The sequence below is a fragment of the Prionailurus viverrinus genome, chromosome D1 (assembly GCF_022837055.1).
Source record: "Prionailurus viverrinus isolate Anna chromosome D1, UM_Priviv_1.0, whole genome shotgun sequence".
NCBI lineage: Eukaryota > Metazoa > Chordata > Mammalia > Carnivora > Felidae > Prionailurus > Prionailurus viverrinus.
The window spans coordinates 62,035,506-62,179,684 of record NC_062570.1 but is presented as its reverse complement, the minus strand read 5'-3'; the positions used below and the strand labels follow the sequence as shown (position 1 = coordinate 62,179,684).

Genomic DNA, 144,179 nt, shown 5'->3' with positions numbered 1-144,179 from the left:
ACTGAAGCAAGAGAACAGAGGGCTTCAAGGAGAACTTACCAAGAAGATTAAAAAGCATTTACTAGAAGAGTAGTGTGATGAAGAGGTTGGACAGATTAGAAGCAATGATATACTCAATGGCTTCATGAATTAGCCCAAACTGTAATAAGACTCACTATTGGTCATACACGCTTCCATGTTTCCTATCTCATACTTTCTCTCTTCACAAATTGCTCACATCTGTTGCCCCCAACCTCTTACTCCCAGCTGATGATCTTACTCTCATTTCAGAAGAATGTTGGTGGGATTAGACAGGAACGCTCAACGTCCTATCACTAAGTTTGTACTTATCTTCTGTTAAAAGATAAACCGAACAACAATTTTAAGACTTCATTTGAGCAAAAATCAATTTAAATCAGGCAGCATCCAATCTAGCAAATAGAAAGGGGCTCTGAGGAGCTGTACAAAATAAAGACTTGTACAGGCAGAAAGGAGAGGGAACAAGGAAGTTATACTACGCAATAAAGTGGTTTGGTTATTGAAAGTTTACTTTCCTTGAGGGGATGAGTGAAGTCCATCAGGCAGATTGCTTCCCAAGTGCCAGTCAGGGAGTTCCTGATGGACTGGTTTAAGATTCCATTCCTGGAATAGCCAATCTATAACTAAGTCTCTATTTGGTGGTGTGGGGCTTACACAAGTGACTCGATGTTGGGCACAGTGTCTTGTTTTTTAACATTTCTTTCTCCTGTGTAGAGCAATGGCATAGACACCACTCTTCTCCAAATTTCTTGGACTCTCAATTGAGATGATATATTGTCTGGCTTTGATGAATTAATTTCTCACTCATTTCCAACTTATTTTTTAAGCCTCCTAAACCCTTCCTTTCTGTCTCCCATTCTCCTCTCCAGTGTTGCTTTTCAAGACTTCATACCTGTGTTTGTGTTTTCTCATCTGCCAGAAATGACCCTTCTTTTGTTCTTTCCTCATCTTCTCCCTTCTGCCTGAGACTCACTGTGTTAGTTTTCTCTGGCTGCTGGCAGAAATTATCACAAACTTAGCAGCTTAAAAAAATAAAAAAAAATCTTATCTCATAGATTCTGTAGGTCAGAAGTCCAGAAACCCCTAATGTTTAGGATCTCTCAAGGTAATCACAGTGATGGCAAGGCTGAGTTCCTTACTGAAGGCTCTGGAGAAGAAGCTGCTTTGAAGCTCATGTAAGTTGTTGGTTGAATTCCGTTCCTCGTAAATGTAGGACTAAAGTTTCAATTTCCTTGCTGGCTACCAGCCAGGGGATGGCATTTGCTCCTAAAGGCTGTTTACACTACTCTCATGCTATTCATTCAACTCCCTCCAGTAATTGTGGACCAAGTGCCTCTCATGCTTTGAATCTCTCTGACTTTTTCTGCCACATTTTTCTGATTCCAGCCTGAGAAAGTTCTTTGTTTCTAAGGACTCATGTGAATCAGTTTGGTATACTTAAGTCACCCCCCCCCCCCACCAAATCCTTAAGGTCCATAATCTTAATTATATCTTCAAAGTCCTTTTTTGCCATGAAATGTACCTACTCATAGGTACCAAACTTGGACATATTTGTGGGGGGCATTCTGCCTGCCATATTCACTTAAATAATATTTGCTCATAATTTGAAAAACAAGAGACACACCTGAAAATCTTCTCTGGCTGCCCTAGAATATTGTAAATTCCCCTCCTTTATTCTTTCCTAAACTCTGCCTTGTATCTTTTATCATTTAATTCACTGAAATATAGAAGAGGTGTTTCCTTAGGATTCTCCCCAACTAGACTATGAAATGTTATGTTTATTCATCTACACATTTCTGAAGACTAAAATCATGTCTACTATTGAATGAAGGACTCCATTTATAGTTACTTTTGTTAACATACACCTTATACCATAGAACTTTAGGGTAAGAATTGTTACCTTGCTGTAAATGAAAAGACAGTATTTTTTTTCTTTCCATATGGGAAAATTTGAAGAGACTTTTGACAAAGGGCCAGTAGACACAGGATACTGATAAACCCATGAGTATTGATCAGGGCTTGGGTAATTTCCTGACCTTTTTGCATGGCAATCAGTGTGACTGCAAGGTCTAGGAGTGCATTAGGTGAGACACTGAATCCTTTGGTCTGACTTACATATGAGTGGGAGTTTTGAAAAGATACTACATTTTTCAGCCTGGTGAGTTGCAGGCAAACATTAGGTATCTGAGGGGTTCTTGCTAAACCCAATTTCTTTGGCTGTAAAATATATGTGTAGATGTTCCATGTTCCCAGCAGTCCATGAGTACCTGAGCAGGTATAAGCTCAAGGGACTTCCTGAATGCAACCTTATATTGTCAGGCCAGAGAGTTGGCACAAGTAACCGTTTGGGGGTTGGAGTAAGGCATTCAGGGCCCCCACTACTGCTCTTCCTTCCTCTGCACCTTCCATGTGCACAGCTCTCTCAGGTAGGTAAACTGGAGTGTCAGATGCACAAAATCTCAAGCCTTAAGGCACTCTTCCCCTAACTTAGAAATCCTGAGTGCTATAGTATGACAGTCATAAGGAGGAAAGGCTCTCCATAATTTGAGTCAGGTTGTTTGATTTCCTGTACACTTTCACCTTTACCACCTTCCCAGTTCTGTATTTTCTATCTGTAGCTCTGTTCTCTAAAATCCTGCCATGCTTTCTGTTTCAGACATGAGTGTCTCAGCAGGGATACCCCAACAGGCTAAACTTGGACATAGATGCTTTGGTGTAACAATCACCCCTCACTTTTCTCAGAATAGCTGGTATGAGGCGCATATATAAGAAGACACCGACTGCTTTGGATACCACTTGTCAGGACCTTACTTAGTGTTAAGAAACTAAAATCAAGGGTGTCTGCACATTTCATGCAGAGACAAATAAAAATGTTTAGGAAGAGTTTTCAGGTAGAGAAGACAAAGTGGTACTAAGAATATGGAATGCAGGGGGAAATGCATCCTGAGAAGAGAGGATAGAGCAGTCCTGAGTCAGATGGAGGTTTGGCAAAGGCAGATGAGCAGCTGGAGGTGAGGGCGGACAGAAGGCTATAGAACCCAAGTTGCAAAGTCCTTAAAGTTTTCACAACTGTCCACTTTTGGATCTCCACAACCCTGTTAGCTCGGTTTCTTAAAATCTCCAGTTTACAACAAAGAGAAAAAAAACCCAGGAGGGATCAGTGACTTAGTGAGTACATCTCCTGTGCAAGACCTTGCACTAAGCACAGAAGGGGCTCAACAGTGAGCAAGAGTCACGGCTGAGTTCTTGGAACTGAGTCAGGAGGGAAGACAGGATTCACAAAGCTATAATGCAGGACTGGCAGAGAAGTGGGCATGAAAGGAGACACAAACCTATAGCTATGAAGGTGGTAGCAGGAAGACAAGTTACCTCTGCTGGCCATGGCCAACAAATATCCATGGCAGAGGGCATCACTGTTCCTGGGCCCTAGAAGATGGATCTAATGGCTATGTTATCACATTCAGGGCTGCTTCAGGGAGCTGAGGACCTGCAGTTCATGTTTGGATAGCAACAAAGAGATCAATGTGGGTATCCTGAGGTACAAGGAAGGAAATTTTGAGGATTGAAACCAGAACTACTGATTTAGTACTGACCACCTCTTTCTACCCATTTATATTTTATCAGGATGGATGGATGGATGGATAGAAGAACTGACAGGCTATACAGGAGTGAGGAAGCTGGAGAATCATAATAAGGTAATAAAGGTTCAGTAGCATTAGAGAGTGGAAAGAGGAAAAGTTTATGGTTCAATGACTAAGCGAAACGTTCAGGAAGAAGGTGGGATAGTCAAGGAAGTAGCGATAAAGACAGTTTGATTTTAGGTCTTGAGGAAAAAGATGCCCAGAGATTGATGAAAAGAGTTCATAGCTTTGAATGTGAGAAGAAGCATTGTGGTGTTAGGCACAGGTGTAAAGGAAGGCAATGTGACCTGTTTCGCTAGCTGTATAAAAGAGAACACTCAGATAATTCCAGAGATAGTGTTGACAATAAGAGAGAAGGATGAATGATTTGGGGAGCAAGATTGATTAATGCTACAAATAAAGGGCTGGATGATATATAAGAGTCTTAGGATATTAGGTCTAGGTCATGATTTAAACTGTATGTTTATCTTCTTTACAGGACAGTGGTCCTAGAGTCTAAGCAGTAATGCCAATATGGGAGGTAACCCCCACAACAGCTCAGAGTTGCCTCCCTTTACCCTGACAGGGTTCTCAGGGCTGGGGACCTCCCAACACTATGTGTTTCTGCTCCTTGGTACCCTCTACACTGTCTCCATTGTGGGAAATGCCCTTATCCTTTTCATTATCAAGGAGGAACAGAGTTTGCATCAGCCTATGTACTATTTCTTGTCCCTGTTATCAGTTAATGACCTAGGTGTGTCCTTTTCCACACTGCCCACGGTGTTGGCCACATTTTGCTTCCACTTACAGAAGATCAGCTTTGATTCTTGCATGGCTCAAATGTTCTTTATCCACCTCTTCTCCTTCATAGAGTCGGGGATTCTGTTGGTTATGAGCTTTGACCGCTATGTGGCCATCTGTAACCCACTGCGTTATGCCACAGTTCTTACTGGTGCCTGTGTGGTGTGTATGGGCATGGCTGTTATCATCCGCAGTTTCTGTATGGTTTTCCCACTGCCTTTCCTTCTGAAGAGGTTGCCCTTCTGCAAGGCCAATGTACTCTCCCATGCTTACTGCCTGCATCCAGATCTGATCCGCTTGCCCTGTGGTGACATCACCATCAATAATATTTATGGTCAATTCATTGTCATCTGTAACTTTGGTCTGGATTCTGCACTCATTCTTCTCTCTTACGTGCTCATACTGCGCTCTGTACTTGTCATTGCATCCTGGGAGGAAAGACTGAAGACACTGAATACATGTGTGTCTCACTTGTGTGCTGTGCTCATGTTCTATGTGCCCATGGTTGGTGTGTCCATGGTTGCTCGCTATGGGAGGCATGCCCCACAGTATGTACATACACTCATGTCCCTGATCTATCTCTTTGTGCCTCCTATGCTCAACCCCATCATTTATTCCATCAAAACCAAAGAGATTCGTCGGAGGCTTTGCAAAATACTACTGGGAACAAAGTTTTAAGTAGGAGACATGTTGAAATTTCAAGACTGAGAGGATATTTATTGTTAGACCACAAATTCGAGTTTTTAAAAACTACTTTGACAAGGCTTTTTACATTTCTTTTTAGTCATTAACCAATATTAGGATTTCTTCCACCAGATGTTTGATGACTACCTGACAATAGTTAAGACTTAAACCAACAGGTTTTGCCAAGATAAACTGGTCAGAATTTAGTAAAAACAAAAACAAAAAAAAACTTGCTCAATTTTCCTCTTTTTTTAATCCAAAAATATACATCCTTATAATCAGTCCCTCATTTTATCACAATATGTTTTTGTTGAAAGCAAATCATCACAAAGGAAATTGCTTAGTACCATGGAAACACTTTCATAATGGGTAAAGAAAGCCATTTCCCAAGATTTTGCCAAAGGTAGCTCTACTCTTAATTTTTTTGAGGAATCTCCATACTGTTTTCTATAGTGGATCTATTTTACATTCCCAATAGTGTGCATGGGTCCATATTTCCTTATATCCTTGTCAATACTTGTTGTCTTTTGTTTTTTTAGTAATAGCCATCTTGGAAGATAGGAGATGATATCTCATTGTAATTTCAACCTGGATTTCCCTAATGATGAGTGATGTTATGCCATTATGCCATTGTATGTTCTGTTGACTGTTTGTAGGTCTTTTTTGGAGAAATGCTTATTCTACTCTTTATACCATCTTAAAATTAGATTATTAGTTTTTATGCTATGAAATTGTAGGAGTTCCTTATACATTTTGCAGATTAACTCTTTATCAGATATATGGTTTGCAAATATTTTCAAGGGTGCCTTTACAATTGATTGTTTCCTTTGTTATGCAGAAGCTTTTTAGTTTGATTTAGTCCCAGTTGTTTATTTTTGGTTTTGTTGACTGTGCTTTTTTGTGTCATAACCATATGATCCATCAATCTCACTTTTTGGTATTTATCCAAAAGAATTGAAATCAGGATCTCAAAGAGATAACACACCTGTGTTACAGCACTGTTTATAATAGCCAAGATGTGCAAACAACTTAAATGTCCATCAACCAATGAAGGATAAAGAAAATGGGCATATCCATACACTGGAATACTATTCAGCCTTAAGAAAGAAGAAAATTCTTCAATATGTGACAATGTGGATGACCTTGAGGACATTATGCTGAGTGAAATAAGCCAGTCGCAGAAAAACAAATACTGCATGATTCCACTTAAATGAAGTACAGAAAATAGTCAAATTCATAGAATCAATGATTAGAATGGTGGTTGCCAGGGGCTTGGGGGAAGGGGAAATGACAAGTTACTAATTGATGGGCATAAAGTTGTAGTTAAGCAAGATGAATAAGCTGTAGAAATCTTCTGTGCAGAATTTTACAGATAGTCAACAATAATACAATGGCACTTAAAATTTTGTTAAGAGAGGAGATCTCATGTTAAGTGGTTAACTAAAAAAAATTAAGATTATGAAAAAGAATATTAGTTCAAATGAAATATATATATTAACTATAGCTATGCATGTCAGTATTTATTTCATATAATACACCTAGCTTTTAAAAGATGAAATAAATGCAATTACAATATAAATTGTAGTGTGATCTAGGTTTCAATAATAATAAAATTCAGTAAGGTGTATAACATAAATTGTATATGTTCACATATATGTATGTATATATATTTTAATGAACAATATAAATGCATATATTAGCAAATTATAAAGAAAGAATCAAAGTGGAAACACTACATAACAAAACATACAACATGTATGCAATGATATATTCTGCCTAAATTCATAGTCTTATAAAAAGTTGGTGGTGGGCACCTGGGTGGTTCAGCCAATTAAGTGTCCTACTCTTCATTTCAGCTCAGATCATGATATCATAGTTTGTGAGATCGAGTCCAGCATTGTGCTGTGTGCTGACAGTGCAGAGCCTGCTTGGGATACTTTCTCTTCCTCTCTCTCTCCCTTTCTCTACCCCTCCTGCTCAGGTTAGGTCTGTCTCTCATAAATAAAGAAATAAAATTAAAAAGAAAGTTGGTGGTATTTTTTATGACAAAAAGAGAATGTTAAAAAATTAAGCAGTCAATTTAAGACATTATAAAAGAATAAAATACTACTTAAAATCATTAAAAATTGTTTAAATGATGGAACGATATGAATGGGAAAGATTGAAAATAATCCAATAACCAATCTTTTGAGCTCTCAAAGTAGACCAACCTCTAAAAACTTAATCAAATGGAAAATACACTCAGGAATCATGTATAATACTAGATTAGAGATATTTTTAAAATTACAGTAGCATGTTCTATAAGTAATCTAAAGTCTGGAATAAATTGGTATTCTAAAGTCTGGAATAAATTGTATTTACACCCATGTAAATACATGGGTGCGCCTGGGTGGCTCAGTCAGTTGAGTGATGGACTCTTGATTTGGGCTCAAGTCATGATCTCAGTGTTGTGAGATCGAGTCCCTTGTCAGGCTCCATACTGAACATGGAGCCTGCTTGGGATTCTCTCTCTCTCTGCCCTTCCCTAACTCATGAGTGCATGCCCTCTCTCTCAAAATAAATAAATAAACTTAAAAAAATGTAAATGCATGAAGAATTAACTCATACTTAAGGAAGAAATTACAACTTAACAATTATACTCACATCATCTCCAACATATTATAATATGTATTTGTACATATTACAACATATTACAGTTGTATATAGAACAAGATCTTTTTCTTTGCTTCTCTCCCCACATTTCAAGAAACAGATTATTCTTTTAATAGATCTTTTCTTTAATATTTATTTATTTATTTATTTAGAGGGCACAAGTGAGTGAGTGGCAGAGAGAGGCGGGGGAGAGAGAGAGAGAAGCATGTCTCACCCAAAGGGGGCTCCATCTCACCTGATGTGGGACTCAAACTCATGAACTGTGAGATCATGACTAGGGCCGAAGTCATATGCTGAACTGAGTAAGCTACCCAGGCGCCCTCTTTTTATACATCTTTTTAAAAAAATTTTTTAACATTTATTCATTTTTGAAAGGTGGAGAGAGACAGAGCACGAATGGGGGAGGGGCAGAGAGAGAGGGAGACACAGAAACAGAAGCAGGCTCCAGGCTCTGAGCTATCAGCACAGAGCCCGACGCGGGGCTCGAACCCACAGACCGCAAGATCATGACCTGAGCCGAAATCAGCCACTTAACCGACTGAGCCACCCAGGCGCCCCTATACATCTTAAGCCATAAATAAAACTGGAAAGCTATTCAAAAGAGCAAATATAATCTTGATAAACAATACAGAAAAAATTTATATTGGCAAACAATCCTGTAGACAAAACACACTAATGGGAACATATGTGTAAATACTCAAAGTTGTGTATACAATTAATAATATAGACAAAGAATAATCAACATATATTTTAGATTTCAAAGCATAACTCATTTTTCAGAAATTCATCAATATAATTCATCATGCTAATGAGTGAAATTATGAAAAAACTATACAAGCGATAGTACTTTCCAGAAAGTAATAATGAAAACTTTATGCATATTTTATTAATGTGTTATATCATATACTTTCTGGTTAAATATTTAAAATTTTTCTATATATATTTTTTATACTGTATCATACACACACACACACACACACACACACACACACACACACAGATATTTGGCTATCACTTACCATTTTTTTGAGGAATCTTTTTTCAATGTTGTGAGACTTGAGATAGAAATGATTAATTTAACCTGTATCTTTAACTCTATATTAAATCCTGAAAATTCCAGATTTTGATTTTTCCCAACTTTGCCTCTACCTCACCACTGTTGCTACCTTATTTGGGGCCTTCATTATCATCCCTTACTTCAACTTGGCAATATCTTCCAAAATGATCTCATCATTTACTGATCTTTTCTCTCCTTTTACTACACCACAACCAGAATGATCTTCCCAAAGGCTCCATCTGATTATAAAATACTTTCAATGTCTCTTTCAAGAGATTTCAATGTCTCTTACTGTCTATGGATAAAGTCCAAAAGCTGGAACACGTCTCTTAATCATAGTACCACTCTATCTTGTATTTTGCCTTAGCCATATGGAACTACATGTGATTCCTGAACCAACAAGCTGCTTTATATCTATATCCTTGCTCTGAGAGACTTTACTTGGGGTATCTTGTCCATCTTTATCTGCATGGAAAATGTATATCATCCTAATTATTCATCAAAAATATTTATTAGACAGATATCATGGGCTAAACATTTGTTCAGGTTTTAGGTTATCTACTCTGTGCAGCATTTTAAGGAATTCCTTTACCACCTGCCCTCTCTCTGGTCCCCTCACCTCCAATAGCGTTAAAACAGATATTTTATTCTTTTTATGCTTCAAATCTATTTGTGTGGAATTACACTGCAGCAGCTAGAGAGCACTCTGTACTACTCTGTATATAGCTTCCTACTTGAATCATAAGCGTTTTGAAAGAATTAATTGTTTAATATTAGAAAGGGTATGAACTTTGTGCACAGAAGATCATGGCTTTAGAAAAATCCCAACCTGGGACACCTGGTGGCTCAGTGGGTTAAACTTTGGCTGAGGTCATGATCTCGCAGTTTGTGGGTTTAAGCCCCATGTTGGACTCCATGATGACAGTTCAGAGCCTGGAGCCTGCTTCAGATTCTGTGTCTCCCTCTCTCTGCTCCTCCCATGCCCTACCCCTCTCTGTCTTTCCCAAAAATAAGCATTTTTTTTAAAAAAGGAAAGAAAAATCCCAACCTCTCTGAGCCTCAATTTACTCAACTGTAAATTGATACAAAATAACCAGATTATATTTTTTTATAAAGTTTACAGATAATTTGCAAAATGGTTCACACACTGCTTGGCATATAGTAAAATACTCAATAAGGAAAATCCTAACATTTATAGTAACCAAATTATAACCTTAACCTTGCGCAGATTATACAGATTTCAGTAAATACTTATGAATTGGATAAATGAATGAATACAACCATATTATAATTATTTCCAAGTGATGTAATTTGTGGTTCAAGAAAACACAAAGATTTAAAAATACGTGGATAGAACTAAAGGGTATTATGCCAAGCAAAATTAGTCAGTCAGAGAAAGACAAATATCATATGACTTCACTCATACGAGGACTTTAAGATACAAAACAGATGAACATAAGGGAGGGGAAGCAAAAATAATATAAAAACAGGGAAGGTGACAAAACATAAGAGACTCTTAAATATGGAAAACAAACAGAGGGTTACGGAGGGGTTGTGAGAGGGGAGATGGGCTAAATGGGTAAGGGGTATTAAGGAATCTACTCTTGAAATCATTGTTGCATTATATGCTAACTAACTTGGGTGTAAATTTAAAAATAAATTAAAATTTAAAAAGTAAATAAAAAATAAAGAAAAAGAAAAATTACTAAAAATTGAGAAAATTTTCCAAATATAACATAATATAACAAAACCAGAAATTTCCAAAAACAACAAATATTTAATTCAACTCTCAAACTTAAAAAAATAATTCCTCAGGGTGTGCCTGGATAGCTCAATCCATTGAGCAACTGACTCTTGATTTCAGCTCAGGTCATGATCCATGATCCATGGAACCAGGCTGGGATCCAGCCCCAAGTTGGGTTCTACATTGAGCATGGAGTCTGCTTGAGAGTCTCTCTCTCCCTCTGCCCTTCTCTCCCACTCACACTCTCTCCCTCAAAAAAGAAAAGAGAGAGAAGGAGAGAAAAAAATAATTCCTCAGTAATATTTTAATGAGGTGTTTTATGGAAAAAAAGTTCAAGTATGATCAATAGGTTTAGAAATAAACTTGAATGGATGGGGACAAAAGCATGTGTCTAGGTGGAAAGATTAAACAAATACTGAAGGTGTCATTTCTTCCCTATTCAATGTACTTAATTATGAATATATGGGGGAATACAACAACATGATCTTAAAGCTAATTTAGAATTCTTATACAATGGAGATTACTTTCTCTAAAGTTAAAAAAAATGGGAAATGGAACAGGAACGAGGTAGAGCTCCCCAATGTTAAAACAAGAGGGAAAAAAAAGAAAAATAGACTAAAATCTAACAGCACACTTAAAGAAACTAGAAGCAGAATAGCAAAGACACCCTAAACCCAGCAGAAGAAGACAAATAATAAAGGTCAGAGCAGAAATAAACAATATAGAATCTAAAAAAAAAAAAAAAAAAACTATAGAGCAGATTAGTGAAACCAAGAGTTGGTTTTTTGAAAAAGTACACAAAATTGATAAACCTCTAGCCAGGCTTCCGAAAAAAAAGGGAGATGACCCAAATAGATAAAATAATGAATGAAAATGGAATTATTACAACCAAACCCTCAGAAATACAAGCAATTATCAGGGAATACCATGAAACATTATATGCCAACAAACTGGACAACCTGGAAGAAATGGGACAAATTCCTAAGCACCCACACACTTCCAAAACTCAAACAGGAAGAAATAGAAAACTTGAACAGACCCATAACCAGTGAAAACATTGAATCAATTATCAAAACTCTCCCAACAAATAAGAGTCCTGGACCAGATGGCTTCCCTGGGGAATTCTACCAGACATTTAAAGCAGAGATAATACCTATCCTTCTCAAGCTGTTCCAAAAAATAGAAAGGGAAGGAAAACTTCCAGACTCATTCTATGAAGCCAGCATTACTTTGATTCCCAAACAAGACAGAGACCCAGCAAAAAAAGAGAACTACAGGCCAATATCCATGATGAATTATGGATGCAAAAATTCTCAACAAGGTACTAGCAAATCGAATTCAACAGCATATAGAAAGAATTGTTCACCATGATCAAGTGAGATTCATTCCTGGACTGCAGGGCTGGTTCAACATTTGCAAATCAATCAATGTGATACATCACATTAATAAAAGATAAGAACCATCTGATCCTGTCAATTGATGCAGAAAAGGCATTTGACAAAATTCAGCATCCTTTCTTAATAAAAACCCTCGAGAAAGTTGGGAAATAAGGAACATACTTAAACACCATAGAAGCCATTTATGAAAAGCCCACAGCTAATATCATCCTCAATTGGGAAACACTGAAAGCTTTCCCCCTGAGATCAGGAACACAACAGGGATGTGCACTCTCACTACTGTTGTTTAACATAGTGTTGGAAGTTCTAGCATCAGCAATCAGACAACAAAAGGAAATCAAAGGCATCAAAATTGGCAAAGATGAACTCAAGCTTTCACTTTTTGCAGATGACATGATACTATACATGGAAAACCCAACAGACTCCACCAAAAGTCTACTAGAACTGATACATGAATTCAGCAAAGTCACAGTATACAAAATTAATGTACAGAAATCAGTTGCATTCTTATACACTAACAATGAAGCAACAGAAAGACACATAAAGAAACTGATCCCACTCACAATTTCACCAAGAATCATAAAACACCTAGGAATCAACTTAACCAAAGATGTAAAAGATCTGTATGCTGAAAACTATACAAAGCTTATGAAGGAAATAGAGGAAGATACAAAGAAATGGAAAAACATTCCATGCTCATGGGTTGGAAGAATAAATATTGTTAAAATGTCAATACTACCCAAAGCTATCTACACATTCAATGCAATCCCAATCAAAATTGCACCACCATTCTTCTTGAAGGTAGAGCAAGCAATCCTAAGATTTGTATGGAACCACAAAAGACCCCAAATAGCCAAAGTAAATTGAAGAAGAAGACCAAAACAGGAGGTATCACAATCCCAGACTTTAACCTCTACTACAAAGCTGTAATCATCAAGACAGCATGGTATTGGCACAAAAACAGACACATAGACCGATGGAACAGAATAGAGACTCCAGAATTGGACCCACGGACGTATGGTCAACTAATCTTTGACAAAGCAGGAAAGAATATCCAACAGAAAAAGACAGTCTCTTTAACAAGTGGTCCTGGGAGAACTGGACAGCAACATGCAGAAGAATGAAACCAGACCACTTTCTTACACCATTCACAAAAATAAACTCAAAATGGGTAAAGGACCTGAACGTGAGGCAGGAAACCATCAAAACCCTAGAGGAGAAAGCAGGAAAAGACCTCTCTGACCTCAGCTGCAGCAATTTCTTACTTGACACATCCCCAAAGGCAAGGGAATTAAAAGCAAAAATGAACTATTGGGACTTCATGAAGATAAAAAGTTTCTGCACAGCAAAGGAAACAATCAATAAAACTAAAAGGCAACCGACAGAATGGGAAAAGATATTTGCAAATGACATATCAGACAAAGGGCCAGTATCCAAAATCTACAACGAATTCACCAAACTCCACACCCAAAAAACAAATAGTCCAGTGAAGACATGGGCAGAAAACATGAATAGACACTTCTCTAAAGAAGACATCCAGATGGCCAACAGGCACATGAAAAGATGCTCAACGTCACTCCTCAATAGGGAAATACAAATCAAAACCACACTGAGATAACACCTCACGCCAGTCAGAGTGGCTAAATGAACAAATCAGGAGACTATGGATGCTGGAGAGGATGTGGAGAAACGGGAACCCTCTTGCACTCTTGATGGGAATGCACACTGGTGCAGCCACTCTGGAAAACAGTGTGGAGTTTCCTGAAAAAATTAAAAGTAGATCTACCCTGTGACCCAGCAATAGCACTGCTAGGAATTTACCCAAGGGATACAGGAGTGCTGATGCATAAGCGTACTTGTACCCCAATGTTTATAGCAGCACTCTCAACAATAGCCAAATTATGGAAGGAGACTAAATTTCTATCAACTGATGAATGGATAAAGAAATTGTGGTTTATATACACAATGGAATACTACTTAGAAATGAGAAAGAATGAAATATGGCCTTTTGTAGCAATGTGGATGGAACTGGAGAGTGTTATGCTAAGTGAAATAAATTATACAGAAAAAGACAGATACCATATGTTTTCACTCTTATGTGGATCCTGAGAAACTTAACAGAAGATCCTGGGGGAGGGGGAGGAAAAAAAAAGGTTAGAGAGGGAGGGAGCTGTCGTGGCCAGCACGACAAACACCGAGGTCAGGGTCCTGAGGGTAGGGGAATGCAAGAAAAAAAGAGAGAAGAGAAAGTTTGGGAACAGGAGGGTCCCCTGGGCTGATGGCCCAAGTGACGGCTTTATTGTTGCTGTACACAATCTTTTATAACCAGACTCTTATGGGTTAGGTCATTCTAAGAATAAACAGGTTTCACATAATTGCTGCCCACCAAAACATTTAGTTCTGTGTTTCTTGTGCATTTTCTAGATGGGTCACAAGACCTTGTTGATAAGATTGCTAGCAAAACACAAATCCCATGTTTGTTTCTATCTGACTCGGGGTAGAAAAAGGGAGGTAGCATTACTGCCAACACCTGCAGACCACAGTCTTCAGGAATTAACTTTCTCAGCCTTGACAAGGCTTTCGTATGCCCTTGAAAATGGGGTAATGGGAGGGAGAACCACCGGGTTGGCTTGAGTCAACAGGGAACGTTGCTCGACCCGGTCTCAGCCTGGCGCCGGGGCCGGCCTCCCACATGAATGGGAGGGGGAACCACCGGGTTAGCTTGAGTCAACGGGGAACATTGCTCGACCCGGTCTCAGCCTGGCACCGGGGCCCGGCCCCCCACAGGGAGCCAAACCATAAGAGACTCTTAAAAACTGAGAATATACTGAGGGTTGATGGGGGTGGCGGGAGGGGAGGGTGGGTGAGGGACATTGAGGAGGGCACCTGTTGAGATGAGCACTGGGCGTTGTATGGAAACCAATTTGACAATAAATTTCATATTAAAAAAAACAAATAGACATTTAGGGAGCTCCTGGACTCCAAAATTTTATACCTTGGAGTAAGGGAAAATTAGAAATAGACTAGCCTGGGGCACCTGGATAGCTCAGTCAGTTAAGTGTCTGACTCTTGGCTTTGGCTCAGGTCATGATCTCACACTTCATGAGATCCAGCCCACGTTGGGCTATGTGCTGGCAGCGCAGAGCCTGCATGGGATTCTCTCTCTTGCTTTCTCTCTGCCCCTCCCCTGCTTTCTCCCTCTCTCTCTCTCTCAAAATAATAAATAAAATTTAAAAAAAGAAGTAGACATTTAATCTCATTTTCTGGATCTCCATTGGAGCCATGAATGGTTTTATATATGCAAATGCCTATATATTTATTTCTTATTTAAAATATATTTATGCATTTTAATATATAATATTAATATAATGTTTTATTTAAAATATAGTGTATGATATATATATATATATACGCATATATATATATATATATATATATATATATATTTAGTGCTTTACTTCCCCATTGCTGTAACTCTGTAGGTGTAGTCTGCCTACTGAGAAATCCAGTACTGATTTTAGTCATAATAAAATGCATTCATCATGTTTTCTCTGAGGATTCAATAAGCTAATCTATATCAAGCAACTTATCATGGTCCCAGACACTTGGTAAAAGGTCAAAACATACCAGTTATTCTTTTCTCCCTCTCCTAACCCTGGTAATAAGAGACAGCATGGGCAGTGGGGATAGAATTGGAGTCTGGATCAGTACAATTCTGTTCACGTCCTGTCTCTATGCCAATTTCTCTGTTAGCAAGTCTCTTCCTCCTTAGAGCCTCAATTTCTTCATTACAGAAGTTTGGGTGCGATATGAGATGACCAAAAGACTCTCCTTAGTGTCTTGGGAATCTGCCTGTCCTCACAGCCCCCAGGGCCCCCAGAGCCCACTGGTTATCAAATTCTTTCAAATTTTTCTATTCAGTAGTTCTTGTGTCAGAAGCACTTAGCATGTGATATTAAGTTTCATAGTCAAATGGATTTATAAGAATCTGTACTGTAATTTTACAAATGAGGAGTTAGGAACTTGAGCCAATTAAATGTTTTTAAGGATGTTTAAGAAGTTGGTTTTGAATCTAGATCTGGATGTTGGGTGATAAACTGCCCCAGTTCACAGGACTGAGGGGCTTCCCTCCGTGCAGGATTTTCTGTGCTAAAACCAGTATAGTTCCAGGCAAACCAGGATGGTCACTCTATTTTCTGACTATAAGAAGGCTCTATGTCCAATATGGGGCTTGAACTCACAACCCTGAGATTCAGAGTCACAAGCTCTACCCACTGAGGCAGCCGGGCACCCCTCTATTTGCTGACTGTAAATTATTAGGCTTTTAGTGGTTATGCTATTTTGTTTTTTGAAATCTATTTATGTTATAGGATACTTAGTGCAAAAAGCTCTAATTTGGGAATTGGTGAGAGTCAGAGGGTCTGGCGTTGAATCCAACTCTTTGTTGGCTTCCTGAATGGTTCCTTCTGGGCTTCACTTCCTCTTCTATAAAATAAAGAGCAAGACAGTTAGAATTCTTAATTTCTTTGAAGCCTCTAAAGAAGAGAGATTCCAGAGCACAGGGGAGCCAACCACTTAAGATTTTGTGCAGTGCCTGATGCCCCAGCCCCCTTGAGCCCCAGGGCTAACTGGGCCCAGGGGGCTCTTAAGAGACAGCTTTATAGAGATCAAGGCGGGGAGGTTGTGTGCCCAGTATGCACCCTGGTAAATACTTCACCCACCACTCTCCTCCCTTCCAGCACAGCTGCCCTAGGGAGGTAAGTCGGGACTTCAACTCTTCCCACTCAAAGGCCTGTAAGAACCTCATTATGAGCTTTGAAATCCTAAGGCAATCAGGGTACAAATAGTTGAAGAAGACGGAGAGGCTGTCTGTGATCTAAATTTAGAGATTTTGCCTACATTCCTCTTCCCCTAACCCACACTTCCCATCTGCAGCCCTTGATGCCTGAAATCCCAGTGTCCTGGCCTCATTCTTACGGATTTACTCTACACCTCCAAGCACGTATAGACCCAGCCAGGCGGCCTCTGAAGCTTTTTATTTAGTGCAGATGTTACAATGTAATTAACTCACACTCTAGTATTCTCACTGGGTGGTGGATAAAGGCTGAGACAAAGATTTTGGGATCTTGAAAGTGGGCAGACAGTGTGGAAAGAGGACCAGGGGATCCCACCCCCTGAATAACCTTTTTTATTCCTGCTCTGTTGTTGCCATTTATTCAGTGCATAACTTGCACCAGTGTCCTGAATATGAATTTTAAATGTTTTATTCTGTTATTTTTTTTCTATACTATAGATGTAAAAATAAGGTGTGAAGACGTAAACTAAATGCACAGCTGCCATATGGCAAAGCTGAGATAAAAACTTAGTTGTTAGATGTCAGATGAGTTATTTAGTTTATCAAATTCATTTTACACTTGAGAATGTATAGCTTCTTCCTCACATAATGTATTTATCTACTTAATCGATACTTACTGATTAGAAATAGAAATGATCATATTTGAGCCCCAGTCCAGGGCTCTATGCCAGTGACTCAGCTAGGCACTGAGAATAAGATGAGAAGTAAACCAGACAATTATGGGAACTTACAATTTATGGGTGGAGAAAGATACTAATCCAATATCCAAACAGATATATAATAATTCTATGATTCTAAAGTGTGATGAGTCATGAATAAAAATATGTATGGGATTGTGTAACAGTGGCACACAACCATGAACAGAGAAGTAATGAGTGATTTGAATAACTGGAAGGTAACACCTTCCCAGGTAGTGCTGATGATGCTTCAAAGTAAGGATGCATGAATTCTTATTTCTAAAGGTAAAGGAACCCACTAGAAGATTTTCAGTGGGAGTGTAACACCATTTTACTTATAAAGAAATAATTTGGTTCTGTTGTGGAGAATGGATGGGAGAGGGGCATGACACGAAGCTGGGTAATCATTAAGGAAGGTTCTACAGACATCCTGGTTGCAGATGCTGAGGGAGATGGATGGATGACAGTTGGAAGTGCGATGAAGGAGAGAAGCCAGTGTTACAGTCTGGAAAGATGGTAATAGGTTAATTAGATCTTGGTACGGGAAAGGGTGAGAGATGCCTCCTAGGTTTTTCTGGCTTGAGTACATTGGTAGATGGAGATGGGCTTTCATGAGATGATAAATATTGGAGAGGATCAAATACGGTGATTAACAACAAGTTCAACTTTGGATGTTATGTTTGAGATGCAGATAAGCTCTTACAATTGATGGTCCAACAGGGAATTGAATGTTTGTGTCTACAACTAGAAGAGAAATCTGAGCTACATAAATTTGGGATCATTGATGCACAGAGAAGAGACAAAGAAGCACATTATAAATAGAAAATAATTTTGAAAATTTTAAATATGAATGAGAAAAAAGAAGTGAATGTTTATAGAAGATTATTGTTTGTTTATTTCTCATGACAGTAGATCATGAAATTGTTCCTCAACAAAGAAGTTGGTGTAAGGTAGGACATAGCTGAAGCTTATGGGAGTGATCTAAGCCCCTGATTTTCACACTTGGCTGCCTATCACATTTACCTGGGAAATAAAAAAAATATTTTTGAGACCCACTGACAGAGATTCTGATTTAATTGATAAGAGTGTGACCCAGACAAAGGAGCTTTTTAAACCTCCTCACATGAATCTAACATGCAGTACAGTTTGAGAATGCTTCATCGAAACAGAGAAGAAAAAAATGTGAACATGCAGGAGAGGACAATCTAAAGCAGGCAGCTGTGGAGGAATCAGAGATTCTGGACCCTTGACAAATAAGTGAGGGGCTCAAGTAACAAAGAGAGGATGAGGAAGGAGCTGGAGTGATGGCTGAGTGCAGGTAAGAGAGGAGAAACGGTGCAGAGTATAGATGGAGATGTCATCACGTTCACAAGAATGAATGAATCAGTAAGCCAGGAGGGTTAAGGAAGACATCCCGTACCTCACTTCTTGAAGAAGGCGGTAGCTAAGAACTGGTAGGAATAAAGGGTAAAATCACTTTCCACTAATGGAGAAAGATTTGATTCTTTCTGTAAAGAACACACAGAGACAACAAGAATAAGGGATAATATCTGACCCTCAAAAAAGAGTCAAAGGGTATCTGTGGAGACGGATTTGGAGCCCATGACCCATCTGTGGATATGGTAAGACTATAGAAGTTCCGAAATATAACTAACAGCCTCTTACCTGTTCCTTCCTGACCCTTTCATGATCTGTCATGGACTCTAAGTATCATTGCCCCTTCCATCCTGAGGACAGTGACCACTCCTGATCTTCCACTTTCTGACCTCACTTTGCTCTGGTTCTCTTTCCCCAAAAGCCACTCAGGGATCCTCATGGGAAGTTTTGGGACTAATACCTCTAGCACCACCAGCTTCACACTAACAGGCTTCCCAGAGATGGAGGGCCTACAGCACTGGTTAGCGGCCCTCCTCTTGCTGCTTTATGCTGTCTCCATCCTAGGTAACATCCTAATTCTCTTCATCATAAAGGAGGAGCAGACCTTGCACCAGCCTATGTACTACTTCCTTTCTCTGTTGTCTGTCAATGACCTGGGCGTGTCCTTTTCTACATTGCCCACGGTACTGGCTGCCTTGTGCTTTCATGCCCCAGAGACTGCCTTCGACGCCTGCTTGACCCAGATGTTCTTCATCCACCTTTTCTCCTGGACAGAATCTGGGATCCTGCTGGCCATGAGTTTTGATCGCTATGTGGCCATCTGTAACCCCTTGCGTTATTCTTCAGTGCTCACTGATATCCGTGTGGCTCACATGGGCATATCCATCATCATCCGCAGCTTCTGCATGGTCTTTCCATTGCCATTCCTTCTGAAGAGGCTGCCTTTCTGTAAGGCCAATGTGTTAACCCATTCCTACTGTTTGCACCCAGACCTGATCCGCCTGCCCTGTGGAGATACCACCATCAATAGCATGTATGGCTTGTTCATTGTTATCTCCGCCTTTGGTGTAGACTCGGTGCTCATCCTCCTCTCCTATGTGCTCATACTGCGCTCTGTACTGGCCATTGCCTCCCAGGAGGAGAGGCTTAAGACACTCAATACATGTGTGTCACACATCTGTGCTGTGCTCATCTTCTATGTACCCATGGTTAGTGTGTCCATGGTTCATCGATTTGGGAAGCATGCCCCTGAGTATGTGCACAAGTTAATGTCCCTGGTATATCTCTTTGTGCCTCCAATGCTCAACCCAATTATCTATTCCATTAAGACTAAAGAAATTCATAAGAGGCTACACAAAATGTTTTTTAAGCCTACGCTTTGATCAGGGAGAGATCTTCTGGGAACCTAAGTACCCTAGGAGTTTGTTGTTCTTGCTGATTTTGGCCCTGGAGCGTTTCAATCTCCTCCTGTAAATGTACCTCTGCTCGGTATCTGCTATTAGTTGTATGGGACAGCCTGGGTATAACCCATTAACTCAATACATCGGACTGCCTTACGCTGTAATTAACTATGTCACAAGTTGCCACAGATGACTTCTCTCAGATCTAACAAGGAAGAGGGTCTTCAATTACACTCTTTTATTTGTCCCAATGAACTAGTTACATCTATGCTTTCAAGTAAATCTCAAAACAGACAAACACCTATGTAAACCATGCTATAACTGAAGATTGTTACTTGAGATCAAAGGTATCACCTAATACATTTTAAAGGAATAATACTTCGAGTATCTTTAAACTTTAAAAATTAAAGACACACAATAGCTGTGGCCAACTTTTGACTTTTGAAATAAATAAGACTATTTATGAGTCTTATAAAATGGAACCTATATGCTTGACATTCTGACTATGCAATACAAATGTTTACACCTGAACTTTACAAGTTAAAACAAGAAGAAAAAATTTGTGGGAAAAATCATATATTTCTATTCCTTGGACTTGACTTGGGGGATGACTAACTTTCTTCTAGAGAGCTAGTTAGCACTCTAAATGGAAGGTTAACAGATACCAGTGATTGATGGTATGGTGGGGCGAGTCTGCTTCAGAGGCAACAGCAGTTGGGCCCACAATTTGCTGGAATATGGACTTTCATGGCTTTAGTGAGCACCCAAGCCCAGAGACTTCAGCACATGCTAGAGTAGAGCTGTAGAGTAAAGTAGAGAAGCTGAAGAATATCAGGACATTCAGAGAGCATAATCCCTGTAGAGTAACAGCCAGGAGGAGAGAGTAATCATCTGAGAATTCATGCAAAACACATAGAGCAAAACCCACATAAGGCACGTGAACACTTGACAGAAGTAAACACAAGCACGGCAGCTTTCACTGGACAGAGGGCAGGCTATGGCATATGTCAGCTCTGTTGGATGACTGGAGGAGGCAGACACTGAGGCAGAAACTTAACACTTTTTAAAGAAACGTCCTTTTCCATATTTGTTTTCTCAAATCATCATCAAATAACTTTTAAAAAATAAAGCCATAAGGACTGAGTGACATGACATTGCCCTAAACATAGCAACAATATATATCTGAATCTTCTCTGAACACCACCTGAATGCAAAATTCACCATCCATTACAAAAAATGAAACAGAATAAAAATATAGAGATAACATCTTCGACAGTATTGGACGACAGAGAAATGACAAGTACCTTCGAACAAGATAGTTATAGCCAAAGCACAAAGTTAGAAAGTATTTGGTAGGGAGCAGTGGAGTGAAGGGTAATAACCAAACTTATTCCAACAAGAAATGCCCCCCCATCACAAACATTCACCCCCAACAGGAGAGGATGGTAACCTAAACAGAAATCTGGGCAGGTGACCTTGAGATTGACTGGTGAAACTGGGAACAAGCCTTACAAGGTCCAAGTCCTCATGCACCTGAGAGGATCAAGCAATGCTGTGGTGCTCCTAAGCATTTGAGAATCTCAGAAATGTTCAACAAATAAGCTTTTCCAGGAGGTTTTAACCTCAGCCTTAAGGAAACCAGAGATAAATAGATAAAGATCACTGAGTAAGGAAGACTGTACTGATGACAGGTGCAGGCTATAGAGGAAGCAGGTGCAAGATAGCGCCACAGTACAGAATAAAATTCTCAACTGCATGTACCCCTTGGAAGGAAGGTTTGGAGAGCTCTAGGGTTGGAACAGAGGGAGGGAGCTAGACATCTTCTGGAAACAGTCTTAGCTCTGAGACACACAAGTGGCCTCAAAAATAGGTGTTCCTTTGCACTGTTTGCACAATAGACGGCGCCCGAGAGCCACAAAGCTGGAAAAGCTACCGGCCATCCCCTCCCAGTCCAGAGAATCCCCCTCCCAGTCACCTGGAAAACCATCCTTCTCTATGTATGGGTCCAAAAATCGGATATAAACTAACTCTCCACACAGATATGAGCGAAAAAGAAAGGAAGGAGAAAGATTAACCCACGGCCCTTAAAGTCATGCTTACAATTACAATGGGAATCTTTCCTCTTCTTTTAAAACTATTTTTATATCCTAATGCTTTGGTATCTATAACTGAATATCAGAAACCATATGGCTGACTTCAGTATTTCATAGGTTCTCCAACCACAGAATTGAAAAGTCACAGAATAAGGGGCAGAGTGAATGCTAGGTGTAACACAAAGTATTTCTGTCATCATTTTGTTCAGTGATGCCTTATTTATTCCTTTAGCAAACACGCATGGAATGACTAACCTGTGCTGAGCACTGGGGCGGGGGCAGTGATAAGCACTGCTTCCTGATAACAAAGAGCATGTGACACTGGGAATGTTTTCTTGTGTGTGTCTCACCAGTTGAATATAAATGTGCTGGGCTAAGCTCTGAGTAAGTAAGGGATCACTGCACAAAAAAAGTGAGAAATCCCTTTCATTGTTCTAGAACTGTTCACCTGCCAATCCTTAGTTGGACAAGGACCACTGGGGTGTACACACACACACGCACACACACACACACACACACACACACGCACACACACGCACACACACACACACAGTAAATATGACCTATGCATACTGACTGTGAATTAAAGAAAAATATACTGAGGAGGCAGAAAATTAAAAGTTCTTAATTCATTAATACAGAAAAAATCCTTTACATTTATTCATGTATATATGTATATGTTTTACTGCTGCCTAAAAAATATTGATCAAGTTACTAATTAACAGTATGTTAAAAGAAAAGTTTTCTTTTGGACATAAATTGCATGTGTTCAAACTGGTAAGGTTAGTATTTAATCTGATATCTAAATAAATGATACATTTATAAACCCGTTTATAATATTTCGTGTGGTTTGAAGGCTAACACAGTTAAGAAAGTGTATTGAAAATAAACCAGGATTGATTTAAAACGCATGTACAGGGGCGCCTGGGTGGCGCAGTCGGTTAAGCGTCCGACTTCAGCCAGGTCACGATCTCGCGGTCCGTGAGTTCGAGCCCCGCGTTGGGCTCTGGGCTGATGGCTCAGAGCCTGGAGCCTGTTTCGGATTCTGTGTCTCCCTCTCTCTCTGCCCCTCCCCCGTTCATGCTCTGTCTCTCTCTGTCCCAAAAATAAATAAACGTTGAAAAAAAAATAAATAAAACGCATGTACAATTAATTGTCCAATTTATACCTAAGATGTGTCTTTTAACTTTCTTTCTTCCTAATACCTGTAAACTTGTTTTTCTACATTATTTGTAAAAATGTTCTTGCACATATTTGGATGCTAAATGTTGGATGGTAATAGAATGTAATCATTAATCTCCATCCTTGCTGAATAAATGAAATGAGAGCTATTTCCATTCCAGTGTTTGTAACCCAGGCGTATAAAGTTTTGGATATATGTTTCGCAGGAATTTCTTTGAGTTTCAGATTTATTTTACTTGCTTCTATATTTCATGTAAGATTTGTTTATGAAATTTCTGACTCCAGAATTTTGTGTTAAAATCCACCGTAGATTTAGTTTATACAATGTCATGTCAAATGTCCAATACAGAAAAGCCACTGAACACTCTGTCTCTTCTAAGCTGTTTAATATTCACAGAGGATTTTGTCTCAGTCAGGGACAATATGCTTGACCACCAAGACTAGTATTTAAAGTTGACTCGGAGCCACTGTTGCTTACAGACTGTCTTCTGGGGAAAGAATACAGACAGCCATTCAGGAAGCTTCTTACTCCCAGGTTGTAATATGGGATATTTGCCCTAAAAAATAGCCTTGTGGTTCCCAGGCTTCATGCTGCTCTGCACAGTTCTCATAAACGTTAACTACAGTCTCACGTTCTCTGTCACACTGCAGTCATTCCCAACGTGGCCTAGCTATGCAAGGGGGTATTTAAAAGGAATAGTTAGTAAACACATCTTGCGAGACTTTTTCATAACCCTACCATCTCCCTTCAGGCAGTTTTCTCTCGCAGACCCTAATGACTAAATTCCATAATCACAGAGCCCTTAAAACGAATATGGTGCCTCCCATGTTGTAAGTCACAATAAATACTTTTGGAGGGATAAAGGAATCAGCTGTGTTTCTTTTAAGCAAACCAGAAGTAAAGATTGTAAGGAAAATAGTGTGTCACCAGAATTATATCCACTCCACTAAAAAAAAGTGCTTTTTTTAGATTCAGGATTGAATAAAGGATAGTGACTAATATCTGTTCTAGGAAAAATGGAGATTGAGAAAAAATTTTTTTTATCAACACCATTACTGGCCGTAAATGTTGTAAGATCAAGCTTGTCCAATAACCAGCTTTGTCTGTTGCATTTCTATTAATTGAGACCTGTTTATAATCTAAATTTTTCATAAAGCTTGCCACACATCCATGCTTTGGATGAGTGATGCATGACTCCAGAAATGTATCATAAGTTTTGGCTGGGGGCTATACTTTCTTTGTGAAGAATGTTGGGGGCTTATGCAAAGTTCAACGAAATAGCCAAGTTTAGGTGGTGTCAGCTGACTCCTGAGGGACACATGTACAAAACAGACTCAATCAAATAATCATTTAACAGATAAAGTATCTCCTCTATTTATTTTCTTACATATATTTGATAAAGAAGTTTTCCACGGGTAATAGCAGAAAAGAAAAAGGAATAAAAACACTTCATATGAGAAATATGAATACAAACCACATACACCTACACCTAATCTGACAAATCCATTGAACAAGCTGTTGGCCTCTGACTTTGGCTTGAAAGATCCTCTAGAGGTTCCCAAGTATTATTTGAAACTGACCCCCATATTCTGAGGACAGGAAGAACCCGGAGAAAGATGCAGGCCGCCCCAGATCTGTAGGTGGCAGATTTAACAAGGAAACTTACATACTAGATTTGTCCTGGATGACCCAAGGCCAGTACATCTTCACACCTGCTGCCAGAATCTTAAAAGTTTATATAGAAGGGGTCGCCTGGGTGGCTCAGTCAGTTAAGCGTCTGACTTCAGCTTAGGTCATGATTTCGCAGTTCGTGGGTTCAAACCCTGTGTTGAGCTCTGTGCTGACAGCTCAGAGCCTGGAACCTGCTTTGGATTTTGTGGATTCTGTGTCTCCCTCTCTCTCTGCCCCTCCTCCACTTGTGCTCTCTCTGTCTCTGTCTCTCTTTCTCTCAAAACTAAATAAACATTAAGAAAAAAAATTTAAGTTTCTATGGAGGTTTTACCTGGGCTCAGTCATGTATATTTTATAGAAGGTTTCAGCAAGACATGACTATCTCAAGATCATTTCCTTGGGGCTGCGTTAGGGAGAGGGAAGACAAACTCTATGCACATTCCAAGGACAGGGTCAGGGGTGAGGAGCCCCCACTGCTGGGGTCCAGCTCTTGGGTCAACCAGCAGTCACGACTTCTCCATGACCTTCCCAACAGACATTCGTGTTCAGGTGCTGCTTGATAAGAGGTCCTCCTCTTCCCCTGCATGGGGTAATTGCTCAGCAGGGACCCAATTACTTGTTTGAAGTTGGGAAGATAGTAATTCACAAAGTGACTGCTGACTTCATGACCTGTTCGTTGTTTCTATGAAACTTGAGCCCTCTTCAGGGCACACACCCCACTGAGCTGTCTGGAGGGCATTCCTGTGCTCAGTGCACAGCCACCAACACATGGATCCCCTCTTTCCTGAACATGAAACAGAGTGTTGCAGGGTCCTGAGTCCACCCTGCATCAGCACGGTGGGAAAATGTGTGCAGCTGACCAAAGAGGGTCGGATATTCTCCTGACGAGGCAATGCCCTTACTGGGGAGAACCATAACCCAGAAGAAAGATCATCTGTACCCCTGATTCTGGGGAAGAGCGCTACTCATCCTGCTGAATCACAACAGCAGCAGCAAAGCTGTCCCATCCTAGCAGAACTGATCAAGTGTGGAGATGGCTTCCTGGAGGTTGGGTGAACCTCAGTGGGACTGAGAAAGTGGGGCTGATGGTCAGCTATGCCCAGGGGCCTGGTCATAACCCTCTGCTACCCTGCTCTCATTTCTGAGGGTTCTCCCACTTCCTGGGCTCACACAGAAATTAATTGCATGGAAGGCCACACAACATAGAGGTGTGTTTTCTCAATTCTGCGTCACATTCTAGTTGTATTGATTTTACTGTGAGTCTTACTATGAGGCATGGGGGTCAGGAATCCTACCCTACTGTAAGTCTTGTTCTAGTTCCATCTCTTTATTGACCCACCCAATGCAGGCCCTGGAGGATGAACTATGCACCCCTGACAGGCAATGCAAAAGCATGACCTTTATTACTCAGACATTTTCCCCCACAAACCTCAGTATTGTTCCCCTGCAAACTTAGCTGAGCCAAGTTCAGTATGTAGTTTTCTTAGATAACCTAATTTTCTTTTTTCTTTTTCTTTTTTTTTAACTCACACTTGTTTTCTTTTTTCATGTTTATTCATTTTTGAGAAAGATAGAGACAGAGTGTGAATGGGGGAGGAGCAGAAAGAGAGGGAGACACAGAATCGAAGCAGGCTCCAGGCTTCAAGCTGCCAGCACAGAGCCCGAGGTGAGGCTCGAATCCATGGACTGCGATGTCACGACACCTGAGCCGAAGTCAGACGCTTAACCTACTGAGCCATCCAGGTGCCCCGTGACCTAATTTTCTAAGGCAGAACTAAGGGGCATATAATAAAAGAAGTGTAAAATATTCTTTTCTCTTTTCAGTTGGCCAAATCCAGGTATTTTCCCATGTCAATAGGGAAAAAGGTTGAGTTTAAAGAAAAGCTTGTTAAATAAAGAAAGACAAGAGAAAGTTTCCATTTTAGCAAAAAGCAGGGCTTAATCTCCACCGTCTGGGGACGGAAGACACAGTAGTAGCCCTAAGTTCTTCCGAAGTACTTCATAAGAGGAGGAGAAATATAGGAATGTTTCTTCCTTATCCCCTGTAAACAAGCCACATTGGTAACTGAAAATGAAGAAAGAAGGGAGGAAATAAAGTGGAGAGGAGCCAGCGGCACGTATAGGAGGCTCCTATTCCAGTGCTCCTTGTCCTTTCTTCTTTCTACCCTTGACTGTCAATGTTAGGCCTGTAGTGAAAAGGTCGTCTTCTTCTTCTCCCTGGGGTTGGAATCAGAGAACGTTTTCCTCATTTTCATATATAGAAGGGTCCCCAACCCTTGCCTTTGCACCTATGTAATAATTTAATCTGACTCTCAAGGCATAATAAATTACTACTCTTATTATTAACTGATGCAATGCTTCTTGTATGAATCAAAAAGCATTATTGGGGTGCCTGGGTGGCTCAGCTAAGCATCTGACTTTTGTTCTCAGCTCAGGTCTTGATCTCAGGGTCATGAGTTCAAGCCCTCCATGGGGTGTGGAGCCTACTTAAGAAAAAATGTATATATATATATTACTTAAACTGACTGAAGACCATAGTCTGACTCATTATTTCCCATTTGAACTCATGCTGAGTTATGTTACAAGGGCACTGACATTATGATTCTCTTATTTCACTTATGGGCATATATGGAACCCGGAATCCCAAATGCTTATATTGTTTCCATTCAGAAATAGTTCCCTCCCTTTGGCACTTGATACTTCACTTTCATATTCCCCTAGGGAGGGGGGGGTGGATGATGGGTATTGAGAAGGGCACCTGTTGGGATGAGCACTGGGTGTTGTATGGAAACCAATTTGACAATAAATTTCATATTAAAAAAAAGAAAACTCTAGATAACTTTATGCTCAGCTGTGCTGGGGTATCTGGCCCAGTTTCCCTTGTGTATAGGTCGATCTCAATAGGGCATCTCCTTTAACTTAGTCTAGATGTAAGCCCAAACCTCACCTGAGAGTACTCTAATTCTGCCAAGGAATTTCTTATTGTATCCTACCTCCCTGGTATCAAGGAAAGAGAATGCAGGAAAGCCGATCTAATAGAAGGTGCAAAATAATTATTTTCTAGTGTCTAAGTCATAAATTCTCTATTGCCTCTCCCAGGGCTTTTTAGCTAGAAATTCTAGAAAGACATGATTTTTGACATCTGTTACCACATCATTATGTAGAAGAAAATTAAAATCCCAAGAAAGGAAGACAAAGAAAAATCATTTTATTAGTACAATGTTGAAAAGAAAAAAGGTCTATGGTTCAGATATTGAACCTCCCTGTGAGAGGATGGTTTAGTGAGCAGATGAAGGAAGCAGAGAAGAATCTGGAGTTTCTTCTAGATGTCAGCTTCTTTCAGCTTTCTGGGGTCATACATCGTATAGCAAGTTCTGACAATACATCAAATTTCACTTTGTGCTTTGAGTGTTTTGAAGCACTCATGAATGTTCAAGGTGACAGTGATGGTGAAGGGAAGGATAACTGTGGTAATGTTAATAGTGAGGCCAACTCGACAGAGGGTGGTCCTTGTTGGGGTTAGACACACAGAGTGGAGATAGACAAGAACTGAGTCTCATCTGAATCACCTATCATCTATATTATTCTGAAAAACTGACTTAATTCTCTACACCTCATGAGATTGTGATGAAAGTTAAATGCATTAAATCACATCAATTTCTTATAGAACCAGACACTTTTAGTGATGACACTCAATTTATTAGTTATTATAATATTGGTAATAGCTCTGTTATTAAAAATGATTCCTAGCTTACATCACTCTTCCTCAGGAAAATGTTATCTAATCACCAACATTCACCTCTCTATGAATGCCACTGAGGTTTGCTGATTGTACTACCATTTCTTTTGTGTTATCTCCACTTTCTGATCTTTTACTTTTCCCACACCACACACATCTATTTTATTATTTGTGATTGAAGATGATGACGGTGATGATGACAATAACACCACGGATGAAGACTTATGGCTACAGTCAATATCAGATATTAAAGGCAAGCGTGAAAGTCATGTTTTCATGCGCCGAAACATACGGACAATGGCTCGGCGGATCTCCTTTGTCTTGGCGCTGTAAATGAGAGGGTTGAGCACAGGAGGTACAAAGAGGTAAACATTGGACATGAGGACATGTACATAGCGTGGGGCATGCTTCCCAAAGCGGTGCACTGTGGAGACCCCAATCATCGGTAGGTAAAACACAAGTACAGCCAAGATATGTGACACGCATGTGTTGAGAACTTTCAGGCGTTCCTCTCGGGAAGCGATGGCCATGACCGAGTGCAGAATGAGCACATAGGAGAGGAAGATAAGAAACACGTCCATGCCAAAGGTGGATACAAGAACAAAGAGTCCATAGATGCTGTTGATAGTGATATCAGCACAGGCCAGCTTCATCATGTCTGGGTGAAGGCAGTAGGAGTGGGAAAGAACATTGGATCTGCAGATAGGCAGCCTCTTGAAGAGGAAGAGAAGGGGAAAGAGGGTGATGAAGCTCCGAGCAGCCACAGCTATGCCTATTCCGGCAATGACTTCATTGGTGAGCACGGCGGCATAGCGCAAGGGATCACAAATGGCCACATAGCGATCAAAGCTCATGGCCAGCAGAATGCCCGACTCCATCATGGAGAAGGAATGAATGAGAAACATCTGAATCAGGCAGGCATCGAAGGCAATGTTGCGGGCATTGAGGCAGAAGGTTCTGAGCACGGTGGGCAGTGTGGCCATGGACATGGCCACGTCACTGAAGGACAGCATGGACAGGAAGTAGTACATGGGCTCATGGAGGCTGGGCTCCACTCGCACGGCCTGCAGGATCACAGTGTTGCCTCCGAGGGCCACAGCATACATGACACAGATGGGCCCTGCTAGCCAGGCGTGAGAGCTCTCTAGACCAGGGATGCCCGTCAGAAGGAAGGAAGCAGGATGAGTGACATTGAACAGTCCCATGGCAGGGCGAGGCCAGGGCACTTTTCAGGATTGGAACCTGGGGACTTCTGAGAGTTGCCCCTACTAGAGGGCAAGAAGCCAGGGAGTAAGACACACAGGGGGTGAAGTCTACACAGTTGGAAACTGATGCCTTCCTGAAATCACTGGTTAGAAGTAAATGTAGGCAAACTTTCTTTCTTCATTTTATGGTCAGCAGGCCCCAGGAAGGGCTAATTTTCCTCTATTTTATGAAGAAAATTAAGACATTGAGAATGCTTCAAAAATATTACTTAGGTACAAAGAAAATTTTCTATATTTCAATTAGTTTTAAGAGCATCATTGAATGCAAATATGTGAAGTATAATCCATAGGTTGTCATTGTAAAGACAACCAGGAAGTAGAGTTACAATAACTCTTGGAAGTATTAAACATTTCCCTGAAAACGGTTAACCAGAGGTGTCTTCGACTAATCACAGCATTTCTGAGAGCTAGTTTGAATGATGATGTGCTATGTGAGAGAGGGGAAGGCTCCATGGGCTATGGAGAAAATTGACCACCTCTGGACACCAGCCTTTTATTGGCAGAAGTGCTCCAAAAGAACAAAACAAAAAGAACAAGAAAACGTTGTGGAAATGCACAAAGGTGTTCCTTATTTTGGAAACATTATTACTTCTCTCTTAAATATTCTATGGTTATGCTACCATTCAGCTTGTGGAAGGGCATTGCACCAAACACCAGGTTTTCACCCCCTTACGTAGTCATATATACTTTCAAAATATCCTTTGTCTCAGAGACACATTCATATACCTTCACAACAGCCTCACCAGGATCCCATTCCTGCTCTTAGAAAGAGCACCTTGCACTTGCACTGCTGTCTCTCACACACTTTCTTTTTTTAATTTTTTAAATGATCACTTATTTTTGAGAGAGAGAGAGAGAGAGAGAGAGAGAGAGAGAGCGCCCACACGATCTGGGGATGGGAAGAGAGAGAGAGGGAGACACAGAATCTGAAGGAGTCAGCACAGAGGCCAATGCAGGACTTGAACTCATGAACGAGGAGATCATGACCTAAGCCGCAGTCAGACACTTAACCGACTGAGCCACCCAGGACCCCCGCACACACTTACTTTTATTACACAGATATACTCTGCTCTTATTCTTGACATTCACAGTCTTGAACATGCATGTGCCCTGTGGTGCTCATACACTCAGTCCACACTGACATATATGCAGATTTTGTATGCACACAACACACAACGTACATGCAGAGTTCGACCATCAACAGCATGTCACTTACATGTGTGTAGACTCCTGTGCCCACATTATTAACCCCTCACAACATAGACGCACCCTCATGTACTCTATTACTCAGCTATTCTACCATGACATGTGTTCCTGACTCCAATCCCAGAGGCTAACCCACCGCCATTTCTCTGTGAGAGTGATTACATTTTGTAACCTCCAGCATTCTGATGTTCTGGAAATTCTTTTACCTCCAGCCCCTCATGATGGATGAAGACAGAGAGGGCTGGAAGACTTTTCATCTGGCAAAACAGTATCAGGCTAAGGCACCCTCCTATAGGAGAAAACTCCGTAAATATTATGTTTCCCCTTCCTCTCTCAAACCTAACAAAGCATGGTCACAGCACAATCTCAGAATCCTTGCTGATCAGGATGGAAGAAAAAGGACCTGAGAGCCCCAGGTATACAAAGGCCATAGAAATTCTTGGATGACCCTTAATTCAGTATTATTACAAGGGGAACATTACAGAGTTTATGGGAAAATTTATAATTTGGATCGTCTTATGGTTCCCAGGAAGTATGCGGCCATTCTCTGTGTTACTGATTACATCCCTTCTGGTCCTAGAATCAGTCTGTGCACACCTGCCTCTCTCCAGACATGTGATGCTTGGGATCCAGGACTGAACAACCCCATTCATCTCTATTTTCCCCCACCTGACTGCAATTATCATTCTTTATAAAAAACTCATGGAAGGAAAAAAAAAAGAAGAGAAGTGAGCAAAGGTGAAAGGAACAGAAAGAGAAGGGAGAAGAAAAAGAAGAAAACAGGCTTCAGTGAGCAGGATTCTGTGCAGGACAGGGCAAAAGCCATTGTGCATTTGGGATCTGAGTTGTAGCATTTGTGGGAAAAAGGCTGCCGGACACTCCAAGAGCACATCCTTTATCATTCCCAGTAGTGGCTCACCTTGTGGGGGGGGGGGGGGGGTCTGGGTGCATGTGAAGAAAAGAAATCAGTGAGAGAAAACCAATCCTTGCTGAGCACATTACAGGCCAGATACCCTGCCAGGAACTTATATCTATGTCACCAGTGAATCTATGACAGAGGTGGAGGCTCTCCCAAGTGAGCCTGCCTCTTAGAGCATGGAAGCAGGTGATAACGCCTCATCTGAGTAAGGATCTGTAAGACTCTCTAATGTCTAGTTCAGTCTTTGAGACCCATTGAGGTGTTGGAGAAGATGCTGAGAAGGAAAACAGAGCACACATTTCTGAGTGTATGGAGATTTCAAAGACACTATCGAACAAAGAGGAAGGCTAAAGGCAGATTCACGTGGCCAACAAGATGCAGAAGTTCTTGTCTCCAATGCGGGACTCCAGTTCCCTTGTCCTGGCTCTGAACTTTCCTTTCTCTGAAGCCACAGAGGGGCCAGAGTGGTTTAGGGGAACAGGCCCTGGAGGGGGTGAGGAGCCCTGGCATTTCCCCTGGATGGGGCTTGTCCTGGCCATGTGGACAAGTTCTCTCTCTAGATCGAGTCTCCTCCCCTTTATCACTGTTTTCCCACATATTATCCTTTATGGCTCTGAAGTCCTTTTACTTTTTACTTTCTAGTCAAAGATAAAATGCCTGTGAAGGTTTGCAACAGAGCTTCAAGAAGGCAAAGACAGGCTGAGAAGGAGTTGGGGGTGAACTGAGAGGCTCTGCTGATGACCAGCATTCGAAATCAAGGGCAGGAATAGAAAAAGATTAGACATGCTTGGCTATGCCAAACCACTATAAAATTTAGAACTAGCTGATTTGACTACACTTTTAATCTCCCAGGTGACTTTTACAGACTTTGTCTCAGAATTCATATGACAAGTACAAATGTTGAACATCTGCACGCTCAGCAGTAGGTTTGATCCGTGTTGTAATTTGTGATCACCTTGCTTCCTGGATTTCTGAAATTTGCCTGTGCCCTGATCCTATTCTCCACCCTGAACTGCTATGATGTTAATGAATCATAGGAACATGGATCCCAAGTTCACTGAATCAGCAACGTGAGCTCTCTGGAGAAACAGTGCGTGACCCAGAGTTAACAAGTTAGTGGCAAAGCTGGAATAGGACCCCCAAGTCCAGGGACTTTGCATCTGATCTGCTCATTCTAAGTTTTTTCTAATGTTTATTATTTATTCCTGAGAGAGAGAGAGAGAGAGAGAGAGAGAGCGCTCAAGAGGGGGAGGAGAGACAGGGAGACAGAATCCGAATGAGGCCCCAGGCTCTGAGATGTCAGTGCAGAGCCTGATTTGGGGCTTGAACTCGCAAGCCGTGAGATCATGACTTGAGCTGAAGTCAGGCACTTAACTGACTGAGCCACCCAGGGACCCCTGCTCTGCTCACTCTAATAAAAAGCTCCCTTCTGGTAGCTTCCTGCACTCTATTCTTCTTTATCTCCCCACCCCTTACCCAGTTTCACCCTTTCTTAGAAGAAACCTCAGAAGAGTCAGCTAGCTACCCACTACTGGGTTGCAGAACTCACCAGAAGCCAAACAGAGGAACATCACCAGGGGAACAACACACACATTCCTCTGTATCTGCTAGAGTGAATTCATGCCTGCTCTTTTTTATCTAATTCTAAGCCTCTGGAGAGAGCAAGTGAGGCTGGCTTTGTGTCTGAACATGCATCGGAAAGAATTTAGTCTCTGGAGAGCCTTAAGGACCAGTGAGAATAAAGCATGGGCTCCTGTATCTGAAAAAGAACTCAGCAATTATTCAGCCAGTCCAATTCTCTACCCAGGGCAAGACACTGTCTGTGAAGGATGGGCAGGTGTGGTAGAGGGGAGTTCATTGTCTTCTAAGGGATCCCAGGATTTTGTAATGTTGACCAAGCCCAACAAGTAATGTATGAGCAGAACATAACCAATTTTGCTTCTCAGACCCCTTTAGTTGCATTGAATCAGGCTAGTTCTTTCTTCCACCATGCATGAAAACTGAGTTTCCTAAGATTTCTGGTCCCCTGCAGATGATAACACAGCCTCTGGTGAGCCCTGTGTGTATTGACAATGCCCAGGCTCACATAATAGTCGAACTTTCCAGGGTTCGGAGTCACCCCATTTCTCTTCTCCCATCCCTCACTCGCTGACCATGGCTTTTAATTTGTTCTTCTGAAAGGAGAGAGAAGGGAAAGTGGATGGTTCATTATTCATGCGTGTTTCATTTAGCTGCTGTCATGTTTAGTAGGTGTGTGAAATGTTTAGCCTTGACCCTTTCATTGTGTTTCATAGATTATCGTGGAACCTCTTTCCATAGTTTACTTCTTCTTCACTTGGTTTAAATTAATGTCTCTTTACTCTGTATGACTGCTTGTGTCTTCCTCCAAATACTCATCACCCCTGTAGAGCCCTATGCTCTGGTGGACTGGAGCTAAGGCAACGCCCTGACAGCTCTCTCTAGCACACAGCTCATCCAGGAAATGGTCAACCTGCCCCTACTGCAACAAATAGTCTCCTCAGAACATCATTAGTCTGTCATGCAAACTCTAAGGATGTAAAAGAGTAGATGTAGAGGCATGAGTCAGGAACCAGTCGGCCATGTTTTTCTTTCTCCAACTTTTGGGGGAACATATGTCTCCTGAGTAGAATCCTTGAGGTATCTCTGTATTGACCCTAGTTAAAATGGGATGTACTTCCCTATCCCTTTCCCTTGGGTGTGGTGTGGGGCTGAAGACTCATTAATTTGCACCAGATCTCTTCAGCAGTCATTATTCAAATCCTCTAATTCACAACTGTTTTTTAGCACTTTAATTAGGGCAGGATTTTTCATCTCACCCATATTACCATCTTGAGCTGGATGACCGTTTGTTTCAGTGTGATGTCCTCTGCATTGTGGCATATTTAGTGGCATCCCTGATCTTCACACAGCAGCTGCTTCACCCCTGAGGGTATGATACCTCACACTGAGGTAATAAGTTACGTCAGTGTAATAAATTACTGGGGGAATAAATTACCCCAGTGGAGAACCACTGAATTCTGAGAAGGAGTTTGAAATGTGGCTAACTGGTTCCCTGATAATTAATTCAAAATTTCCCCATGCGCTTTCATTTAGGATATAGAACCCACTGTGCTCATGTATTAGCCATTTTGAGATATGGAGAAATCATTTTAAATTTCTGCTCCTTGTAAGTGTACAATCTCAAACTCCTGGCAGATTGGAGTTTCTTTCCTCAAAGGGCTATTTTCTGAGCTGTATTTATGCAATTTGGGAGATGCCTATTTTCTTTATCACAACCCTCCCTCTGCAAGGATTGCAGCTGAGTGTGGCCAATGCCTAGTTGTTCCTCTTTCCCACCATCTCTGCCTAATCCTAGACTTATGACATTCTTGAAAAATACATCTTACTGCAGCTGTTGCAGATTCCGAATCACTAACTACTCTCTTTCATGCTTTGTGCTTCCTCATTGTGTTCACATCATTTCCTCTGCATGGAATTCTATCACCTAAACCCTTCCTGCTGAATCCCACAGCTCCAAGATTCCTTATAAGCTTTAGCTGCTCTGTGATTCTTTTCCTAATATATTGACCTTTTTCATTAGAACCCTATGTTCTTTTCATTTCTTCATTGGAGTGTTTTTCAGATACTGCTGAAATGTGTACAACATTAAATATAATTGGACTACCAGTCATATTCATTGCTTTATCCCCAGTACTTAGCCCAGAGTCTGGGTCTTGGTTGTCCTTTAGAATGAATGAATTGAGTAACATTATTGTCAACTTCATAATCACAGAAACCATGTCTTACAGAGTCTGGCACGGCTCTGTGTGATATAGGAAATTGGCAGCTGCTTTTGGGTTGGTGTGTGCCCATGGAGGAACTCTATTCATGACATAGCTAGAGATGTTTCTGTAAAATGGCAGCTATCACCTATAAGCTATGACCGTATCATTTACATATATTGCCATCCACTGATTTTCAAAGTTTCTTTAAAACTTAGAAGTTGACAAATATTTTATGAGATGAGAAATAATATGAGCAGTACAACCAGCCATTTTCAGAATATTACAGCTATTTAGAAAATGTCACCCAATGAATTTGAACATAATTTTGGCCTCAGTCAATTCTTCCCCAATACTTCCTCCTTTATTTTACCTGGAATGTTGCTGGTACTGTCAATCAGGGATATATTCACAATTTCCTAAGGCTATGGTTACAAAACCCACTTTGGGAACTGTGAAGATGGAAGAGGTCTGGCTTCCCTCACCTACCCCTAATATATCCTGGAGGCCTAATAATATCTGTTGAATAAAAGTGAATGAATAAGTGAATTAATCAAACACCATTGTTATGTGTATAGGCTGTGCCTAGACTTGATTAAAGCTTTCAGACACATCAAAAGATGCTCAATATCACTCATCACCTGGTAAATGCAAATAAAAAGCACAAGGAGGTATCACCTCCCACCAGTCAGAGTGGCTGGAACTACATAGTAAAGAAATAGCAAGTGTTGAAAGGACTTGGAGAAAAAGGAACCTTTGTGCACTGTTTGTGGGAAAGCATATTGGTACAGCCACTGTGGAAAACAGCATGAAGATTCCTCCAATATTTAAAATAGAAATCCCATATGATCCTGTAATTCCACTACTGAGTATTTACCCACCCCAGAAAACCTGAAAACACTAATTCTTAAAGATATATGCAACCATATGTTTATTGCAGCAGTATTTTCAGCAGCCAAGATATGGAAGCAATCCAATATCCATTATAATCGAGTGGATGAAGAAGATGTGGTATACACATACAATGGAATGTTACTGAGCCGCAAAAAAAAAGGAGACCTTGCCATTTGCAACAACATGGATGGACTCAAAGGGTATTATGCTAAGTGAAATAAATCAGACAGAGAAAGACAAATCCCATATGATCCTTATATGTGCAATGAAAAAAAAGAAACAAGAGCAGAAACAGACCCATAAACACAGAGAAAAATCTGAAAGTTGCCAGAGGTGAGGCACTAAAGGAAAGACAAAAATAGGTGAAAGGGAGTGAGAGATACAGGTTTCCACTTATTTGTGTCATGCAAATAAAAGGCACAGCATATATGAAATTTATTGACAAATCACATATTAAAAAAAGATAAAAAAAATAAATGATAGGATAAAATTATAAAAAAAAATAAATAAAATAAAATTTAAAAAAGGCACAGCATAGGGAATATAGTCAATTATGTTGTAATAGCACTGGATGGTGAAATATGGGAGCTCTATTTATGGTGAGCATAGCAGAACATATAGATTTGTTGAATCCCTATGTCGTATACCTGAAGCCAATGCAATATTGTGTGTTAGCTATATTCAAATAAAAAATGAACTCTGTCATATTCATTAAGCCCCAGGGATCTAGGGGTTGCCTGATTGAGTGGTCACGCTGAAATTCTCTCACGAGAATGCATTTGGCCCTGCTGGGGCTGTGGTCTCTGAGGACTTGATTAGGTTTAGAAGATGCACTACCAAGCTCGCATGGCTGTTGGCAGGAGGTTTCTTTGAGTTCCTGGCTGGACAGCCCTGTCCATAGGAATGTTCACCACATAGATTTCTCCAGAATGAATGATTTGAACATCAGTCAGTATAATGCCACACTGCTTTCTTTCTTTTATTTTCTACTGTTTTCAATTTAATCTTTGCCTTACACGTGGTCATTTACTCCTCATTCTATTATGTAGAAGCGTCACTGACCCCTCGCTCCTGCAATGGGAGGATAGTGCCCAGGGGCATGGACACCTGTAGCAGGGGAGCTTTGGGGGTGGTGGAGGAATAAAGGTTGAAGCATGGATAGATTGCTGATTATCAGAGTAATTTCCAGGAATTTAAAGAAAGTATGATCCCTGAAAGCTGAGAGGAAAAGAAAGGAGGAAAGTTCCATGGATTAAGTGGTTATATAGCACTTGGTGATCACACTGCTACTCACCTCCTCTTGAGTTTTCTCTTTTTGCCCCTCAATCTCCTTCCCCTCTTCCCGTTACTCTCCTTCCTCTTGCTTATACTCTTCTTTCTTTCAGACCTTTCCATGCTTCTCCTTGATGTCTCACCTTTTCATCTCCTCCCGACCTGTCTGCTGCTCCCCTTTTCCCTCCATATTGTCTCCTACTTCTCCATCTTGACTTTCTTCCTCAGCAACAGCTGTGACAGAAGCAGTTCCTTCTTCTTGACATGAGCAAACCCTATGCTAAAGCTTCCCCTTACCTCCTTGTAACCACATCAGTTGTTCCCATTGTAAAGGACAACAAAAAATAGTGAAACAAACTGCCAATCTGACAATGCCTGATTCTCCTGAAACTTCCTCTGTTTACTCAATCAATACCTGTGAAGCTTTTATGAAGTACCCGCCACTGTGTGAAGCATTGTGGCAAGCCTGAGCATATCAATCGTACCTTCCTAGTTTGGACTTTGTTTTCTTCATCCCGCTTTCATGCTTTGAAGTTTTCTTATTACTTGTTTGTTGCCTGTCATCTATAGTGAAACACAGGCATGATCAGAATGAACCTTGATTACTTTGTTCACAGTTGTGTCCACCTTATTTGAAATACTGTAGGATTCCTGGTAGATGCTCTGTAAGCATTTGTTGAATGGATGAACTTATGATCCTTGCTCTATTTGATGAAAATATTGTGAATGTGTTTCTTGAATAAACATCTGTGAAATTTTGGTTTCTATTTTGTTCAAGTGTTTCTATTTGTGTAATATAACATCTGTTATTCCCACAGTATGCCTTACTTTCTTGATAATAATCTTTCCACACGGACATCAATAATGGATTCACTTGTATTTCCAAATATACCACAAGTCCTCCCAGAGAAGGATCCCAGTGCTCCTGATCAGCACTGTGTCTCCACACCCTAGCCTGGGTCTCAGAATGCAGTATTCAGTACTGAATTTGTATGTATTAGTCATACTCTAACCCAGGAGACAAAAGCCAGGGTCCAGAGATAGTACAGTCAGAATATAACTACATCAGTTCCTTAGAATGAGAAAAAAATAATGTAAAAAATTGTTGGCCAAGTATTAGAGGACCAAAGAGACCAAAAGGGAATGTGAAGGTGTCAATTCCAGAAGTCACTTCTAACTCTGGGTCTGGGGAACAGAAGGAGGGGATGACAGTATTAAATCTGACGAGATTGGAGGAGGAGCCCCTCAGAGCTGAAACTCAGATTTTGAAGAGTGGGTGCTGTTTAGGTGGTTCTGGAGTGTCAAAAGTTCAGAGAAGAAGCCCGTGTGCCTGAGGCTCACTCTTTTGAGATGGGGGTGAGGTTGGCCGGGGGTCTCTCAGGCTTGTTCTGAGGTCTTTTATAGGTCTTGGTAAGACTGGTTCTGGCAACGTGGAAAGTTGCAAAATAGAACCAGTAATGCCACTGGCATTCCTTCCTACCGCAGCCCCCCTCACCCTCATTTACAGATTTGGGGAACGGGTTGGAGAAGGAGAAATGCCATTTACAGAGGCCCAGCCTCATAATCACAAAGAATAGCTTAAAGGGTGAGATGGAGACAGAGGGACAGTAACATAATAACCAGTACAAAAAAAAAAAACACAATGAGCTGAATCCTGGGAATTGTTTATACAGGTTTCAAGAGCTGAGAAACTGACCAGCGGAAGGGAATACAACCTAGAGATTTGCAACAGTAGGAAGCCATCGCCACCTCTGGGTGGGGGAGTCAAAGGTGGTGTTACCAGAGCTGCAGCAAAGTGATCCTGCCCAGCACAAGCTGGAGCCCGGGCGGAGATGCAGACCCAGGCCAGCAACTCTGCTTCAGGCAGGAGAGTGCAGTGAGAGTGATGTGACTCCTGCCTGCCAGTGCTCCCTACACCTGAGCTGTTGCTTCTCAAGCTCCTGAGAAGTGTCCCAGGTGTCATCTGAAACCAACTGCCTTAATTGGAGGGCAAGGAGAGACCAGGAAAGAGGCAGCCACCCCAGATGGTAGGTAGCAGAACTCCTGAGCAAGGGAGCAAAGATAGGAGGTTTGTCTTGGGTGGTGGCAAGCTATTAGATGTCTGCACCGGGCACCAGAACTCGGTTTATATAGAGGACATAACTGGGCTCCGTTGCATACCCTCCTGCTGGTCTCAGCAAGACATGACTATCTCTAGGTCATGTCCTTGGGGCTGTTTCAGCGAGAAGGAAGGCAGATTATGCACATTCCAAGGACAGCATCAGGGGTGAGGAGCTCCCATTGGTGGGGTCCAGCTCTTGGGTCAACCAGCAGCCACGACTTCTCCATGTCCTTCCCAACAGACATTCGTGTTCAGGTGCTGCTTGATAAGAGGTCCTCCTCTTCCCCTGCATGGGGTAATTGCTCAGCAGGGACCCAATTACTTGTTTGAAGTTGGGAAGATAGTAATTCACAAAGTGACTGCTGACTTCATGACCTGTTCGTTGTTTCTATGAAACTTGAGCCCTCTTCAGGGCACACACCCCACTGAGCTGTCTGGAGGGCATTCCTGTGCTCAGTGCACAGCCACCAACACATGGATCCCCTCTTTCCTGAACATGAAACAGAGTGTTGCAGGGTCCTGAGTCCACCCTGCATCAGCACGGTGGGAAAATGTGTGCAGCTGACCAAAGAGGGTCGGATATTCTCCTGACGAGGCAATGCCCTTGCTGGGGAGAACCGTAACCCAGAAGAAAGATCGTCTGTACCCCTGATTCTGGGGAAGAGCACTACTCATCCTGCTGAATCACAACAGCAGCAGCAAAGCTGTCCCATCCTAGCAGAACTGATCAAGTGTGGAAATGGCTTCCTGGAGGTGGGGTGAACCTCAGTGGGACTGAGAAAGTGGGGCTGATGGTCAGCCATGCCCAGGGGCCTGGTCATAGCCCTCTGCTACCCTGCTCTCATTTCTGAAGGTTCTCCCACTTCCTGGGCTCACACAGAAATTAATTGCATGGAAGGCCACACAACGTGGAGGTGTGTTTTCTCAATTCTGCATCACATTCTAGTTGTATTGAGTTTACTGTGAGTCTTACTATGAGGCATGGGGGTCAGGAATCCTATCCTATCATAAAGTTCGTTCTAATTTATTCTCTCTGTCTCTTCACTGACCTGATATGATTTGAAGGTTTGTGCTTGAGAGTTAATGGCCAAGAAAGGATTCTTGAGACATTTTGGGTGCAAAAAGGTGATTTTTATTAAAGCATGGGGACAGGACCTGTGAGCAGAAAGAGCTGCACTGGGAATGTGAGGAGTGACTGATTGTATACTTCTAAGTTGGTGGAAGGAGGGTGGGTAGAGATAAAGTAAGTTTCTAAAGAATTTTAAAGCAAGACTTTGAGGACCTTGCAGGGCTAGATGCTGTTTAGATATGGTTACCTTTAGGGGCACCTGGGTGTCTCAGTCAGTTGAACATCTGACTTCGGCTCAGGTCATGATCTTGCTGTTCATGAGTTCAAGCTCCGCATCGGGATCCCTGCTGTCAGCACAAAGCCTGCTTTGGATTCTCTGTCCCCCTCTCTCTCTGCCCCTCCCCTCCTTGTGTTCTCCCCCAAAATAAATAAATATTTAAAAAAAGGATAATGTTACCTTCAGTCTTTAATAAAACATAAACATTAAGGCACTCAGGCAGCCATGAGTTCCTTGAGGAAGGTCATGGTCTGCATGTTTCAGCTACGTATCAGTGGGCTGCAAGCTGTAAAGAGGTTTAATTTCAGCTACATTTCTCTTGCCTTTGTTTTCCTCATCTGACCTACCCCACACAGGCCCTGGAGGATGAGATACGAGCCGCTGACAGGCAATGCCAATTTATACCACAGGGTGGGAGACACTAGGGTCCTTGTCTCACTGAGTCCAGGAATGAATCTCCCGGACAGCCACGACTGAGCAAAGCGGTAGTTTATTGAGTGAAAATAACAAAGTTCTCAAGAGTGAGAGGGGTCCTGACTGGGCTGTCACCAGGGATTTTTATCCCTGACTCTTTATTGGGACCTTATCAAGAACTGTTTGTGAGAGTCCATCCATGGTGCCTAACATAGGCAGGTCTGGAATGCGTTGATCCTTTTTTGCCCCCAAACCCTGCCACTGCTACAGTCAGCCTCCCTGAGGGTCCCCTATCTACCCCTGCTTACTGCTAACCCTTTCCCTGATCGGCATGACCTTTGTTACTCAGAGATTAGCCCGCCATACACACACACACACACACACACACACACACACACACACAGTTCAATATTGTCCCCACCCAAACTTAGCTGAACCATGATTAGTGTTTATTTCTAAGGTGAGTTAATTTTTGAGGTGGACTTTAAGGGCCTAAACCAAAATAAATATAAAATGCTCTCTGTTCCTTATTACTTGGCCAAAATCCAGGTATTTCCCCATTTCAATAGGGAAAAATGTTGAGTTAAAAAAAAAAAGCTTGTTATGAAGAAAGAGGCAAAGAGAGTTTCTATGTAAACCAGAAAACTGGGCTTGTTTTTGGCCTTCTCAGGATAAAAGACTCAGGAGTGCCTCTATGTTATGGCACCTGCCTCATACGAGGAAGAGAAACCTAAAAGTACGTTTTCTCTATCCCCTCAGACAGGCCGCTTTTCTAATTGATGATGGAGAAAGAAGGGAGGAAATTAAGTGGAGAGGAGCCAGCAGCACTTTGAGGAGACTCCTATTCCAGTGCTCCCTGTCCTTTCTCCTTTATACCCTGGGCTGTCAATGTCAGGTCTGTGGTCATAGGGACTGTCTTCCCCTCTCTCCCCAGGATGGGAATCAATGACAATTTCCCCAAGTCTTGTTTTTTATTTGTAAATTCTCTCAACACTGCGCTCAGGGCATTACAAATTGTTACTATTATTATTTGATTTGGCAATATAGAGCTTTTTGCAAAAATCAATAAGGTCACCATTTAAACTGACAGAAGACCACAGTCTGACTCAATATTTTCCATTTGAAAACATGCTGAGCATTGGTGGTCAGTCACGCTTGTAAATTAGCTTATTTAGTGGATAAGAGCACTTACGTTAGGAGTCCTGTATTTCACTTATGGGCATATATGGAAACCGGGATCCCAAATACTTAAAATGTTTCCATTCAGAAATGGGTCCCTCCCTCTGGCACCTGATACTTCTCCTTCATATTCCTTCAGGAGAGCTTCACAGAGAGAAAACTCTGGATAACTTTATGCTCAGCTGCGCTGAGGTCTCTAACCCAATATTTCTGGTGAGTAGGTCAGTCTCCACAGGGCACCTCCTTTAATTTAGTCTAGATGTAAACACATACATCATCTGAGAGCAATCAAGTATGGCCAAGGAGTTTCCCTGCTATCAAGGAAAGAGTGTGAAGAAAACCATTTTAACAGAAGGTCGAAAATAATTATTTTATAAGATCTAAACCATAAATTCTCTATTCTGCCTTTCCTAAGCCCTTGTAGCTAGAAATCCTAGAAAGGCATAATTTTTGACATGTCTTAGCTCATAGTGTGGGAAACAATTACAATCTCAGGAAAGAAAATGAAGAGAAATCATGCACTTACTTAGTCCAATGTCCAAAAGTACAAGGATCTATGGTTCAGATATTGAATATTGTTTTCCCTGTGGGAGGACAGATTGGTGACCAGATGAAGGACACAGAGAAGATATGGAGTTTCTTCTAGACTCAGCTTTGAGCAGTTCCCCTGAGTCCCATTTGTTCATATATCTTATGGCAGGTTCTGACCGTTCATCAAATTTCACTTGGTGAATTTGAAACAGTGGAGGTGAAGGGAAGGACAACAGTGGTAATGTTAGCAGTCAGACCAACTCGACAGAGAGACAGTATTGGTAGGGGTTAGAATACTCAGAGTGGAGACAGACAAGGACTGAGTCTCATCTGGGTCACCTATCACCTGTGTTACTCTGAAAAACAAACTTAATTCTTTACACCTCATGAGATTGTTGGGAAGGTAACATGAATTAATGAACATTAGTAATTTCTAACAGATACTGGCATTTTTAAAGTCTTAATGTATTAATTATTACTACATCAATAAGAGATTTTTTGTGTGGGAAATGAATAGTTTAGATGGATCTTCCTTTCAAGTTTTGTCATATCATTCAAGTGTCCCCGATTTTCACCTTTCTGTGAATGCCATCGAGTATATTGTGAATATACTTTCATATGTTTTATGTACAAATTGTGTAGCTCCATGTCCTGATCTTTTACTTTCCCCCACCACACAGTCTGTCTCATTGTTCGTGATATGAAGATGATGATGATGGCAATGGTGATGATGATGATGACAATGACACCACGGATGAAGACTTATGGCTACAGTCAACATCAGATATTAAAGGCAAGCGTGAAAGTCATGTTTTCATGCACCGAAACATACGGACAATGGCTCGGCGGATCTCCTTTGTCTTGGCGCTGTAAATGAGAGGGTTGAGCACAGGAGGTACAAAGAGGTAAACATTGGACATGAGGACATGTACATAGCGTGGGGCATGCTTTCCAAAGCGGTGCACTGTGGAGACCCCAATCATCGGTACGTAAAACACAAGTACAGCCAAGATATGTGACACGCATGTGTTGAGAACTTTCAGGCGTTCCTCTCGGGAAGCGATGGCCATGACCGAGTGCAGAATGAGCACATAGGAGAGGAAGATAAGAAACATGTCCATGCCAAAGGTAGATACAAGAACAAAGAATCCATAGATGCTGTTGATAGTGATATCAGCACAGGCCAGCTTCATCATGTCTGGGTGAAGGCAGTAGGAGTGGGAAAGAACATTGGATCTGCAGATAGGCAGCCTCTTGAAGAGGAAGAGAAGGGGAAGGAGGATGATGAAGCTCCGAGAAGCCACAGCTATGCCTATTCTGGCAATGACTTCATTGGTGAGCACGGCAGCATAGCGCAAGGGATCACAAATGGCCACATAGCGGTCAAAGCTCATGGCCAGCAGAATGCCCGACTCCATCATGGAGAAGGAATGAATGAGAAACATCTGAATCAGGCAGGCATCGAAGGCAATGTTGCGGGCATTGAGGCAGAAGGTTCTGAGCACGGTGGGCAGTGTGGCCATGGACATGGCCACGTCACTGAAGGACAGCATGGACAGGAAGTAGTACATGGGCTCATGGAGGCTGGGCTCCACTCGCACGGCCTGCAGGATCACAGTGTTGCCTCCGAGGGCCACAGCATACATGACACAGAGGGGCCCTGCTAGCCAGGCGTGAGAGCTCTCCAGACCAGGGATGCCGGTCAGGAGGAAGGAAGCAGGATGAGTGACATTGAACAGTCCCATGGTGGGGGGGAGGCCAGGGCACTTTTCAGGATTGGAACTTGGGGACTTCTGAGAGTTGCCCCTACTAGAGGGTAAGAAGCCAGGGAGTAAGTCACACAGGGGGTGAAGTCTACACAGGTGGAAACTGATGCCTTCCTGAAATCATTGGTTAGGGGAAAACACAGGCATTCTTCTTTTCTTCATATTGTAGGATCATCAGGCTATAGGCTTGGCTAATAACCTTCTGTTTTATAAATGAAGGAAAACATTGGTAAAGCTTCACAAATATCAACTAGGTACAAAGTAAACATTTGAGTCATGTTATATTAAGCAATATTATCTACCATTTTAAGGTGTCCCTGAAGTAACTTTGACTAGAAATATGTTAAGTGCAATTCATAGGTAGTTATTATAAAGGGCACTGGCAGTTTGAGTTATCAATAACTCACGCTATTAACCCCTCACCACATAGAAAGCCTCATGTACTGCATTGCTCAGCTTTTGTATAATGACACATGACTGACTGTGTTCTACAGGTTAAGCCACAATGATTTCTTTGTGAGAGTGTTTACATATTGAATTCTCCTGTCATTCTGATATTTTGGAAACCCTGTCATGTTCATTCCCTCATGATGGATGAAGACAGTGACGGCCAAAAGGCTTTTTGTCTGACAAAACTGTTTCAGGTTCAGGCACCCATCTTTGGGAGAAGAACTCCAGAAATATTTTCCCTTCCTCTTTCCTCTGCCAAACCTAACAAAGCAAGGCCACAGCATCTTAGATTCCTGGCTGATTAGGGTGGAGGAGCTTGGAGACCCAGGTATCTGAAGGCCACAGAAATGGTCCAATGAGGACTATGCCACATTATCACTCAGAATATTCCTGGAATTTTGGGAGTAGTATATGGCTCAGATTGCCTTGTGATTCTCAAGAAGTCAGTGGCCACTTCTCTGTGTGACTGCTTGGATCCCTTTGTGTCCTAGAGCCGAGTCTGTGCACACCTATCTTACTCCAGACACGTGACAGTTCAGATCTATGAATGAACCACCCCATTCACCTCTTTTTTCTCCCACCTGACTACAATTACCATTTTTCATACAACCCTCCTTGAAGAAATTTGGGGTAAAAAAAAAGAGGAGTGAGCAAAAGTGAAAGGAACAGAAAGAGAAGGCAGAAGAAAACAGGCTTCAGTGAGCAGGATTCTGTGCAGGACAGGGCGAAAGCCATCGTGCGTGTAGGGATCTGAGTTATAGCATTTGTGGGAAAAAGGCTGCCGGACACCCCAGGAGCACATCCTTTATCATTCCCAGTAGTGGCTCACCTTGGGGGGGGGGGGTCTGGGTGCATGTGAAGAAAAGAAATCAGTGAGAGAAAACCAATCCTTGCTGAGCACATTACGTGCCAGATACCCTGCCAGGAACTTATATCTATGTCACCAGTGAATCTATGACAGAGGTGGAGGCTCCCCCAAGTGAGCCTGCCTCTTAGAGCATGGAAGCAGGTGATAACGCCTCATCTGAGTAAGGATCTGTAAGACTCTCTAATGTCTAGTTCAGTATTTGAGACCCATTGAGGTGTTGGAGAAGATGCTGAGAAGGAAAACAGAGCACACATTTCTGCATGGAGATTTCAGACACTATCGGACAAAGAGAAGGGCTAAAAGCAGATTCACGTGGCCAACAAGATGTAGTTCTTGTCTCCAATGCGGGACTCCAGTTCCCTTGTCCTGGCTCTGAACTTTCCTTTCTCTGAAGCCACAGAGGGGCCAGAGTGGTTTAGGGGAACAGGCCCTGGAGGGGGTGAGGAGCCCTGGCATTTCCCCTGGATGGGGCTTGTCCTGGCCGTGTGGGCTTGGGAAGCTCAAGTTCTCTGTCTAGATCGAGTCTCTTCCCCTTTATCACTGTTTTCCCACATATTATCCTTTATGGCTCTGAAGTCCTTTTACTTTTTACTTTCTAGTCAAAGAGAGAATGCCTGTGAAGGTTTGCTACAGAGCTTCAAGAAGGCAAAGACAGGCTGAGAAGGAGTTGGGGGTGAACTGAGAGGCTCTGCTGATGACCAGCATTTGGAATCAAGGGCAGGAATAGAAAAAGATTAGACATGCTTGGCTATGCCAAACCGCTATAAAATTTAGAACTAGCTGATTTGTCTACACTTTTAATCTCCCAGGTGACTTTTACAGACTTTGTCTCAGAATTCATATGACAAGTACAAACGTTGAACATCTGCACGCTCAGCAGTGGGTTTGATCCGTGTTGTAATTTGTGATCACCTTGCTTCCTGGATTTCTGAAATTTGCCTGTGCCCTGATCCTATTCTCCACCCTGAACTGCTATGATGTTAATGAATCATAGGAACATGGATCCCAAGTTCACTGAATCAGCAACGTGAGCTCTCTGGAGAAACAGTGCGTGACCCAGGGTTAACAAGTTAGTGGCAAAGCTGGAATAGGACCCCCAAGTCCAGGGACTTTGCATCTGATCTGCTCATTCTAAGTTTTTTTTTAATGTTTATTATTTATTCCTGAGGGAGAGAGAGAGAGAGAGAGAGAGAGAGCTCAAGTGGGGGCAGAGAGACAGGGAGACAGAATCCGAATGAGGCCCCAGGCTCTGAGATGTCAGTGCAGAGCCCGATTTGGGGCTTGGACTTGCAAGCCGTGAGATCATGACTTGAGCTGAAGTCAGGCACTTAACTGACTGAGCCACCCAGGGACCCCTGCTCTGCTCACTCTAATAAAAAGCTCCCTTCTGGTAGCTTCCTGCACTCTATTCTTCTTTATCTCCCCACCCCTTACCCAGTTTCACCCTTTCTTAGAAGAAACCTCAAAAGAGTCAGCTAGCTACCCACTACTGGGTTGCAGAACTCACCAGAAGCCAAACAGAGGAACGTCACCAGGGGAACAAGACACACACTCCTCTGTATCTGCTAGAGTGAATTCATGCCTGCTCTTTTTTATCTTATTCTAAGCCTCTGGAGAGAGCAAGTGAGGCTGGCTTTGTGTCTGAACATGCATCGGAAAGAATTTAGTCTCTGGAGAGCCTTAAAGACTAGTGAGAATAAAGCATGGGCTCCTGTATCTGAAAAAGAACTCAGCAATTATTCAGCCAGTCCAATAAGACACTGTCTGTGAAGGATGGGCAGGTATGTTAGAGAGGAGTTCATTGTCTTCTAAGGGATCCCAGGATTTTGTAATGTTGACCAAGCCCAACAAGTAATGTATGAGCAGAACATAACCAATTTTGCTTCTCAGACCCCTTTAGTTGCATTGAATCAGGCTAGTTCTTTCTTCCACCATGCATGAAAACTGAGTTTCCTAAGATTTCTGGTCCCCTGCAGATGATAACACAGCCTCTGGTGAGCCCTGTGTGTATTGACAATGCCCAGGCTCACATAATAGTCGAACTTTCCAGGGTTCGGAGTCACCCCATTTCTCTTCTCCCATCCCTCACTCGCTGACCATGGCTTTTAATTTGTTCTTCTGAAAGGAGAGAGAAGGGAAAGTGGATGGTTCATTATTCATGCGTGTTTCATTTAGCTGCTGTCATGTTTAGTAGGTGTGTGAAATGTTTAGCCTTGACCCTTTCATTGTGTTTCATAGATTATCGTGGAACCTCTTTCCATAGTTTACTTCTTCTTCACTTGGTTTAAATTAATGTCTCTTTACTCTGTATGACTGCTTGTGTCTTCCTCCAAATACTCATCACCCCTGTAGAGCCCTATGCTCTGGTGGACTGGAGCTAAGGCAACGCCCTGACAGCTCTCTCTAGCACACAGCTCATCCAGGAAATGGTCAACCTGCCCCTACTGCAACAAATAGTCTCCTCAGAACATCATTAGTCTGTCATGCAAACTCTAAGGATGTAAAAGAGTAGATGTAGAGGCATGAGTCAGGAACCAGTCGGCCATGTTTTTCTTTCTCCAACTTTTGGGGGAACATATGTCTCCTGAGTAGAATCCTTGAGGTATCTCTGTATTGACCCTAGTTAAAATGGGATGTACTTCCCTATCCCTTTCCCTTGGGTGTGGTGTGGGGCTGAAGACTCATTAATTTGCACCAGATCTCTTCAGCAGTCATTATTCAAATCCTCTAATTCACAACTGTTTTTTAGCACTTTAATTAGGGCAGGATTTTTCATCTCACCCATATTACCATCTTGAGCTGGATGACCGTTTGTTTCAGTGTGATGTCCTCTGCATTGTGGCATATTTAGTGGCATCCCTGATCTTCACACAGCAGCTGCTTCACCCCTGAGGGTATGATACCTCACACTGATGTATGATGCCCCTGAGGGAATAAATTACCCCAGTGGAGAACCACTGAATTCTGAGAAGGAGTTTGAAATGTGGCTAACTGGTTCCCTGATAATTAATTCAAAATTTCCCCATGCGCTTTCATTTAGGATATAGAACCCACTGTGCTCATGTATTAGCCATTTTGAGATATGGAGAAATCATTTTAAATTTCTGCTCCTTGTAAGTGTACAATCTCAAACTCCTGGCAGATTGGAGTTTCTTTCCTCAAAGGGCTATTTTCTGAGCTGTATTTATGCAATTTGGGAGATGCCTATTTTCTTTATCACAACCCTCCCTCTGCAAGGATTGCAGCTGAGTGGGACCAATGCCCTAATTGTTCCTCTTTCCCGCCATCTCTGCCTACTCCTAGACTTATGACATTTTTCAGAAAAAGTTGTTACCGCACCCTGCTGCAGATTGTGAATCACTAACTACTCTCTTTCATGCTTTGTGCTTCTGTCATTGTGGCCACATCATTTCCTCTGCACGGAAATCTACCATCTAAACCCTTCCTGCTGAATCCCACAGCTCCAAGATTCCTTATAAGCTTTAGCTGCTCTGTGATTCTTTTCCTAATGCATTGACCTTTTTCATAAGAACCCTAGGTTCTTTTCATTTCTTCAGTAGATCATCAGATACTGCTGAAATGTTTACAACCTAAACATATTTGCATTCCTAGCTTTAATCATTGCTTTATCCCCAGTACATAGACCAGTGTTTGGGTCTTGGTTGTCCATTAGAATGAATGAATGAGTAACATTATTGTCAGCTTCATAATCACAGAGAGCATGTCTTATAGGGTCTGGCATGGCTCTCTGTGTTATAGCAAGTTGGCAGTGCTTTTGGGTTGGAGTGTGCCCATGGAGGAACTCTATTCATGACATAGCTATAGATGTTTCCATAAATTAGCAGTTGTCACATGTAGTCTCAGTTGATATCATATCCATTTATCATCATTTACTCATTTTCAAATTTTCTTTAAAACTCAGAACTTGAGCAGTATTTTCTGAGATGAAATATAATATAGGCAGTGCAACCAGCTGTTTTCAGAATAGTACACAGGATTTGGAATCTTTCACCCAAAGATTTCAAACCTTGCTCTGGCTAACCACTTAGCCAGAAGTAATTTTTGCCAATTACTTCCTTTTCCTTTATTATACCTGGAATGTTTCTGGTATTGTCAATGAGGGGATTTGTTCACAATTTTGTCAGGCTGTCACCACAAAACTCTCTTTAGGGTCTATGAAGAAGGAAGGAGTCTGGTTGTCATTTCCCTCTACTATATCTTGGGGGATCAATAATATTTGTTCAATAAAATGCGAAACAATAAATCAATTAGCCGAAGACCACTGTTATGTGTTTAGTCTATACCTATACTTGAATACATCTTTCACAGTCTGGAATAGGAATTCTGCATCCATATTAGTGTCAATTATATAAAAGATTACCAAAATACCCTCAGCGTATTAAAATAACAAACAATCCCTATGTCATTAAGTTATGAACTCAATGTGGCAATGAAACACATCACATTTGTTCAACATCACTAAGCATTAGGTTATTGCAAATCAAAACCACAGGAAAATATCACTTTACACCTACCAGATGCCTAGAATTAAAACGTCAAGAAATAGAAAGTATTGGTAATGATGGGGAGAGAAAGGAAGCCTTGTGCACTGTAGGTGGAAATATAAATCAGTACAGCCACTGTGGAAAACAGCATGAAGTTCTTCCAAAAATCTAAAATAGAAATACCATATGATCCAGTAATTCCACTACTGTTTACAAAAAACAAAACAAAACAAACCCAAACACTCATTTTTAAAGCTACATGCATTCCTACATTATCTGCATTATTTAAAATAGCCTGTGGGTCACCTGTGTGGCTCAGTCAGTTGAGTGGACTGTGTTTCAGCTTAGGTCATAATCTCACGGGTAATAAGATTGAGCCCCACATCAGGCTCCATGCTGACAGAACGGAGCCTGCTTGGGATTCTCTCTCTCCCTCTGTCTATTATCCCTCACCAGTGCGCATGTGCATACTCTCTCTCTCTCTCTCACTTTGCATGCTCTGAAATTATCTTATTACTCTTTGCTGTCTGTCATCACCACTAAAAGAGAAACACCAGCATTATGATCCTTAACTAGTTTGTTCACAATTGTGCCTACATTATTAATTAATTAATTAATTAATTAATTTACTTTTTTACATTATTTGAAATATTGTAGTATACCAGTAGGTACACAATAAGCATTTGCTGAATGAATGAACTCATGATCCCTGCTCTATTTGATGAAGATATTGTGAATGTGTTTCTTGTTTAAGCATCTGTGAAATTTTAGTGTCTGTTCTGTTCAGTTGTTTCTGATTATTTGTATAATATGTGGTTCAGTACTCCCACCCTATGCCTTACTTTCTTATAAGGGTCCTTTCACATTGATGGCAAGGGATTCACTTGTATTTCCAAATATAACACAAGTCCTCCCAGAGAAGGATCCCAGTGTTCCAGAGCAGCACAGCGTCTCCACATCCTGGCCTGGGCTCAGAATGCAGTATTCAGTACTGAAATGTATGTATTAGTCATAATCTAACCCAGGAGACAAAACCAGTGTCCACAGACAGTACAGCCATAAAATAACCATATTGAAAGGGCGGGCCTACACCGGGCAACTCCATCTTGTTCTGTGTCCTTCACCTAGACCACGCCTCCTTCCCTTGAGTAACCTCCCGCTCACCCATTCAAACTTCCTGATCAAAACACGCCCAGCGACCTGCGTAACAGGACTCCGACCCTTCCCCAGCCAATCAGTTGAGGCCACAGCCAATACCTCACCAACTGCCCCTAGACCCCTGTAAAACCTTTGTGCTTTTGAAACTTGCTCTCTCCCTAGTATCTCACCGCTGCGTCGGTGCAGGTAGGGGATTGAGCTCGAGCTAGCTCTAACAAAGGCTCTTGCTTTTACACCCGACTCGGCTCCCTAGTGGTCTTTGGGGATCACGAATTCTGGGCATAACACACATCACATAAAAATTTGTTAATCAAACATTAGAGAACCTATACACAAAAAAAGAATGTGAAGGTGTCAGTTCCAGAAGTCTTTTCTAACCCTAGTACTGGGGAATAAAAAGAGAGAATGAGAGTATGAATTCTGACCAGACTGGAGGAGGAGAGCCGCCCCCCCCCCCCCCCCGTCCCCCAAGCTGAAACAGATTTTGAACATTGGGTGCTATTTAGATATGGCTGGGGTCTCAAGAGTTCAGAGATGAGGCCTGTGTGCCTGGGACTTACTCTTCTGAGATGATGCAGTGGGCCAGGGCAGGGGGTCTCTCTGGCTTGTTCTGAGGTAAGACTGGTTCTAAAAGTGTGGAAAACTACAAAATGGAACAAATAATCCCTTGGAATTAACCTGCAGTGCTTAACAGACAGGGTTAACCTACAATTAACACACGGGGTGTGGCTGGGCTGCCGCCAGCAGGGACAGAATGCAAATCTTCCTACCTCAGCTTCCAGCTTCCAGCTTCCAGCTTCCAGCTTCCAGCTTCCAGCTTCCAGCTTCCAGCTTCCAGCTTCCAGCTTCCAGCTTCCAGCTAGCTTCCCCATGTCCTCATTTGTAGATTTGGGAGCTGGCTGGCAAAGTGACGCAGCTCTTGACTGAATGGCAGCCAAGGATTTTTGTCCCTGACTTTTTATTGGGACCTTATCAGAAAGTTTGTGAGGGTCCATTCATGGTACCCAGCCTGGGCGGGTCTGGAATACCTTTCTCCTCCACCCCCGCCCCCCAACCTTGCTGCTTTTTCAGCCTCCCACTTGCAGCTGCAATCTGCCCCTCCAGCCCCCACCTGCCCTAGGCTCCCTTATCTCTCCCTAATAATAACCATTTCCCTTTTCAAAAGGTGAAATGTCATTTGCAGAGGTCCAGACACAGTATTACAAAGAATAATATAAAAGGTGGGCTTGAAACACAAAAACAGTAACATAATAACCAGTACAATATAACAATGAGCCCAACCCTGGGAATTGTTTACACACATTTCAAAAGAGTGAGAAACTGACCAGAAGAAGAATACAACCTAGAGATTTGCAACAGCAGAAGGCCACAGCAATCCCCAGGCTGGGGAGTCAGAGGTGGTGGTTCTGAAGCTGCAGCCAAGGTGACCTTGCCCGGTAGAAGCTGGAGCAGAGATGCAGACCCAGCTGGGCGACTCTGCTTCAAGGCGGGAGAGTGGAGTGAGTGACGTGCCCCCTGTCTGCTGGTGCTCCCTACGCCTGAGCCTATCTCCCTCCGAAGTCTGGGATATTCAGGTTATGACTGGTCCCCTGTGATGGGGGGAAGAGCTGCAGAAGGGTGAGTGGTGGATCTGAGGGTAAACATGCGTATCCTCAGTACCGTATAGAAGCATAATTGATTCATTCACTGCGGTGTGATGGTGATGGTACCACTAGCACCGTAAGATCCGTGATCTCTCATGGACTTTCGTCGTCATAGCCAGCAACACTTTGTCATGCCTGGAAGAGGAAGGTAGTTGAATTTGTAGCATTCTGAGGAGTGGAAATTCTGTACATTAAGATCTTTTCTCTCAAAGCCAGATGGCCAGATTTCTCTGGTAACTACTGCAAGATTGGCACACAATCAAACCAGCCAAACTTCTGAAAACCTTCCCTGTTCAAGTAGAATCCACGACTCTCTCTTTACTGCATTATTTATTTCGACCATGAAAGCAGCGATCCCACTGTGTTAAGGTTGGCTCTGCCTGGTTCTGCAGCCTCCACTGCAGAGAACAGTCTGGGGAAGGAACCGGATGCCCCTAGGATGGGGCACAGAGATGGAGGATGGCTGGAGTGTGTCTTTATTAAACATAAGTGGCTGACCTTGGGACAAAACAAGCCGTGGCTGAAAAATTTGATTCCTGTCTTTAGCCGTACGAAAGACAGCAGTTATCCAAATAGATAAATTTATCTCGTAACACATATGAGTACCGAGTTTATACAAAAGATGACCAGGGTTGGTTTCAGTGAGGACTTGAAATCATTTTGCAGTAAGTTGCATTTTCTTTTTTTTTTTTTATTATGAATTTTATTGTCAAATTGGTTTCCATAGTAAGTTGCATCTTCATTGCAGTTTTAAACCTGGTGTGTGCTTTCAGGAGAATGGTCTATGTCTGGCTCCACTTGTTTTTTAATTTTATTATTTATATTATTTATATTATCACCATCAGGCAAACACCCTTTGCCTCAGTTTCCCCCATTCCCACCTTCCTCTCCTCTATTCATCCAGGGGGCAGGGACAGAGTCAAAGCTAGTAGGTGGGACTGGGGAGGGAGAGCTGTGTTGAGCCATCAGTCCCTTGAAGAGGCCTCATTTTATCACACCCTCCGCTTTGGGCACCTTTGTTCTCCAGTGCAGGATGCCTGGCTTCCAGTTGCTTTCTCGGCCCCAGCTGGGTGGGGGGCAATGGTCAGGTGGGCCAGAGGTGGGCTAGGTTGACTCTTGGCTCTGATTGAACTTCCAGTCCCTCCCAGTGATCAGGAATTGGGTGGGTGTGTCAGGCCTGGTGCTGAGGTGTGGGGCTACCCCGGCGCCCCCTGCTGTATGATTTCTAGGGAGGATGGGTGTGCTGGAGATCTCAAGTTGGAGTGGGCTCCTGCCCAAGTACTTAACAAAAATCCCCAACATTTTATCATGTAAAATTTCAAACACGGACAACTTGAAATAATTTTACAGTGAACATCAGTCTACCTGTCACAGATCATTGATATTTTATTCTGCTTGCTTTATCATATATCTACGGGCGTATCCATCCCGCTATCATCCATCAGCCCATTTGTCTTATTGATGCATCTCACTTCACCCTAAATATTTCAGAGTTCAGATCATTAATTGAAGTTTAATATTTTATGTAGTTCTTTGATTTTGTTCAAGCACATAACGCACAGATCCTACGTTAGATACATTTGTGACAAATGCATTGATCTTCTTGTGAAATCTGTTTATGACATATTTCTAGGGAGTCCCTGAGGCATATTTGTCTGAGCTATTGAATGGATCACTTTTCCAGTATTTATCTTCTTTGCAAGAATAGGCACTGTTGCTCTGTATAACATCAGTTTTGAGATAATACCTGGAGGAGAATAATGCTCAAAAATGTGGTTTTTAATTTTTATGTTGGGTTTTAGTTGAATTGAATGAAATTCATAATTTTTAGGCTCCATACGGTGTTGGAGTAAAGGAATGCTTACACAAGTATGTTTGTCAGTGCTGACATGCATTTGTACAAAAAGATATGCAGTGCATTTAAACTCCATATGTGAATCTGTGAATAGATGTGGTGATAGTCTGAAGTCAGTGGATATTTTGCTGATCTCTCTCTCTCTTTCTCTCTCTTTTTCTTTTTCTTTCTTTTTTTTTTTTGCTGATCTCTTAATGAGAATGTGGATATGTTTGAAGTGTATACTTTTGGATATGTGATCATGGGAATATATTTGCTTGTTTTGTCAAGCATTTATATGAGCCTTCAGCGATTTCTAAGATTTTGTCTATAATCTACATGAGTCTGTACAATCAGTGTAAGAAAACAGGTTGCGTGTGTGTTTGATGTGTCAAGATATGTGACTGGTGATTAGAGCATTGGGCAGTTGAGTGTATTTGTGTTTTTCTGTTTGTGTATGGATCAGAACGAGGCAGTACGAATGTTGTTAAAGAAATGGCTAAATGTGTCTAGGGTTGTGTCTGTGGGAGTCTCAGAATGTCTATGACTATGTATGTTTTGCATACATGTGTTTGCATCCCCTGATCAAGGAAAGGTTAATTAATATAGTAATGGATATGGATGATGACATCAGGGATGATGAGTCCAAGAATGAGATTCTCCTGGGAGCAATTCTCATATGGCCCAGCTCACTACTCATGGATACCACCTTCTCCATTGTTTCCGCTTTCTCCTCCTCCTACCACAAACAAACGAGCTTTGGGATTCCAGGGTAGTCGTAAATTTATGAGTCACAAGAGAGTGAGTTGATGCTGCTTTGCCAGCTGGACTCATAGGCCAGCACATCCAGCTACAGGGAAAAGAATCATCTGCCACCCAGTGAGTGTCCTTCCTTTAGATTGCCTATGTGGGCTCCTTATCTGGAAGTTGTCCCAAGCTTTAACACTCTTACTGCAACCTCAGACAGACTCTGATCCTCATATTTCCCCTGCAGACCTGAGCCAAATTTGTTGGCCTGCAAAGTCAAGGATCACAGCTTCTGATGCCAGGTCCCATCTGAACCAAAACCCTGATACCAAACCATATATCTTTAAGGCTAAGGAGCTCTGGATGCACCAGATCTAGATTTTGTCCATACTTTCATTGGCCTGAAATTTGAATTATTGTCTCATATACCTACCTTTTCGGTGTGCAGCTGGAGAAAAAAATCACAGAACCAAATGAATTGAAGTCATTCAACCATGTAGTATTCAATCTTAGCTGGGATTTTAGTATTGACTATGTCATGGGAATGTAATTGGTAGGGGTACTACTGTGGGTCTCTTATTGCTGATGTATTATTTGTGGCACCGTGTGTGTATGTGCATGTGTGTGCATGTTTGCAAGTCTGTGTTCTGAGGGGGTATAAATATGAGAGAACATTTCACGAATATTGTATAATGTCAGTGAGTAGCTCTGCATCTACCTAAAGTCTGTGGTTGTGATTGTGTTATGTATGACTAAAAGAGTGCATGATAGTTTCTGTCTGTGTGATGCCTGAGATAGTCCTTATGAATATCTGAGTGCCTTAGTGTGTGAAGGAGTGTAAGCATGTATATTTAATGGTACTTTTGTGTGACCATGTGTGTGTTCATGCTCATCCACATCCTGTGCAAAAGTACCACCTTGTTGTGTCTGTCTCTATCTTCCTGGCTTTTCTTTCTAGATTAGTCACATTTAGGAATCTTTACGTGGCACCTTTATGGCCCAAACAATGACCAATGTTCGTTATGTGGTGGCAGAGCATGTTTTCTTTGGGGTACACGTTTTAAGAGTTGCTTTCTAGACTGAGGAAAGTCTGGAGCGTGGATGAAATATGCCCTTCTGGTTTACCTAAATTTGCATACCTGGATTCAAGGACAGTGGGGTATATCTCTCTTGTGACAGACACCTTAGTATGTGCCGGTGCTCTGAAGAGTCTTTCCATTTCTTCAGTATGTGGAAGTAATCTTGAAGTGAAGATGCTAAAGAAAAAATCTGGATAGGCTGGATTTATGAAGACTTCTTAGAGACGTGGCCTTTAAACCTGGGTAAGGGAAAGAGAGAGGTTTGCAGGGGGAGTAGGGAAAAGAAATCCTACCAGTGAAAGGGTTCCTTTGGATTCTCATTTGGAGGAAAGAAAACAAAGGAATAGACAAATTCCTTTTCATGGCCCCCATACTTTCAGGATTTTTGCTAATACCTGGGTGTTGTCCAGTTTCTAGGTACCATGTAATTTCACTATATTTACTAAGAGGACTAGAAAAAAAAAGATGGAAACTCTAGAATTTCAAAAGAAAAAGGAGTTGTTAGAAGGAAATGAGGGAGTAATTAGCTTAAATTCAAAAGTGGAACTTTGTTTTACTTTTAAATTGTTAATATAGATTTTTCCAGGTTTTTAAAACTTTTTTATATTAAGTATAATTTACTGTCAGATTGTTTTCCCATACAACACCCAGTGCTCATCCCAACAGGTGCCCTCCTGATTGCCCATCACCCACTTTCCCCTCTCCCACCCCCCATCAACTCTCAGTTTGTTCTCAGTGTTTAAGTCTCTTATGGTTTGCCTCCTTCCCTCTCTGTAACTTTTTTCCCCCCTTCCCTTCCCCCATGGTTCTCTGTTAAGTTTCTCAGGATCCACATATGAGTGAAATCATATGGTATCTGTCTTTCTCTGCCTGACTTATTTCACTTAGCATAATATCCTACAGTTCCATCCATGTTGCTACAAATGACCAGATTTCATTCTTTCTCAATGCCAAGTAGTATTCCATTGTATATATAAACCACATCTTCTTTATCGATTCGTCAGTGGATGGACGTTTAGGCTCTCTCCATAATTTGGCTATTGTTGAAAGTGCTGCTATAAACATTGGGGTACAAGTACCCCTATGCATCAGCACTCCTGTATCCCTTGGGTAATTCCTAGCAGTGCTATTGCTGGGTCATACGGTAGTTATATTTTTAATTTTTTGAGGAACCTCCACACTGTTTTCCAGAGCGGCTAGACCAGTGTTCATTCCCACAAACAGTGCAAGACGGTTCCTGTTTCTCCACATCTTCTCCAGAATCTATAGTCTCCTAATTTGTTCATTTTAGCCACTCTGACCGGCATGAGATAGTATCTCATTGTGGTTGTGATTTGCATTTCCCCGATGAGGAGTGACATTGAGTGTCTTTTCATGTGTCTTTTGGTCATCCTTAGAAAAGTGTCTATTCATGTCTTCTGCCCATTTCTTCACTGGATTATTTGTTTTTTGGGTGTGGAGTTTGGTGAGTTCTTTATAGATTTTGGATACTAGCCCTTTATCTGATATGTCACTTGCAAATATATTTTCCCATTCCATCGGTTGCCTTTTAGTTTTGTTGATTATTTCATTTGCAGTGCAGAAAATTTCTTATCTTGATGAAGTCCCAATAGTTCATTTGTTTTTAATTCCCTTGCCTTTGCAGATGTGTCGAGTAAGAAATTGCTACAGCTGAGGTCAAAGAGGTTTTTTTCCTGCTTTCTCCTCTAGGGTTTTGATGGTTCCCTGTCTCATATTCAGGTCCTTCATCCGTTTTGAGTTTATTTTTGTGAATGGTGTAAGAAAGTGGTCTAGTTTCATTCTTCTGCATGTTGCTGTCCAGTTCTCCCAGCACCATTTGTTAAAGAGACTGTCTTTTTTCCATTGGATATTCTTTCCTGCTTTGTCAAAGATTAGTTGGCCATACATTTGTGGGTACAGTTCTGGGTTATCTATTCTATTCCATTGGTCTATATGTCTGTTTTTGTGCCAATACCATGCTGTCTTGATGATTACAGCTTTGTAGTAGAGGCTAAACTCTGGCATTGTGATGCCTCCCGCTTTGGCCTTCTTCTTCAATTTACTTTGGTTATTTGGGGTCTTTAGTGGTTCCATAAAAATCTTAGGATTTCTTGTTCTAGCTTCAAGAAGAATGCTGGTGCAATTTTGATTGGGATTGCATTGAATGTGTAGATTGCTTTGGGTGGTATTGACATTTTAACAATATTTATTCTTCCAATCCATGAGCATGGAATGTTTTTCCATTTCTTTGTATCTTCTTAAATTTCCTTGATAAGCTTTGTATAGTTTTCAACATACAGATCTTTTACATCTTTGGTTAGGTTGATTCCTAGGTATTTTATGCTTCTTGGTGCAATTGTGAGTGGGATCAGTCTCTTTACGTGTGTTTCTGTTGCTTCATTATTAGTGTATAAGAATGTAACTGATTTCTGTACATTAATTTTGTATACTGTGACTTTGCTGAATTCATGTATCAGTTCTAGGAGACTTTTGGTGGAGTCTGTCGGGTTTTCCATGTATAGTATCATGTCATCTGCAAAAAGTGAAAGCTTGAGTTCATCTTTGCCAATTTTGATGCCTTTGATTTCCTTTTGTTGTCTGATTGCTGATGCTAGAACTTCCAACACTATGTTAAACAACAGTAGTGAGAGTGGACATCCCTGTTGTGTTCCTGATCTCAGGGGGAAGGCTGTCAGTTTTTCCCCATTGAGGATGATATTAGCTGTGGGCTTTTCATAAATGGCTTCTGTGATGTTTAAGTATGTTCCTTATTTCCCAACTTTCTCGAGGGTTTTTACTAAGAAAGAAGGTTGAATTTTGTCAAATGCTTTTTCTGCATCAATTGACAGGATCATATGGTTCTTGTCTTTTATTAATGTGATGTATCACATTGATTGATTTGCGAATGTTGAATCAGCCCTGCAGTCCAGGAATGAATCCCACTTGATCATGGTGGGTATTTCTTTCTATATGCTGTTGAATTCAATTTGCTACTATCTTGTTGAGAATTTTTGCATCCATATTCATCAGGGATATTGGTCTGTAGTTCTCTTTTTTGCTGGGTCTCTGTCTTGTTTGGGAATCAAAGTAATGCTGGCTTCATAGAATGAGTCTGGAAGTTTTCCTTCCCTTTCTATTTTTTGGAACAGCTTGAGAAGGATAGGTATTATCTCTGCTTTAAATGTCTGGTAGAATTCCCCAGGGAAGCCGTCTGGTCCAGGACTCTTATTTGTTGGGAGAGTTTTGATAACTGATTCAATGTTTTCACTGGTTATGGGTCTGTTCAAGTTTTCTGTTTCTTCCTGTTCGAGTTTTGGAAGTGTGTGGGTGCTTAGGAATTTGTCCCATTTCTTCCAGGTTGTCCAGTTTGTTGGCATATAATGTTTCATGGTATTCCTTGATAATTGCTTGTATTTCTGAGGGATTGGTTGTAATAATTCAATTTTCATTCATGATTTTATCTATTTGGGTACTCTCTTTTCTTTTTGAGAAGCCTGGCTAGAGGTTTATCAATTTTGTGTACTTTTTCAAAAAACCAACTCTTGGTTTCATTGATCTACTCTATAGTTTTTTTTGGATTCTGTATTGTTTATTTCTGCTCTGATTTTATTATTTGTCTTCTTCTGCTGGGTTTGGGGTGTCTTTGCTATTCTGCTTCTATTTCTTTACGTGTGCTGTTAGATTTTGTATTTGGGATTTTTCTTGTTTCTTTTTTTTAAATTTTTTTTTCAACGTTTATTTATTTTTGGGACAGAGAGAGACAGAGCATGAACGGGGGAGGGGCAGAGAGAGAGGGAGACACAGAATTGGAAATAGGCTCCAGGCTCTGAGCCATCAGCCCAGAGCCTGACGCGGGGCTCGAACTCCCGGACCGCGAGATTGTGACCTGGCTGAAGTCGGACGCTTAACCGACTGCGCCACCCAGGCGCCCCAGGGATTTTTCTTGTTTCTTGATATAGGCTTGGATTGCAATGTATTTTCCTCTCAGGACTGCCTTTGCTGCATTGCAAAGCATTTGGATTGTTGTATTTTCATTTTCATTTGTTTCCATATATTTTTAAATTTCTTCTCTAAGTGCCTGGTTGACCCATTCATTCTTTAGTAGGGTGTTCTTTAACCTCCATGCTTTTGGAGGTTTTCCAGACTTTTTCCTGTTGTTGATTTCAAGTTTCATAGCATTGTGATCTAAAAGTGTGCATGGTATAATCTCAACTCTTTTATATTTATTAAGGGCTGTTTTGTGACCCAGTATGTGATCTATCTGGAAAATGTTCCATGTGCACTAGAGAAGAAAGTATATTATGCTGCTTTAGGATGTAGAGTTCTAAATATATATGTCAAGTCCATCTGGTTCAGTGTATCATTCAAGGCCCTTGTTTCTTTATTGATCCTGTGTCTAGATGATCTATGCATTGTTAGTGGGGGTATTAATGTCCCCTGAAATTACCACATTCTTATCAATAAGGTTGCTTATGTTTATGGTTAATTGTTTTATATATTTGCAGGCTTCTGATATCGGTGCATAGACATTTATAACTGTTAGCTCTTCCTGATGGATAGACCCTGTAATTATTATATAATGCCCTTCTTCATCTCTTGTTACAGCCTTTAATTTAAAGTCTAGTTTGTCTGATCTGAGTATGGCTACTCCAGCTTTCTTTTGACTTCCAGTAACTTGATAGATAGTTCTCCACCCCCTCATTTTCAATCTGAAGGTGTCCTCAGGTCTAAAATGAGTCTCTTGTAGGTAGCAAATAGATGGGTCTTGTTTTTTTATCCATTCTGATATCCTGTGTCTTTTGATTGGAGCATTTAGTCCATTTACATTCAATGTTATTATTGAAAGATACGGGTTTAGAGTCATTGTGTTATCTGTAGGTTTCATGTTTTTAGTGCTGTTTCTGGTACTTTGTGGTCCTTGCAACATTTCACTCACAGAATCCCCCTTAGGGGCTGGCTTAGTGGTGATGAATTCCTTCAGTTTTTGTTTGTTTGGGAAAACCTTTATCTCTCCTTTTCTGCATGACAGACTTGCTGGATAAAGGATTCTTAGTTGCATATTTTTCCTGCTCATCACATTGAAGATTTCCTGCCATTCCTTTCTCACCTGCCAAGTTTCAGTAGATAGGTCTTCTACTACCCTTTTGTGTCTACCTTTGTATGTTAAGGCCCATTTATCCCTAGGGGCTTTCAGAATTTTCTCTTTATCCTTATATTTTGCCAGTTTCACTGATATGTCATGCAGAAGATTGATTCAAGTTTTGTCTGAGGAGCGTTCTCTGTGCCTCTTGGATTTCAGTGCCTGTTTCCTTCCCCAGATTGGGAAGTTCTCAGTTATGATTTGTTCAAGTACACCTTCAGCCCCTTTCTCTCTCTTCTTCTTTTGGAATTCCTATGATACAGATATTGTTCTGTTTGATTACATCACTTAGTTCCTTAATTCTCCCCTCGTACTCCTGGATTTTTTTATCTCTTTTTGTCTAAGCTTCCTTTTTTCCATAATTTTATCTTCTAATTCACCTAATCTCCCCTCTGCCTCTCCAATCTTCCTTGTGACCACCTCCATTTTATTTTGCACCTCATTTATAGCATTTTTTAGCTCCTCATGACTATTTCTTAGTCCCTTGATATCTGTAGCAATAGATTCTCTGCTGTCCTCTATGCTTTTTTTCAAGCCCAGCCATTAATTTTATAACAATTATTCTAAATTCTTGTTCAGTTATATTGCTTAAGTCGGTTTTGATCAATTTGTTAGCTGTCGCTACTTCCTGGAATATCTTTTGAGGAGAATTCTTCTGTTTTATCATTGTGGCTAGTTTTCCATCCCTTATGTGTTTTAAAATTTGTTGGGTTCTCTGCACCTGTGAACACTGCTATATTAAAGGGGGGGGTCATACACTGTCCAGAGCCTGGCCCCTCAGGAGGTGTTTTTTTGGAGATTGTTACTTGTTCTCTGTTGTTGTGACTTTGGTTATTTTATTACCCTAGTCATAGTGATATTTTGGACCCTCTACCAGGTGTGCTTTGATTTGTTCCTTGGAGTAGCCCTATCTTTTCTCCAGTTTTCTTATTTTCTTCCTGGTAGATTCAGTCTATTTTCCTCCCAGACTCTTGGGTTCAAAGTCCTTTGGCTTCAGCCTGGATTTTTCCAGTTTTATTGTGATTTATTGACATATAACATGTGTCAGTTTAGGACCTATGAGGTGATGATTTGCTACACATCTATATTGCAAAATAATCACCATAATAAGATTTGTTCATACCTCCATTCCCTTGTGTAATTTCCATTTTGTTTGTGTGTGAGATGATAACATTTAGACACACTCTTTTGACAAGTTTCAGGTATATATTATAGCAGTATGAGTTAGAGTCAACAAGCTGCAATTAGATCCACAGAATTTATTTATCTTAGAGCTGGAAGCTTATACCTATTGACTAACATCACCCCATTTCCCTCACCACCCCATCCCTCAGTGCCTGGCAACCACTATCCTATTCTCTACAGAATGGAGCTTTAATTTTAAGGTATCAAGTACCATGGAAATACAGTTACAGAGATATTTTACATTAAGGCTGAGAAGAAGCCCTTTATGGTATGGTTTCTCAATCTTCACCATTCTGACTATTGTTTACTCTTCCTAGAGTTGTAATGGGTTGAAGAGAAAGACAAAGAAAGAGGAGTCAGTAAAGATGCTACAGAAAAAGATGCCAAGGTAGGAGGAAAACTGAGTTGCCAACAATGTTAACTTTGGTAGAGAGCTCAAATAGATGAAGCAACAAAGAGTTTGCTGGTGAGCAGAGAGAAATTCACTTTATTTGGGAGAGGGAAGTGTGGAAGCCACATACAGTGAATTGAACGGTGATAGAAGGTATGGTTAATAAGGTTGAAACCCTGATTGTCAGGATCTCAGAATGGAACTGGAAAAGCAGACACGAACAAGCCCCCTTTCCGTGGCATCCCGAGAGACAGTGTTCCAGGAAGTTTGACTAAGAATTAATGAGGGTAATAGAATGACAGCTAGAGAGTAAAGGTTATGGCTTCATGATGGGCTGGTCTTGCACATGCTTATTGCCTGAAAGGAAAGAGACAGAAATGGAGAGGCTGAAGATACAGTTCAATACACTATTGGAAGTGGTCTCTGAAAGAGATAGCAAGGCATGGAATCCTGAAAGTGGAGGGCCTGGCCTCAGAGAAGGCGAGACATCTCTTTCTTGGAAAACCAAGGGGGTAAGAATAAATGAAGATGTTGAGCTTAAAATTTAGGTGGTGGTAAAATCTGTCTGTCTGTCTGTCTCTTCTCCAATCAAACACTTGCTTCTTTGGTTTTATCCAGCTGTACACCCGGAAGTTTGGTTATAGAATTTATCAAAGGTTAGGGTTTCCTGTGTGAACGTGAAAGACAAGCATAGAGAAGATGAAGATACCACTCCTAGTGTGAGTAGGTCAGAGAAAAAGTGAGGAGAGGCTCATAGACGAATAGACCAGAATCATATGGAAGACTTATTGAGACTCTGAGAGCAAGTACATGGGCATGAGAAGGTAGGCGAGGTGGAAGCTGGAAGTCTATGGTAATAATGAAAAAAATGGAATTTAAGATTTCAGAGGTGGAACCGTTTCTGGTGATGACACATTCAGGGTGTGCCATGGGATTGTGAGCATGAGGAGAAGTCCGAGTACAGCTTATTGAAGCTCTACGTGTACAACAGTAGAGGCTTCATCTGAACCATTGACCACAGGGCTCCCAAAGACATGGTGGTGTTTCTTTTCCCCCGTTTATCTTAATTTCTGTTAGTCCCACATTTCCAGAATATGGATTCTGGGGTGAGACCAGGGATGGGAAGGCATGATGCACTTTAAGGGGAAGATTAGGGAGCATCATTCCAGTTGTCTCCTACCCTGTTGCTTTGCCACGTCATGGACCCTCACCTGATCATCACACCTTCATGGAGTTCCTACTATGGCTCAGACAGGGTGCTGGGCCCTGATGATACAGAAATTGTTAGAACCCAGTTACTCTCTTCAAAGAGCTCATAGTTTGATGGGAGAAGCAGGAACATAGATAAACTCTTTCAATCCCTAACCTTTTGTGTTGGAGACAGGATGTCTGAAAGAAAGTGAAGAACCCCCCCAATATATCTTCAGGGGCTTATCCCCCATCTGCACTCCCCCACCTGCCTTCCATGTTGGGTGTCAATGGTACCCCCTTCCAGCCAGCCACACTCCAGCTCACAGGCATTCCTGGGATGCAGACAGGCCATGCCTGGGTTGCCCTGGTTTTCTGCATCCTCTACCTGATTTCCATCATAGGCAACCTCAGCATCCTCACTCTGGTGGTTCAGGAGCCTGCTCTGCACCAGCCCATGTACTGCTTCCTCTCTATGCTCTCTCTCAACGATCTGGGAGTGTCCTTGTCTACACTTCCCACTGTGCTTGCTACCTTCTGCTTCAACCACCGCCATGTTGGCTTCGATGCCTGCTTGGTCCAGATGTTCTTCATCCACACTTTCTCTTTCATGGAATCAGGCATACTGCTGGCCATGAGCTTTGATCGTTTTGTGGCTATTTGTGACCCACTGCGCTATGCCACTGTGCTCACCAACAGCCGCATCCTGGTTATGGGCCTGGGCATCCTCACCAGGAGTTTCATCACTCTTTCCCCTTTCCCCTTTTTGGTAAAACGGCTGCCCTTCTGCAAGGGCAAAGTTCTGCATCACTCATACTGCCTCCATCCAGATCTCATGAAAGTGGCGTGTGGAGACACCCATGTTAACAACATCTATGGGCTTTTTGTGGTCATTTTCACCTATGGTGTAGACTCAGTGTTCATCCTGCTTTCTTATGCATTGATCCTCAGAGCCGTGCTGGCCATCGCATCTCAGGAGCAGCGGCTCAAGGCATTCAATACCTGCATGTCACACATCTGTGCAGTGCTGGCTTTTTATGTGCCCATAATTACTGTCTCCATGATCCACCGCTTCTGGAAGAGTGCCCCACCTGTTGTTCATGTCATGATGTCCAATGTCTACCTGTTTGTACCCCCCATGCTCAACCCCATCATCTACAGTGTGAAGACAAAGGAGATACGCAGAGGGATCCTCAAAGTCCTCTATAAATCCCAGAGCTGAGGAAGACTACTGAGGGAAAGGACTTGGACTTGTTTGCCAGCTTGAGGAATGCTGAGACACAGGAGGGGAACCAGGACCTTGATAGTTGTGAATACAGAACGAATAAAAGAACAGCTGACTCAATAAAATGACCTAAATATGTATTGATCATTCACCATGTGAAAAAGCTAGTGCCAGTCACTAAGAATGTTATGATGGTGAACAAGGTGAATTGTTAAGTAAGAGATAGACATATCAAGGAAAAAGCATATAAAAGAGTAACAGATGCCCTGAAAAATGTTTGACATATGGAAACAATGGAAGTTTTACAGAGGAAATAGGCTGAACACAAATAATTCTACTACCACCTAGAGTGGGGGAAATAATAAACATTGGAGACAAAATTCTGTAAAGGCTTGGTGCTTCATGTGAGAAAGAGGACCCGTTTGGTTTGTGGAGGTCAAGTTAAGTGTGTGTGTGTGTGTGTGTGTGTGTGTGTGTGTGTGTGTCAAGTAGTTTGTGAAAGATGAGAGGTAAGGTTAAGGTACTTGGCACAGGGTGGCAGGAAAAAAGAAGATAATGATCTTAGCAAAAATAGCATGAATAACTGCTTGAGAAGAAATATTGAGGCAAAAGAAGGCTAGAACCTTACTGTTCCAAGTGTGGCCCAAAGGAGAACAACCACACTGGTGTACCTAGTAGCTTGTTAGGAGAAACAGACTCTTCTCCTCACACAAGACCTACTGGATTCAAATTGTATTTAATAAGACTAAATACAGTCTGTTCAGTGACTAAAGCTTGAGAAGCACAGCACTACTCTTTCAGACATCTTTCAGGTAATGCCTATCTGATATGTAACAAAAATGGTGAGACCCACAAAGTATAAGAGTCTGGACAAGTGTTTCTCAAAGTGTGATTCCCAGACCAGCATCATCAGCCATGATTGGGAACTTGTTAAGTGTACAAATTCTCAGGACTTTCCTCAGATCTCCTGAACCAGAAACTTTGGGGGGTGAGGTCTAGCAATCTGTGTTGTTGTTGTTTTTTTTAAATTTTTTATTCTTAATGTTTATTTATTATTGAGAGACAGAGAGAGACAAAGCATGAACATGGGAGAGGCAGAGAGAGGAGGAGACACAGAATTTGAAGCAGGCTGCAGGCTCTGAGCTGTCAGCACAGAGCCCGATGCGGGGCTTGAACCCACAAACCATGAGATCATGACCTGAGCCAAAATTGGACGCTCAACAGACTGAGCTGCCCAGGCCCCCCTAACAATCTGTGTTTTTAATAAGCCCTCTGGGTAATTCTGATATATGTCAAAAGTTGAGAGAAGCTTTAACCTAGAATATTGGTCTAGGATATTTAGGAGAATTCCAAACAGCTTTGTTTAGACGAAGGGGAAGTTTCACACTGAGAAGCTTGGGAAACATGATCTTGAGAGACCGCCTAGTCAGATCATGGGTGGTTTTTAAAGCTGGGGAAGGGTGCCTGGATGTCTCAGTCCATTGAGTTTCTGACTCTTAATTTTGGCTTGGGCCATGATCTCACAGTTCGTGGGATCAAGCCTTGCATTGGGCTGTGCACTGACAGCATGGAGTCAGCTTGGGATTCTCTGTCTCCTGCTCTTTCTGCCCCTACCCTGCCCATGCTCTCTCTCTCTCTGTCAAAATAAATAAATAAACATTTACAAAAATAAATAAAGCTTGGGGAGACTGAGTGCAGGACAACTAGGCATATGGTGCAGGTGGTGACGGGAAATGCCGACTTAGAGACTTTTATCTCCACGAAGCGGGAACACTGAAATAGCTTCACAGAAGGATTTGATGAACAATCACCAGCCATTCCACAGTCACTCTGAGGCTCCTGTTCCATCGTGCGATTCCCTTCTTTATCCCCCATGCCATCACAACCTACCTGGAATCCAAAATTCAGGCAAGCTCCAGTTTTAAGGTTGCCCATTAGGCAGTTAGAACCTGGGAGGCAAAAATCAGCTGGTTGTCACAGTGGGATGTGGGACCTTGCAACAGTTCTGTGTCATTGGGATTTCAATGCATATAAGTCCCCTAACCAGCACATCTTCTGAGGTTTCTCTCTCTTTTCTACAAAGTCTATGAACTTTTTTTCTGAAGCAAGTATTTACTTTTTTAGAAGACATCTGCTTAACATGGTTATATTCTTCTACACCAAACACCTACCTGCATTGTGCCTTTCTTTGCTTCAATCTGCTCTGGAAAATCTCACTTCTATTTTACAGGGCAAATTGATTCCTCTCTTTAAGCTTTGTGGGGGAAAATGTTTCATAATTTCCCCAGAGATGACTTTTAACACTTCTAATTTATAAGTCCCTTTTGTTGGGATTTGTACAGGTGTTATGTTTAGTATTATCACTCTGAACAAGTAAATAGGGTTTCTCTTTACTTTTCTTGTCATTAAATGGAGGCAGAAACTGATTCTTAAAAGGACTTCTCAAAAGTCAAAAAAGGGAGATAATGGCAGTCAAACCTAAAATCCTACACCTAGCACAGTGTTTGGTACACTCAATACATGGTAAATAAATGAACAACCAAGTGACTAATTAAATAAATGAATGAATTGGATCTGATCTGATGCCTGTTCCCCATCATGTTGTCCCTAATGACATAGCTAAAGTTACTTTGGTCTATGACTTTTGAAATCCTGGCCCCTTCTCACCAGGGACTAATGGCTATTCTGAGGCATTTTTAGGTCTCTTTCCCCCCCATGATTCTGTGACCTTATTCACAAAATTGTCATCTGTGTTCTCCTGAATTCCATCTCCAGGTTCCGAAGTCATTAACCTAATGCAAACAATTCTACAGTAATGGGAAAGCAGAAATTGCTCTTAAACTGCCTCTATGAGATAGTTCAAAGTTCCATATGGGGAAGGGGAAATTTACTCTATATCCATGTTCTTTTTGCTTTCCCCATGCATCTCACCCTTTGATTAAGAAAGGGGAGAGAGCTCTTCTGCTATTTCTCCCCGAAATACACTTACACCCTACTTGAAACTGAAATAAGGAAGAGGTCAACTGAAATACTTAGTGGGAAGTCTAGGTATCTGGGGGAAAGAATTTATTAGAGGGATCTGAAATTGGGGAGTCCACTAGAATTTATAATAAGGATAATTATCATGTGTGGTGCAATCACATTAAAAAATGTCACTTTCTTCTTTTCATTTGAATGTCTACCCATATATATGGTTACTATCCTCCTTATGAATTAGGTTCTAAGTTGAAGAAATGCTAGTTTCTTGAAATATAAAGTCTGGTAGATGGTAGACCTTTGACTCAAACCTACATCTCTGTGACTTTGTACCCCACGGTCTTTCAGTATCTTAGGACGTCTCTCCTGGAAGAGACCTTCATCTTTTGGAACTTGGTGAGAAGTTGAGTAGTAAGGATAGGAATGAAAATTGAGTAAGGAACAGTCGTCATAAGTGGATGAAGAAAGCTTGGTTATATCCCCTATTGGTGAAACTCTGGGCTCCAAGCTCTCTTCTCTTGATCTCTGAGTCCTAGAGTTTGCCCACTGGGGTCTAAACTTTAGGTTATGCCTCAGATATAGGTTTTAAGCCCACAATATGAGGAGGTAGATGCTGGATTAAGGGTGCAGAGTTCCAGTTTTGAAATTGGACACTTGAGGGCAGAGGGGATGTTGCCATTGAGCTTGTAGAAATTTATCTCCATCCTCTTCAAAATAGCGAAGGAGCTGGGATTTTATTTTCTGTGTGGAGACAGGGCAGTATCTCTAAAGGATGTGTTTTTTCTTTTCCTTTTGTCCCCAAGGCGAGATCCCATCTCCCTCCTTTTCCCATAACCAGTTCAGCATCACCCTCGGGCACAATGCGGACCCCAAGGCCCTGGGCTCTGGGGACTCTCAGGGACATAGAGTCCACCTACTGTCTTGGCCAGTGCCTGCCTGAGGCTCATTCCGGTGCCATTGTGAGCTCTGGCCTACCCTCAATCAATCCAAAAGCTACTTCACAAAGCTCTCTCAGGTGAATCTGAGTCTATTTGCATCTCCTAGGTATGTGCGCAAGTGTTCTGTCTGCAATTCCATTTGTGCCCCTGAGGTTCTCTTGGTCTCTCTCGTGTCTCTGTATCTTTGAGTGAGTCTCTGTTAAGGCACATGTGTGCTGTGTATTCACTACAGTTTGTTTGGCCGGTGAAGGAGAGGTTTACTAGGAAAAAAAGTCCCCAGATCTTATTTTCAGGTAGGTTTCCTACACATAGAGTAATATTTATTCAAATGCCCCCCTGTCCTCCCACACACTTTCAGATAAGGCTGCTGGAGACTGGTTTAGAGAAAGACATGGGATCACCTGGCAGGGGGCGCAATGATCTCTGATCTCTGTTGGGTCCCACACGGATCTGCAGCCATGATATTCTCAGTGTCATGGAATAAGAGAGACCTTGGCAGTCTGGACATAAGTGTGAGGGCGGAAAGGCAGGTGAAAGAGCCTTTAATCCTAATTCAGCAGATGCTGGAATTGTCCCTCTAATATTCCCATCAAGGATTATTCAGTCTTTGCGTGAACGTTTCCACTGACCAGAAGTTTATTATCCGTATTGTGCAGCTTTGACTCTTAGAAAAATCCTCCTTACCTGGGCCCCAGACTGACTGCCTGTGATCTCTGTTTATTGCTCATCACCTCTTACACCCACCCCCACACATCTCTACCTCCTCTCTATCTCCTCTTCTCAAAGCACCACTGACTCCTTCCATGCTCTTTAAATGACTTGATCCCCTTGCCTTTGAGTGTGTCCCAGTTAGTTTACCTCCCATCTGCAGTGTGGAGCCCAGAGCTGAATGTACTTCAGTTATGGTCCCAAGCAGTATGGTCATGCTTTTATTTATTAATTCATGATTTCTTAAGCATGTCTTTGTGTTAGAATTCTGTGAAGTGTTAGGAAGACAAGATTGAACTAAGCACAGGTCTGACTGTAAAAGAGCTCAGGACAGGGAGGACAGAGGCATGAATGTAATTCTAGCAAAATGGGAAAAGTCTGTACAGTTATTTTAAAGTCACAGGTGATAAAATTATTATTTCTGCTTTAAAAATGTTAGGAAAAGCTTCAGATAAAATGGAAGTTTTCAGTCTGACTACTAGTGGGACTTAAGAACATTATCAAAGAAGATAAGGACGATGTAAGCAGTGGGGGTAAAATATAGAATTGTATGTGTGCATGTTAGGACGTATTATCTTCTGAATAAAATACTTCTTTTAGCAAAGACTAAAACCCATGAATTTTTTATAAGCTACATATTGCACCATTGATTCATATTAGACTGATGATCTGTGAGTCACCCAGACAGGGGGATATATGGTGAGGAAATGAAAAATCAGCTACTTTGAACAGCAAAAATAATTTAAAATAATCTGAACAAGGGAAGGTTACAGAATATTATGTTTGGCATATTCCGATACAATGTATCTATTCAATTATTTATCTATCCAGTTACAGTATTTATTAATCATCTGTTATGTGCTTGACCCTGTGCTAGTATTGGGGGTCTAATTACACAAAATGAAAAAAGTCAATACTCCTCTTTATTTTGGTGGAGTTTACAGTCTAAGAGGGGCTACAGGCATTAAACAAATAATTGCACACATAAATCTATGTTTGCAAGTTGAGATGTAGTTTTCAAGAAATTAGCAGATACCATGAAGAACAATACCCAGGTGAAATCTGAAAAAGACTGTTGTGTCTCTGTGTCTGCAGCAATTATATATGATGTGGAGGAAGAACCTTTAAGCCCAAAGTTAAGACTTTGTAAGTCAGTGCATCTAACCAGGATAGTGGCTTTAGGTACAGTGAGCTTGCCATCACTGGGAATGTTCAAGCTGAGTGCGGGTGATAGTTTGATAAAGATGCCATGGAGGGGACTCTCTGAGTGGGTGCAAGGTTGAACTCTGGTTTCAGGTTTTAGAGAGACTGTAAGTTGGCAATGGAATCAGTGGACTTCTGAGAGGCAATGGAATCAGTTGGCAATGGAATCAGTGGACCTTTAGAAGGTCACTTAACTCCTGTTCACTTTCTCTTGGCCCCCAGTCTGTGTAGGAGTCAGGAAACAGTGTGTGTCTGCCATCCTGTCCTTTGCACTGCCCGTGGAAATAAAGAAGACCAAGTTCTCCAGCGTCTCCCCATTCTTCTCACTTACGTGGCTTCAGTTTCAGAAGCTGCTGCTGGACTTCATAGGAAAGACCACAGGACTTACAGTTGGAAGAACCAGATTAACCTCTTACTGGTTTAGTTAACGTGATTGTTACGGGACTAACATGGGGCATCTTGGAATGGGAAAGTGGCCTCTCTGCTTATCATCTCTTCATTCCCACCCTGGTTATCAGTTCTATGATCCAATTTATCATATGAGTCAATTTCCTGGAACTGTGCTCTCCTGGGTACTGCCCTTCCCATTCTCCAGCTTACGTGTTCCCGCTCCACACCATGGATCGTGGCTCGTGCTTCCATGGCTTCACTGTTACTTCCTGCCAAAGATGAGGCTTTATCAGGGGCAGGGGAGACCCACAGGTGAGATGATTAGACACAGCCGTCAAATGCTCTCTCTTTAGGTGCACTTTCATGGGAGTGATATGCAACACTAGCCCCCAACCCGGGTTACGTCTGTGGGCATCACCTTGGAGATACCCACAGAGCATTATGAGCACACCCAAGTTTATTTAGAGGAGCTCCAGGATGTTGAACAATCTAGCAGACAATGAGGCACAAGGAAATGTTTAAGTTACAGGTCAGGAGTGGGGTAGGAAGGCGGTCTTAAATAAAAAAGCTAACTTGGGGAGTCCTTGAAAGTTACAATTTTGTCTAATAAACTGTCACTGTAGGAGTATCAGAAGACGGGTCTGGAGTGGTTCTCAATGTTGGGTTCGTTTTGGAAGCTTTAAAACATATTGATAACTGGATACTGCATCCAAAGATTCTAATTTAATTGGTTTGGGGTGTTATGTGAGCACAGGGATTTTTTAAGTTTCCTAGGTGATTCTAATGTGTAGCCAAGATTGAGAACCACTGATCTACAAGGTAGGGCCAAGGGATGCAAATGGATAAAAACACAAGTCAGTATATCACCTGTCACAAAAGTTGTTACTCTTGAGGGAAGCTTGGGAAATAGAGTGCATGGGATTTCAGCAGGGCTGGTGTATGAAGAGAGGGCTCCAGAGTGAAGAGAGTACGAGGAGGCAGCTCTGGGGCCCTTCTCACTGTCACCTTGTGTCTCTCCATGGTCATAGCTTCTTGCATTCTCTTAGCTGCATATTGTCCTGACTGTCTGTCCATTCCAGTGGAGCATTCCCATTAAACTCATTAGATAATTATGGACCATGTCACATCCAGGAGGTAACCACAGGGTAAAGAATTGGTCAAGAATCTGTGATTCACACATCCGTGTCGCTTGCGTGAAGAAGTGAACTGATCACTGGGGAGAATTCAGCTTGTATACCAGTTGTGACTGCCCCTTCCTACTTCATCTTTTAAAATTTGTTTTACAGGGGCGCCTGGGTGTCTCAGTGGGTTAAGTGTTTGACTTCAGCTCAGGTCATGATCTCACGGTTCAGGAGTTCGAGTCCCACCTCGGGCTCTGTGTTAACAGCTCGGAGCCTGGATTCTGTGTTCAGAATTCTTCTGTTCAGATTCTGTGTCTCCCTCTCTCTCTGCTGCCTCCCTGATTGAACTGTCTCTCTCTCTCTCTCCCTCTCTCAAAAATAAGTAAACATTTAAATAAAATTAAAAAAATTTGTTTTACAAATTTAAGTTATGTTATCTCAGTTGTTATTTTAATTGTGGTGCACCTAGTACCTTATATCATATCACATATTATTTTTACCTTTTTTTGTAAAACTTTTTTTTATTGGGAGTGTGAGAGGGGGAAGGGCAAAGAGGGAGAGAGAGAGAGAGAATGAATAATTTTTTTTGATTGTTTTAAATGTTTATTTTATTGTGGAGAGAGAGACAGAGCGTGAGCAGTGGAGGGGCAGAGAGAGAGAGACAGAGACAGAATCAGAGGCTAGCTCCAGGCTCTGTGCTGACACAGAGCCTGATGCAGGGCTTGAACTCACAAACTGTGAGATCATGACCTGAGCTGAAGTCTGACGCTTAACTGACTGAGCCACCTAGGTGCCCTGGGAATGAATCTTAAGCAGGATCCACACCTAGCATGGAGCCTGACTCAGGACTCTATCGTACGACCAGTCATGAGATTGTGACCTGAGTTGACATCAAGAGTTGGACACTTAACTGACTGAGCCACCCAGGCACCTTATTTTCACCTTCTGATTGGGGTTTAACTAATTCTTCCTGATCTCTTGCAACTAATGGAGTCCTTTATCTCTGTGTCTTTGATCTCTCCATGGATTCCAGATCAGATCTGCTATTTTGAAGCCAATACATCTTCTCACTCTGAACTCTTGTTTTTAAATTTAGAAGTCATTTGTGTATTCGTAGAATTCTCCGTTGGGATGTCCATATCATTTTCCACTTTTATTCGTATTTCTCCCTTTATCAGTTTTGTAAAACCCCTGTCTCATTTTCATTCAAAACGTTTTTTTCCCTGAGCAGAGTGGGGACACATGGAGGTTAGCACTGTCCTCGGTTATCCTTGGTCTCCTTGTTTTCTCAGATCTACACTGGCAGAGATGAAATGCAATTCTTTCTAATGACTCCATCCTAGATCCTGAGGTTTACTCTCTCTCATCTCCATAGGGAAATGGAAACATCACTACCAGGAGACCCTGCACATCTAAGCCATAACTTACGTTCTGTGGATACTGATTCAGGCTTTTGGTATACGACTTAATCTTCCTCTCTGGGTCTTATTGTCTCCCTAAGAGTAAAAGAGTTTATATTTATTCAGCGTTTTATATGCCATACAATATTGTGTCCACCAACAACCACATGAGGCAAATATATTTTTATCCCTAATTTACAAATGGACACACTGAAACTTGGGAAGGTTAAGTTACCTGTTCAAGGTCACACTGAGAGTAAGCTGAGCTTTAACTGGGCTTCCAACTGAGGTGTGATAGAATCCACATATAGAGCTCTAAAACACTGAACATATGATCTTAATTTTCCCATTTATTTCTTATACACAAATAAAAGTATCATTAATATCTCCACTTGACAAGTAAAAAACAAAAACCAAACAAGTAAACAAAAACCCCTTTAGATCAGAATATAAATAAACTGTCCATATCACACATCTAGTAACTGGCTGAGTATGGATTTTGACAGGCTTGATTTATTCTAGTATTTTGCTCTTAATTTTTAAGCTGTGCTATCTCTTATAAGATCAGCCAGCCTCAAATATCTCTTTTACATGTAAAATTTAAGGATTCTAGAGGTCAGGGAAATAGGAGGTGAGAGGAATGTCTGTTATGTTTTTACCCGGAATGATGTAGATGTTTCCAATTTCCCCCACTTCCTTCCATATTCTTCCTTCAGCGTTTGCAGTGGACTGTGAAGGCAGAAGACCTTCAGGAGGAAGTTAATTTCATTTTTTTTTTTCAAATGTAGGTGAAGGCTTATCTCTGCTGTTGGTGACATGGGAGCTGAAAGCAATGGAAGTCTTGACCTATCCGTCTTCCTGACTGGCATCCCAGGATTGGAGGCCCAACATGGCTGGCTTTCCATTCCTTTCTTCACTGTGTATATTGTGGCCATTGTGGGTAACAACCTAATCATGGCAGCAGTGCAGGCAGACCCTGCCCTACACGAGCCCATGTACTTGTTTCTCTCCATGTTGGCTGTGACAGAGGTGGGTGTTTCTGTGTCTACACTGCCCACTGTCATGGGTATTCTTTGGTTTGATGCCCGCCAGATTGACTTGGATGGCTGCCTGGCTCAGATGTTCTTCATCCACACTTTCTCCTGCATGGAATCAGGGGTCCTGTTGGCCATGAGTTATGACCGCTTTGTGGCCATCTACAGTCCACTGCGATATACAGCCATCCTAACCCTGCCACGTATCATTTGCATGGGTCTGGGCATCACACTGAAGAGTGTGACGCTCATGGCCCCACTTCCAGTCCTTTTGAAACAACTGCCCTATTGCCACACCAATGTACTCTCCCATTCCTACTGCCTCCACTCAGACCTGATCCAGCTGCCTTGTGCTGATACGAAGCTCAGTAGCATCCTGGGTTTGGCCATTGTCCTGGCCACTTTTGGGCTGGACTCACTGCTTATCATTGTCTCTTATGTGCTGATTCTTTACACGGTGCTGGGCATTGCTTCTGGGGAGGGACGGCGGAAGGCCCTCAACACGTGTGTGTCACATATCTGTGCAGTGCTCATGTACTACGTGCCCATGATTGGTGTGTCTGTGATGCATCGTGCTGCCAAGCATGCCTCCCCCCTGGTCCACACACTCATGTCTAGCATCTACCTCTTTGTGCCTCCTGTGCTCAACCCCATCATCTACAGTGTCAAGACTAAGCCAATCCGACAGGGGATTTTCACCTTGTTCTCCTGCAAGAGGAAATTTCTCTGAATCCCTCCAATAGGGCAGAGACTTTGGGTCCATCTATAAACTGATGGTGTTTCTGCTGTGGGCCGGGCTGTACAGCAGACATTTAGTGGAGGAATAAGAATGAGGGATTCTAAGCATTGTCACAGGCTTGACCTTGGATCACAGGTGTTCTCCCTAGTCCTTTTTATTTCACAACTTGTCAACATGTGTGGGTCTCTGCATGTGTGTACATGCACGTCAGATGTAATCAGTGTGAAGGCAGAGATAGTGAATTTCATTTTTCCATTTCCCCTCAAAAGTCCCAGCAAAAAGCCTGATAACTTGCAAGATAACAGTAAAGACTTGAGACCTAATCATGTTTGAATTGAGGTGAAACAAATTACTGCCTTTAATAGGTTAGGCAAGGATTAAGAATATACCCCAAGCAGGAGAGATCATCCTAGGAACATGCTTTTGAGTAAGGTGAGCATATTTTCTGGTTTGCCCCAGATAATCATGGTTTACACTTACTTTCCTCAGCATCATTATCAGTAGCATTCCCTTTCCCTCCCCCAAAATGTCCTTGTTTAAACAATACATTGTATGGGAGCTTATAAAGTAGCTTCCTTCCTGTCGTGGAGAGAATCAGACTCTCTGTACCACCATCTAAGGGCCTCCACCCTAAAAATTTATGTACTAGGAGACTCTGAGATTGAGGAACAGTTGATTAAATTCCCTCATTTTAGGCATAAAGTAAAATAGGGACAATCTCATAATGCCCGGGTTTTAGATCCTAAGACTCCTAGAAAAAGACCCAAATTCTCTGTAGTAGAATCTCAGACCCTATTTTTAGGGCTTAGTAGGTCTGGGGTATTGTACCTGGTTATTCCTGTTTTTCTTTCCTCCCTTCTCCTTAGCCTTCAGTAACCTCAGCATGCCATGTGATGGGAATATATATAAATGTTTGTTTATTTTGTTTCCCATGTGATGGGAATATATATAAATGTTTGTTTATTTTGAGAGAGAGAGAATGTGTGTCCATGTGAGTGGGGGAGGGGCAGAGAGAGACGGAGAGATAGGGAGAATCCCAAGTGGGCTCTATGCATCAGTGCAGAGCCTGATGTCGGGCTCACTCTCACGAACCCCGAGATCATGACCTGTGCCAAAGTCAAGAGTCTGACCGACTGAGCCCAGGAATAGCCCATGATGGGTCTATTCCTTGACCTTCCACCTCTTTCAGCCCTGTCAGCATGGGGCTCATTGGTCCCGCTTTATCTGCCTATGGCTCTCTAGGGTTTCCCAGAAACCTTTAGTCAAACGAGAAGGACCATTTTCACACTTCCTAAGGGACACAGGTCTTTGTGTACAGTGGATTGACAGGGCTGGGTTGGTTGATCAGTAACTGGTCTCATGTTTTCAGTTTCTCTTACTTCCAGGCCTCCAATTACAATGTAAACGTTTTCCTCACCATAAACTATTCTTCTGGACTTCATCCGGCTCATCACATTGTGGTGACCTTTTTGCCATGAATTACTAGATTACATGTCCACCAATGATAGCTTCTGTAAAGTCAAGGTGACTGGTTATTTCTTACAACTGCATACACATCTACAATTATCTTGAAATAAAAAGTTTTATTTTTAAAAGTATATGTAAAATACAAGCCCAAATTTTGTATTACGTTTAACAAGCATACAATTCATCCGAACTTTGGAAACTCTGCTCTTCAAAACACGTTATTAAGAAAATGAAAAAGCAAACCAATGACAGGGGGATGATATTTACAATACGTATATCTCATAAAGGACTTGTATACAGGGTATAGGAAGACATTTTACAATATGATAAAATACAATGCAGTTAAAACCACAGTGAGATAGTACTTAACAACCTAGCATGACTAACATTTAAGTGACTGACAGTGTTAAGTGTTAGCAAAGATGTCACGTATTGCTGGCGGAAATATAAAATAGTGTGAGTGCTTTGGCAAACGACATGGCAGGCACAGCTAGATATTTACACAGGAGAAGTGAAAGCATGTATTCACATAAAAAGTACACAACATTGCTTTTTCGGAATAGCCCTAATATGAAACAAGCCAAATGCCCACCAGCAGGTGAATGGATATGCAAAATTGTGGATATCCATATGATGAAATATCACTCAGCAATAAAAGGGAACAAACTATCCTACACAGAGAGACATGAATGAACCTCAAAAACATGGGGAGCAAAAGCAGCCAGGCACAAAAGACTACTCTGGATAATTTCATTTATATGAAATTTATATACGAAAAGGGTCAAGAATACCATCTTCTGAATTTTATGAAATACACACTTCTGTATCTCAATGGGACTCGTATAGTCGTTTAGATCCTAGGCAGTGAGTAACTCATGCAGAAACATGTAACATTAGCCAAAAAAACTTTTCAGAAAGCAAATCTATTTTGAATTCTTAAACATATCATGTGATTTCTTAAGTCATGAAGACCATACACATTCATATATGCACACATACACAAATAACAGTTTTGTCTAGGGACAGGAAACAGAAAGCCTGAACAAAGAATAGGAGCAGAATTCTTCATTTAATCTTTTTTTGGTTCCAGTTAAATATTGGCTGTTGTCTGAGGTTCTGGACATAGGTGGCCATAAAATTCAGTTGATAGAGAGCTCTCATTAAGAGATTATTTAAAAGGCAGAGATAATTCTCAACAGCCACTGCAAAGACATCATGCAGAGACACAAGCAACATAAGCCTGGCTGGGAGTCAATGCATGCCTTGTCTTCCATTACTTAGCCTACATTTTATAACCCAGACAGTCAGCCAGACCATTCACTGGTCATGGAAACACTTATTTTGCCCAAGAATTTCTCTTTGTGTTTCCAAATGCATGTATCTTTATAACCGAAATACCTCTACTATCTTCTACATTTGACCTTAATTTTATAGTTCTAGAAATACAGGCCACAGGTTGGAATAGTCGATTAGGGCAACTGTAACAAAGTGCCACAGACTTGGTGGCTGAAACAACAGAAACTTACTTTCTCACAACTCTGGAGGCCTTGCACAATTTCTCACCATACTGGTTTCCTTTGAAGCCTGTCTCCCCTGGCTTGTAGATGGCAATCTTCTCCCTCTGTCATCCCATCGCCTTCCCACCATGCTTGTGCTGATGTGTGTCTTACTTGCCTCTTCTTCGCAGGACACCACCCATATTGCACTAAAACCCATCCTAATCTCATTTTAATTTAATTTCCTCTTTGAAGACCCTATCTTTACAGTCACATGCTAAGATACGGGGACTTAGGATTTCTAAATATGAATTTTCAGGGGCCACAATTCAGCAATTCAGCCTATGACACTGATAGATCTCACTGTCCTGAATTGAATTTTGTTCTGTCACCTCCACCTCAAAAACCCACCCTCCCACCCGGGAAAGTCTTGAGAGGGAAATGGTAGCATCTGTGCATGTGGACAATTACCATTTAACCCCCCTGATTCTTATTCTCATGGAGTTGAGAACACAGATGCTTCCATAGATGTTCCCATTCACAATCCAGAGTGTAACTTTTTGGAAGATAGATGGAGAAAACAATTCCTATAAACCTAGCACCTTGGTGATACAAGCCCATGTCTTCTACATACCACGTTTCATTGGAAATTCTCAGCCTTGTGAGCTGGATATTATTAGCCCAGTTTTAGAAATCCAAAAAATGAATTCAGAGAGTTTCATAAGATGGTCAAAATGTCACACAATTATTAATGAAAAAAAAAAGAGATTATTAAAGGTGTCATGTGACCCTCTTCAAAACCAGGCATAATCCCAAGACTCTTTCTCCCCTCATGATGTTTTGGGAAATTCTCAAGCCTGTAACTGTCCACTGAAAGAAAAGTCTTCTTTGATCCATATTCCTACCAATTTCTTTGACTTTTTTTTTTAACATTTGGATTTCCTGGTCCTAATTTCCCCTGTTCTGAGATTGCACATGGCACCCATTTTACAATTTATTTCCCTACGCCAGCTGATCTTTGTTCCTCTGGAGAAACATGCTAAATTCTAGGTTCTGGTAAAGAAAGTGGGAAAATAAGGGGGGGAAGGATATCGGTGGAGAAAGACATCCTTTCCCCACTTGTTCTCTGCCTTTTGCTTCCTAATCCTACCCTCCCCACTACACTCCTATTGAAGCCCTGCCTATGTTGATTCAAATCTAAGACAGTCCTCATACTGGCCACCTGCACTATGGGTTCAGTAATCAGAAGCTGTGACCACAGTTATAGCTGGCTTTCTGTGACCACAGTGATAGCTGATATTTCTGAGAGAGCCAACCTGATTTCCACAAAATAATGATCAAGTAGGCCATATTCTTTCTCTTGGAACCTTTTCCAGTACAGGATTCGCCAAAGGGAACTTTCCCCTGACAGTTTGAGCCACTTTAAGGACATTAAATTTTAAAAAAACACAGTCTTCTCTGGTCAGAAAAATGAGTTCCTACTCCCCCAAATACTATCTGTAGACTTACTTGAAGTTTTAATTCTAAATATTAAAGGACCTGTCACAAGGTGAGAGTGCTATTCTAACTGTGGGAGACCTCACTATTCCACCCCAATCTTCTGCATGTGTTCATTTGACCTGCTGAAATCATGTTGATTAAATAAATCTGAATAGCTGAGCATCTTGATTTGCATCCATCCTCCCGGGAAGATTTACCACTTTTTTATTTTTTACTTTTTCGGGAGAAAGTTGGGGCGTGTCTATGAAATGGGTGAGCTAGGGCAGTGGAGCTAGAATTTACCTGGATGCCTGAGTGGAGCTGCTTTAGCAATGGGTGGTGGAGGCAACAGCGAAGGGATTCCTTCAAATGTAAGTAACCAAGCCCATGGGAGAGAAGTATATCCAGAAAGGACGATGAAATTTACATCTTATCTCAATTAATGAAGCTCACTCCACTGGCAAGTAAATGTGCTAGAATCTTATCAATTCAGATCTACATCTATTTTAGGTAGGATATGTGCTGCTAGATTCTCCAAAACAAAAATTTGCAAAAAGACAAGACAATGTCATACGGCCTTAACACAGGATGGCATATTGCTGTAAAGTCATCATTTCTCATTCTGACCATACCCTCCCCATAAGCCTGTGACTCTAATTCCTGAGTAATTTAACAAATTCGTTATTTCATCTTGAGCACATATCTCTTTGGGAAAGGAGGCAGATAATTCCCTGATGGATCTGCTTACTCTTGACACTGTAAATGATGGGGTTCATCACAGGTGGTGCCAACAGGTAGATATTGGCCATGATAACGTGGACCAGCGGAGAGGCATGCTTGGCAAATCGATGAGTCATGGATACTCCAACCATGGGAACATAAAGGACCAGAACAGCCAGCACGTGGGATAGACAGTTATTGAGGGCCCGGAACCGCTCAGTCCAGGAGGCTGTGCCCAAGATACTCTTCAGAATGAGTGTGTAGGAGAGCACAATAAGCAAAGCGTCCATCATAATAATGAGCAAACCAAGAGCAAATCCATACCAGCTATTGACCCGGATGTCAGCACAGACGAGGCGGATCATATCCTGGTGGAGGCAATAGGAGTGAGAGAGAAGGTGGGAGCGGCAGAAGGGCAGGCGCTTGAGTAGGAAGAGGGAAGGGAGAACAGCCAGGACGCAGCGGCAAATGATGGCTAAGCCGATCTTGCCAATGACTTCACCGGTGAGGGTGGAGGCATAATGCAGGGGGCGGCAGATGGCCACATAGCGATCAAAGGACATGGCCAACAACACAGAAGATTCCATAAAGGAGAATGTATGAATGAAAAATAACTGTGCAAAACATGCTTCAAAGCTGATCTCATGAACATTGAACCAGAGGGGCTGCATGACTGTGGGCAGGGTGGTGAGGGTGAGGCCCAGGTCGGTCAGGGCCAGCATGGAGAGAAATAGGTACATGGGCTGGTGGAGGGATGGCTCCTTGCGGATGACCGTGAGAATGGTGGTGTTACCCATGATGGAGATGGTGTAGAGGCAGCAGAAGGGGATGGAGATCCAGATGTGGGAGGCCTCAAATCCAGGGATGCCAGTGAGGATGAAGTAGAAGTGTGCTTGGGTGCTGTTAGTCACCTTGGACATGACCGATGAAGGTAGCTTCGTGTTGCTTTGCTCAAAGAGAATCAGAAATACGAGAAATAATCTTTGTCTTTACCTCATTTGATCTAAACTCTATTCAAACAAAGGTTCACAGTTGTTGAGTGTTAGGTAAGGACAGATTCAAGAGCTCCACTGTTACTGTTCCTCAGCCTCTCTCTGGATAGTTTGCTTCCACCCCACTCAGATTCCCTCAATAACGCAACACAAATGAAATCATGGGCCACCTCCTCATTTATTTTTTAACGATTCTGTTTTACCCTTTCCCTTTGAGTTCTCAGTGTCCTAGAATCTGCCTGTCATCCAGTCTTATCATCAGTACTGTTCTCACAGTGACTGAAAATGAAGTCGTACACACAAATGTCATGGCTAAAATCAAGTCCTTCTCTTTATTATGCGGTGTTTCTTTTCGATTTTGCCTTTGACTATTCTAACAGTATCCTCACCTGTTTCACCTGTTCTAAAGGTATCACCAAGTTTTTCTCTGTCATTCACTTTATCATATACTAAGATCATTATTCTTGATCAGCCTTCATTTCTCACCTGCCTTCTTTTTCTCATTACTTGATGTCATCTGTAACTAGGCTTTTCTTGATGCAGTATCCAAATATACCTGGAAGCCAAGGGCAACGTGCACAGGAGAGGAGAGAGGGGAGAGCCCAGATGAGGACAGCCACAGTCTGTCCTCAGTCTATGGCAGGCACTCCTCTAAGGCAATTGCCTACAATAGTTCTTTTCCACCCCTAGCAATAGCCTTCACCCCTCCTTTTTTCCCTGAGCACCGAGAGAGTGTTACTTGTGATTTCTCCTGTGTGGTGGTGCCCACATCACTATCTGCAGCTTCTTCTTTCTCTGTTTGTCTCACAGAGTAGCTCTGTTATAAAGTCCTGCAAATCTCTAGGCTGGACTGTAAGGATGTGTGGCAGGTCCCCTCAGGAGTACACGAAGAGGCATCTTGAGACCTGGGGTTCCACTGGGATGCCAAGAAGTCAGCTTTGTCCACCAGGGTCTCTGTGCCCATGGTCCCCTCATAGAGCCCCAGGTGAAGACACCACACTGAAGTATTGTTCTTATGGCTTGTTGAATTAGATTAGAAACTACATGCATGAGAAGCTTCCCCCTATCAGCATTAGAGGCTGGGGCAGAGTTTTTGGCAGGGCCAGAGAGCTGCCGGTCAGAGGAATTTTGTCCACCACTTTCAAGGTGCATTCACCTGGCAGTGAATGTGTGGAAAAACAGATAATTTTTTCTATTATGTTTATAAAATAAGTGAATGGTGAAAGCCATTTCAAACTGAAATAGGAAAGAAGATTAGTCACTTATTGGTCATTTGGTGACTCACTTCACTATCACATGAAACTAAATTTCAAATAGATTAAGTTATCAAAGTCAATCAGTAACAAGAAAAATAGAGAAAACCATGTAAGCATTTACGTAGCTCATTGCAGAGGACTCTATCCTCAGGTGTAGTAGTCAAAACTGACAAAGGAAAAGATGAGTGGATGTGAGCGCAAAATATTAAGCCTTTAAAACAGAAAATAATGAAATTTAAAAACTTCTAAAAACATGTCTAAAAAACCTACCATAGAAGGAATTGGTATTATACAGAAAAATGAAAAGTATTAATATTTATCAATACTAATACCACAATAGGTTACCAGGAAGGACTATGTATGACAAAGTTCACAACAAAAGGAGAAACACGGCTACCAACAAGCATATTACAATCAGCTTTACAAGACAGGACGTATCACGTCATCTCTCCAGGAGTCCAGTAATGGAGAGTGAGATCATAGAATCAGTGTTTAAACCTTTCAAAATAGTCAGAGCTCTTTTTATGACAACGTGCTGTGCAGATAAGGGCATAACCATGCAGAAATCTTCGTGCTTTCCTGACGGAAGTGGAACATGTACAGGTTCTGGAACACAATATGACTACAATCGCCACTTCAGGGGTGACTGTTCAGGGGCAACTGGGTGGCTCAGTCGGTTGAGCCTCTGAGTCTTGATCTTGGCTCATGTCACAGGATCTTGTGTTTGGCGGTTCCACAGATCCATCCTGGCATGGGGCTCTGCACTGACAGTATGGAGCCTGCTTGGATTCTCTCTCTCTCTCCCTATTTCTCTGCCCCCATATGGCTCATGCATGCTGTGCACACATACTGTAAATAAATTAAATAAATAAATAAATAAATATCATGCTTTAAGTCATATAATTCACTTCTGGACAGAATGGTAAGGAAATCTGGACAGAATAATAAAGAAATAATTTTAAATAAGAATAACAATTTGGGATGCCTGGGTAGCTCAATCCGTTAGGCATCCAACTCTAGATTTCTACTCAGGTCATGATCTCATGGTTCCCAGAAATGAACTTGACATCAGGGTTCTGCACAGACAGCATGGAGCCTGCAAGGGATTTTGTCTCCCCTTCTCTCTTTGTCCCTCCCCTGTTTGTGCTCTCTCCGTCTGTCTCTGTCTGTCTCTCTCTCTCAAAATAAAAAATAAATGTAAAAAAATGAAACTACAATTTTATGCTAAAAATATGTTATTAAGCCTTAGAGGTAATGGTAAAAAAACAAAAGGGACCAAATGTGTGTATGTGTGTGTGTGTGTGTGTGTGTGTGTGTGTATAATAGTCATATAAGTCCTGTAAGTATCATGATCAATAAAATAATAAATATTATGTGACCACATTTGTTTTCCAAAGATGATGCTTTAAAATTTGAGTTATAATGTGATTTAAATAGCAATTTGCTTACTTGTGTGGTTCTGTGCTAAGAGCCTGTGGGAAGTTGGCACAGAGTTATGGAATGCTGCCTGAATGCAAATGTGTGCAGTGTGTGTGTGTGTGTGTGTGTGTGTGTGTGTATGTGTGTGTGTGTGTCCAGGGTGGTGGTGGTGTACTCTCACTAGTACAGAGAGTTGTGGGTAATTAGTATAGTTTTAGACATCCTGAGTTTGAGGTGATGCTAAGCCATCCTGATAGAGATGACAATTCGGTCATCTCTAAAGATCCTGGGGAACAAGAGAATTTTAACTGGTGGATATAGATTGGAAGTTTTATGTACATTAGAGGTAATTGATGCCATGAGAGTCACTAAAATGGCTGGAGAAAAATAAGAGAAAAGGGAGGAAACAAGGGGTTCGGGGAGATTCCTGAAAATTGTGCCCCTTGACAACTGTGTGACGACGGGCATTTCACTTACTACTTTGAGCCCAAAAAACCTAACTTTTACATTTATATAATGTTTCTTTCTCCTGGGGCTGGTGTCATGGTTTAATTCCATGACTTGAATGATCCAGTTATCCATGGTTGCTGTCCCACTCCATTAATAACAATAACGATGATAATAGCACCAAGAGCAGTGCTGAAGTAATGAGGAGCGACAAAGACAGATTTTGTGTTGAGCGTTTTGTTGTTGTTGTTTGTCTAAGCCTATTATGATTATCCCCCTTTGGATAAAGGAAAGTTAGAGCCACGGGAAACATGTCATGTATGTTTTGAATGCTCTTCTGCAGGTGCCAAAGCAGGTTGTCCTCAGCAGCAGATGATTGTTGTTATTCTAGTGTATTTGTTCTTTGATTCCCAAATAAAAGTAAATGACATTTTAAGGCAAAGACATCTTTTGTAATAAGCTAGTGTTAAAGGTAAGTCAGGGGGAGTTATTGAATGTGATCCCACAACCTGAGAAAAGATGAGAGTGTAGCCCTTTGACAACTGATGTGGGCCACATCAGAAGTGAGTTGTACTCTAAAACCAGATTCAACTCACTGGTATCCTGCTTAAATATGGTGCGAAAACTGGGCCCCAGGCCACTGATGACAATCCACCGAACGTAAGAACAGTAGTTGAGGCATACCTAATAGTTAGTATGATACATATTTAAGAATTTATTACAGAGTCTTAAGAGGTTAAGGTTTTCCTAAAAGATTATAAATCTATATGCAGTTTTGAGACTGAATTCTGTCTATTCTTCAATTGTTTCTGGTACTGAGGACAATGTGTCACAATTATGTTGAGTGTCTGAAAGGTGAGAGGAGGGATTTAAAGCACAGGACATACCTTACATCTACCAGGAGAGGTAGTGACATGGCCACACCCCTTCTGTGTATACACACATGTGGTTAATAGTTGAAAATACCATAGAATAATGTACGTTAAGAACAATCAGCACACAAAATGTAGTGTTTCTTTATTTACATTGAGATCTCCTTATCACAGCCCTGGTTCCTTACCCTTTACTCATACTATTTACAGTTTTACTCAGAAAACTCCCTCATGTTCCTTTATCAAAGGTATTCTTGCAAACCTCAGGCAGTTTACAAGTGTTTTCTATTTAATATTCCTTAAAATGAGTTTATGGAGGTATAATTATGCACACTTTACAAATGAAGAACGTGGGCTTCCAAAGAGTTAAACTTTCTCAGCTCATTTATTAGTAAGTCATGGTGACAAATCAAAGGTACCCAACCCAGTAGGAGCAAGGTTTGAGCCAGCTAAGACAAAAACATCTAATTATGAACAAATCTCTGTCGTTTCAATGCATTCACACTCTTAACATTCAAACTCTTGTTATGCTTATCTGCAGAGATGGTTGTTGTTTGTCCTGCCTGCATCTACCATCTTCTCGGAGCAGTAGTTTTCTATCTCCCTGAATCGTGGTACCACCATTGAGTTTCAGTGCACTCTGCATCAAAAGTCAGTTCAACAGTTTCTTAAACCCTAAGGTTCCTGCTCCACTTTGGCTTTTGATATTTGGTGTTCATTTTTTTTCCAAGTAACAATGATCTCCACAGCGGTTTCTTTTCTTTTCTTTTCTTTTCTTTTCTTTTCTTTTCTTTTCTTTTCTTTTCTCTTCTCTTGAGAGAGAGAGAGAGAGAGAGAGAGAGCACTAGCTGGGGTGAGGGGCAGAGGAAAAGGGAGAAAGATAATCTTAAGATGGCTCCATGTTTCACACAGAGTCCAACGAGGGGCTTGATCTCACGACCCTGAGATCATGACCTAGGCTGAAATCAAGAGTCAGATACTCAACTGACTGATCCAGGAATCCCTCCACAGTGGTTTTTCTATCTTCTGTTTGACCCCCTACTGAATGAAAGTTCTCATCGATTCGTGATGATTGAGATCACATGAGCAGCTGTATTTAATTAGAAGCTGATTTTTACTTTAGGAATTACAAATAAGGACATGTGCTTGCTATAGTTTTAATAAGTCTTTTTATACAGTAGGGGCATTTGGAGTTTGTAAAGCAGCATCTTATACTTTATCACATAATTTTAGCAACACCAATGTGACGAAATCAGAACAGGGATTACATATCAAATTATATTTTTTAATACTTATTTTCTCAAAGTCATACGGTTGTGACTTATAATGTAGGGTAAAAGACTTTAGGAAAAAAACCGTAGGTTTTTTAACTTCCAGTCAAAGAAGTATTTATTTACAGCAGAAGCTTATACAATACTTATTCTTTCACCCATCTGTGGTACTTACACTTTTGATGGCAGTAGTACCTGCTCTTGACTCCTTATTATTAAATAAAATTCCTCCAGTAAACCTAAATTCCACTCATTAGTACACTTTCCTCTGGAAGAGTAGATTGAAGATTCCCTGGCGGATCTGCTTAGTCTTGACACTGTAAATGATGGGGTTCATCACAGGCGGTGCCAACAGGTAGATATTGGCCATGATAACGTGGACCAGCGGAGAGGCATGCTTGGCAAATCGATGAGTCATGGATACTCCAACCATGGGAACATAAAGGACCAGAACAGCCAGCACGTGGGATAGACAGTTATTGAGGGCCCGGAACCGCTCAGTCCAGGAGGCTGTGCCCAAGATACTCTTCAGAATGAGTGTGTAGGAGAGCACAATGAGCAAAGCGTCCATCACAATAATGAGCAAACCAAGAGCAAATCCATACCAGCTATTGACCCGGATGTCAGCACAGACGAGGCGGATCATATCCTGGTGGAGGCAATAGGAGTGAGAGAGAAGGTGGGAGCGGCAGAAGGGCAGGCGCTTGAGTAGGAAGAGGGAAGGGAGAACAGCCAGGACGCAGCGGCAAATGATGGCTAAGCCGATCTTGCCAATGACTTCACCGGTGAGGGTGGAGGCATAATGCAGGGGGCGGCAGATGGCCACATAGCGATCAAAGGACATGGCCAACAACACAGAAGATTCCATGAAGGCGAATCCATGGAGGAAGAAGAACTGGGCAAAACATGCTTCAAAGCTGATCTCATGAACGTTGAACCAGAGGAGCTGCATGACTGTGGGCAGGGTGGTGAGGGTGAGGCCCAGGTCGGTCAAGGCCAGCATGGAGAGAAATAGGTACATGGGCTGGTGGAGGGATGGCTCCTTGCAGATGACTGTGAGAATGGTGGTGTTACCCATGATGGAGACGGTGTAGAGGCAGCAGAAGGGGATGGAGATCCAGATGTGGGAGGCCTCAAATCCAGGGATGCCGGTGAGGATGAAATAGAAGGAGCCTTGTGTGGTATTAGTCACTTCAGGCATGCTTCTTGAATGCAAAATCCAAATCTGTGTGTTCCACAATAAGAATTTAATCAGTGCGCTACTACCATAGAATGAATATTTTTTAATCTTACATCTAAAGATGTGTCTGGAATTCCAGTTTTTAAAATTTATTTATTTAAATTCAAGTTAGCTGACATACAGTGTAGTATCAGTTTCAGGAGTAGAACCCATTGATTCATCTCTTATGTATAACACCCAGTGCTCATCCCAACAAGTGCCCTCCTTAATGCTCATCACCCATTTAGCCCATCCTCCTGTATTCCTCCCCTCCAGCAACCCTCAGTTTGTTCTCAATATTGTGGAATCTTTTATGGTTTGCCCCCACTGTTTTTATCTCCTTTTCCTTCCATTCCCTTATGTTCATCTGTTTTACTTCTTAAATTCTACATATGAGTGAAGTCATATGATATTTGTCTTTCTCTGATTGATTTATACACTCCAGTTTCATCCACCTTGTTGCAGATGGCAAGATTTCATTCTTTTTGATCACTGAATAGTATTCCATTGTGCATATATATATATATATATATGTATATATATATGACATTTTCTTCTTCTACACAACACTTCGCAGTTCACATTTCACTAGCCAGAGGACTAGCAAACAGAACTATGGATTCTTCCATAAATTTCTACTTAAAATAACCTTATATTCCCTACATTTAGCCAACACTATGCACTAAAATTTAGCTTTATGCTTTTTGTTGTTCTTGTAATACACTTACCAACAACACCTGTATACATGTACAGGTACATAGAAACTTACAGATACTCATTTACCACTGAATCTTCTGTCAGCAATATTTCCAAAAACCTTCTGGTAATCAAATCAAAAGAGTTATTTTAGTTCATCTAATACATGACACACAGAAAATAAGATTCTGGAGATTACCTCCTTCTCTTCAGTTGAATGGGAACACTGTGAAGGGATGGAAGTTTGGCCGTATCCAGAGGTCTTGTTTGAGAAACTATATGGATAACAGGGACAATTTTATTTGGGGTAGTAGAGTAGGAGGCACCTCTAAGGTAATGATTACAGGTTTGGTTTGTGCATGTTGAGTTTGAGGTTTATGGGAGCTACCCAAGAGACATGACAATTGGACAGATAGATATGAGGCCCAGGAAGACAGAGGAGAAATCCACCAGGAGTCTTGGGAGTCTCTGGCATATTGATGGTAGGTGAGAACCTAAAAGTTGATGTGACAATCTAGGCAAGAATTTAGGGTGAGAGAGGAAAAGGCAGAGGACAAATCAATAGAAGGAAATGTAAAATTTAGCAAATTGTGTACATATGAAAGAAAAAGCAAAGAAAACAGGAAGTACCGCTCAGGGAGGTATTGGAACACAAAGGAAGTGGGAGTCACAGAGGCCAAGAAGGTAAAGGGTATGGTCACCACAGTTTAGTGCTGTTCAGATACTCAGAAAGCACCTATTCAATTTAGGGATGTCAATGTCCCTAGTCACGTTTTGGAAAGACATTTTGATAAAGGATGGGAGAAGTAGCCAAATTAAAGTGGCCTGAAGGGTGAATTACTATGAAGGATGGGACAGTTCTGAAGACCTGTGTTCTAAAGGGAAGCTATACTGCCCTCTAGGGGGTGAATGCAGAACTGTATTCTTTGAATAAAAGAATTTGTATAACATGAGTAAATGAATAGTTACTAGTTTTGGGAATGTTCTGAGAAGGAAAGCTGTGAACTTTCTTTTGAGGAAACACACATAGCACTTAATGGGTACCTAGTATTCATGGAGTATAACTATATTCCCCGTAAAGTGTCTATAAATCTAAGAATCCCTGGAAAATCATTAAACCCAAGACTTTAGAAAATAATGCAAAATCAAATTAGGGAAAATGAGAAAAAGAAGGTGAATATAAAAGTGGAATTTTTTATTTAGAAATATTGAAAAGGTCAAAAAAATTCAAAAATTATTTCTTTGAAAGGATCGCCATAATTTGAAACCCTTTGGCAAATGTGACCAAGAAAAACCAATATATATATAGGCAAATATATATATATATATATATATATAGGCAAATATATATATATATATATATATATAGGCAAATATTAAGAAATGAAATGTAATGATAGAGCCAACTGTAGGGAAATTGCAGAGGCCAGTGAGAAGTCATCTTCTTACCGACCACCGCCTGAACAGTCCAAACTCCTCTTTGTGCTTTCTTGTTTCTTCAGTGCTCTCTGGGGCTTCTGTTCTGTGCCCTGTGGCTGAGTGTGCTTATAAGCTCACGAAGATCCCAGGCTGAAATGCAGGAGGTGGGTGAGGAAGCCTCTAGAGGGATCTTACAGGAATATGAACATTGTACCCAGAGACCTAAGGCCCTCAGCGACAGAACCAGAAAAAATAACAGTAATAATTATAATAGCACCTAACATTTACCAGGTGCTCAACCTGTACCAACAATTGAGCTAGCTGACTCACAGAAAGTTTTTGTTAGGTGACATGGGAAAGACACAGTCCATATCCTGGCAGATTTTTTCTCAGTGATTATTCTGCATACTACCACAGCCTACCTCGTTTTGAGAGGGAGGTTATGTTGGAAGAGTTGCTATTTGATGTTGATACCTTGAATATGACAAAACTCAGATTTGATATAGCCGGAAGATGTGAGGGGGGAGGTATCCCATATCTCTATTCAAAAGTCATAGAGGCAAAGCGGGATTTCTTCTTCCAGTGTCTTAACAGATGTTAGCTTCAACATTGTACTTCACTTGTTCCCCAGGAGGGCTGGCTTTCGATTCAGGAAAAAAAGGGCTGTTGTGAGTGTTACCTTGAGATAACTGACCTCAGGTTTAATGCGTGACTTGATTTACCTTCTACTTCTCTCTAGACCTTGGAAATCAGCAGCTGTTTAGATATGCACTGTGAATGCCTCCTTTGTTTTCTATCACTGAAGACAGTGTTTCAGCAAATGTGCCTTGGCTTTGATGCCTCCTATATCTGGCCTACTTGGATTTTAGGATCTATTCTGGCTCCACTCCAAGGAATATCAACCTCTACAACATTTCCACTGCCTCAAAAGGAGATCATGAATGTAGAGCAGAATATACAGTTACAAACCTGAAAATGTAGAAATCAAATAACACAGTTTGGCTGGGAAGGTAGTGTTACATTTAGGATGCAGTATTAAGTATATGATTACTCCATCTTCAGTAGTTAAGGCTTAAAAGACATAATTTAAAATTGAAAAGTAAAGTATTAAACTAACACGAATCAGTATGAAGGTAAAATGTCAAAATTGATAAAATATGGATAATACTGATAATTTTTTTAAAGAAGTTTTCTTTTTTTCTTTTTTTTAAGTTTATTTATTTTTAGAGAGAGAGCACAGGAGAGAGATAGAGAGAAGGAGAGAGAATCTCATGCAAGCTGTGTGCTGTTAGCACGGACCCCGATGCGGGGCTTGAACCCATGAACCGTAAGATCATGACCTTAGCCAAAACCAAGAGTTGGACACTTAACCGACTGAGCCACCCAGGTGCCCCAATACTGATAATCCTTGAAGTTGAGGTTCAATGAAGAATACATGGGAGTTCTTTATAATGTTCTCTGTTTTTAATTTTTTAAATATTTTTCAATGTTTTTTTTAATGTAGTATATTTGAACATTTCCCTAATAAAATGCTTTAAAATAAGAGAGTAGGTAGAAGATGGTGGTGGACTGGGAAGTTCATCAACTTCATTATTACTTATAGTAAAAGATTAGTAGATATTGTCAAAAAACAGAATATTAAATGTGTATGTTTTTGTAGGGCTCACAAGATAAGAATTGTTTTTACACTTTTAAATGACTGAAACAAAACAAAAGATGATGGTATTTTGTGGCATGTGAAAATTATACTAAATTCAGAATTTAGTATGCATATATAAAGTTTTATTGGAATACACTCTTGCTCATTTATTTATGTGTTGTCTGTGGCTGCCTTCATACTGCAGTGGCAGAGTTGAGTAGTTTTGAAAGAAGGCATATGACCCACAAAGCCTAAAATATTTACTATCTGGATTTTGTAGAAAAATGTTGCCAACCTCAGACCTAGTAAGAGATGGACATAAGAAATAAACAAATTTCAAAGACATGGAGATATAAATTTCCCAATCATATGAAAAGATGTTCACTCTCACTTATAATAGAAAGTAATTGAAATCAAATTGAGATTTTTTTTTATTCATCATATTAGCAAACCCAAATGGTTAAAATACAGTGGTTGAGAAAGGTCTGATGAAAGAAACATTTTCATAATTGCTGATGGGACAGTTAATAGGTGTGACTTATATGGAGATAAATGACAATACCGTATCTTCCAAAATTGTAAAAAAAACAAAATCTTTTACTAACAATTTAATTCCATTTCTAAAAATAAGTCAGTCAGAGAAAGAAAAATACCATTTTGATTTCACTATGGATTCACCATATGTGGAATTTAAGAAACAAAGCAAACGATCATAAGGAAAAAAAAAGAGAGAGGGAGGCAAACCAAGAAACAGACAAAAAAGATGCTTAACAATAGAAAACAAACTGATGGGCACCAGAGGGGAGATGGGTGGGAGGATGGGTGAAATGGGGGATAGAGATTAAGGAGTGTTCACTTGCCATGTTGAGTACTGGCTGTTGTATGAAGTGTTGAATCACTATACTCTATACCAGAAATTAATAGTGCACCGTATGTTAACTAACTGAAATTTAAATTAAAACTTTAAAAAATTTGGCTTACAAATGTATTTACATGTATGCAAATTGACATATAAACAAGACTATTCACTACACTATGAATAAGAAAACAAAAAATGGAAGCAAGCTAGATATTCATCAACTGGGAACTAGTAAATAAATTCCCATAGCATGTAATGTATCAGAATCAACACAGTGAAATATTATGTGTATGTAAAAGCAAATGGTTGTGCCTGGTTATGAATGATCTCAAAGATGTAAACTTATATAAAAATAGGCTAGAGGGTAGTGCACAATGTTCACTGGGAAGAAGTATAAACACACATAATTTCTTGTTTATACATAAATGCCTTTCTAAAGAAAAATGTAATACACTGAAAATATTTGTTGACTTTGGGGAGGGAAACCAGAAAAACTGAAATAGAGACTTGTAGTGAGTGTGTATATATATATATATATATATATATATATATACACACACACACACACACATGTGTATATATATTTATACACATATGTATACACACACGTATGTATTCAATAGGAAAACTCAGCTTTATGAATCTCTGACATTGCCAATAATATTTCAACTGTGTGGAGGTCTAACATTGTCAATAATATTTACACTAAAATGCGGTGACAAATAACATCAGAAGGGATTGAATGGTAATTTAAAGAATGCTAAATTCTTTGTTTATTTGAAGATGAAAGACATTTTGAATAACTTTTGACTTTGTAAACTATGTATGTTTACATTTTAGTCATAGAATAAAAGTGCAGTTTATAACTCCAATACAAATAGGGGAAATAATATTTAAAATATTTTAAATCTGATAGAAGACAGGAAAGGAAAAAAATGTGTGTAAATAAACTTTAGAAACCAGATAGGTTGAACAAACAGAATTGTTTCAAGTATTAATAATAACACAAGTATGGACTCACAGTGACAGAAACAATGGCCGGGAAGACAATAACAGGTGAGAAATTTTTCAAAAATGGAATCTAGAAAGCATGGAGATGGCCAGTAACATTTCATAGAGCAAGGAAATACAAAACCTAATTGACTACAGAGGAACAAGTGACCAAGAAACTTAGCAATTCAAACTCAGAAAGCTACCTGAGCTTGAGGCATTTGGAATTCAGGAAAGCAAGGGCATAAGACTCAAAACTGGAGATTTTGTGTGAGAGGACTCAAAATTGTGGATTTTGTGAAAATCACTGTAGGGTTAAATTAGAAGATTCGGTCCTTCTCACCACACAAGCACATGATTATCACCCTCTCAGAGTGTCAGACTGCATTTTTTATGCACATTTTTGTTAGGATATGACATTCATAGATAAAAGTACTCATGTTTTACATATATAGCTTAATAATGATCACAAAATGAATAGATCCTGTATCCTTAATCCAGATCAAGAAATAAGACACTACTGTGCCCCAGTGGTCAATTTGAGTAGGCTGTTCCATACGCACTTGAAAGGGATGTGTAGTATGTAGTAGTTGTTGGTTTCTTTTTCTTTAGTTGTTAACTAGATTAAGGTTTTAAGTCATGTTTTCCAGTTCTTTTTTTTTAATTAGAAAAAAATTAATGTTTATTTATTTTTGAGAGAGAGAGATAGCGTGTGAACAGGGGAGGGGTAGAGAGGGAGAGAGACACAGAATTCAAAGCAGGCTCCAGGCTCCGAGCTGTCAGCACAGAGCCTGATGCGGGGCTCGAACCCAAAATTGTGAGATCATGACCTGAGCCAAAATCTAACACTTAACCGACTGAGCCACCCAGGTGCCCCTTTTTTAAAAAATTTTTATTTAAATTTCAGTTAGTTTTTGAGGAACCTCCACACTGCTTTCCAGAGTGGCTGCACCAGTTTGCACTCCCACCAACCCTATGACCCAGCAATAGCACTGCTAGGAATTTACCCAGGGATACAGGAGTGCTGATGCATAGGGGCACTTGTACCCCAATGTTTATAGCAGCACTCTCAACAATAGCTAAATTGTGGAAAAAGCATAAATGTCCATCAACTGATAAATAGATAAAGAAATTGTGGTTTAGGGGTGCCTGGGTGGCTCAGTCGGTTAAGCCGCCGCCTTTGGCTCAGGTCATGATCTCGCGGTCTGTGAGTTCGAGCCCTGCATCGGGCTCTGTGCTGACAGCTCAGAGCCTGGAGCCTGTTTCAGATTCTGTGTCTCCCTCTCTCTGACCCTCCCCCATTCATGCTCTGTCTCTCTCTGTCTGTCTCAAAAATAAATAAACATTAAAGAAAAAAAAAAGAAATTGTGGTTTATATACACAATGGAATACTACTTGGCAATGAGAAAGAATGAAATATGGCCTTTTGTAGCAATGTGGATGGGACTGGAGAGTGTGATGCTAAGTGAAATAAGCCATACAGAGAAAGACAGATACCATATGTTTTCACTCTTATGTGGATCCTGAGAAACTTAACAGAAGACCATGGGGGAGGGGAAGGAAAAAAAAAGTTAGGGAGGGAGAGAGCCAAATCATAAGAGACTCTTAAAAACAGAGAATAAACTGAGGGTTGATGGGGGTGGGAGTACAGGAAGGGTGGGTGATGGGCATTGAGGAGGGCACCTGTTGGGATGAGCATTGGGTGTTGTATGGAAACCAATTTGACAATAAATTTCATATTAAAAAAATAAATTTCAGTTAGTTAACATACAGTGCAATATTGATTTCAGGAGTAGACATCAGTGATTCATCACTTACATACAATACCCAGTGCTCATCAAAACAAATGCCCTCCTTAATACCCATCACCCACCTAGCCCATCTTCCCCCCACCTCCCTCCATCAATCCTCAGTGTGTTCTCTAGTCTTAAGAGTCTCGTCTGGTTTGTTTGCCTCTCTCTTTTTCCCAATTCTTTTACATCAATTTGATTTTTAATTTTTGGCTTACTTAGTATGTCAGTTACTATGAAAGGTGTAATAAAATCTGTTCTATGATTATGGATTTATCTACTTCTTTTTGTGGTTCTGATAACTTTTGCTCTATGTGTTTTGTTCTGTATTTAAAATCTAGAAACTTTTTACCCATCTTGCGTGTTACTTACATTATGAAATGCCCCTCTTATTGCTGATAATGCTTTTGCCTTGAAGTTTACTCTATCTGATATTAAGTAAGGCTATCACAAGGTTTTTTTTAGTTGGCGATTACAAGGAATATCTTTCTAAATATCTTTACTTGAAATGTTTCTGTATCCTTATATTTTAGAGAGCTCTTAAAAGAAGACCATATAGTTTTTGTTCTGTATGACAATATTTGGCTTTTAATTGGAGTATTATCCATTTATTTTCAATAAATTAAATGATTTGAATGCATTTAAATTTGCCATCTTACCATGTATTCAAACTTACCATATTCTTTTCTCATATCTTCCTTTATATTGGATTACTTACTGTTTTATTATTATATTTTCATTTATATAAGATTTTGGTTGAATGGTTTTCAGAGAGATTAAAAGAGAGATATTTTACTTATCAAGTGTTATGGATTGAATATTTATGTCCCCAAACCTCAATATGATGGTATTAGGAAGTGGGTCTTTGAGAGGTAATTAGGTTTAGATGAGGTCATGAGAGCGAGGCTCCCATTATGGTATTAGTGTCCTTATGAAAAGAGGAAGAGAGATCAGAGATCTCTCTCTCCCCACCATGTGAGGACACAGCAAGAAGGTGGCTATCTGAAAGTCAGGAAAAAAGTCTACCAGGAGGGGCGCCTGGGTGGCGCAGTCGGTTAAGCGTCCGACTTCAGCCAGGTCACGATCTCGCGGTCTGGGAGTTCGAGCCCCGCGTCGGGCTCTGGGCTGATGGCTCGGAGCCTGGAGCCTGTTTCTGATTCTGTGTCTCCCTCTCTCTCTGCCCCTCCCCCGTTCATGCTCTGTCTCTCTCTGTCCCAAAAATAAATAAACGTTGAAAAAAAAAAAAATTAAAAAAAAAAAAAAAAAGTCTACCAGGAACCAAATCTGCTGGCACCTTTACCTTGACCTTCTCAGCTTCCAAAACTGTGAGAAATAACTTTCTGTTGTGTAAGCTAAGTCTGTGGTATTTATGACAACTCGAGCTGATTAATACATTGTCTAATTTATACTAGATTTTTACTACTTAATAGACCATGCAGGAACTGAAGACTAATTTAGTTCCACTTACCTCTCCCCATCTTCTGTCCTTCTGCTGATATGTATGTAATTTTTACTAATTTAAAAATGCAAAATATTATATTTTTTCATACCATCAGTCTTTATTTACATTTACTCTGGTATTGTTCTGTATTACTTCTTGCAGCTCCATACTCTTATCAAATGATTGCCCTTTAAGTGAGTGTTAATGGGGCACCTGGGTGGCTCAGTAGGTTAAGGGTCCTACTCTTGATTTCAGCTCAGGTCATGATCCCAGGGTCGTGGGACTGAGGCCTGTGTTGAACTCCATGCTTATTGTGGAGCCTGCTTAAGATTCTCCTTCTCCTTCTGCCCCTCTCCCCCACTTGGGTTCTCGCTGTCTCTGACAAAGGGGAAAAAAAGAGATTTCATAAAAAGACAGATTGACATTTAAAAATAAATAAATAAAAATAATGAAAAATTAAAAAAAAATTAGCGTTAGTGATGGATTCTCTGAATTTTTGGGCTTCTGGTTTTGAATGACATTATATTTCTCTCTATATAATACATATTGGCATCTTTTTTATTTCAGGTATCACTCCATTGTCTTTTTTCTTCTGTTGTTTTTTGTTAGAAGATCAGAAAAAGATGTTACTGGTTATTATTTTATTTTATTTTTAGTATTTATTTATCTGTTTATCTTTTTATTTTTCTATAATTTATTGTTAAGTTAGCTAACATACATGTGTATATGGTGTGCTCTAGGCTTCGGGAGTAGATTCCTGTGATTTATCACTTACATAAAACACCCAGTGCAAATCCCAACAAGTGCCCTCCTCAATGCCCATCACCCACTCCTCCCCCCTCCCCCATGACTCCCTTCCACCCTTAGTTTGTTCTCTGTATTTAAAAGTCCCTTATGGTTTGCCTCCCTCTCTGTTTGTAACTATACACACACACACATAGACACATACACACACACACACACACACACACACACACACACACATATATATATTTTTTTTCTTTCCTTTCCCCCATGGTCTTCTGTTAAGTTTCTCAAGTTTCATATATGAGTGAAAACATACGATATCTGTCTTTCTCTGATGGACTTATTTCACTTAGCATAATACCCTCCAGGTCCATCCACATTGTTGCAAATGGCAAGGTTTCATTATTTTTCATTGCCAAGGAGTATTCTATTGTATATATAAATTACCTCTTCTTTATCCATTCATCCATCGATGGACATTTGGGCTCTTTCCATACTTTAGCTATTGTTGATAGCACTGCTATAAACATTGGGGTACATGTGCCCCTATGAATCATCACTCCTGTATCCTTTGGATAAATTCCTGGTAGTGCTATTGCTGGGTTGTAGGGTAATTGAATCTTTAATTTTTTGAGGAACCTCCACACTGTTTTCCAAGTGACTGTACCAGTTTGTATTCCCACCAACAATGCAAGAGTGTTCCTTTTTCTCCACACCCTCGCCAACATCTGTTGTTGCCTGAGTTGTTAATTTTAGCCACTCTGACTGGTGTGAAGTGGTAGCTTAATGTTGTTTTGATTTATATTTTTCTGATGATGAGTGATGTTGAGCATCTTTTCATGTGGCTGTTAGCCATCTGGATGTCTTCTTTGGATAAATGTCTATTCATGTCATCTGCCCACTTTGTCACTGGATTATTTGTTTATTGGGTGTTGAGTTTGGTAAGTTCTTTATAGATTTTTGATACTAACCCTTTATCCTATATGTAATTTGCAAATATCTTTCCCATTCTGTTGGTTGCCTTTTGGTTTTGTTGATTGTTTCCTTTGCTGTGCAGAAACTTTTTATCTTGATGAGGTCCCAATAGTTCATTTTCGCTTTTATTTCCCTTGCCTTCGAAGACGTGTCAAGTAAGAAGTTGCTGTGGCTGAAGTCAAAGAGGTTGTTGCCTGCTTTCTCTTCTAGGATTTTGATGGTTTTCTGTCTCAGGTTTAGGTCTCTCATCCATTTTGAATGTATTTTTGTGTACAGTGTAAGAAACTGGTCCAGTTTCATTCTTCTGCATGTTGCTGTCCAGTTCTCCCAGCACCATTTGTTAAAGAGACTGTCTTTTTTCTATTGGATACTCTTTCCTGCTTTGTCGAAGATTAGTTTGCCATACATTTGTGGGTACAATTCTGGGTTCTCTATTCTATTTCATTGGTCTAGGTGTCTGTTTTTGTGCCAGTACCATGCTGTCTTTATGATTACAGCTTTGTAGTAAAGACTAAAGTCCGGGATTGTGATGCCTTCAGTTTTGGTTTTCTTCTTCAAGATTACTTTGGCTATTTGGGGTCTTTGGTGATTCCATACAAATTGTAGGACTGTTTGTTCTAGCTCTGAGAAGAATGCTGGTACTGTTTTTATTGGAATTGCGTTGAATGTGTAGATTGCTTTGGGTAGTATTGTCATTTTAACAATATTTGTTCTTCCACTCCATGAGCATGGAACATTTTTCCATTTTTTGGTATCTTCTTCAATTTCCTTCATATGTTTTCTATAGTTTTCAGCATACAGATTTTTTACTTCTTTGGTTAGGTTTATTCCTAAGTATTTTATGGTTCTTGGTGCATTTGCAAATAGGATTGATTCCTTGATATCTTTTTCTGTTGCTCCATTATCAGTGTATAGAAATGCAACTGATTTCTGTACATTGATTTTATATCCTGCACCTTTGCTGAATGCATGTATCAGTTCTAGCAGACTTTGGGTGGAGTCTTTTGTGTTTTCTATGTAGAGTATCATGTCATCTGCAAAAAGTGAAAGTTTGATGTCTTGTTTGCCAGTTTGGATACATTTTATTTCATTTTGTTGTCCAATTGCTGAGGCTAGGACTTCCAACACTATGTTAAACAACAGTGGTGAGAGTGGACATCCTTGTTGTGTTCCTGATCTCAGGGGGAAAGCTTTCAGTTTTTCCCCATTGAGGATGATATTAGTTGTGGGCTTTTCATATATGGCTTTTATGATGTTAAGGTACGTTCCTTCTATCCTGACTTTATTGAGAGTTTTTATTAAGAAAGGATGCTGTATTTTGTCAAATGCTTCTTCTGCATCTATTGACAGGGTCATATGATTATTCTCCTTTCTTCTATTAATGTGGTGTATCACACTGATTGATTTGTGAATATTGAACCAGCCCTGCAGCCCAGGAATGAATCCCACGTGATCATGGTGAATAATCCTTTTAAAAATTGTTGAATTAGATTTGCTAGTATCTTTTTGAAAAATTTTACCTCCATTTTCATCAGTTACATTGGCCTGTAATTTTCCTTTTCAGTGGGTTCTTTGTCTCATTTGGTTATCAAGGTAATTCTGGCTTCATAGAATGAATCCAGAAGCTTTCCTTCCATTTCTATTTTTTTGGAATAGCTTGAGAAGAATAAGTACTAGCACTGATTTAAATGCCTGGTAGAATTCCCTTGGGAAGCCATCTGGCCCAGGGCTCTTATTTATTGGGAGACTTTTGATAACTGATTCAATTTCTTCACTGGTTATGGGTCTGTTCAAGTTTTCTATTTCTCCCCATTTGAGTTTTGATAGTGTGTGGTGTCCAGGAATTTGTCCATTTCTTCCAGCTAATCCAGTTTGTTGACATATAATTTTTCATACTATTTGCTAATAATTGTTTATATTTCTGTGGTGTTGGTTGCGATCTCTCATCTTTCATTTTTGATTTTCTCTGTTTGGGTCCTCTATCTTTTCTTTTTGAGAAGTTTGGCTAGGAGCTTATCAATTTTGTTTACTCTTTCAAAAAATCAGCTCTTAGATTCATTTGTCTATTCTATTGTTTTTTTTTAATTCTGTATTGTTTATTCCTGCTCTAATCCTTATTATTTCTCTTCTTCTGCTGGCTTTGGGGTTTCCTGCTGCTCTGTTTCTAGTTCAGTTAGGTTGAGCTTAGATTCTGTATTTGTTACTTTTCTTGTTTCTTGAGATAGACCTGGGTTGTGATGTATTTTCCTCTTAGCACTGCCTTTGCTGCATCCCAAAGGGTTTGGACTGCAGTGTTTTCACTTTCATTTGCTTCCATATACTTTTTAAGTTCTTTTATTTCCTGGTTGACCCATTCATTCTTTAGTAGGATGCTCTTTAACCTCCATGTACTTGGAGGCTTTCCAAATTTTTTCTTGTGGTTGATTTCAAGTTTCGAAGCATTGTGATCTGCAAATATGCATGGTATGATCTCAGTCCTTTTGTATTCTGCTTTGTGACCCAGTTTGCGATTGTTTTTGGAGAATGTTCCATGTGCAGTCGAGAAGAATATGTGTTCTGTTGCTTTTGGATGAAAAGATCTGAATATATCTGTTAAGTCCATCTGGTCCAATGTGTCACTCAGAGCAATTGTTTCCTTACTGATTTTCTGCCTAGATGATCTCCTCTTTGTTGTAAGTGGAGTATTAAAGACCCCTACAATCACGGAATTGTTGTCTACACATTTATTTATGTTTGTGATTGATTGATTCATATATTTGGGTATTCCACATCAGGGGCATGAACACTTACAGTTGTTAGCTCTTCTTGATGGATATACCCCTTAATTATGATATAATGACCTTCTTCATCTCTTGTTAGAGTCTTTGTTTTAAAATCTAGTTTGTCTGATATAAGTATGGCTACTCTGCCTCTCTTTTGACATCCGTAGCATGGTAGATGGTCTCCATCCCTTCGCTTTCAATCTGTAAGTGTCCTGTCCTCAGGTCTAAAATGAGTCTTGTGTAGGCAGCATATAGATGGATCTTGGTTTTTTATCCATTCTGATACCTTATGTCTTTTGACTGGGGCATTTAGTCCATTTACATTCAGAGTGATTATTGAAAGATATGGATTTAGTGTCATTGTATTATCTGTAAGTTTTGTGCTTGTGGTGTTGTCCCTTGTCCTTTGTAGATTTTGCTGCTTTCCACTCACAGAGTCCCCCTTTAGGATCTCCTCCAGATCTGGTTAGGGGTCATGAACTCTAGTTTTTGTTTGTCTGGGAAAGCCTTTACCTCTCCTTCTATTCTAACTGATGGCCTTGCTGGATAAAAGTTTCTTAGCTGCATAGTTTTCCTATTCAGAACATTGAATATTTCCTGCCACTGGCTTCTGGCCTGCCAAGTTTCAGTGGACAGGTTTGCTACTACCCTTATGTGTCTACCCTTGTAGGACAAGGCCCATTTGTCCCTAGCTGCTTTCAGAATTCTTTCTTTATCTTTGTATTTTGCCAGATTCACTATGATATGTTGTGGCGTTGATCTATTTTTCTTTATTCTGAAGGGGTCCTGTTTGCTTCCCCAGATTAGGGAAGTTGTCCCATATAATTTGTTCAAATAACCCTTTCTTTCTCTCTTCTGGAAATCCTAAGATACGAATATTATTTAATTTCATTGAATCACTTAGGTCTCTGATTCTTCCCTCTTGGTCTAGTAATTTCCTTTCTTTTCGTCATTTTCCATAATTTTATCTTCTGTTTCACCTATTCTCTCCTCTGTTTCGCCCATCCTTGCTGTCACTGCATCTAGTTTATTTTTCACCTCATTTACAGCTTGTCTTAATTCATCATGAAACTGTAAGGTTGACTCCATGGGGGGAAGAAAAAAGTAGGAGAGTAGAAAGATAAGGAAGAGAAAAGAGAAGAGGAGGAAATAAAATAAAAGAAAAAATAATAGCAATTAAAAAAGAAACAGAAAAAAAAGAAAAACAACAACAAAAATAAAATTAAAAAAACAGACTAACATGGAAAACCTGAGAACAGTGGTCTGTTGGTGCCTTGGAGACAGTAGCTGTGTTGGTTGGTGGAGAGCGAATGACCGGTTGTGTGAGTGTCAATCTCACCCCAGTAGATGAGCAGTTACTAGTCTCTGAGGGCCAGGTTTGGCGTAAGTGGTCTGCCTCCCCTGGTAGGTCGCTGTCCAGTTCCCTGAAGCCCCACCGTGCTGATGTTGGGGAGGAAAAGGGTGACCTTCCCCCCCTCAATCTCTCCCCCTCAAAGTGTCCCAAACCATGCTGTTCAAGCAGCCTTCCCAGAGCAGTGTGGGCGCTGGTGGGCTGGTTTGTCCCACTCCACAGTCTCCCTGGGATTCAAAATCCCATGTGTGAGAGGATCCCACACTGTGGACCGAAATAGCACCACTCCACCCAGCCAACAAAGGGCCTCTGCCTGGCACCTGCAGGGTCTTTTGTTCTTGGAGCATTGGTAAACCCTCTTCTCATGGTACTTTATGGAGGGGACGGCTTTCTCTCAAGTGCACCTGTGAGAGTGTTACCCAGTCCGGGGTTGGCTCTCCTCCCCACGAGGTGCACCCACATGCATCGGTCTCCGGTCTGGAGATAGTTCAGCCACCCTGAAATCTCTGATCTTCATTCCTAAGGCTATTTGCAAAGTAGAAACTGTCTCTCTTTGTATTCTTCGTCTTCCAGACTGTGGTCTGGAGAGGTTTTTCTCTTATCCAAATATGATCCCACACTTCTACAGCCTCTCTTTCGTTTCTTCCCTAAGGGGTACCCCCCCCACACACTTCCGTGCCTACACCGCCACCTGCTTTATCTCTCCCAATCCCTAGGCACGCACCTCTGAACCGCCAAGCTGTCTCTGTAGGCGCCTAGAGAGGTTTCTGTTAGACTGTATCCTGGATTCCTGGAATTCCAAGTGTTCCGATCTCATTACTGCCGAGTTTGAGGGAGGAGGGAAATTCTGGTATCCCTACTCCTCTGCCATGTTGACTCCTCCCCCTGAAGATGTTAATTGTTTTTATTGAAAAATGGACAGATTGATTTGCAATGCTTTTTCTCTTTGTTTTAATTTTAACATGTTCTCTTTCATTTTCATTTTTCCACTGTATGAATTTGAAGTGGCTAGGGGTATATTGGTTGTTTTGTACTTTTCTTCCTTGTAGTTTATTGTGTTTCTTGAATTTTTTGCTCATGTTTTATGTAAGTTTTGGAAAATATGTATATTATTATATCCTAATATTGCTTTTTCCCCAGGATACTCTCCTTCTAGGGCTCCAATTCCTTGTGTACTTGAGCTTTCTAGCAAATACCATATGTGTTTTAAGGTTTTTATCTATTTTGTTATACTTTATCCTTTCATGCTCCAGATACTCAACATTGTCTATAGTCTGGATATGATCTGAATTACTTTCCTCCTATTTTGGTTCTTTATTCCAATTGTGTCTAACATGATTAAATCCATCCATTCAGTCTTTAATGTCAGTTATATTTTAGTATTTCATTTTATTTTTAATAGTTTCCAATTTGTTGCTTAAATTCTATATTTTGCAATGTGAATTGTAGGCTATAGTAATCAAAATCATTTAAATGTTTGTTTGTTTATTTATTTTGAGAGAGAAAGAGAGAGAGGGAGAGAGAGAGAGCACTATTGGTGTAAAGCCTGGTTGGGCTCAAACTCACAAACTGTGAGATCAATGACCTGAGTTGAAATCAAGAGTCAGACACTTAGCTGACTGAGCCACCAAGGCACCCCAGTAATAAAAATTATTTAAATGTTTGTGTATGCTGATTCCCAAAGCTGGATCATCTGTGGATATAATCCTTTTGCTTTTTATCTTTTTTTTTCCTGTTGACTTTTGTTCAATATCATATTTTTAATTCCTGGTTAAATTTTAGTGAACACCATCAAATTGTGAGCATAATTCAAGATGCTGGTTAATATCTTCCTGGAGAGAATATTTATTTTTAGTTTTGATTTGAGTGATCAACCATACCAGTTTTTGGCTGAGGGGTTTTCCAGAATGTGGTACTTTCTAAGATAAAGCCAGGAAAGTCCTGGAAAAATTGGGTTGGTTGGTCACCTTAATTCTTATAGAATAGTAAAATTAAGTGTGAGTTGACTTTAAAAACCTATGTTAGGCTAGTATATTTCTTTTTTAAAAAAATGTTTATTTATTTCGAGAGAAAGAGAAAGTATGTGTGAACAGGGGAGAAAGCAGAGAAAGAGAAATTGAGAGAGAGAGAGAGAGAGAGAGAGAGAGAGAGAGAGAGAGGAGAGAATCTTAAGCAAGCTCCATGATCAGCGTGGACCATAATGTGGGGCTTGATCCCATGACCATGTGACCTGAGCCCAAACCAAGAGTTGGATGCTTAATGAACTGAGCCACTGAGGCTCCCCAGGCTAGTCTATTTCTAATTTTCCCTTACTCCAAGGTATAACATTTTGGAATCAAAATAAATCCTCAGGTATTTACCAGTCCCTTTCATCCATGGGGATCCTTGTGTTCCAATTTTTGTCCCTCTGCATTCCACCCCTTCGTGATTGCTATAAGCTCATCTGGTTTTATCAGCTATCACTTTTGAATTGGCAAATTTCTTAAGGGAGAGAATGGCATCAAATCAGGCTCACTTCTCTATGCTCCTTTTGTCTTTGGAATCTTGGCTTTTACATATCGTTGCATTGGATACTCTCTGAAGCCACTTACAAAATATTTCTCTAACTTTTATAACTGTTCTTGGCAGAAGGATTAATCCGAAACAAATTAACATGTACTTGATGAATGTGGAAATGCCCATAACATGTCATGAAATTTTCTCAAGGGTTCCGATTCATAATTTAGCTTCATGTCTAGCTTAATATAATGACATGACATTATTTTGTCTGGTTTGCAAAATCAAGAATTAAGGTGGTTTCCAAAGGTCTAAATTTTAAGTTAGAATAGTGAATATAATTTCAGAATAGGATACAGCCAAATTTGATGCTTCCCTATTAGACTCTGCTTATTTTTCAACTGCATAGACACCCAGAGACTTCTAGACCCTTCACTGTGTGATTTTCTAGGATCTTGTCTGATCCTCAGGTTGTCCCTGAGACTGGACCACAGGAAAATGAGTGAAAAAGACTGGAAAGAAAAGAGCTAGAAATGGGGCATTATATATCTAGTCCTTTGTAGGATGGAGCTTTCTGAAAAGTATCCATTAAATTATCCTTGATCTGAAAAACTCTATCTACATTTAGAATCTTACTGTCTTTGATAGCCTTAAGTATAGGAGTGATCATATTTAAGAAGTCTGAGGGTTCACCATGCCATCCCATAAAGAGAATGAAAGTGAGACCTAAGATTCTCATTTTATGTCAAGCCATCTGACAACTTGACCTCATCATTCCTTCTTGTGCCTTTCCAGCTATAGGATATCTTTCCTCAGACACTCTAAAGATATCCCTTCTCCTCTTCTCTCAGGGAACTGCCACTGTCTCACTTCTTTAGTAATCTATGGGATGGCGTTTCCTGTGGGTTTGCTGCTTGGTTTCTCTTGATAGTTCTGTCACAGTTGTCTGCAGAGTTCAATCACCCATCAGTGGGCTATGAATCTAGGGCATAGTTATAGGCAACTTACGACCTTGAGGTCAGAATCTATAGAAACATAGTGTCTGGAAACCTGGAGTTAGAGTCACAGAATTAACTTTTGCAAAAAAATCTTTGGCTGTTTTGGTACCACTGCAATTCAGTGCAAGCAAACCATTGAAATTTATTTATTTATTTATTTATTTATTACCCAATGTAATTAACATACAGTGTTGCATTAGTTCCAGGTGTACAATATAGTGATTCATCAATTATATATATTACTCAGCACTCATCATGACAAATGCATTCCTTAATCCTCTTCACCTATTTTACCCACCCACCCCCATCTCCCCTCTGGTAACCATCAGTTTGTTCTCTATTATTAAGAGTCTGTTTGATGGTTGGTCTCCTTTTTTCCCCTTTGTTTGTTTCTTAAATTCCACATATGAATGAAATCATATGGTATTTGCCTTTCTCTGACTGGCTTATTTCACTTAGTGTTATACTGTCTATACTGTCTATCCATGTTTTTGTAAATGGCAAGATACCATTCTTTTTATGGCTGAATAACATACCATTCTGTGTGTGTGTGTGTGTGTGTGTGTGTATCATATCTTCTTTATCCATTCATTTATTGATGAACACTTAGGCCTCTTTCATAAGTTGGCTATTGCAAATAATGTTGCAATAAATATAAGGGTGCATATAGCCCTTCAGTTTGGTGTTTTTGTATTCTCTGGATAAATACCCAGTAGTGGAATTCCTGGATCATAGGGCAGTTCTTTTTTAATGCTTATTTATTTATCTTGAGAGAGCGAGAGAGAGAGAGAGAGAGAGAGCATATGCATGCATGCGTGAGCTGGGTAGGGACACAGAGAGAGGGAGAGGGAGAATACCAAGCAGGCTCTATGCTCAGCGTAGAGTTGGACATGAGGTTTGATCTCACGACTGTGATATCATGGCCTGAGCCAAAATCAAGTCAGATGCTTAACTGACTGAGCCATGCAGGTGCCCCATAATTTTTGACAACCTCCATACCGTCTTCCACTGTGGCTGCACCAGTTTGCATTTCCTCCAACAGTGCACAAGGGTTCCTTTTTCTCGACATCTTAGCAATAGTAACCAGACAAGAAAAAGGCATATAAGCCATCCATATTGGTAAAGAAGAAGTAAAACTTACACTATTTGCAGATGACACAATACTATATATAGAAAACCCTAAAGACCCCACCAAAAAACTACTAGAAGTGATAAATGAATTCAGTAAGGCCATAGGATACAAAATCAATGTACAGAAATCTACTGCATTTCTATACACAAATAATAAATCAGCATAAAGAAAAATTAAGAAAGCAATCCCACTTACAATTGCACCAAAAATAATAAAATACCTGGGAATACTTAACCATAGAGGTGAAAGACCTGTACTCTGAAAACTATAAAATACTGACTAAAGAAATTGAAAATGCCACAAAGACATGGAAAGACATTCCATGCTGATGGATTGGAAGAAGAATATTGTTAAAATATCCATACTACCAAAAGCAATCTATGTATTTAATGTGATCCCTATTGAAATACCAACAGAATTTTTCATGGAACTAGTAACAAATAATCCTAACATTTGTATGAAACCACAAAAGACCCCAAATGGCCAAAGAAACCTTGAAAAAGAAAAACAATAGTAGAGCCATCACAATTCCAGACTTCAAGTTATATTAAAAGGCTGTAGTGATCAAGACAGTATGGTACTGGCATAAAATTTTTAAAATTCATATTCAAAAGCTTTATTTGAATGTGGGAGTATTTGAGGTCTATTTTTTAATTGATTCTAAACATAGTTCCAGAAATTACAAAGAAGAGCAGAGACAGAAGTAGAAAAAAAATTATTTCTAAGCACCATGAAGAAAGGGAAATGTCTTTTTTTTTTGTCACCACTTTATCTCTAAGGCTTAGATTTGTGTTTGATCCATTGCATGTGCTCAGTAATTGTTATTTGACTGACTACTAGGAAGGTCTGAGGAGACACAGTTCTTGCTTACTTGACGGTATGATTTATGGGCTTAATAGCTTACACTCTGGAGTTTAACCTAACTGGGTTCCACTGCTAGCTCTTGGATGCATAGGTTTGAGCAAGATGCTCACTGTAACTAAGCAGCAGTTTTTCACGTGAAAAAAATTACATTAATAATATCTCATAGGGTTGTTATGGGAAATGATTAAAATAATAAAGTATACATTTGCATCTCAAAAGTCTTAGTTCCTTTTCCTAAAAATATAGGTGTGAAATTTCTACATTATTTCAAATGTCTGCAAAGAAATAATCAACCAGACAAAAAAATTAATGTACATGAAGGGGATGCTTGCCTTTTTAAAAGATTCTGCATCCTGGGTGCAGATCTTCAGAATTTTACATAATGAACAGGATTCGCAATCTTTGTCACTCTTAACTGGGAGCCTTGGTGAGGTTGATCAAATACCAGTCAGAGCCAGTACTGGAAGCCTCCTTTAAGCTAGTTAATGTAGCCTCCTGCTGTCAAGATCAAGTACGAACAACTCAAGAGAATGCAATCCATTTCATATCCTCATTCCCTAGAACAGAGATCTCAATAGATTTCCCAGGACACCTTCCATCTCCTGATTACCTTTCCCTTGTGGGGAGAGTCATGCTTTCATTAGCAATCCTTCCTGCATTCCTGCTCCAGCTAGGCAAGGTAATGGAAAACCTCATGTAACACAACATTTAAAAAATAACATCAATCCTTTGTACTGTTCTGTCACACATAGTCCACCCCCACGGATACTCCAGTTTATTGCTAGATTATGTAGAACTTCTGTTAGATAACGTATTTTAAGGTAACACCATTTGCATAACATGCAAGCTGGGACCACCCCGGATTATAGAAAAAAGTCCCCTCCTACTTTGTCCTTTGTCTAAACTCTGGCTCTTTTCTCTGAGAACATTCGGACAATGCCACGATGGATCTCCTTGGTCTTAATGCTGTAGACAATGGGGTTGACAACAGGTGGGAAGAAGAGATAAGCATTGGCTATCATAGCATGCAGCAAAGGGGACACGTGGTGTCCAAAGCGGTGCACCATAGATAAGCCAATCATAGGCACATAGTAAGCGAGCACAGCACAGATATGTGAGCCACATGTGTTGAGTGCCTTCCTCCGCCCCTCCCCAGTGGTGATACTCATTACAGTGTGGAGTATGAGCCCATAGGAGATGACAATAAGCAGTGAATCCAGCCCAAAAGTGGAGGTAACAATGAAAAGCCCATAGATATTGTTGATAGAAATGTCCCCGCAAGGTAGATGGATAAGGTTGGGGTGGAGGCAATAGGAATGGGAGAGGACGTTGTGGCCACAGAAGGGCAGGAGCCTTAACAGCATGGGCAATGGGGCCATGAGCATAATGCTTTTCAGCCCCATGACAGCTCCTGTGCCAAAGATACGGGGCAGGGTTAGAATGGCTGTATAGCGCAGTGGGCTATAGATGGCCACAAATCGGTCCACAGACATGGCCAGCAACACAGCTGACTCCATAATGGAGAACGAATGGATGAAAAACATCTGAAAAAGGCATACATCAAAACTAATCTCAGTGATGCCAAAAAGGAAGATGCCTAGCACCGTAGGCAGAGTAGATGCAGAGACACCAACCTCAGCCAGTGCCAACATGGCAAGAAGGAGGTACATGGGCTGGTGTAGGGCAGTGTCTGTTCTGGTGACATGAAGGATGGTGCCATTCCCAAGGAAGATGATAATGTACATCAGGCAGAAGGGGATGGATATCCAGAGGTGCTCTGCCTCCAGCCCTGGGATGCCAATCAGAATGAACGTTGTAGGTAAGAACTCCAAAGAGCTATTAGAGTTCTTCATGTTGAGATCTCATCCTGTGGGATCAGTGCTACCTTAAAAATTAGAAAAAAGCAAGTGAGGTCACATTATAATGGAGAAAGACCCCTGGACACTGAGGGAAGGGAAGAAGAAAACAAAGCTCACAGATTTAGGTTGCCAATGATCTCCTTCCTGAAAATTGACAGATGACCACCGTCAGAAAATTCCCAGTATTAAAGGGGTTACAGTCTCCATCAGAGAAAAACTCGAGGCTGATAGAAAATTATCCCTCTAAATTGTACTTCCTTTTGGGTCTGCTAAAGGAGAAACGACTCTCTTGTCTTGGTGTGGAGATGCCTGACCCTGCTGCTAGGGAGACAAGCATGTGTATGGAGGCAATCTCAGGGTAAGGGGTGGACTAATGTCAGGAAGTGGTGAACAAAGATATTTTTGATAAATATGGATATAAGGCAAAAAGCACAGTAAATAAAAACACCCAGAAATGCCTGTTGAATGAATATAGATACATGAGTGATCGAGGTTCAAAGCAAGGCTAAGAAGTGGCAGTGACCACAGCCTGGAGCAAATGATTCGAAAATTAACTAAAAAAGAATAGAATCTGGATCCACACTGGGTTTAGATGTTCTGTGCTTTAAAATGACTAGGAAGCAACTTAAAGGATGATGTGTAAAGGTCAGAATGAGGCAAGAACAAAGGCTGATGGATTTGTATACAGACTTTAAAGCTCATGAAAATAGTCTGTCATGATGATATACAGATGGAAATAATTCTGTCACGATGATAGAAATAATCTCTTGACTCACAGTTCTAGAAGATGACCTACCTGATCCTTTGGACCTTCTTTCTGGCTCAGACACACCCATGATTCCACTGCAACAACAACCCAGGGAACCTAAAGAGACTTTCAAGGAAGGTTCCTCTGGGCAGGGAAGGAAGGCAGCAGAGGGAAGGAGAAAACCACTTCCCTAAACTGGGTACATTTTAAGGTCAACATCATCTGGGATGGCACAGGAATCACAGTAGAATCCTGGACTGACAGGGCAGGAAGGACCTCTGGAAGTATTTTAAATTAATTTACCCCCCACTCACCCCTATGCATAATGCACACACACACACACACACACACACACACACACACTTGCTCACATACTTGCATTTGCACATATTTCCACACTTGCTGAAATCTTGTTTGCATCTTTCCTGATGAGAATTCTCTACTCAGCCATTGCTGAACTTAGAGGGACCTCACTCTTACATGCTGGTTATTCTTTAGTCCTTCTCTGCAGGCTGAGGTGATACCCAGTCAAGAAGCGACATGACTAAAAATTAAGATATAAATGAGTGACTTATTAAACTAATATCATTAGCTTACAAAGGTGGTTAGCTATTACAAACACACCAGTTATACAGTATTCTTTGGGACAAGCACACACAGACATAGCCAACTTCATATAGATCCCATTAGACAACTGGATTTAGAACAAGTTTTTAAATTAAGAAATGGCAGGGGCTCCTGGGTGGCTTAGTCTGTTAAGCATCTGACTTTGGCTGAGGTCATGAGCTCACAGTTCGTGGGTTCGAGCTCCGCATCTGGCTCTGTACTGACAGCTCAGAGGCTGGAGCCTGCTTCAGATTCTGTGTCTCCCTCTCTCTCTGCACCTCCCCCCCACCCCCCGCATTCCTTCTCTCTCTCTTTCTCCCTCAAAAATTAACTAAAAAACATTAAAACATTTTTAAATAAGAAATGGCAAAGCAGCTCTTCTGAATCAAAAAGCAGAATAAATGGAAGAATTATGGCATTCAGCCTTTATAGGCTTGAGTCTCCACACATAATGCAACCAAGTCTTCCATTTAAAGAGCCCTTTCTGGATGCACTCTATCGTCTCTATCTTGGTTCCAGGTTTTATCTTCATTCCCAATTGTACCAATTCCATTGTTATTAACAAAGAAAAAGCCTTCCCAGTTGTTGTCAGAAACTACTATTTAGCTTACCCCTTCCACTTCTCAGCAGACTGCAGAGAGGATACGCACGTGTAAGCAACCAGCTCTCCTTCATGCTGAGCACCACACAGGATCCCGGAGACACAGAGTCCTGGTCCTACTCTGAAAATCTCTGCACCTTTCAACCACGGGTCAAAGAACTCATCCTCCCCCACATATATGCAGGCTCAGTCATCACATACCCAAAGCCCCCTCTCTAATCTATGAAAAAAGAAAAAGAAAGTGCTACGAAAAAAGAAAAAGAAAGAAAGGTTGGGGGGGGGGGGAGGAGTTCAGGATACAGTGGGAGGGACCTAGAGGGAAAAATCTAACTTATTATAAAAATCAGGGAAAAGCTTTTCTTAGGAAGTGATGTTTCAGCTGAGACCTGAGGAATTAGAATTTTCCTGCGCTAACTGGAAGGGTTGAGGGGATGTGATGTGGGAAACCGTGACTGTGGTGGCAGGTGCACAGGACTGTACTTTAACTAGGAATAAGAGAAAACACAGAGAGAAGGAAACCGTGGATGTGCCTAGGATGTTAAAATCATTGCTTGTTTTCATAAATTGTACTTTCATGAAAATATGAAAGGGAAAAATGAAACAAGAAAAACCCATAGCCTATCTGCACATAGGATCCCTGTACACCTGCCGTGGTCTGATGCGGGTGTCTCAGCAAGAATTAGCTTAGAAGAAACTGCAGAATTCTAAGCTGAAACTTCAGGTAGGGACATACAGAGACAAGTCATTGACCTCAAGACATGATCACACTTGGCAGAACTCCCCACGGCTAAGGGACTTGGAGTATACTTCTGTTCCCCACTAGCTGTGGGGAACAGATGTTCTCCCTTCTCCTCCCAAAGCCCAACATGTCTTTCTTACCTACTCAAAGGACCACAGTTGGTCTGCCTCAGGGTTGAGCAGCTGTTTATCATGCCTGTGGCCTCACTGTGCCCTTGGTCCCATGGCTCCCTATTTCTAGTTGATGCCACCCTGGTTACCTGATATAAGAAGGCACAAATCTCGAGGGACACCTGCAAGCAGGTTCTTTACTCTCCTGTTATCTTCAGTCTTCTCTTTCCATTCTGTCTGTCTGTGTGTCTGTCTTTATCCCTTTTGCTTCTTTGCATACTTTTTGTCCTCGACCTCCAAAGTCTCCCCAGCCAAGCAAGGCTTGGATCTCTTTCAAAATGATCTTAAAAAGGCAATGATACCTCTCAGTTTCAGATTCATGTGACAAGAATATTTCAGGTTTGAGGAGGAAAGGGTTTTTTTTTTTACTCCAAATCCATTGTAATAGGACACAATAAGTTAGCAGAGAGAGGAGAATATGGTACAGTAAATACTACATCCTTGGGAGTGGACAGAAATGGAGGTGAATTCTATGCACAGGGCAACTTTACCTACTGAAGCTTCATGAAGCTCTTTTCTTTATTTTTAAAAATAGAAATGTTAATACTCACCTCAGAGTGGCTCTGAGTATTGAATGTGAGACTTTAGCAACCAATGACTGTCGGCATGCCCATGCTTTCTGCCTCCTCTCTCAGGAATCTTCAGAAGGGATCATTGAAATTCAGATCATCCTCAAATATCTATTAATAGTTATCTTTCCTGATGGAGAGGGACTTGGTTCCCTGAGGAGCAAGTGCCCAGGTAATTTTGTCACCCTTTCTCAGTGTCCAGGGACCCTTAAGGGAAACAAGCAGTGTCATAGAGTCAGGACCTATTTTAAATTAACATAATAATAATAATAATAATAAAAATCTACTGCATGAATAAAATAATTGATATATGTAATTTGTGTACAGAAATGTCTGGCTTATAAAAAGTGCACCCTTGGGGCGCCTGGGTGGCGCAGTGGGTTAAGCGTCCGACTTCAGCCAGGTCACAATCTCGCGGTCCGTGAGTTCGAGCCGCGCGTCGGGCTCTGGGCTGATGGCTCGGAGCCTGGAGCCTGTTTCCGATTCTGTGTCTCCCTCTCTCTCTGCCCCTCCCCTGTTCATGCTCCGTCTCTCTCTGTCCCAAAAATAAATAAACGTTGAAAAAAATTTAAAAAAAAGTGCACCCTTATAAAAGGGTTAGCTATTTTTATAACAACTGTAACAATTATTTTTATAACACTTTATAGGACAATTGTATCCTGGAGAAATAATATATCAATCTACTATGATCATCAGCTATCATTTTTATAAACATGCAGATAACAAGTAAGGAGCAGGGCACAGAGTTGATGGTAGCCATAAAACATCAGCAGTGTTTAATAAAAGGAGATGACGGAATCCAGGGGGTTAAGCTCTTGTGAGAAAAGGTTTCAGGTTGGGTTGGGGGCAGGGGAACAGGAGATTGATCAGAAAAGGGGGGTGAATAAGGCTTACCAGCCTGCGAGGACTGGAGAGAGCTGGCAGAGAGTGGGCATTTCCAGACCCAGTTTAAAGAGGATTTAAAATTGCTGAAATAATGAGTTTTGGTTATTTATTTGTAGATGACTGGTTCATTGGCTAATTTTCTGACCAACAAGAAAAAAAAAAAGATTTGGCTTGAAAATCCACCATGACCCATTTTTATAGGACTTTTAAAAGTTGTTTGTAAAATATACTTTTTGTGTTGCTGGTTTAACAAGAGAGAAGAGTTTTGTGTAGTGTGGAAATGCACTGATATGTGGGTAGATTAGATGCAGATATATATGAAGTCGGCAGTGAACTGAGAGACTTGGAGAAGATGGAGGGACTGAGTGAGACATGGCCTTACTAAAGTCAAATAAATCTAGTGTCGAACAAGAAACTGAGGGAGTTTGGGAGATCAGAAAACAGGCTAGTAGAGATTCAGGAGACGGCCGTGGGGTGACCAGACAAAGCAGAACTGAATTAAACACATTGGAACTGAAGAAGAGAAGTTGAGATAGAAGTTCACTGCATGACACCTGTGGACACTGAGTTGAACTTCGGATGTTGGTGTATTTTCCCCCAGATGTTAATGCCCGTTTCAAACATTTAGCAAAAATGTATGTATAAAGGAGATTGTCATTTTCCATTATACATTGAGATTAGAGTGGCTTCTGGGTGGCTCAGTCGGTTAAGCGTCTGACTCGGTTTCAGCTCAGGTCATGATCTCAGTTCGTGAACTCAGCCCCTGAGTAGGGCTCTGTGCTGACAGTGTGGAGCCTGCTTGGGATTCTCTCTCTCTCTCTCTCTCTCTCTCTCTGCCCTTGCCTGGCTCTCTTTCTCAAAATGAATAAGTAAACAAAAAAAATTGATATTGAGTTCTAGGAGAACTTTGGTCAAACTTCCCTTTAGAAATCCAGCACCCTTAACACTCATTATACCTTTAAGGATCCCCTCTCTCTCAGCAATATATGAAAATTAGAGTTTGTATTTATTTACTATTTTTCTCAAGTAAATTGTACTAAGGACACCTCACACCTTTCTCAGAAAGACACATTTCATATTCTTGCCACTAATGGAATGGGAAATATTTGCAACATTTCCATGAGAAACATTTGTCCACAAATTTTTTTTTCAGTTTTTGCAGCAATTTCTATATAAAACTCTTGCTGAGGTGAGTATATTTTGGGTGAGGCATTGTGATGGAGTTATGTTTTTTTTTAATTAAAAATGTTTTTAATGTTTATTTATTTTTGAGAGAGAGAAAGAGAGACAGAGTGCTGGGAAGGGAGGGAGGGCAGAGAGAGAGGGAGACACAGAATTTGAAGCAACTTCAGGATCTGAGCTGTCAGCACAAAGCCAGACACGGGGCTCGAACCCACGAACCTTGAGATCATGACCTGAGCTGAAGTTGGACTGAGCCACCCAGGCATCCCGAAATGGAATTATGTTTTAAAAAATGGAGACTGTAATTTTCTGCTATCAAAAAAACAGGAATTATATAACTTATATTTCAAATAAGGCTAAGCATATTGGAGTATCAGACATCGTATACTTTTGGAACTCCACATTTCCTATAAAGTTTTCCCGTAATAAATTGAAACTAGCAAAATCCTAATACTCCACATAGGTAAACACACACTACATACATTTAATTTACTCTATTACAAATGAATTTGTGCTGTGTGTGTAGAATTCAATTTTATACATGTTTTATGCATTTTAAGATGATCATTCATGTATTCTCTTTCTGGGTTAGCCAAAATTATCTATCTACCATCTATCTATCTGTCTATCTATCTGTCATCTATCTATAATCCATCTATCTACGTATCTATCATCTATTATCAAATATAAGCTGCTTTTAGGGAAAATGCTTTTCATTTTTTTTGTTTTTGTTTTAATCTTTCTATAGTTTTATTTCTGACGAAAATGAAAATGCCATCAATGGAACAACAGCGAGAGACCTCATTTATCTTAAAAAGGGAAATCAGGCCTTCCATAAGGTTGGACCAATAGGCTTGATGTGTGATAGATCAAAGCAAGCAGGCAACAAACCTAAACAGAAACAAATAAAAAAAAAAAAACAGCCCGCAATGTTAATGTCTAGCTGTGTGATATTTGTTTCAGGTTTAGTAGACTCTTTCTGCACATGAAGAACTGAAGTTTTCTTACTATATACTAGAACTCTGTATTAGTATACATTTCCCTCAGGTTCTTAAAACACCTGAAACTTATTTTGACAAGTTGCTGACATTTTCCATGAGTGTTTCTTCTGACCTAAAATATGCCTTAAATGCCCACAAATTTAAGTTTGTTCTCAGAAGCAGAGGAACTTGCCTTTCCAACCTAGGTCAATAAAACAATAAAGTTATCATATAGATGTGAGCACCGTCCATCCACCACCTCTGCATCAGCAGAATTATACAAGGGATGAGAACAGCTCATTCCCATCTTCTTTAAAGCAGGTGTTTGGGGCACCTTCGTGGTTCAGTTGGCTAAGCATCTAAGTCTTGGTTTTGGCTCAGGTCATGATCTCACTCTGCCTGGGGTCAGGTCTGTGTCAGGCAGAGCCTGCTTGGGGATTCTCTCTCTCCTTCTCTCTCTGCCCGCCCCCCCCCCACCCAATGGTGCACATTCTCACGTGCTCTCTATCTCTCTCTCAAAATAAATAAATTTTAAAAATAAATTTAAAAAAAAGCAGATGTTCAGATGTGGGCCAAACTCTCCTGTTTGTTGCTAAAATGTGATGGGTGTAGGTCTGCTTGTACCTACTTGGGAAAAACACAACGTTTATAAGTAGAGGGTTAGAGATAAAACAATTTCACAATTCTGTTTACTGGAAAATTAAGCAGACAATAAAGAAACAGGACAAAAGCAACCATTTAAATGTTTTCTAGGGCTCCTGGTAAACACAAATTTCCATTTACTAAAAATTTAAATTATACATTAAGCATAGCTTAAGTGGCAGTCCCCCTCAATTCTCAGCAGACACATAATGCATCCTGATAATTACCTCTTTGTAACAGAGTAAATGCACCTGGTTTCAGTCTGAATAGTTTTATGGATATGTCTTGGAGTGAGAAAAAGAATATGCAATGCTTTTTTGGAACGCTGGCTTCTTGGATGATGAACAGAAAAGCTCAATTCCACATCTTCACCCATGACCACTTCTAAAACCAGTCCTGATTCAAAGATAAAAACAAATCCTAGACTCTTTCTAGTAGTTAAATTTGAGCAAGCAAGTTTTAATAGTGAGTCTGATCAGTGTTACAAGAAGGCATTTCTCTTGTTTTGTGTACCCTTACAAAACACAAAATGTTCTTTCTTTAATAACCTAAATATCTTTGCACGACAGTTTATTTTTTACTTTCCAGGAAGAGAAAATGTGAATAGCATGTAGAAAAAGCTTCCGTCACAGTTAGCAACTAATTTTCCCCAATCCTTAATATCTAATATGAGTGCTAATTTTTAAGTTTATTTTGAGGGAGAGAGAGCATGAGCAGAGGAGGGGCAGAGAGAGGGGGAGAGAGAGAATCCCAAGCAGGCTCCACACCATCAGTGCAGAGCACACTTGGTGCTCAAATCCTCGAACCGTGAGATCATGACCTGAGCTGAAACCAAAAGTCAGACACCAAATTGACTGAGCCACTCAGGTGCCCCGAGTATTAATTTTTAAATAAAAGTTGAATACAAATATGTAAAAGGTCTGAAGCAATTTCAGGAATATGGAAAGCTTAAAGTAATATAGTAGGTTGGGAAAATATCTTGATCTCAGTGAGTGGCAAAATGTTCAGGATCATGAACTTGAATTTAAACAGGGCACGTTCAGTGCAAATGAGGTGAAGAGGTTTACAGTGTACAACAAACAGAAGAGTCTCTAGATCTGGAGTGCTCTCTTCCAGTACCTCGACAAATGGCTCAGGTGAGATCTCTGCACATTCACTGGGGTAAGAATATTTTGCAAGGCAGGTATGACTGGATACTTGAGACGAATAAGAGGCATACAATTATCACTGAGTTATGAGCCACTAATCAGAACATCTTCAGTGTAGAAGGTGATACAGGAAGATTGTAGGTTGTGGAAAGGAAAGGGATACACAATTTTTACTCCTAGTCTTCTGTGAATCTCCCTATTCTGGGCAGGGAGGAACACATTAACACCATGAAATCCAAACCTGGATTCCAGGGTGTCAGACCGAGAAAAAAGCCACAGTGTGAGCGGTCATCAGATTCCGTCCCCCAGGGGGCGACACTATTGCAGGGAGAGATGGAAGAAAGAGAATGATGACTAGGCAGAATGGATATATTTACAAAGGGGAAAAAAAGTACAATTATGAGCAGCATAGAGATATTCTCATGAGAAAAAGAACCTATATGCATGGAAGCTTGTAAAAATAGTTTTTATAAAACCTATAAGAAAAAAGGAACCCATATTCAAACCTGAATTAGTCTTCATTACATTTTGAGGCAGATTACTAAGGTGTTCAAGGATGAGGAATTTTAGGGGCGCCTGGGTGGCTCAGTCCATTAAACATCCAACTTCAGCTCAGGTCATGATCTCACGGCTCATGGGTTTGAACCCCGTGTCAGGCTCTGTGCTGACAGCTTGGAGCCTGGAACCTGCTTCAGGTTCTGTGTCTCCCTCTCTCTCTCTGACCCTCCCCTGCTCACGTTCTGTCTCTCACTCTCTATCAAAAATAAATAAACATAAAAAAATGTAAGGATGAGGAATTTTAAACCATAGATACATATATACTTGAATTCAAATCTCTTTTCATGACCCATCATCCCTTGTATGTTGTGAACAACCTACTTTAGAGAGTTGTGTCGATTTGTGAAATATATTGCAAGATATAACTTTGATAACACCCACCCACATCCCTCCATCAACCCTCAGTTTAGTCTCTACTGTAAAGAGACTTTTATGGTTTGTTTTCCTCTCTCTTTTGTTTCCCTTTCCTATATGTTCATCTATTTTGTTTCTTCAATTCCATATATGAGTGAAATCTCATGGTATTTGTCTTTCTCTGACTGGCTTAGCATAATACACTGTAGCTCCATCCACGTCATTGCAAATGGCAAGATTTCATATTTTTCGATCACTGAGTAATATTCCATAAATTCTCTATACATGATAAAGATTAAAACATGTGCATTTTCCCCAAAGTCTCCCAGATGTTACTAGGAATGTTTAACTTAAGTACACATACTGGGACTAAGAGTAAATTTTGCATTAAGACCAGAAAAGTTTTACTGAGAAGTTAAAGGGCTTAATATTTGCAGGAGCATATTCTTCTGACTTCAGAAAGAGATTCTGAAAAAGTAAGAGAGGGAGAAAAATTGTAGTCGATACAGAAACAGAGGAGAGAGAAAGACTAATGCGTATACAGTGTCATCAAATGAGGTTTTTGCACATAGAAAAAAAGGGATGATATTAATATAAAGGTCAAGGAAATGTATGTAGACCTGTATTCATTCATTCATTCATTCATTCATTCAATAATTAATTTGTTCATTTAGCAAACATTTATTGAGGAGCTAGTATGTTCCAGGCACGAGAGGGACCACAGTGTGTAGTGTATGGTGTGAATGAAAAGACACTGTCCTGCCTTACCGAACTTAAAATGTACCAGACATCAAAAAAATTACAATAGTACAAAGATAACTACTTGGTTACAGTTGTGATGTGTTGTATGAGACAAACAACAAGAAGGAAATGTGCAGTTAGAATTCATGATGGGATTCTCATATGGGGGACAAGTCGTCTTGTGAGGGGGAGAGAGACATGCCCACGTACAATAGATTCTTCCAGTGAGGTTTTATCAGAGGGAATTAGTGTTACTCCCCAAAGTCAATTAAGTCAGTATTCCTCAAGAACCGTACAGACTCCTGATTTACGAAACTGTTGCTTCTGGGATTATTCTCAATTGTAGGATTTTGTTCTTAGTACCTAGTTTGTGTCTAATTGCCCCAAGGTTTGAACAGGTTACACTTAAATATATATATATATATATATATATATATACACACACACACTTAAATATACACTTAAATATATGTATATATACATAGTTATGTACATTTTTATAATGAAGTGTTGAACGTATTATTCTTTTTTTAAATGTGTGTTTACTTTTGAGAGAGAGAGAGACAGAGAGAGAGCAGGGGAAGAGCAGAGAGAGAGGGAGTCACAGAATCTGAAATGGGGCCCAGGCTTTCAGCTGTCAGCACAGAGCCTGAAGAGTGGCTCAAAACCATGAACCGTGAAATCATGACCTGAGTCTAAGTCAGACACTTAACCAATTGAGCCACCCAGGTGTCCCATGAATGTATTATTCTTAATTTTTAAAAACAATATAGATAAAGGAAGAATTCTTTTTGTTCTTCTCTTCACCATCACAGACCCCTCCAAAATAAGCTATTACTGTTATCAATTTAGCATATATTTAAACACTAAGTGATATTTTTATATGATTAAATTGTTTTATAAAAAGCATTATCAAATGTGTGTGTGTGTGTGTGTGTGTGTGTGTGTGTGTTAGTATCTCTTGCTTAAGCCTTGTGAGTACCTATCAACCTGGATCTTGTTTTAAATTTTATTTTTACGTTTTATTTTATTTTTTTTGAGAGACAGAGAGAGACAGAGCATAAGCAGAGGAGAGGGAGACACAAACTCTGACCTGTCAGCACAGAGCCTGATGTATGGCTTGAACCCATGAATATGAGATCATGACCTGAGCCAAAGTCAGATGCTGAACCAAATGAGCCACCCAGGTGTCCCCTGGGTCATTTTTCTAAACCATAGAATACTCCACTCCTAACTCATTTAACTATTTCCCCATTGACAGCCAGTTCATTTTTCTTTTATTATTTTATCTCAAACATTGCTGAAATGAAAATTCTCATTCACATCCTGTGTTCATAAAAAAGCATCAGAGTATAAAACTAGGGCCGTGCTAAGAATTTGAATTTCTGGGTTAAGAGTAGGTACATTTAAAAAAAATGTTTTTTAATGTTTATTTTTGAGAGAGATAGAGCATGAGTGGGGGTAGGGGCAGGGAGATAGAGGGAGACACAGAAACTGAAACAGGCGCCAGGCTCTGAGCTGTCAGCACAGAGCCCAAGGCAGGGCTCAAACCTGTGAACCGTGAGATTATGACCTGAGCCAAAGTCGGTTGCTTAACTGACTGAGCCACCCAGGCACCCCAAGAGTAGGTACATTTTATGTTGACACAACCAAAAGAGCCGACAAAATACTATACAATACTGATTTACATTATGATATCTTGTATATGAAATGTGGGTTCTCAAATTCATCAACATGCAGCCTTATCAAGCTTTCTAACTTTGATAAGGTGAGGAGCACTCTGTGCTTCACTGGACCACCTTTGGTGATGAAAATGACTGGCTGGCAGGTAACCATCTCATCGGCCCCACCTCCTGTATTATTTCCTTTGAAGAATGAGTTGGATTAGTGCCTGGTGAATCTGCTTTGTCTTAACACTGTAGATGATGGGGTTGAGCACAGGAGGAACCAGAAGATAGACGTTGGCCAAAGTAGATGGACAGCAGGTGCAGCGTGCTTCCTGAAGCGGTGCACCAGAGTCACACTGATCATGGGCACGTAGTACACAAGCACCGCACACGTATGTGAAACACATGTGTTGAGGGCCTTCCGCCTCCCCAGAGGTAATGCCCAGCACAGTGTAGAGGATCAACACATAAGAGAGGATGATGAGCAGTGAGTCCAGCCCAAAAGTGGAAATAATGCAGAGCCCCAGGATGCCGTTGGGACGTGTATCCCCACAGGGCAGCTGGATTAGATCTAAGTGAAGGCAGTAGGAGAGGGAGAGGACGTTGTGGCCACAGAAGGGCACACGCTTCAGGAGGAAGGGCAGTGGGGACATGAGCATCACACTCTTCAATCCAAGTGCAGCACCAGTGCCAGCAGTAAGGGGCCCTGTCAGAATGGCAGTGTACCTCAGTGGGTTGTAGATGGCCAGAAAGCAGTCCACTGACATGGCCAGCAGAACTCCTGACTCCGTGATGGAAAATGAATGTATGGAGAACATCTGCAACAGGCAGGCTTCAAAGCAGATCTCATTGGCACCAAAAAGGAAGATGCCCAACAGAGTAGGCAGTGTAGAAGCAGAGACACCAAGCTCTGCAAAGGCCAGCATAGCTAGGAAAAGGTACATCGGCTGGTGCAGAATGGTGTTTTTCCTGATCACTGCCAGGATTGGGCTATTGCCTATAAGGGCCACCAGGTATATGGAACAGAATGGGAAGAAAAACCAAGGGTGCAAGGCCTCCAGACCAGGGAGGCCAGTCAGCAGGAAATATTTGGGGATGAATTGACTGCTGTTGAACATTTTCCTATGTCTGGAGTCCAGGGACTTTGACCAAGGCAGGTGCCAGAGATACAACCTGGGGAGAGACACATAAGGTTATTGGAGGTTGGGAACCTGAGATTTCCTCTGCCTTGTAGGATCCGCCAACTCATGTCTCTCATGACCAGTACCTTTTGGTCTTCAATGATAAACAAAAATGTGGAGTCATGCTTGCAAATAGGTATAGTTCCAGAATAAGGGAACCTGTAGAGTATTTTAACATCATATTTAAAACTGATCCATAGTGGGTTCACTGAGTATATTTGATGGGAACTGAATGTTTTCCATGTCTCCATCAAGAGAGGGTATTGTGTAGTTTTAAAAAGACATTATTGGGGCACCTGGGTGGCACAGTCGATTAAGCGTCTGACTTCAGCCAGGTCACAATCTCACGGTCCGTGAGTTCGAGCCTCGCGTCAGGCTCTGGGCTGATGGCTCAGAGCCTGGAGCCTGTTTCCGATTCTGTGTCTCCCTCTCTCTCTGCCCCTCCCCCGTTCATGCTCTGTCTCTCTCTGTCCCAAAAATAAATAAACGTTGAAAAAAAAAGACATTATCATAAGGACACTAACACAATGAAAGCTGTAATCTACCAGACATTGTATAAATTCCCTATTAGAAGATGTTGGGTTTTAAGGAGCCAATGGGGATGGGGGTTAATAAAATTACTTCAATGTTGGCATAAAATTGATCAAGAGATACAGCTACTAAATGCCCATCTCTGCTACTCCAAGTAACATTGAAGACTGCTCTTCCCTGGAGACACAGACTTATCTAGTTTTACCAGATAAAACATCTCTAAATTGGGCTCAGTTCTCTATGTTCCTTCTTCAACCTCCCGGATGATCCCTTTGGCTTTTATAAACAGTAGGAGAAAGCACAGAAAAAGTCAGTGTTTTTAAGGTTAATGAAAAGAACCCACTGGAATTTCTATTAATGGAAAGAAGCATTCTGCCCATTGGAGAATTCCCCTCCCATTGTCAATCCACACATGACAGCATGGTTAATCAATACTTACTATGTCCATGGAAACGACGGGCAGTAGTCCTGGAGCATGGTCCCTTCAGATCATATTTCTGAAACTGCACATATAAAAACAAAAATATTTATACATGATGGCCTTCCTCAATAGTGCTGATACCTTCTGAAACCCTGTCTGGGAAGGCAACATGCATCTCTTTACACTATCCAAAAGATGTATCTGTTGAGAGAGGCAGAGACCTCTACATACCAAGAAGAGGTATCTATGAGAAGACTTCTGACCTCAGGATGAAATATCAGTTTAAAATCTATGTGTTAGAAAGAAAAATGAGAGAGGAAGAAAATAATATCTCTCTCATCAAGTATAGAAACCCAGAAATATTCCCCACTGGAAGCAAATGCAAAAACATGACATGGGGAGAAATATATAGGCAATGAGGAAGTTAGAGATACTGAGTGATGGAATATGGTTGAGTCTGTAAGCCATGTTTTTAAATTCCTGATTTCTACCTTCAAGTGAGCTCTATGTTTAAATATGTAAAATGGAAATAGTCATACACTAGATAAAAACATTAAGGGGACTAAACATAATAATGTATATAAAAGAGTCTTATAAAGTACCCAGTAATCATCAGCTATAAGAAAGTAATATTGGCCATTGTGGAGGACATTGGCTCTTCATTGAAGACCCATGGCTTCTCTCTGAGGGCTAGACTTAAGTGATGACATAAGGTGTTCCTTGATCAGGAACCTTTTATGCTGCTGCTACTCTGAGCCTGACCGCTTTTCTAATTAGTATATTGTCCCTTTCATCTTGACCTTCCATTCCTCAATTCCGCATATTAACAGTCTAAGTCATTTACTTCCTTTTATAGTGCATAAGATTCTAATATGTTTTTAGCAGTCCCTTGGATTACTTAGAGTTCAGTATTCACTTAAAATTGTGCGCCTTATTTATTGCTCCCAGTTTGTTCCTGTTATGTATTTTGGAATTTCGGAGCAGTGTGCATAAAAGATAGGGTTGCAGACTATGGAACCAGATTGCCTTGGTGGGAATCCTGACTCAGTCATGATCCGAGGGGCTCTCCATTCCCTATCTGTAAAGCAGAGAATCACTATAATATGTAGCCACAGGCTTGTTTGAAGCTTAAACAAATGAACCTGTATGGAGCAGTTAGCATACAATACACTTACAGTAATTGTTACTTTGCAGGTGAAATGATAATAATCGTGTCAATGAAAGTCAGGCTTTTAATTTTTATATAATCATTTTTCACTCAGACCTTTCTCTCTCCATCTTTATGGATAATATTCTTTTTCTTTTCTTTTTATTTGCAATTAAGCAATTTCTTAATTGCCTAAGATTTTCTAGATTGAAGAAATCAACTTTGTATCTTTATGCCAGCCTTTTTACATTGAGTCATTATAGGTGTCTGGAATGCCTCGGAGACATCATTTACTCCTTCTTCCTTATCCATCAGGGACACTGCATGTCACCCATATTTTAAAAGCCTGCTGCTTTCCACAAGTACCTGTGAGCATTAAAAACAAACAAACAGGGGCGCTTGGGTGGCTCAGTGAGTTAAGCACCTGGCTTTGGCTCAGGTCATGATCTCGAGGCTCATGAGTTCAAGCTCCATGTAGGCCTCTGTGCTGACAGCTCAGACCCTGGAGCCTGCTTTGGATTCTGTGTCTCCCCCCCTCCCCCGGCTCTGCCCCTCCCCTGCTCATGCTCTGTGTCTCTCTATCTCTCAGAAATAAATAAATGTTAAAAAAATTCAAACAAACAAACAAACAAACAAACAATGTTTGCCTGAGAAGTGAGCCCCTGTGTAGAACTGCCAGTACAGAGTATCACCCACCACCTCAAAGGAAGCCCATGAAGCCTGAGAGAGAATATGCATGTGTGTGGTACTGGCTGTGGGAAGGGAGAGTGGTCTGAGGTCCAGCCTACACTTTGGGTTTGTCGTCTTCATTGTCTGTTGGCCAGTGTATTAATTTTGGAGACACCAAGAAAAAAAAGGGAAAGAACCTGATTCTAAAATGCATGGGATCCCCCTGGCACTTCAAAATGGTCTGGTGGAGAGGGAGCCAGTGGCATCTGAACATCATCCATCGGTGTGAATTAGTAAGAGGAACAGTGATTTTTGCTGCCCAGCTACTGTTGAAGATGAAAGGAAAAGTCTTCGTATCCCGTGTGTTCATCCTCTTTGAATGGCATGCTTCTTAGTGCTGATAAAACTCCAGTGAGACCTAGCTTCTTGACTTGACTGGTCTGTAAATCCTGACACACCCTAACATGTCTTTTCCCTCCTGGTCATTCCTGTGCTTTTGTTGTTGTTGTTGTTCTGTTTTGTTTCTGTTACTGTTTACTTTCCATGCTTGTTTTTCCTTTCTTAAGCACTTCAGCATTTAGTACAACTAAAAATCACATTTTAGAACAAATACAACCTGCACCACTGTTGTATAACATCTGGCTCAGATGTCAGTCCTGGGATGTCTTCCTCATGTCAGGCATGTGGTTAATCACTTTCTGCACAGCACCTCTCCCTATTCTAGCACTCAGTCCCATATATTGCTGTTTAGTTGTTTGTTAGTCTTCCAAGGAACACTTAGGGCCTGTATTGTGAGCATGTTCCCAGGGCTTTATAAAAGGGAAGGGATAAAGGGAGGGAGGGAACAGGAAAGAAGGTGCATGTTGATGTATCGTTATATATTCCAGGCTCGGAGCTTAGGGCAGGAAGTGGTGGAAGAACTTTGTCTTCTTCTGTTGAATGAGAGTCTCTCTGAAGACAAAAATAATGTAATATCCTTTTACTTCATTGTAGATGAAGAGCTGTTATTATAGGAGGTCTGAGGTCCATGCTGATGAGTGAGGTGTGTGGGTTGAGTGGGAAATATGAGGACAGGCTAAAGCAGGTCTTATCCTGAGAATACTCAAAGTGACCCACTCTTACACATTTTACAGCTTGAGAGAGTGAGAAGTTGGCATTTCAAGTGACTTGCCAAGTCTTGCTGGCAAAACTGCAGTTAAAGAGGAGAGCGAGGAAGCCTGGACAAAAGCCACACAAGGAAGCCGGTGATAAATGGGTTGGGCATGGGGATGAGTCAGCCAGAAGAGGGTGAAGGACTGTGAAAACCACAGGTCATCAAGGAGCTAGGGTTGAGAGGGACCAGGCCCCACAGGTTATGTGGCTGCCTGCATGGGATGGAGGGGACAAGGACCATTGGTGTGGAAAGTGAAAGAGAGGAGGGTAAATGGCCCTAAGCAACACAGATTTAAAAAGAGAATTAAATATCTAGTTTAAAAAGATTGGATTTGGAGACAAAATGGCGGTTTCCCTGTCCCAGATTTCCTGAATTAACAGAGAGGAGTTGAGTAAAACAGACTCAAGTGTTTCTCTGCCATAGTGAGGGTTTCTGGATAAAAGTCTGCATCCTGCTTGGAGGACAGGGGTCTATCATGGCAGGAGGAAAGGGGAACAGAAAGTCTGTACTGGAAAGGAGATGCATCTCAGAAAGAAAACCCCGGGTTCAGATCACCTGAACAGATTTCCCGTTCTCCTGATCCCACAGGCTGGACTTCAGGCCAACCCCGCTCCTCTCCTATAAAAACTCACCTGCCCTTCAAGGTGGCAGGTCTCAGGCCAGATCTCTACCTCACTACCTGGAAACAGGGGCTGACTGGCCTTCTTCTTTATCATGAGTTCAGAATTAGCCTTCTCCTTCCTCAGTTTTGCCAGTCAGTCCCCTGGGGGACACAGGTAAACCAGCTTCAGAATGTGCTGCCTCCGGGCCTACAGAAGTAATTAAGCCAAGAGCAGAGGATCCCAGGGGATGCTGTCTGGGGAACCTTAAGTCAAACTCTGAGAAAATATAGAACAAGATGGTGCATGCATGTGTGGATGTGAGCATTCTTTTATGTGCATTTGCGAGTGTGTAAATTTATGTAAGTGTGCATATGAACACATGCCTGTGTGTGCATATGAACACATGCCTGTGTGTGCATATGTGTGTAGATGTATGCGTAACCATGCTGCTTGTTTGAGAATTTTGTTTGCAAGTTTACATGAATCTATGAGCATGTGTCCACAAATATAATTGAATGTATATTCACGTAGGTGGTGATATGACATAGGTATGTCTTTAAGTCATTAACCCAAGGAAAGAACCTCCAGATCTGAGAAAAAAGGTGCAATTAATTGAGTGTAGATTCATGTCTGTATATGTGCATGAGTGTATTGCATTTCTCTCTAATCTTATGTATTTGTATGACAGTATATGTTTGCTTAAAGAGTCATCTAAAATACTCTTATAATTGTCTTATATCCTAATCCTTATTAGTCAGTGACATTCCTGTGTCCTGTAGGGACAGGAGAAATTGCCTTATGCTGAAACTGGCAAAGTATGACCTAAGCAGCCCTTGGAATTTGCACCTTGTACTAAGATCTGGCAGTTCTTTTGTTAGGTTAGTGGTTCAAGGACATACTTCTGTCAGTTCGTTGTACTACCTACAGGTCTGACACACTCTCGACCCCAATTTTTCTCATGCTGGTTATAAATTAGGCTTTCATGCCTCTCCTCAACTTAGTTCTGTCCCAGACTATGATATGGACCAAAAAAGCAACATTGGAAAGTTCCTCTTAGATCTAAAAATAAAGTTATCCCCAGTGAATGTGTATAGCAGAAATATTATATTTTGATGAATTGTGGCCAACTCTGAGGTTAATCCAAAAAATGTGAAGTGATGATTCAACTTCCCGAATCATCAGAGTAACTTATCACCAATGACATTATTGTACAATTAAAGTTCTACCAAATAAGTAGAGGAGAAAACATGAAAATCACTCTAAACATGCAAACATTTGAGTAAAAAATATAATCATTCTTTTTAATGTAAGAAAGTAGTGGATATATATTTGTATGTGTATACATAAGTAGTAATAAGCATCAACTTTATTTGATTTTAACATTAGAGTTAATTCATGATGTACAATCAAACTAAGATAGGTAAACAGAACTTGTTTTGTGGTATGAAGGCTCTAAAAAGAAGGTTTCACTCATTCCTCATTTGGAGTTGCTCTAGTCCATTCCCAACATCTCACTGTGTCTTCCCCAGTGAAACCACCTTGAGGATGGCCCTGCGGATCTGCTGGGTCTTGATGCTATAGAACAGGGTTCATCGGGGTGGGAAGAGAACAGAGACAGTGCCCATGAAGATGTGCACCAAGGGTGAGGTGTGGTGCCCAAACCTGTGCACAACAGACAGGCCTAGCACAGGCACATAGAAGCAGAGCACGGCCAGGATGTGTGAGACACAGGTGTTGAGGGCCTTGAGCCTCTCCCCGGCAGAGGCGATGGCCAGCACAGTGTGGACAATGATAGTGTAGGAGAGCAGGATGAAGAGGACATCAGAGCCCATGGCCAGCATGATGATGCACAGCCCATAGAGTCTGTTGAAACGTGTGTCAGAGCAGGCCAGGAGGATCATGTCCTGGTGAAGGCAGTAGGCATGGGACAGTGCCCCGGGGCGACAGTAGTCAAACTTCAGTAGGTGCAGTGAGGGTGCCACAGTGATGGCAGCACTCCGCACGCCCAGCACAGCCCCGGCCAGTGGCACACGAGAACCTGTGAGCACTGACGCATAGCGCGGTGGGAATCGGATGACCACTGGGCAGTCCAGAGCCATGGCAAAGAGCACCACTGACTCCATGAAGGACAAGGAGTGTAGAAAGTGTTGCTGTAGAACACAGGGCACCAGTCCCACCATCCGGGCATCAAACCACAGCACACCCAGCACTGAGGGCAGCGTGGACATGCACAGGCCCAAGGCTGTCACAGCCAGGATGGCCAAGAAGTAGTACATGGGCTGGTGGAGAGAAGGCTCAGTTCGTACCAGATGCAAGATGGTAGCATTACCTACGAGGGCCACCAGGTATCCTACAAAAATGGGTAGTGAGATCCAGTGGTGAGCCCATTCCAGGCCTGGGAAGCCAGTCAGCGGGAACATAGAGAAGCTCACGTTGGCATTTGGTAGGGTGGATATCCTCATTCTCAATAAGTCTACTCGCTCTAGGAAAAGGCGGTAGTACTTTGAAGGTTACTAGATCGTTACCATGAGCACCTCTGCTATCACTGGACACCAGTCCCCTGCTGGTGTGGGCTCAGTGACCTCTGGCTTCTGCATGCCATGGACTCAATGACCTCTCAATTCACCAATGCCCACACAAACAGCTTGTCCTTTTCCTGCTTCCTCCCTTCTTTCTCTTTTTCCCATTCATCCCTCTACTTACCTCAGTGACGGTAAGCCTCGACAAGGGTTTTCTCTGCTTTTGTTCTTCACCACTAGTGAAAGATAAGGGTTTTTGTTTTTTTTAACTTAGAAAAATTTAGAGCTCCACCTTAATAGAATGCTGAGATACTCCGAAATTCTGTTACTCCTAAGTTGTCTTCTGTGTCTGACCTTACCCCTTTGAGATTTTCCTGTAGAAGAAATTATATCTAATTTTTCTAAGCAGATTGAGAATGCCTTAGAGAGTTTCCTCATCCAGTCTGCTCTCCATTTTATCTCCTTATTGCCATTATGAGATCCTCTGCACATATCCCTTTGATCGAGAGAAAAGTTATCCTACTTCCCTCCACACCCAACCTCTCTCAAAGAACCCAGGACTAGCTCTCTAGTACCTTATGCTTCAAGCATCTAATGTCCCTGGGAAGTCATGCTCATTCATCCTATATGGTCTACCTCTTTAAAGCTGCTTCCTTTACTATAATTCCTGGAATTTCTTTATTTTCAAATCTAAATTCAGAGTCCACTGACATTCCTCTTCCTTCCTTCCTTCCTTCCTTCCTTCCTTCCTTCCTCCCTTCCTTTGTTTTAATGTTTATTTTTCAGAGAGACAGTGTGCAGGTGTGTGTGAGTGGGTGAGGAGTAGAGAGAGAGGGGGACAGAAGATTCAAAGCAGGCTCAACGCTGACAGTAGAGAGACCGATGCAGGGCTTGATCCCACAAACCATTAGATCATGACCTCAGCTGAAGTCAGATGCTTAACCGACTGAGCCACCCAGGCACCCCTCTTTCTTTCTTTCACCTTTTCTTTCTTTCACCCTTTCTTTCTTTCTTTCACTCTTACTTTCTTTCACTCTTTCTTTCTTTCTTTCTTTCTTTCTTTCTTCTTCTCTGTGTTTTTAAAGGTACCTCTCCTCAGAAATCAAGCTGGAGAACTGACACAACTTTAATAAATCATGGCAACTTATTAGAGTGTATTTCCCAAGTAGGTATTGCAAAAAATGCATGTCAGTAAGTGTACCTTGAAACAGAAGCAATAATGACAAAGCTTGTTCTTTGCTTAAATTAGTTTATTAAAAACCAAAAATAGGGATACCTGGAGAAGTGCTCACAAGACAAGCCCTGCTATCCCGGATCTCCGTGCCTGATACAATATTTGCTTCTGCATCCTTATCAGTAAAGTAATGATAATGATATTTCCTAATTAAATAATGGATGTGTTTTTATTTGCACATGATTTATATAAAATTTAGCACCAAGTCTGGAATATAATAAACAATAAATGTATTTGTTGTTGTCAAAGCACTGATTTTCTTTTATTCTTCCCCTACAGTTTTTACTCTTTATCTCCTCCTGTTATGAAAAAATTAACTCCATCTCCTCTTTAATATGACAGTGCTTTAGACCTTGGCATAAGTGCCATGTGCCTTTGGAAGATTGGGGAACTACTGACAGTCAAACAGAATGAGGGAGTAATTGGGGCAAAGTGATAAAAGGGGATACTGAGGAATAGATCACAACACATACTGAGGGACAGATAGGATGAAGCTGAGGAACGGGGGAAAGTATAATGAGGGTCAACTAGAGGAAGGAAGAGAGACAGTGAAATTGTGGCCTTAATAAGAATATGCTGAGGGAGACCCATGGTTCAGGAAGCAGAGGAGGCTGGAAGAGGAGGAAATGGATGAAGAAGGACAGGGTGTGGTGAACACTGGTGAGGAAGATGTTGAAGGACAGGAAAGGGTCAGCTGGGTGTCAGGGAGAAAGGAGCTTGTGTGACTTCGAGGAAGAACCTGAGAAACACAAGATGAGGGCATGTGAGGCAGACCTGGGAGGACAGATGAGCTGGAGTATGGTGAAGCTGAAGTCAGAGAGAGGTTTCTGGAAGGCTGAAAGGAGGGAGACTGCCAGACAGACACAGACCGAGAACTGGGGAGAGGTCAGGGCCTGAGGGACAGTGAAGGGGAAAACCAAGGGCTAAACTGATAGGAAGCTTAGAGACTGAGGGAGGATTGGAGGGGGGAGGAAGAGAGGGAGAACAGAGAGGGGTAGGGGCAGAGTTGAACAGAAGAGGGGAATTGAGGAGAAGGAAAAAAATCTCCTGTGAGACAACTTGAGAGAGAGGCTAGGCAACAGAGAGGCTGGAGATGGGGGATGTGGTCAGACACTGAGGCACTGACATGGAAAAATGTGAGGAATGGAGGGATGGGAAGGCACCCGGGAATCTCCCACAGCTCTCTGTTCAGTCTTACCCTCTCAAGCCCACTGGGCAGTGAAGAATCTATGGACACCTGTGGCCCTCCAGACATAGTTCATTAGGCAGTACAGTGTGGTGATGAAGGAAGTAGCTCTGGAGTCAGATCTACATCCCAATCATAACTCGCCCATTTATTAACTCTGTAGTTGTGCCAATTATTTGCTAAATCTCTGTTTCCTCACCTGAAAGAGTAGGCCAGTTACTCTCCCTGCTTTGTAGATTATAGAGCCATTTACAAGAAACTAAATGTGGTGCAGTTAGAACCATACACTCAACGGCTGTAGATTATTATCTGCCATTTCCAGCACTGCCTTCTTATTGGAAGATCTCCACAAGTATCTACCGTATGAGAGCTATAGCTCTTCCCTTCATTTCTGCAGCAAGCTCTAAGGGAAGGTCAATCAGCGATCCAATAGTAGCAAGGACTGAGAAGCTCAGGGTTGGGACTTTGAGCTCTTTAAGCAGTTTTTGAACAGCCAGCCACATGACTTGGGTGAAGTGACTGAATCCTTCTCCATGTTTGTCTTTTTCTGTGATGGAAAATTTTCACATGTTCCCTGCCTTCTTTCCAGGGAAACTATGTTGTGAGCCACATACATTGGGATAGAGTAGAGATTATGATCCATCCCTGCCATAATCCTGTATCACTCTAGTCCAAAGCCAAGCCCAGTGCTGGGTGAGGTCACCAAGAGGCCATGACTATAGGTTGACCTACAAGATGGACCCAGGTAATCCAAGGTTTCTGACCCTTCACCTCCAGCCTCGGAATGTGCATTCCACCTGCCTTCCCCACTCTCAGAAGCTGCTCCAAGGACACAGCCTTAAAAGAGTAAGGTGTTTTGAGCCCATCTGGATGGTGTACATGACCGAACCCAGTTAAGATTCTGGTGATGGGTGCAGAGAGCTACTTTTCTTGTGGTTCCCAACATATGCCTTGTATATAAATTCCCTTGCTTATTAAACCTGCCATCTACCAATCTGGAGGGGCCTGCCTCCTTCATTCTCTCCCTGCCCTCCATGTGCCAGGGCCAGTTCCACATTTTACCCAAGAAGCTGCTGTGTTTGCACACCAACCCCCAGTAACAAATTCTTGTCTGTCTTTCTAACCCAAAAGATCAAGGGGGAAATATCATGTAACAGTAGCTCTAACCACAGACTGGCCATAATCCTGGAAGCTGCCCTATCCCATAACTCTCCTTGTAGACTTGCTAGATAAGAGATACTAGAAAGGTCACTGGGTTGGCTGCCTCTATCCACCTTCAACACCTTACTGGTCCCTTGTTGTCTGTGGCTTCTTTCCCCAACCCTGTAGTTCTTCTCATTTCCTGTCCCAGCCTCTTCTGATTAAATCAGGATGCTCTGCTGCAATGGCACTTATATGCCTCTCTGTCCTCCTTTGGGTCTTAGGCCCTCAGAGGAAACTATTTAGATGGCTGTAGACCTGCAGACACTGAAGAGGGATCAGTATCTTCCCAGAACTTAGTCGTTGGGCACACCATTTTTCTTTCATGGAAACTTAGCAACTCGCAAGTGCCACCGTGAGATATTTCGGCAGATCAGATGATTCTTCATTCTCTTCTCCCACTAGCTGCTATTGTTACAAGAAAATTTACTGGTTGACCCTTCTGTGGTTTTTTTTCCCAGTCTAGCTTCCCTTTGAGACTCTCTTTCCTGCTAGGTAGTTATTCCTGCTCATTCATTCAGCAAATATATAGACACTGAAATCTTTGGGACATATACTTAGATGCAACAATCAATAATACATAATCTCTGTCTGCTTTTGAGAAAATGATTGTGTTTTGTAGGAGGCGGACTTGAAAAGGACTAACTCTTCATGACAGAGTAACAAACCAAAAAGATTCACAGGAAATATAAGTATTTAACAGATATTCTTTACTCTTTCACTGGATCCAGCATTCCAGATAGGGAAGGAAACATACAAAGGCTCCGAATTGTCACAAAACAAGATATTATAAAATTATGTGAATTTCAATGACCTGAAAAATGTGTATTTTACAAATAGAATGCTAGCTCTAAAGTCTTAAGAAGGCATTAGGATATTAAATGACATGATTGTAAAGAAATTTTTTGCACATGGGAGCGTAGAATTGGTGCTGGTAAATGGGTTGTGCAATTTATTGTCATTAGCATGAATATAACTTTGATGAGTCTTGTTTTGTTGGTTGGTTCTCATTTTTTATCTAAGAGGAAGGCATGGTAGCTGAAAACATAGACACTACACAGGTATAGAAATTCTATGTATAAACTTAGTACTAAAGAAGTTCATATCTATAGCATAGAAGTTAAGGAAGAACTAAGTAATTTTTTTTTTACTTGAACTTCCTTCAGCAAAACAGGCCCTTGTCCCAAATAGACTGACCCAATCTGCAGAGAAGGTCTGGCATAACCATCTAGGAAAATTATACAGAGTTGTAATTGGGTCTTGGTCTAGGATGCAGGAGATATTTAACTAAGGAATGTTCCTTTCCTCTGGGAACCTCAAACTCCTCATTTTAAAATGTCAAACACAAGAACATCTACTTCATAGCTTTGGTGTGAGAATTAAATAAAACACTGAGCATAAAAATTGTTAGCTTCTGGGGCACCTGGGTTTCTCAGTCGGTTAAGCATCTGACTTTGGCTCAGGTCACGATCTCACAGTTCATGGGTTCGAGCCCTGTGTCAGGCTCTGTGCTGAGGGAATCCTGAGGGATTCTGTGTCTCCCTCTCTGTCTGCCCCTCCCCTGCTCACACTCTGTCTCTTTGTCAAAAATAAATAAAATACATTGTTAGCTTTTATCATCATTGCCATCATCAACATAATCACACATACATGCTCTTGTACTCTTTGTAAGACATTCTTTTCAGTTATAAAACTCAAATGTGGTGGTTTTTTTTTTTTTTGGAAACTTTGGGTAATAAAAAGATGGAGAAATGCATAGAAAAAAGACATATATCATAGCTTTTTTCCTATGGATATAAATAGTTGTTGCACAGCAATTGCTTTTTACAGAAATATTTTAAATTTCGTAAATTTAATATTATGTTGAAAATAGTCCTCTCGGTATTTATGTACACTTTTTAATAGCCAACTAATATTTTATCAAATGAATATACTATAATTTATATAACATCCTCTTCCTAGATACTTGGGATGCTGTGAGGTTTTTTTTTTATCAAAATGAACAATGACACAATTAACGTGTAATATTCATTTATTTATTAATACAACAGATATTTATTGAGCACCAGTGTAGGTGCTAAAGATAGCTCTGTGACCACACAGAAAAAATAGGTCCTTGTCCTCAGGGAATGCAAATTTTCATTTACAATTATTTCAGTAGGATAGATTTCTAGAAGGGGTGCTTCTGAGACACAGAGTATGAATGCGTTTAAGTCTTTCAAGGCATCTTGCTTTCTGTAAAAGACAAATCAATTTATGCTCTCACACCAGTGTATGAAAATCCCTTCTTTCCCATGTGCTTGTCAGCACAGAACTTGATTATGAACTCTTAATATTTGCTTATTAACAATATTAAAATATGTTAATTTGAGTTTTAAGTTCCTATAAGATAGAAGTTTTCAACAATGTCATTATCTATATTTATTTCCTAATTGCAAAAAGAAAGATACTTAGTGGCCTGTTTGTTCATAAGTGGCAAAAATGGGACTCAAAGTCTAGTCCAAATCCAAATCCTATGTTCTTTATACCTCATTCTGCTAACAGGATCCACAGAAAACAAGTTTCCATTCCATATGGGGAAGCCCATTCTGAGTGTCAGAGCCAACATTCAGTAGTGTGGCCTCCCATGGAGACTTCAGTTAAAACTCAGAATGGAACCTATGTTTAAGGAGCACTTGACTTTAGGACTGGAAAGACTCTAGTGCTCCATAGAGTCTCCCACGCCCAAACCACTGGGATTCCAATGGCCCTCTACTCACACACACACACATGCACACGTACAACACTACACAAACACAAGAGCTTTTACATCCAGTTTTAGAGTTTGGTTCTTTTTAAAATTTCATTTTGTACTTTTGTTTGTATTTAAATAGGACATATTTTAATTATAAAATATAAAGAATGATATAATAGCGCCTGGGTGGCTCAGTTGGTTAAGCATCTGACTCTTGATTTTTGGCTCAGGTCATATCTCAGGGTTGTGGGTTCTCACCTCACATCAGGCTCTGTGCTGAGTGTGGAGACTGCTTGGAATTTCTCTCTCTCCCTCTCTCTCTGTGCCTTCCCCGCTTGTGCTGTCTCTCGCTCTCTCTCCCTCAAAATAAATAAGTAAATATTTTTTTTAAAAAAGAATGATATAATAACCACCTGAGTAAATATACATCTATATGCATACCTGTTTTTTTTTTAGTGTTTATTTATTTTTGAGAGAGAGAGACACAGTGTGAGTGGGGGAGGAGCGGAGAGAGAAGGATACACCGAATCTGAAGCAGGCTCCAGGTTCTGAGCTGTCAGCTCAGAGCCCATCGTGGGGCTGGAACTCATGGACCATGATACCATGACCTGAGCCGAAGTTGGAAGTTTAACCCATTGAGCCACCGAGGCTCCCCTATGTATACCTGGTTTTAACAAATCTTAACATTTTGCTTCTTTGCCTCACGTTCTTTTTCTAGATCGAATTAAAACCTTCCATGTAACACAGCTTACTTGATTTACTTCTTTATTTTCCTGGAGCTGTTTTCTAGCATTTCCTATTTATCAATCTCAGCATAGTTTTTAATGCTTTTCCTGTGTACAGATATATACAGGATATACATTTGGTATTATCAAGGTTTTTTTTCCCAATTTTGCTAACTTTATTGATAAAATATGGTGTTTTTTGTTATTTATTTTATTTTTCAAATTTCTTATGAAGATGAACATGTTTTCAGATGTTTATTGGCATATTTGTTTTTTTTAATGTTTATTTATTTTTGAGAGAGAGAAAGCACAAGTGAGGAAGGGGCAGAGAGAGAGGGATTCAGGACCGGAAGCAGGCTCAAGGCTCTGCAATGACAGCAGAAAGCCTGATGTGGGGCTTGAACTCCAGAAGCATGAGATCATGATCTGAGCTGACATCAGACGCTAAATAGACTGAACTACCCAGGCGCCCCTGTCATATTCATTTTTTGTGTATATGCATTGCCGATTCATATCTTTGCTTAATTTCTTGTTGGATTCTCTGTCTTTTAAAATTTTTGCTAATTTATAGAGATTCTTTATATATTCTGAACCTTAAGCATCAGTTGCTCATATAGATATACATTGCGGATGAATCTCCTAGTTTGGTTTGTGTTGTCTCTTTGTTTCTGGTATATTCTGTTTTACTGTACTTTCATTGTTTGTCTATCTATATATGTGTATCTACTTATCTATTCTCTTGTATTTTCTTTTAAAAAGCTTCAAATTGGGGCGTCTGGGTGGCGCAGTCGGTTAAGCGTCCGACTTCAGCCAGGTCACGATCTCGCGGTCTGGGAGTTCGAGCCCCGCCTCGGGCTCTGGGCTGATGGCTCAGAGCCTGGAGCCTGTTTCCAATTCTGTGTCTCCCTCTCTCTCTGCCCCTCCCCCGTTCATGCTCTGTCTCTCTCTGTCCCAAAAATAAATAAACGTTGAAAAAAAATTAAAAAAAAAAACTTCAAATTTTCCTTTTAATATTTATATTTTTAATTGGATACATTTTTTATGTGTACTATAAGGTAAAGATCAAATTGTATCTTCCACATGGATAACAAATTTGGCTAGCACTGCTTATTAAATAACCCAAATTTACCTATTTTTATTTTTTAACATTTTTTCAAGTGCTTGTTTATTTATTTTGGGAGGAGGGGCAGAGAGAGAGGGAGCGAATTTCAAGTAGGTTCTGTACTGTTAGCTCAGAGCCTGACATGGGGCTCGATCTCACGAACCGTGAGATCATGACCTGAGCCAAAATCAAGAGTCAGACGGTTAACTGACTAAGTTACCCAGGTTCTCCCCCAACTGTTTTTAATGTTAACTTTTTCAAGTGCCATCATATCTGAGGTCTTTGTCTGGTCTGCTGCTATCACCATCTCTCCCATTTTGGCCAAGCAAACAGAAAAAAAAAAAATTAATCAGAAACCAGTCTGACAGATATCAACCATGTGTGTACCATCCAAAGGAATGGTATAAACTAAAGAAAAAAAAAGTGAAGAGGTGGGGGACACTGTAATATAAGGGCAGGAAAAATTACCTTGTGCAGAGGCAAGAATATGGGAAACTCTAGACTCTTAAGTCCATGGAAAGAAAGAGAAAATTGAGTTTATAATTTTTTTAATATTTATTTTATTTTTTTAATGTTTTTATTTATTTTTGAGAAAGAGAGAGAGACAGAGTGTGAGCTGGGGAGGGGCAGAGAGAGATGGGAGAGAGGGAGACGCAGAATCCATAACAAGTTCAGCACAGAATCCACCCGTAGGGCTTGATCTCGTGAACCACAAGATCATGACCTGGCCTGAAGTTGGAAGCTCAACCGACTGAGCCACCCAGGCAACCCTTTAATGTTTCTTTTTGAGAGGGAGAGAGAGAGAGAGAGAGAGAGAGAGAGAGAGAAAGCGAAAGCGCTCCCGCAAATGGGGGAGGGGCAGAGAGAGGGAGACACAGAAACTGAAGTAGGCTCCAGGCTCTGAGCTGTCAGCGCAGAGCCCAACACAGGCTCGAACCCACGACCATGAGATCATGACCTGAACCAAAGTTGGACACTTAACCAACTGAGCCACCCAGGCACCCCGAGAGAATTTAGTTTATTAAACAGACTCAGCAAGGTTTCTGTTCAGGCCGTTCAGGAAGGAGGGGTGGTGGACTATATACAAGGTTTTCCATGCCTCAGGACTGTGAAGAGTAACTCTCAGTAAGCACTTCCAGGTCATGGTAACCTGTGGCATAGGAGGCTGGAGGCCCAGAGGGCCTGAATTTGAGTGAAGCAGAGCTAGGATACTGATGAGGAACACCCTTTGATAAATGCCATCATAAGGGAATCCTCTTGGTCTTCCCGGGTGTGAAGAGAAACAGTTTCCCTAGAAAAGAAGTTCTCTTTCTCAGTTTCGAAACTCTGCTTATGCATTTATGTATCCAAAAATTAATGGCATTTATTCATTGAGCATCTGTTCTCTGCCATTCATTGTATTTATGGAGATGTACTGGTTAACAAGATGCATAATTCCTCCAGGGAGCTTAATTTAGAAATCCATTCTGGAAAAAGACAAAAAAAAAAAAAAAAAAAAAAAGAAAAAGAAAAAGAGAGAGATGGGGGAGGGGGAGGAGAAGGAGGAGGAACTAAGCTGGAGCATGAAGGAGCACATTATTATGTGACAGATGTTATGCTGGGAAATGCAGGGTTCTGAGGGAGCAGACACACGGAGCATCTACTTTGATGTTGGAGAGAGGCCCTCAGGGAAATATCCATGAGGAAGCAACCCCAATGCTGAGACTCCAACATGAATCTCATTTAGTCAACGGTATGGGCAATCTTCTCTGCCAGTTTTAGGTTCACAATCTCCTGAGCGATGGGATCATGACTTACAAATGTTTGCGGTATTTTCCTTCATTGAAATTTTGCCGCATGTCATGTCATTGTGCAAGATCTCACAACCAAAGTGCCTAGGAACAAACACTGACTTCTGATTCCTGACAGTAAGTCCACAGGAAAGGTAAAATCAGAGATGTGAGGAGTCAGGAGTGGGGTCAAGGGCTTTTACTAGATGAACAGGATGAGGAGGGAGCACATCCACAGAAAGATTTGGAGGTGTTTTACCTAAATCAACCATTAGGGAAGAGTGACAGGTTCTGATTCTTCCAATGTGACTAAAGAGTCCAAAGGACATGACTTAACCAGTATAGAAAGTGAAGAGAAGGACTTTGACCAGGTAGAGAAGAGGGAAGCAGTCCCAAGGAACCATTAATGAAAGGTACTTTTCTTGAGGTTAATTTATCTCTTCTTTTCCAGGTTCTGTTCTGGATGCTTCTTAATGTACTTTTCCTTTTTAATTTTTGTTCTGTTTCATTTTTGTTTTAATATTTGTACATTGCTGATGACCCTCAACAGAATCTTCTTCTGGGCCATTTTTGGTGCTACCAAAACAGCAAGGTCTCATACGTAGGAGGAATTATAATTTAAGCAAGAGAACATCAGCACTCGTAACCCATAACTCAGGAAAGAAATCTATACGTATTTTAATTAGGGCAGTGGAAAAAAACTTGGGGAACATGTGGGGTGATGGTAGGTTCTCAATGCTGTAAATCTTTGGCCTGATTTGGGAACTTCTCCTGGGTACCCTCTGGAATCTTTAGCTCCAAGACTTAGTACTGACGTTCTTAAGACCGAGGAGTTTGCTGATGATGTGGCGGATCTCCTTGGTCTTAATACTATATATGATTGGATTAAGCATAGGAGGCACAAAGAGATAGACATTGGCCATGAGAAGATGGACAGCAAGTGGGACGTGCTTCCCAAAGCGGTGCACGAGGGACAGCCCCACCATAGGCACAAAGAATATCAGTACAGCACAGAGGTGGGAGGTACATGTTTGGAAGGCTCGGAGCTGCTCCTCTTGGGAGGCCAGTCTTGCCACGGTGTGCAGGATGACCCCATAAGACAGTGCAATGAGCACCAGGTCCAGCATCATAGTGAACACCACCACTGCCAGCCCATACAGGTTGTTGAAGGTGGTATCTGTGCAGGCCAAGTGTATCACTTCCTGGTGTAGGCAGAAAGAATGGGAAAGGACTCGAGGCCCACAGTAGGGAAAAGTCTTCAGGAGGAGGACAAGGGGAACTAGGGCCACAGGTCCCCGGAAGATGACAGCCAGACCTGCCCTGATCACTCGCTGGCTAGTGATAATGACCGAGTACCTAAGGGGGTGGCAGATAGCCAAAAAGCGGTCAAAGGACATAATAAGGAGCACTGAGGACTCCATGAAGGAAAATGAGTGGATACAGAACATCTGGATCTGACAAGCCACAAAGTAGATACCATGAGATTTGAACCAAAAGATTCCCATAGTGGTGGGCAAGGTAGACACTGACAGTCCCAGGTCAGTGAAGGCCAGAAAAGAGAGTAGATAGTACATGGGTCTTTGCAGACGAGGGTTGGTCTTAATAACTATCAGAATGAAACAATTGCCCGAGATGGCCACAAGGTACATAAGGAAAAAGGGGATGAAAATCCAGTGTTCGATGGTGTCCAATCCAGGAAAGCCAGTGAGGTAGAACATGGGACTAAACTGAGTAATGTTGGATAAGAGCATGAATTGAGGACTGAAGAGAGCTGTCATTCCTCAGGGATGGAGCTGAAAATAAATGGATATTTCTGGTTATTAGTTCTTCCGGTCTCACTAACAATCACACAGAAGGAGAATCATGACCATCATCTTCTTTGCTCTCATCTAGTTCACTATTATCAATTCTACCATTCTACTACCTTTAGTCTTTGATAGCACCACCTTCACCAGATTTTCTTCAGTATTTCTGCAATTTTTATTCCTTCTCAGTCTCCTTTGCTGGCTTCTCTTCATTGCTCATGCTTGAAATATAACCATTCCTATTCTGAGCAATTTTCTGGCCATACTCTATTGTTTCTCCTGGAAATATCATCACTCACATGATTTTATTTACTATCCATACATTGATAAATATCAAATATATAACCTGATATTTTTTATTTTTTATTTCTAGGCTCCTATCTAGCACCA

The 144,179-nt window shown here is 41.0% G+C and overlaps 11 protein-coding genes and 1 pseudogene across 11 annotated transcripts; 4 read left to right on the top strand and 8 right to left on the bottom strand.

Annotated features, from left to right (window-relative positions):
* Positions 1–4,172: 4,172 nt before the first annotated feature.
* On the top strand, positions 4,173–5,117 carry LOC125177028 (olfactory receptor 51I2-like). The gene has a single exon (XM_047879037.1). The coding sequence runs from the start codon at positions 4,173–4,175 to the stop codon at positions 5,115–5,117; it is 945 nt and encodes a 314-aa protein (XP_047734993.1).
* A 14,075-nt stretch (positions 5,118–19,192) lies between these two features.
* Positions 19,193–20,264, top strand: LOC125176927 (olfactory receptor 51I2-like). Its single transcript, XM_047878863.1, has one exon. The coding sequence runs from the start codon at positions 19,320–19,322 to the stop codon at positions 20,262–20,264; it is 945 nt and encodes a 314-aa protein (XP_047734819.1). The 5' UTR covers positions 19,193–19,319.
* Positions 20,265–29,234: 8,970 nt separating this feature from the next.
* On the bottom strand, positions 29,235–30,173 carry LOC125176944 (olfactory receptor 51I2). The gene has a single exon (XM_047878884.1). It carries the CDS (start codon positions 30,171–30,173, stop codon positions 29,235–29,237), a length of 939 nt encoding a protein of 312 aa, XP_047734840.1.
* Positions 30,174–44,683: 14,510 nt separating this feature from the next.
* LOC125176929 (olfactory receptor 51I2-like) lies at positions 44,684–45,622 on the bottom strand. Its single transcript, XM_047878865.1, has one exon. The coding sequence runs from the start codon at positions 45,620–45,622 to the stop codon at positions 44,684–44,686; it is 939 nt and encodes a 312-aa protein (XP_047734821.1).
* An 8,565-nt stretch (positions 45,623–54,187) lies between these two features.
* LOC125176767 (olfactory receptor 51I2-like) lies at positions 54,188–77,556 on the top strand. Its single transcript, XM_047878580.1, has 2 exons — positions 54,188–54,241; positions 76,581–77,556. The coding sequence occupies exon 2, from the start codon at positions 76,609–76,611 to the stop codon at positions 77,554–77,556; it is 948 nt and encodes a 315-aa protein (XP_047734536.1). The 5' UTR covers positions 54,188–54,241; positions 76,581–76,608.
* Positions 66,109–67,053, top strand: LOC125176768 (olfactory receptor 51I1). Its single transcript, XM_047878581.1, has one exon. It carries the CDS (start codon positions 66,109–66,111, stop codon positions 67,051–67,053), a length of 945 nt encoding a protein of 314 aa, XP_047734537.1.
* Positions 77,557–82,693: 5,137 nt separating the features above from the next.
* On the bottom strand, positions 82,694–83,650 carry LOC125146663 (olfactory receptor 51Q1-like). Its single transcript, XM_047823388.1, has one exon. The coding sequence runs from the start codon at positions 83,645–83,647 to the stop codon at positions 82,694–82,696; it is 954 nt and encodes a 317-aa protein (XP_047679344.1). The 5' UTR covers positions 83,648–83,650.
* Positions 83,651–89,237: 5,587 nt separating this feature from the next.
* Positions 89,238–90,197, bottom strand: LOC125146648 (olfactory receptor 51Q1-like). The gene has a single exon (XM_047823355.1). It carries the CDS (start codon positions 90,183–90,185, stop codon positions 89,238–89,240), a length of 948 nt encoding a protein of 315 aa, XP_047679311.1. The 5' UTR covers positions 90,186–90,197.
* Positions 90,198–111,261: 21,064 nt separating this feature from the next.
* LOC125147120 (olfactory receptor 51J1-like) lies at positions 111,262–112,215 on the bottom strand. The gene has a single exon (XM_047824129.1). It carries the CDS (start codon positions 112,213–112,215, stop codon positions 111,262–111,264), a length of 954 nt encoding a protein of 317 aa, XP_047680085.1.
* Positions 112,216–124,002: 11,787 nt separating this feature from the next.
* Positions 124,003–124,929, bottom strand: LOC125176022 (olfactory receptor 51I2-like; annotated as a pseudogene).
* Positions 124,930–131,104: 6,175 nt separating this feature from the next.
* On the bottom strand, positions 131,105–131,977 carry LOC125176172 (olfactory receptor 51L1-like). Its single transcript, XM_047877157.1, has one exon. It carries the CDS (start codon positions 131,975–131,977, stop codon positions 131,105–131,107), a length of 873 nt encoding a protein of 290 aa, XP_047733113.1.
* Positions 131,978–142,775: 10,798 nt separating this feature from the next.
* LOC125146487 (olfactory receptor 51M1) lies at positions 142,776–143,762 on the bottom strand. Its single transcript, XM_047823220.1, has one exon. The coding sequence runs from the start codon at positions 143,760–143,762 to the stop codon at positions 142,776–142,778; it is 987 nt and encodes a 328-aa protein (XP_047679176.1).
* Positions 143,763–144,179: the final 417 nt, after the last annotated feature.

Bases quoted from the DNA above. Each gene is read 5' to 3' on its own strand.
- LOC125146487 (XM_047823220.1), bottom strand. From the start codon at position 143,762: ATGACAGCTCTCTTCAGTCCTCAATTCATGCTCTTATCCAACATTACT.
- LOC125176944 (XM_047878884.1), bottom strand. From the start codon at position 30,173: ATGGGACTGTTCAATGTCACTCATCCTGCTTCCTTCCTTCTGACGGGC.
- LOC125176767 (XM_047878580.1), top strand. From the start codon at position 76,609: ATGGGAGCTGAAAGCAATGGAAGTCTTGACCTATCCGTCTTCCTGACT.
- LOC125176768 (XM_047878581.1), top strand. From the start codon at position 66,109: ATGTTGGGTGTCAATGGTACCCCCTTCCAGCCAGCCACACTCCAGCTC.
- LOC125176927 (XM_047878863.1), top strand. From the start codon at position 19,320: ATGGGAAGTTTTGGGACTAATACCTCTAGCACCACCAGCTTCACACTA.
- LOC125146663 (XM_047823388.1), bottom strand. From the start codon at position 83,647: ATGTCCAAGGTGACTAACAGCACCCAAGCACACTTCTACTTCATCCTC.
- LOC125147120 (XM_047824129.1), bottom strand. From the start codon at position 112,215: ATGAAGAACTCTAATAGCTCTTTGGAGTTCTTACCTACAACGTTCATT.
- LOC125176172 (XM_047877157.1), bottom strand. From the start codon at position 131,977: ATGAGGATATCCACCCTACCAAATGCCAACGTGAGCTTCTCTATGTTC.
- LOC125176929 (XM_047878865.1), bottom strand. From the start codon at position 45,622: ATGGGACTGTTCAATGTCACTCATCCTGCTTCCTTCCTCCTGACCGGC.
- LOC125177028 (XM_047879037.1), top strand. From the start codon at position 4,173: ATGGGAGGTAACCCCCACAACAGCTCAGAGTTGCCTCCCTTTACCCTG.
- LOC125146648 (XM_047823355.1), bottom strand. From the start codon at position 90,185: ATGCCTGAAGTGACTAATACCACACAAGGCTCCTTCTATTTCATCCTC.